The sequence below is a fragment of the Vidua macroura genome, chromosome 21 (assembly GCF_024509145.1).
Source record: "Vidua macroura isolate BioBank_ID:100142 chromosome 21, ASM2450914v1, whole genome shotgun sequence".
Classification (NCBI taxonomy): domain Eukaryota; kingdom Metazoa; phylum Chordata; class Aves; order Passeriformes; family Viduidae; genus Vidua; species Vidua macroura.
Genome location: NC_071591.1, coordinates 3,352,500 through 3,491,988, shown reverse-complemented (window position 1 = coordinate 3,491,988; position 139,489 = coordinate 3,352,500). Strand labels below are relative to the sequence as shown.

Below are 139,489 nucleotides of genomic sequence, written 5' to 3'. Positions count from 1 at the left end.
GGGGATGTCTTGGACTGTGTTCTCTCTCCTAATAACTTTTGGAGCCGTGAGCTTCCTGTCTTTTTAGGACAAAGCCCCTACAGAAGTTCCACTCTGAGGGAACAGAAGAGCCACGAGTGAGCCTCACCCTGGTGACATTAACAATGTGGCCCTTGCAGAGATTAAGGATTTAGGCTGTGTACTGCTCTGCCCACACATCTTTAAAGCTTGGCTCAGCAGTTGGGATGGGCTCTCCAGGGTTTGACTGTGGGGTTTGGAGCTCCTTCCGTGCACCTGGGTGACCAAACCAACCCACAGCCCGTGACACCTCTCGGGGCTGGATCATTTTTCCGTAGGCCAGGCCTGGTGTGTGGGAGGATCAAGTGCCACAGAGGAGGGAAAGATGGGGCTGAACTTCACGGGGGTGTGAGGAGAGGAGATGGGGTGAGGAGATGAGTGGGGGGGATCAAAGGGAGTGGGGAGACAAATCTCCAACCAGCCACACCCATCAATAAAACATCCCCTCTAACAACCACATCCTCCAGAGCTGGAGACAAGTGAACAGGGCATGGAGTGAGCAGCGACCACCTGTGCATTCCCCAGGTGCTGAGGGTGCTTTCCCACCCTGAGGATTTGAGGAGGAGGTGGCAGCTCTGGCTGGGGGTTGCTGGTGGATTGCCCATGAAGTTTTGTGAAAGCCCCGAACAAAGACCACACACGGGAGGCTCAGGAGAGCGATGTGTCTTAGACCTTGAGGGTACGAGGCAAAAATGCCTCTGTGCCTGACTCACCCGCTGTGTGCTAACACTGACTCATAATTACTGATTTCGATTCAGACAAAAGATTTATCTGCACTGAAACATATGGAAAATGCTAATGTCACCTGGTAGTGGAAAGAGGAGGCTGGGCTGCTGCCTGGCCCTGTGTAAGGCTTGGGCAGTGCCCGATGGACTGGGACCAGCTTCCCCACCCTGGTTTATGTGTGGCTGGGATGAGTCCCCAAAGCTGGAGAGAGTCTGATCACCCTCATCCCTGCCCACTCTGGAGGGAATTGTGCTTGCAAAAGGTGAATTTTGCAGGCAGGACCATTTTTTCTGGGTCCTAGCTCAGTTTCCCTCAGCTCTGAGGAAATCCCGCTATCCCAGGAGCTGAGCCTGGCCCTTTTTCCTGCAAGCCCCCCTGCAGGAAGGCAGCTGTGGGGATGAAGATGTCTGGCAGGCAGCAGCACATTGGCCCTGGCAGTGTGTTTGCACGGTACCTGCACCCCGGCACAATGCGTGCCCGTCACGGCCAGCACGCTCCAAAAGCCTCTCAAAGAAAAGCAAGAGCAGCCACAACCCCCAGGAGAGGGCTGGATTAACCCCAGAACAGAGCCAGGGCTTCGTCGCAGGGCTGCAAGCTCCCAGTGTGATGGCAGAGCCCACAAACCCCTCAGCTGCTGCCTGATGTTGTCCCAGCAGGGCACGGCTGGATGCCCAGGGCTGTGCCACCTCCTGCCCTGCCTGTGCCACCTTTCCCTCCCTGCTGCTCAGCGCTGCTGGATGCTAAGTGGAAATTTCCCCCTGTGCCAAGTGTTAAATACTTATCAAGCTAATGCAGCGTCTTTGGAGGTGTGTACAAGAGACAACATGCTACCCTAATTAACGAGCAGCTGGGCTTGGCACCGGGCTCTGCTGCAGCTGCTCCCGGCGCCTTTCCCAGGCTCTGCCTCCTCCACGCCACCGCAGGGGCACAACCTGCAGCGGGGTCAGTGCCTCGCAGGGTCCTCTCTCCCTTTAGAGAGCAGGGTTGTAGTTCCTAGTCCCGGGTCTGGAAGGCTGGGGGCTGTTTCTGGGCTGGATTAGGATTGGGTCTGTTCATAGCAGCTTAGACAGGGGGATGAGAAGTTTTGGGGTGTGCTGATTTGGAGGGCTTTAGGGGAACCTGCTGCTGGAGGAGGATGAACCATCAGGTTTGAATGCTGGTTTGTCCCTCCCTGTTGGTGTGGCAGCAGCAGCTCCCTTTGCTGTGGGAATTGTGCTTGGGCAGAGGTGGCCAAGTGTCACTGTGGTCGGTGTGACAGCTCTGGGGAATGGGACGTGTCTGGTGGGATCAGCTCTGGAAAGAGAGAGGGGCTGGGATGGGTTTGCAAAGCCAGCCTTGGGGACAAGGCTGCAGAGCAGGTGTGGGGTGCTGGGAACCATTTGCAGAGTTTCTCACCTGGCTGACTGCATCTTCCCAGGGCCCAGCCCCTTTTATCTGGACCACTGTGGATCAGTTCACTCCTTCATCTCCCCACTCAGCCCCGAGCAGAGCTGCTGCACAAGCCCTCCCCATCCTTTTACATTGCCTCGAGCTCCCTAACTCTCCAACCCCAGAGAAGTCATCTCAGCAGTAGATGTTTGTATCATGACCTACATTGCTATTGGGTTTTAAATATAATTTTTTTTTTCCCTGTGCCATATACCAGCTTCCCACATGCAAATTGCTCTGAGTGAACCATTTATCTGGAAAATAAAGGTTATGTTCTCAAAAGGCATTTAGTTCCCTTTCTGAATGATTGAGCGAGTTTTCCGCTGAGAAAACAAAGGTCTTTAGCACAGTCCAAGCCAATGACAGGGAAAAAGGTTCAGGTAAAACCCCTCCATTTATTTAACAGCTCCCCCTTCCTCATTCATATTTACAAGATAAAAGGGGCTCCATCAACCCATTAAAGTTAAAATATGTGTCCTGTCTTCAAGGAAAGCAAATCCCATCTGGCATCCCTGGAGGAATATAACCTTAACTTCAGCTTAATGCCACATTAGGGTATCTTACAGATTCTGCCTGAGATTTACCTGCCTTAAAGGGAGATTTATTTCTGGAGCAAACAGGCTCATGTGACAAATCTCCTTCCACGAGCAACTTTGCAGAGAAGGTGAATTTTGGACTCGCTGGCTCCCTGCTCTCTGCCTGGTGGTGAAGGGGTTGGTGACACCGAGGGATCTCTGGTCCTTGACAGGGGATCCATTGCAAGGCTCCATTCCCTGTCTTGGGAGCTGTGGGATGGATGCTTGGGGGTCTCCAGGTGCTTGCACTTGCCTGGGAAATGAGATTTCTGCAGCCCCATGCCAATGCTGAACCTCATGTTGGATATACCCAGGTGGCTTCCTCACAGATATTAACCAAAAAATGGCTTGGGATGGAAATCGTGGCCTCCTCTGGTCTTTCAAAGGGTTTTTGAGGCTGTGGGGTCGTGGGGATCAGAGAGCTGTACTGCTTATCCGAGTGGAAATGATTCAGAGTTACCTGGAGGCACACTTTGGTAGCCATCACTTCATTATTATTGCTAGTTTTACTGATATTCATAAAAAGTTATGAAGGCTTTTCTAAATGCCAAATGAATCAGAAATCCTTTTAAATATATAATATTCTTTTTTAAAAGCCATGGGTTTAAAATAAGAGGAGGCTGTGTGGGGTTTCCCCTTTACCTACACCTTGGGTTGCAGTTGGAACGCTTCCTCCAGAATCTACTTCTCAACAAGCACAAAAATATGAGGGGTACCCTGATAAAAGGGTGGATTTTGAACAGATGCTGCCCCTGGGTGAGGGTTTGGGGCCAGGGGATGTCCCCTGTCACCAGCCTCAGCTCCTCAGGTGTTGATGTGCACACTGCTCAGCCTGAGAATGTGAGGACAAGCCAGCTGCACTTGGGTGCAACCTATCTCCTCTCTACTCAACTGGCCTGCCTGACTGGTTTTTTATGATTATTTTTTTTATTCTGTCTCCAGTTAGGCAATACAGTTGCCTGTTAGAAATATTGCCCTGGGCTGCCAGCTCAGCCGAGGAGAAAAGCAGGTGTGTGTTACTGAGGGAGGATGGGCATCACCCCCTCACCCTCCCTGGGGTGGGCACCTCTCCCCTTCCCCTCTGCTGACCCTTCACTCCTTCTGCCGTTCAACAGGAGCATCCTTTTGAGGGAATTTTCTTAAGGGTCCCTCCTCACCCCTCCCTCTGCAGCTCTACCACACCCTGGAGGTTGTTTGACCAGAGTGGGTGAATTTAAGCCCAGCCCGTAGTTTGGGATCATTAACCATCAAGGTGCCCCTGGGAAGAAGCAAAAAGTATTTGGGAAAATTTGCTAACAGACTCTAATGACTTAATAATCCCTGTTGGAGAGAGCCTGGCAGGTTCTGTGAATGTCAAGTTTCCTTGCTCTGCCCAGAGCTGGCTCCTGGTTATGTAATTGGGGGGTGTGACCTCCAACGAGGGGAAAAAGGGAAGGCAAAGGAAAGCATGGACCCACCTCCACGCTGGGATGAAGAGGGAGCACAGGGAGAGGTGCCAGCCAGGAGCCTCATCAGCCTGGGCACAGCTGGGCTTGCAGGAGCCAGAGCAGCTGCCACACTCAGCTCCTGGGATGGATCAGGGTCCACCCAGCATTCCTGGATGTGCCACTTCCAGCAAAAGCATCTGAGACCCCAGGTGACACGAGGGGGTGATGCTGGTCATCCCTGCTGTGCTGTGCTGTGCTGCAGACGAAGGGAGGGCACAGGGCAGACACACATCCCTGAGCGGGCTCTGACACAGCACCAGCCCTGATCCCTCTGCCAGGTGAGGGCTCTGGTTGTTGCCCCAGCTCGCCAGGTTGGCATTCCTGACGTAGCTCCTGATTTGGGGACACAGGACACACAGCTGGTCAGGATTCTGCTCCGTGGTCCTCAGAGGTGGTGACTCGAGGCAGCTCTGAGCATCCATCTCAGCTTACAGCAAGAATTAGACAGGGAATGTGGTTCCTAAAAGCTTTGACTCCTCTCAGCCAAGGCTGGCTGGAGTGGGAATGCTGTCCCATTTTGGGGAGGCTGTCGGGAATGCCTCCATTTGCCTGGCTAAGCCTGGCTGAGCTCTGAGCAAGGCTCACGGTTTGCTCAACACTGCAGGGTCTTTCCTTGCAGAAAAAGGAAATCCAGAGCTGTCGAGCTCTGGATTGTTTAAAACATGCTTTGGAAGATTTAAAACATGCTTTGCATTACCCGGCACACCCGTGGCACCGGGATGGCCCGTCCTGGAGGCGACATCCTGCTCGGAAGCTGAACCAAAGCAGGGGGGTGCTGCACTCTGCATCCCGCAGCCGAGACGGGGCGCGGGGGGGGATCACCGCCTCCTTCCCCGTGGAAGCAAACACTCCCGGGGCTCCCGCTGCTCAAGCTCCGGCTTGCCTGCCATCAATACTGTTCAAACAAGCCCAGTCGCAGACGTAGCTCGGGGCCAAGTCGTGGGGCAGGCGGCACGGAGCAGCCCGGCCCGGCTCCAGCCGGGGCTGCGGGAGGTCCGGGCGGGCGCGTGGGTGCCGCCGGCATCGCGTGCCAGCCGGGCTCTGCCAGCCGGGCTCTGCCAGCCCGGGGCTTTTCCTCCGCACCTGCGGCCACTTTGAACCCCGGCCTCGGCCCGGAGATGCCAGAGATGCGGGAGGAAACGTGGGAGAGCCGTGCAGCCGCTCCCCAGCCCGTGCTTTTTTAGCGCATCCCGCAACAGGGGCATCCCGGGATCTTAACACAACTGCAGTTCCAGGCTGGATGTTCTACTCTCTTCCTCCCTCCTGCTATTTTGTCGAATTCCCCACAAGAAATGTGGGGAGGATGCAGAGATGGGTGCTCCCTGCCAGGCACCCATGCAGAGCACCCTGTTTTCCTGCTGGGAAGCCACCGTGGCTGCGAGGGAGAATGCAGGCGGCTCCGGGAGAGCGTGAAACACGCTCCTCTGAAAAAAAAAAAAAAAAATAAAGGCAGACAGAAAAAAAAAAAAAGAAAAAAGGAAAAGGCTTCTGAAGCTTAGAGCTGGATATTTATACACTTGACATAAAGGATATTTCTGCATTGAAGTAATAAGCGTGACTCAGTAAACCAATGGGGAAAGGGTGTTCCCTTTGCAGCAAAACCTCAAAAGATCAAAGAACTCCATGAACAGTTTAACATTTCGAATGTTAAAGGAATTGGGTTCCCCTTCCTCTCCCCTTCACCCCTCCTTCAAGTTTTGAAAAATAAATGGTTTGATCTTAGCTGGGAAGGGAATGTTTCAGCAGCTCCGGGGATGTGTGGTGCTGGCTGGGCTGGAGCACCAAGGTCATGGCGTGTGTGTCCAGGACCTGGCTCCCTGCTTGGGGACACCCAGCTCTGCTTGGGACAGGGACAAGCCTTGGGGCTTCCCATTCCACAGCTGAGCTCATGCTGGTTTATGGAAACTGCTTTTTCCCAGATTGCACAGTGTTCTTCCCTTGGCAAAGCAAATCCTGATATTTTTGTGGCTGTGTCCAGCAGTGGGGAGATCTTACGGGCTGGTTCCTGGCCTCTGCCAGCAGCCAGCAGCAGGAACTGGTGCTCCAGTGGGAATTCCACGGCAGATATTCACCAGGGAGGGATCCAGCCTGGTTGGTGGCTCTCAGACACATGTGCTTCCCTGGGATCGATAGGCTGGAGTAATATATTGTGCCGAGATAACAAATCACTTAGCTTATTGGGTCTTAATTAAGCCTCTTTTATCTCCCTGACAGCCACACACCTGGGCTATGGCCCCGGCAATCCGTGGCCGTGGGGACGCCGCGCTGGAGCCGCGGGATTGATGAGGCTCTGCTGGGTGGAATTACCTCATTGTGTTCGTGGCACTCGGGGCCATCCATCTCCTCCTGGCTCCCCCTTTCCCCATCCCACACCCCGAGCACCGGGCACTGCCCTCCTTCCCGGAGCCTTGTGGGTGGGACACGGCCAGGGGACGTCCCCAGAGGTGCAGGAGCTGGGGGAACTGCCCTGTTTGGCCCCGTGGGTTATGGATACAGTTGTTGTACCCTGACAGCACGAAATGAAGACCTACATCACCATAATGCATCGTCAGGCCGCGAGCTCAGCCTCCCCCCGAGATGAATGAATGCAATATCGCCGCCTGAGAGGGGGAAGGAAGGAGGAAGAGAAGGGAAGGAGGCTCTGCTGCTGCCTCTGGGCTCCAGGCAGAGCTGCTGCTCTGTGAGGCTGGAGAAGAAAAGGCATTTTTCATCTGCCAGGTGGAGGCTGAGGGTGTCTGATCCCCGTGGAGCCCGTGACAGACACGCTCGCGCTGAACCAAGGCCTGCAGTGCTCCTGCGATGAGTTCATCTGGCACTGGAGCAATCTCACCCCCATTTTGGGCAATTTATTGTGCTGGGGCCAGACAGATCAACCCCAATTTCAGCTCATGTAACCCAAGGACGGAGGGGAACCATGCAGAGCTGGGAGGCCCACGCCACTGGAAGCGTGTGTTCGCGGCAACAGGAATCTGAGGCACGGGCTGCGTTCAGTCACTGGAAAGTAGGACAGGTTTTACTCTGAAGTCTGACTGCTGCTGCACTGACTTGGAGTGAAATAATGAGGGCTGGGAGCTGCAGGAGACTCACAGCTGAGCAGCCAGGTCCTGCAGGACCCTCTCTTTCTGCAGCATCACCCTTAGGTGGATTCTTAAATCTTCTTCTACCTTGGACTCGTCCTTCCTGGCAGGCACAGGGCAGCAGGAGGCATCTCTGCTCTGCACCCTGGCACTGGGGCAGGCTGGTAAAGGCATTTCCAACACCAAAACCAGCTGGAGATGACACAGCTATTCCCAATATTCAGGTCACACTGTGGTCATAGGTTAATTCTGTGGCCATGGGAAAAATTGCTTTGGATTTCTCCCTTTCCCAGCATGTGATGTGCCACTGGAACAGGGAAGTGCTCACAGCACAGTTCAGTGAGCAGGCAGATGATGCCCTTGGTCGTATGGATCAGTCCTGGAGTTGGACTTGATGGTCCTTATGGATCTCTTCCAACCTGAGATGCTCTGTGAAACAGCAGTGCCCACATCCAGCCTCTCCTAATAATTTCTGACACTTCCAAGAGCAGTTGCAGGGCGCAGAGTGGGGACTGGGCTCTGACAGGGCAGACATCACAGGTTTGCAAACAGTCACTTAAAGCAAGAAAAGAAGGTTCTGAGCTGAAGGACGAGGAGCCAATAGTTCATCTGAGTGCTAAACAAAGTCCAAAGTACTCACATTACACCAAATCCAACCGAGGGGCAACACCCTTCTCCTGTTCCTGAGTTTTCATGGCTATTTACAGGTTTTTGGATGGACCTGAGAAAGTTGATATAGGAATGGCCAAATCCCATAAGCTGTGGGTAAAACCTTCCCCTGCAGACTGGTTAGTGATGTTATTAAAGCCATTCACAACAGGGTTTCCCCATGATAGAAGGTTGCTCCTGATCTCTGGCATCAGCAAGGACAGAATTCCCCTCCATGCCGTGGGATGTTGGAGTCTGGGCTCTTCTCTGCTTTTGGTTTCCTCTCCCCCACAGCTTTATCCAGAGACCAAAGAGCTGCTCTGGGAGGTGTGATGGGCAGGGCTCAGGAGGGGATCAGAGCAGCCCCACCAGCTCAAACAGCAGAATTAGACACTCATGCCCAAAGTGATGCCACTGGGCCCAGGAAAAACCCCTCACACCATGGCACAGGTATCTCTTATCTCTGCACACATTTCCCAGCCTTGTATCACTAATAACTGAGCAACACCTCCCGCTGTCACATCGTGGCCACTGTGTCATTTTTTTGGCCTCTCCCTCTCCTCCCCACCCAAGCACAGAGAGCCCCAGCTCTGCTTTTCCTCTTGGCTGGGGCTGTTGCTCTGAGTTTTTTCCCTGAAAGGTTAGGCCAGCCCCGTTCAGAGCCCGTCTCCATGGCTGATATACGATGCCCTTGTAATCTCCAGTGACATAAATTTCGCTCCTGTTTGTCTCCCCGTGTCACATCCTTCTTGTGCCGTGTCTGTTATTGTGTCAGGCCTTGCGGTGGTGTTTCAGCATTTTCCCTTGTTTGTCTTCTTCACCTGAGGAACTCCATTATGGGATGTAACAGCTTTAATAGCTTGTAAATGGGAGATTGGGGATTTTATGCTTCAAGGAGTACCAGCCATGGCAGCTCCTATTCAGGAGTGGCCTTTACCAGTGTTTAGTACCTAAACTGGCATTTTCATCCAACTTTCTTTCAAAAAAAAAAAAAAAAAGAAAAGGAAAAATAGCTTGTTTAAAGTTGTCAATCCTCGCCAGAGATCAGGTTTGTCCTTGTTGGGATTTGGAGATGGAAGCTGGACAGACTGGCATGGCTGGGAGCAGATGGTGGCTCCTCTCCACATCCAGCATCAGTCCCTGTCACCTGCACTGATCAGCCTTGAACCAGGGCTCGAGATGTCCAGCTTTGCCACTCTCTTCTCAAAATCCTGCCCTGTGCCTGGTGGAGCTGCAGGCTTGGCTTCTGGAAGTGGCTGTTTGACTTTCCCTCATCAGCAGTGCGCTGCAACCAGGATCTAATTAAGCTGCCTAATCTGAAGGAGGTACTACATCTCCATGGAAAACTGCTTCAGTTTGGCTTCTCTGAATAATAAACAAAGCACTTGGGCAGATGATAGGGTATTTAAGTGTTTACTCTTCAGAGCATTAAGTGCTAAATTTGTTTTTAGCTCCCCTATGAAAAGCCCTTGCAGAGTAAAAGCACACAAGGGTCTCAGGCATCCCTCGCAGTTTTCCTCCACTCCTGCTGTGTCCAGGGGAGAGCCTGGCTCTGCAGCAGCCAGCAGCACCGACCTTTAGGATCACAGGTTTAATCTGCTGGCAAGGAGCAGGGGATAAACCAGAGCCAAGCCCCAGATCCATCCATGGGGATGCTGTGTGCAGAGCTGGCCCAGGCACGGGGCTGTCTTCAGTTACTCCAAACTGCCATGGCCATCCTCTTCTTTTTTTAATCCATTCCATCCATCACTTAGTGTAATAAATTCCCTAAATGGAAAAGATAGAGACAAAACCCTCAGAGTGAGCCAGAGCACAGAGCTCATTTCTCCTGCTTCCTCCTCCTCACTGTGACACGGCTCTTTTGGCAGCTGAGGCTCGGGATGAAGGACCTGGGCGGGATCCGGCCAGGAGAACGTGGAAAGGGAAGGAAAAAGGGCACTGGGATGGCTCTGTGCAGCCTCAGGCGTGGAGAGGTTGTTCCAGCCCACGTGGGGCTGTGATGGGCTGTGCTGGTCACATCTGGCCACTGCTGCCCAAAGACCACGGCAGGGAGGCCTTGGGGGCTGAACTCGCTATAGAAAGGGAGCACAAAACCAACAAAACAACTTTCCATTTCTAAAGCTTGAAGGGGTTTGCACCCTGCCATGCCAGGACAAAGGGAGAATTAGCAGCCAGCAAAGAGAAAAACAACACAAAGCCACATCACAGTGTCAAGAAGCCAAAAAGCCCTTTTCCTCCTTGATGCCCGGGTCCGGCTTTAACGACTCTTCTTGTGGATGCGCAGCCCATGAGGTTCAGCTCTGCAGCGCTTTGCATTCATCTGCCTGTGCCTGGGCTCAGCTCTCCCCGCTGCTGCTTCAGCTGTGAATTTTTAAACCAATTTTGACACATCAAAACCGATGCAGGATGACTCAGAAGTTTTCAGACAGAACTTTCTCCTTGCAGCAGGGGAAGGAGGGGGCGCGTGCATATTTAGCAGCAGCCGCCTCCTTTAAATCGACCTTTTTTCTTCTTTTTTTTTTTTTTTTTTTCTTCTTCTTTTTATTTTTTCTCCAGAAGAATATTATGGTTCAGGCAAATTTGGGATGTGTCTGAACATGCTTCCCGTCCGCATCGTGGATTCAATTACAACGCAACACTTTGCAGATTTCTGTTAAATTTTAACTCGTTTCACATGGGTTGGGTGAACTTTGCCTGACATTTGGAAGCAGGCAACTTGTGTCATCAGGTTACACTCACACTTATCTCTGCAAACATATCCTTGTACCCAGCACAGCACCAGCACAGCCGTGGATGGCATTAATTGGACCTGAAATGTGCTTTCCTGGGGCGTTTGGCTGCTGCCTGCTCAGGGAGGGAGGGTGTCACCCTGTCCCCACTGGCCGTGTGCTTGGGCATGTGTGTGGGATGCACAGCGGCTGGGCATGGACAGGAACTGTGGGAATGTGGTCTTGCTGGGAGGTTTTGGTGAAGGGCAGAGCTGGAGCCGTGAGAAGGGGAAGGCTTTGAGATGATCCTGTTCCAAATTGCGGGGATGCACCATGGCAAAGACACGGGGGTGCAGCTGGTGGCCCCAAAACCTGGGCAATCCCACAGGTCCATGGCAAAGCAGTGGAGAAGGGCCTCTCTCCTGTCCCCAAAGCCAGGCAGGGGCAGCGTGACTGGGTCACTCTTGCAGGATCAACCTGGCCATTCCCTGCTCTCCTCCATCGCACCGAGCCACGGGAACCCGGAGCTGAACATCTCCTTTGAGCTGGAGGTCTTTGAGATGCCAAAAAACCCAGGTCTGATCAAAGCCTGGCTGCTCTCCTGGTGCCAGGCATCCTCAGGGGGAAGAGGGAAATATTAAAACCCCAAGATCAGTCAGTGGCTGCTTCTTACTCCAGCTGCACCAAGTGACCGGCGCTGCTGATCAAAGGCCTCGTCACTGTTGTTTTAAAGGTGACATTAACATTTAAGGAGCTTTTGAAAGCCCTGGCTTGCAATAAAAGGCCAGACACTCAGTCACAGAGCAACTCAAACGCAAGTTTAATGATAATGAAACAGCCTTTTGTTCTTAAGCTCAAAGAAGAACCACAAACCTATTTATAGTGTTTATAACAAGGGCTGTGAAGCCTTTTACACACAATCCAGCACACCGATACCTGCGAGTTACCCAGGGATCCTGGGAGCATGCAGAGAGATTTTGTGCTTCTCCTTGGCTTCCAGGCACAGCTTCCATGCTTCCTTCCAGGCAGTGATGCCAGGCTTTGGCCAGCAGTGCTGCGAGGATGCCTCTGCCTGGTTGTGAGCCTCTGCCAAGCCATGATGCCAGCCTGGGATCCATGAGCGTGTCCCCAGCCCGGGTGGCATGGCATGGCATGGTGCAGTTGGCACAGCATGGCTTGGCACGGCTCCTCATGCTGCTCATCCCATTCAGGACGTGTTCCCACCTGGAGCCCCCTGCACAGCCGTGTTTTGGACCCCACTGGCACATCAGGCACCAAAGCTCTGTTTCACACCAGCTGAAATCACCACTCCTCCCTCTCTGCGGCCCCATCCCGCTGCCTGCACCCACCCAAACTCCCCGTGGATGTTCCCTGGTGCAGAGCAGACCCAGGTGGCTGCGGCTGCTGATCCCCTCTGCTCTTGGAGCCAGATCTCCGGAGAACCAGGCACATTTGGCAACCACGGGGTGCTGGGGGCTCAGTGCTCACAGCCACCAGCCTTCTGCTGCCACCTGGGTTATAAATAGCCTGGAAATGGGATCCGAGCAGATAGGAGCCACGGCTGGGTAAGAAAATCCTCCTCTCCCTGTGCTGGGTCTGTTTTGTCTCTCACTGTGAAGCTCTTTGCTTTATGGCTCCCAGCCCTGCTCCAGCTCCTGTGCTTCACCTCGGAGCTCCAGGATGGGCAGTGGCTGGTACCTTCCCTGTCACATGCCATTGGAAATATCCAGCCAATTCCCTCATCCTGCAAACTCCTGGAGAGCCTCTGCTCCGCTGTACAGACAGGTTTTTATGGCAGTGTGTTACATCAAAGATCTTTTTTTTACGCCTCCTCACCCTCCTAGATGTGGTAAATAGCGCTGGGTCCTGATCACATGCATTCCCTGAGCAGGGAAAGAGCTGGAGAGCCAAGCAGGAGCAGGAGAGGGAGGTTTGCTCATTTGGCTCCTCAAGGGCTCAGGCCTGGCAGGTTCCAGCAGAAGGAAGAGTGCAGGATCAATATCCTGCCGTGCTGCCCCAAACCCTTCCTGCCCACAGCGTGGTCCGAGGGGGAACTCCCTCTCCTGCCTCTTGCAGCAGTGACCCAGGATTATTATTTCTGTTTTCCAGAGGGGTGAGGAGGCACTGCACGCCAAGACCTTGCTCTGTACTCTGTCTGCTGCCCCTGGCTGAGAGCTCCCCGAGCTGGGATGCTCCCAGAGCCGGGATGCTCTCAGATCTGGGATGCTTTCAGCATGGTGGCCATTGTCTCAGAGCCCAAGCTGGGAGCCAGGATCTCCCCTTTGGTTTCTGATGGTCAAATAAATTAGCAATGGGAATGTGAGGGGGTGGGGGAGGCAGCAAGGGAGAGCTGGAGAGCTGGAAGTGACCCGGACCCAGGGAACAGATGCAACTCATAACGTTAACGAGGGGTTTTCCCCTCCCCAAAGGCACTGCACTCTTGAGAACAGGGGGTTTTCTATCCCATGGCAACACCAAGCAGGGAAAAAATGGGCCTGGCTTTTATTTCATTTTTTTGTCCTTTACAGGAATCGCAGGCAAACAAAAGCCCTGAACAGATTTATCATTTTTCCTTCTCCCCCACCCCCTCCTTTTCTTTCCTTTTATATTTTTTTAAAATAGAGTTAGAACAAGATGGATGGTTCCCCAGGCCCAGGGAATGAGCAGATCGAGGCAACCCTGTCGTCTCTGGCATCCCATTAAGCCAAGCTCTGCGAGGAGGCCACTGTAGGACTTATTAAATTTGCCCCAGCCCAGACCCCAAACCCCATCCCCAGCATGGGGCTGCCCCAGCTCAGCCACCTGAGTCCCACCTCACCTCCCACCTCCAGCACCTCTCCTGCATCCCCCCCCAGAGCATCCCCAGCCCTGCTCTTGCCCCTCATCAGCCCGGGAAACAGCTCCATCCATTCTTGTCAGCCGAGGCCGATTCGTCACCGCCGGGGTGACAAGTGCTTGTATGGCTCTGTCAGCCCCTCGCCAGCGTGGCCTGGGCCCCCTGCAGCAAAGCCAAGGGTCCCCCAGGGAAGGGGCTGGGGGCACTGGGGGGGAGCATGGCCAGCCCCGACCTACCCCTGACCCAGGGGCTGCTGTGGCTGGAGAAACGCAGCAATGGAGGAGCGGCACAAAGGGAAAAAAAAAAAGCGGGGGCAGAAAGGAAGAATAAGGGGGTAGAGAGATAATCTGAGCCCTGCCAGGTCTGCACGGGGCAGGCTGATCCTGGGCAGGAAGATGCTCCCCATCCCCATCCTCACCAGCACGGATATTTCCACTTTAATACTTAACAAGGCTTTAAAACCCTTCCGCAGCCGGAGTTTGTTCTCGGCGATAAATTTTGAATAGCTTATAAATTATGGACAGCACACGGTGTCTGTGTCTGGGAGCAAGGGCTGGCCCCAGATTGCTACTCCATGGTGTAAAGCCGTGCTGGCATTCCCGGCAACTGGATCTGGGATAGAACATTACCGGGATCAGCTCACATCCCAAAGCTGGGTCACGTCTGCCTCACACCTCCCAGAAATCATCCCCCAGCAGGCAGGAATCACAGGGCAGAGCTACAGGGGGGCAGAGCAGTGGCCAGCACCTCTGTCCCCACGTTTATGGGTATATATAGCCAGGGATATATGGATATATGGATATATATAGCCACCAGCACACGCACAGGGTGGAGGGGTCAGGTTGCCCAGCTCCTGTTGGCAGCCATCCCCCAAATGCCCCAGCTCCAAACCAAACATGGCCTTGCCACAAGACTCACAGAGTCCAGCTAAAATCCCTGCAAACTAGAAGCCCTGGATGCCACAGAAACCCCTCAGCTCTGGGGCTGGTGGGGACCCACCCTGGACAAAAAAATCCTGGCTGGGAGAGGTGATTTCATTCATAGCAATCCTGAAAGCCAAAGGGGGCTGTGCAATGGGCCTTTCCCACTTTTTCCCTGGCACAGTAATTAGGTTACAGCATGGCTCCAGCTGTATTCCAAAGCTCTGATGTCCAATAAATGTGTACAATGTTCATATATGTGCCTGCAGTCTATAAAGGCTGGAGGAAAAGGGCCAGTTTTCACTACATTAATTCATAAAGCAGGTCAGGCTGGTCTGGCCCTTTACCTCACTTGTTATTTCTATTTATTAGTAATATTGATGTTTCAACCAGGGAGCAGGACCCTATTGAGCCAGCTTTAATATCAGAAAAGATTTAGCAGGAGAGCACTCTGGAATGAAGCAACAACGCCAACACTGAGCTCCCGCATTGTGCAGCTCACAAACACTGTTATTATTATTTCTGATACTGTTTTATTTTGCATTTTGCTTCCGTGGCAGACACAGAATCTCTGATTACCCTCCCTTGGACACATCAAAGTCCAGCTGCACCCTCATCAGGTTATTAAAAAACCCTGTCAGGACTGAAAACTAATGAGGTTTGAATGTTGTGGAGCCATGGTGATAACGGGGCGGGTACCCACTGGTGTAATGAGGTGATCTGAGTGCTGTTAATTACCTGGGAAGGGTCTGGAAGGGCTGTTGGTGTGGGCAGCAGGACAGGGACAGGGACAGGGACATGACAGCCCCTTGTCCACACAGGCCTGGACACTTTCTCCCCATTTTTCTCCTCAGCTTTTGATGGTTTCTGCCACGTCCCTGCTGATTCTGCAGCACCCGATGGAGAAATCTGACCACCACCAAAATTCTGGGTAAAACTGAGCTGTGGCTGCAGAACCAGGGAATATTTGGGAGCAGCCTGCTCCAGCCTGGAGCAGCAGGACTGAGCTTGCCTGGCATCAAAGGCAGCACATCTGGCAGCACTGGGGGATGGATCCCTGCCCAGAGCAGCACTCTGGGATGGCACCCAGGGGACAGGTGCCCCTGGGACTGGCACCCTGCTGAGCCTTGCTTTCCACACAGGGAAGGTGTTTAGGCTGAATTAGGGAATGATCACACACTCAGAAGGCCAAAACTAAGTTTTTAAGCCCAGCCCACTCGAGAGGGATACAAAGGCCAGAACCACATCTAACCCAACTTCAAACTCAGTGCCTGCTGAGATGCTGAGCGAGAGCCAGTCCTCAGCCCTGAGTGAGCCAAGATACACTCACTTAACCAGGGTTCATCTGGCAAAAGACCCTGGAATCATTGATCCTTGAGAAAAAGCAGACATGGGAAATAAAACTGTCCTGGTCCTTGCCTTCCATGTTCCCCATCAACGCTGAAAAACTCCAGCAGCAGAAGCGAGGAGAGGCCAATCATGTCCTTGGGCACATCTCCTCTGGCTGATGCTGGATTGGGGTCTGGAAGGGGAGGATTCCTGTTCTGCCTATGCACCTCTGGGATGTATTTTTGGAATTTCTTTAGGATGATAATATTTCCTACAGCATGGTGGACCACAAACTGTGTTTCAGTGATGCACCCAATAGCAGGATCAAAAACTGCTTGGAGCTGCAGCAAACCCAGATGTTCCCAAAGAGCCACGGGAATTGTTACCTGCCTTGCCCATCCATGGCCAGGGCATTTCACTGTCAGGCTGTGCCAAAAACCTCTGAGGCTGAGCTGGGATTTCTTGTGTTTGTAGAGCAGAGTTGTGCCAGGGGTACAAAGCCCTGGGAGCTGAGGTCAGTGCTGGGGGAGGAAACCAAGAAATTTCAAGAAATTTCAGGAGACGACTCTTGGAATTCCAACCCTGCTTGCTAAGCAAGACCTCAGGGGTCAGACCCAGCTCTCGGTGACGCTGCCACAAAATCTGAGTAAAACTGGGAGAATCAGCCCAAGGTCACTCCAGGCTGGGAAGTGACGTCCAACTTCCCATCGTGCAAATGGCAGCAGAATCAACCCCCCCTTCCCCCAAAGCTGCTCTCCATCCCCCCTCCCACCACCTCTTTTGAAATATTTATGTTGGATTGTCCCCTGGTTTACACTGGAAATCCCTGTGCTGCCTCTCTCTCCCCGAAACGTGCGGTGTCAGCAGCTGGCAGTCAGGATTCTGGGATGCATCCTGGAAATCACAGTGCTGGGAGAGGAGGCACGAGAGCTGCAGAGGGGAATGACCCAGGCATTCCAAAGCACTTTTGGAGGTGTTACAGGATTTGGGATGTGCGGGCAGGATGAGAGGAGAAGGGAGCAGGGGTTGTGCCCCCAGATCCACTCACAGCATCCTGGGTAACCATGGCCCCCCGTGTCTGCCCCTCTGGGTGTGTGACACAGCCAAGAGGGAATTTTTCTGGTGGACTTTCATTTTTGCAGGGAAATTCCAAAGGGCTGAAATAACAGAGCAGAGAAACCCTCCTGGGCTCTGGGGGAGGAGGAAATGGGGGACTGTGCAGTCAGAGGTCAGGGCTTGGGGCAGTGGGAGAGAGCCAAGTTCAAGACCTCCTACCTTGGGGACCATCCCGGACTGAGGATGATTCTGGGGTTTTCATGGCAAATCCTGGGATTTTTTTACCAACTGAGAAAAGAGAGAAAAAAAAAAAATCAGCATTTCCCCCAGCCTCTCCCTGCAGCTGACGTGAGGGGTGGCTGTGCTGCAGTGCTGCCCCTGAGCTCCTCACCAGCACCAAGGGCTGAATTACTTACACCTCGTGGCAGTGCCGGTGATTTTCCTGGGATAATGCAGGGAATATTTTGCAGAGGCAGCTCCTTTTTTGCTTATGGGAATACCCAAGCACACCTTGACAGACTCAGCGGGAACGAAGCAGGGATGGACCAGCGGAGCTGGCGCCACACCAGCGTGTGGGACAGCACGAGGAGGAGCCCTGGAGTGTCCCCAGGGCCGTGGCCATGTCCTCGTGCCCAGCCTGGCAGGAGGATGGAGCCCTTTTCCCCCGGCTCTGTGCTATTTACTGCTTGCTCTGCATCCTGGCCGCAGGGCACGGAGACTGCGGGGCCATATGAGACCGTGGCGATGAACATCTCGCCTGACCTACTTACAGCCCGGGCCCTGGGACTTTCTGGAATTCATCCTCTCGGAAACACGATTTTAGGGCAGCAGAAATCCGTGCTGCTGGATGGGGATGTGGGCCCAGCCTCCGCCGTGGCCGTGACGCCGGAATTGCCGTGGCTGCCTCGGAGCAGATATCAATGCACAGGCTCCATTAGCAACTCTGATTGCCACTGATATGCTTCTCATTAGATCTCAGGCCTCACACATCATGATTTCATTTACGAGATGGTTTTTGTTTTCCCTTCTCTTAATTCGTGTGTCCCCCCCCCTCCCCAACCCTGCTCAAAAAATGAATCTCATTAAAACGTCGCAATTGAGAGCAAATCGTGCCTTAATCCAACCTGCCAGGGAAGCCAATCACCCTGGAAAAAAATCTCCTTGAAGTCTCCATGCAGGGGCAGGCAGAGGGGGAGAATAATAAAAAGACATCGAATTAGGAGGTGCCGAGGCTTGTTTGAGCGGAGAGGAAGGGACTGTGGCTGCTGACAGGATAGTAATGCAAATCCCCTTTGGAGCACCCGGAGAATCAACCTAAATGGATTAATGTGAGGACAGAGAAGAAATTACTTTAGTTGTTTCCCTAATTCGATTCAATTCATTTTTATACGGCATTTCCATAGCGAGCATCTCGCAGCTGCGTCACCCAGAAGAGGAATAATACAGAAAGGCTCTTCTGGCAGAAGTGCTCACCAGAACAGGCATCACAGCAGAGGAAGGAATATGAGTGCTGGCCTTGAGGATTTGATTTGCCAAATCATCAGGAAATCACATGCCTTTTTTTTTTTTTTTTTCTCTCTTTGTTTGTTCCCGATTTTACTAATTTCCCCAGGCTTTCCTCAAACCATCTCCATAAATACCGAGGCTGATTCTAGCCTCACACTGCTTTTATAGCACTGTAACTCTGAGCTCACACTGGTTTTACACTGGTGCAGCTCCACTTATTTCAACTGAGTAAATTCCTGATTTATGTTTGTGCAAACGACAGCAGAAGTAGGCCCATGGTTTTCCCTGGAGCAATGCCTGGCTCACACCGGGGTGGGGAAGAGGAAGATCAGGTCCCTTGCAATGCAAATGATGGAGAAAACTGACATTAAATTACACCTGGACTCCGACTTCCAAAAAGACTTTTGCTTTCTTTTATAAAATGTTCCGTATTGTCAGAGTTAAAAAGGCATGGGAAGAGATCAGCTGGAAGGGAGGGCTGGACATGTGGTTGATGGAGGGTATGTTGCTGTTCCCCTCTACTTTTTTGGGGAAAATCAGCAGCCCTTCCTCACCCCAATTTCACCCATTTGTGCACAAGCTCTTCCTTGGTCCCAGCCCTGTCCACCACGAGCCCGGTGCTTTGGATTAAATTGAAATGTGGGCATCCTGTTAGCTTTAAAATATTTAAATGTAATCCTGGGGAATGAAATCCCTTCGGAGAGGGGTGGGAGAGGTCAGCCTGCAGCCCCACAGCCCTCGTTAGTGCCAGCACACGTGGGGCCCTCTGCAAAGCCCCGCTAACAGAACTCTTAATTAATTTATTTTTTAAGGCTACACACGAGGGAGCTGATCAATGCTTCGCCCTGAGCTCTGCCTTGATTTATTCCCTGTGATGTGGAAGGATGGAGCCAGCATCCCAATATCTGCCTCCCAGGCTGCTCCTGCCCCTTGACAGGTGCAGCATCCTGAGTTAACTCCTTTGAGCAACACCTCATCCCTGCTAGAGGCTCCCTTTCAAAGCAGCTCCCTGGCTGGACACCAGACATCATTTCTGGGTGTGATCTGGGCCCCTGAATCCCCCCCAGACCCTGCTGGGTGAGACCAGGCTGGGGCATCCAAGGGACCCTGAGCTGGGCTGCCCACCCTGGCAGGTCTCACCCTCCCTTGGTTCTGCTCATGGGGAAAATCCAGGGACTGGTGTAATTTATGGCTGTCAGTGGTTTATCATGGATTTAAGGAGTTTTCCCCTCTATTTTTGCTCCAAGGACAGAGATGGGGAGATCAAGGCAGGCTGGCAACCAGCAGAGAAGTGACCTTTGCTGCTTTGGAAGCGATGGAAGGACATCTTTACTGAGATGTGGGGCTGGTTTTTGTAGCCAGGGGTCCCTCAGCTCCCACCAGCCCCTGTGCTGTGCCCTGAGGAGCCTTTTGAGGTGTGTGGTGGCCAAAGAGCAAATCCCTTGGGGTCAGAGGTGTCACCCCCAGCTCTCCTGTGCTCCAGCCCAGGTAAACTCTGGTGTACATGGAAGGTTCAAGGTGCCTTTATCCACTCTCCTGCTGCTGTTCCCGTCCTCCAGCAGAACCCTGGCTGGGCAGGCTTTGGGTGTGGAAGTCCAGGAAGGGAAAGGAAGAGGATTCAGATGCTTCACTCCGTTTCTGAGTGCCAGAACCCCCCTTGGGAAGCCCAGTGAGCCTAACTCGGCGTGGCTGCATTGTTTTTGCAGGGCTGTGCTGATTTATTCTGGCTGAGGACCCTTTGCCACGGTCCAGACTTCACACCCAGAGTGGCACCACTCCCCTGAGCCCCTCTCTTGCTGCTTTTTGCCCTCCTCCTGCTCCGTGTTCTCAGAGGAAGCACCAACACGACCCTCCCAGCACACACAGGGAGCCTTTGCCCTCCCCAGACAGTCCCAGGGGGATGAGATGCCACAACCTGACATCAGCAGAGTAAAATATGGCCCTGGCAGTAATCTGAGAGAATGGGATGGCAATTTGGGGTGGGGGGAGGAGAGGAGGAGGCACTGAAAAAAGGAGACATTGAAAGTACACTTCCGTTCAGTGCATTGCTGGGAAGACCATTAGGAAAACCACCAGATTATTTTTCACATTCTTCAGTGCAAAACTACTGCATTTTATGACCACTATCAATAACAGCTATCATATTACTAATGCTACAGTTGCCACATATATAATATTTAAATCACATTTGTGGCTGACAGAGACCTATGGATATTCTCGATCCCAACAGGCTATTACAGTTCATATCATGTCTGTCATATAAATATTATGAATCATTTCCCACTATCTTTATGGGGGCTACATTGACATCATCAAAAAGGTTCTGGGTACTGCCGGATACTGCATATTTATATACACCTTATGTATATGTATGTGAATGGAGGGAGATTTATGCCACAATCACGGGTAATAAATGCCCATGATAAAGCATATTATCTTCACACTTCATTTGCAAAGTGTTTTGTATGCAGGGACCAGGGGAAGGCCAGCACAGGAGCTGTCTCTGAGTGACTGAGTCACATCCTCAAGCCCTGGTGTAAATCAGGTGGTGGCTGTGCCACGCTGGGCAGGCTGGGGTGAGCTCCAGCTGCTGCCCAGGCACTGCCTGGGCTCCTGTGCTGCTGCTGGCTCCCATCAGGTGAGGCTTTGGCTCCTGTCCCACTGGCAGGATGGGTGATGCTCTGTGTGCTCTCCACCGAGAGCTGTAAATCTCACAGCTCATGTGCTGCGTTTCATCTTCCATCCCTTAATGCTTTCTTTGCTGGCTTCTTTGGCAGCCAGGCCCCGGTCTGGGTGATGAGCTGGAATAAAGAGATCTTTATTCCAGGTGTTAAAAGAGGCAGGAGTAGACTCTCCATTTGTAAAGTCATTTTGCAAAGCAGTTCATTAAACCACTGTCCTTGCAAGCCAGGTGAGACATGCCAAACCCAATCCACCAGAAAAGCATGAGGAGAGGATGAAACCTCCCTTAGGATTTATTCAAGCTGGATCCAGACCAGAGCCCAGGTGCCCTGAGACCTTTTCCCCAAACCTGTTTTAAGAGCCTGAACACTCTATTAACACTCGCTCTGTGTGCAGAGACAGACAAGAACAAATGCAGCCTCATGGCTTGGAGTTTGGAGGTCTCTAACAAGCGTTTAATGCCCAGTTCTGAAGCAGCTGAGAGCGCAGCTCTGCCTGTGCAAGAGAGGATTTGATCTGAGCAGTCCCCCAAAGAGGGGAGAATGCAGTGTCTCTGCCTGGCCTCGGCGTGGGAATGAGGCTCTCCAGCAGATCAAATAAATCATGTGCATCTCACTTCATAAACAAACCCCAGCAGCCTGTTAAATGCTGCTGGGAAACAAAACGAGGCAGTTTGAATCTGCAGCACTGACACAAGTGGCCTGTGCTGGAGCTCTGCTGGTTTGTGTCTCCCCGAGGAGCAGGAACCCCCCTCAGCAGCTGCACGGGTTTGGGTGTGCCTGAGGGATGCTGAGAGTCCTGGCAAGGCTCTCTTCAGGGACTAACTCCACTGTCAGGCTCCAGAGTCTCTGACCTGTCCCCCAAAGTCTTCTTGTGTCTTTCTCTCCTGCCTAGAGTGAAGAAAATCAGGTTGTGAGCTCCTCTTGCCCCCGAGAGCACGAGGAAGGTGCTGTCCTGAAGACCCACAGACCGAGGCAGAAGTTGCACAGTGGAGGGAATTTTCTCCTGCAGTTCTGCTGGGAGACACAGGGAATAGAGATCCTGGTCCTGGAACCTGCAGTGACTTTGGGACAGCGGGTTACTGCAGGTGAAGAGAAGCCTGGGAAGGTCCCACAAACTCTGCATGAGTGGAAGGTGTCTTTCCCTGGCTGGGTTTGGTTCTCGGATCACTGGAGTCCCACACTGCCGGCTCAGGGAGGGACTCTGTGGCCACAAGCCCCAGGCCAGTAGCCACAGCCACCCTTGCTCCCACATCATGGCACCTCTGGCCACCTGTCACAGCCTCCGTGTGCAGCTAGAGATGGAACCCAGACACAACCCATCAGCTTCTTCTATTCTTTCTCAGTCAGACTTTGCATTTATTCTTTCTTTAATTTGTAACAAAATGCGACCAGGCAGGAAAACAGATTTAATTTTTTTTTTTAACTGTGCAGGAGGGCATAAAACAGTAGGGGAAGCACAGCAGGTTTTGCTTTTGTGTCCCGTCAGATAATTCAGGGTCATGGACAAGAAAAGCTGGAACCACTTTAAAAAAAAAAAAATCATAGAGGCTGTGATTTCCAAATTCACTCACTGGGCCCAAGTGCCCAGTTCTGAATGTGGTCCCAGCTCCCAAAACCTCTCAGTGCCTGTCTCCTGCTGGGGCCCACGTGCACCTGGATCCCTTTGCCCCAAAGGGAAGGTAACGGGGTGGGAGTGTGGATGGAAGGAGAAGCCTTTGCCTAATTGATTTGTTTATCTGATGAACACAGCATCCCTCCCTGCCAAATTCAGCCAGGACTGAGAGCTGGGACTGAGAGCTGAGGCCAGGCACCCCTAAACGATCCCATTTGATCAGCCTGCCTTCCTCAGGAGCCCAGGCTGAAGGGCGTTGGCATCACCCAAGGGTGCAGGGGACAGGGAGCAGCAGTTTGCCAAGCCAGCTCTCCCAGCCAGCACAGGACCTTCAAGCATCCCTGCACCAACCAGATGTACAAGGCAACGAGCTGCCAAAATTATCTGAATGTGCCCCCCCCCACCCCGTGATGATTGAAGTCCTTCCTGGGAAGTGCGAGGCTGAAGGTGAGCACAGCATTAGGCAGCTTATGAAATTAATAGTGCATTAAAGAACTCAAGGGGAGGTGGAAGGGAGGGGAAAGGGAAAGAGAAGGTTTGTAACATCACAGAAATATCCTGGCTTACCTTCTGGCATCTTCAAGAGACTGGAAATGTGGGACTGCATCCAGCTGCCTTCTCTGGGGCAAAATTCCTTTGGCTTCTGTGGGAGGTTTTATTCAAATAAGGATTGCAGGATCAGACCTGTTATTGTCACTGCAATTAACATTTAGATCCACATCTAACATGAACTGTTACAGCCTGGTTAGGGAGAAATTTAATTTGCTCTAAACAGCTTGATGGGAGAGGAGCATGAAATGTCCTGGTTATGGTAATTTCATGTGTTGGGAGTCTGCAAAGGTGGATTTGCAGCCCTGGCTCTCGTAACCCTGGGATGTGCTGCAGCCATGGAGCTGAGCCTGCTTTGGGATGGGGCTTTGGGGCCAGATCCCCACCCCTGTGTTGGTGATGGACACACTCAAAGCCCCAAAGGCCTTGGGCACCCAGCGGGGTGGGGACAGGCAGGTGAGAGCCCAGCTCTGCCCCGAGCTGTGTTTGCCCTTATCAGAGAGATGAGCTTTAGTTTGTCTATTAGGAAACTGATTTCTACCTTTGAGCTGTCAGTCTGTACACAGACATCCACGAAATCCATGAGTTTTGCACTCTTAGAGACTTTGAACCTGCTTTTTTCGGACAACCCCCAACTTTCTTTTATTTCCTTGCGTATTTCCTTTTTTCCTCTTTTCTCCCAGAAGTGGATGTAACTCACTCTTAAAAAACTGACTTGGAGATGAAACTTGGCATTTAAGGTCCCAGCCCGGGAGCAAATGAAGTTACCAGTTATAAACACACACCAAAATCTGTTTGGACATGCTGAAATTACAGGAGCAGAGGATTAAAAGGATCCAAGACACTTTATTTAGTTTTAACTTCTGCAGCTCCACCTGAGTGTCAGTTTGCAGCCGCTTGCCTGACACAAGATGGGTCCTTTTTGGTGTTTTTGTTCTTCAGGTGGATTGCAATGGATTTGGAATTTTTATTCTAAAGCAGATGGACTGGTGAAGAGGTCCCAGACTGGGATCCTGGGGTGTTGCAGCTGTGTACCCCTCATCCGACCATCCCCATGTGGCTCTGCCCTGCAGGAAGGGCAGGGTTTCGTGTTCTCCTACACCAGAAGAGTTGTAGGAGAAATCCAGGTGTTGGGGGCCATCCCAGAGCCTCTCCTGCACGGCTCGAGATCCCACAGTGACAGGCAGGAGATGGAGTGATAAGGGCACACAGGGACACGGCGGTGGCAGATAAGAGGCCTCACTTTTCCAGGAGGAGCTGCTCGCTTGCTAATATTTCTGGCACGAGACACTTTGCCAATTAAAGAATAAATCAGGGCAGATAAGGCTGGGGAGCGTTCCACGGATCTGCCACACAGGGAGGTGATGGCAGAGCCTCTGGGACATCCCTGATTGTCCCAGCTACCCCGGTGCACTCACTGCAGGAGAGCCTGGCTCGGCGCTGGGAGCTACCTGTGCCAGCAGAACCCCCCCAGCAGCTGTCCCTGGTGTCCCTCCAGCCTCGCTCGGTGCCCGGCGTTGCTCCCCAGCGTGTGTGAGCAGCTGCAGCGTGGCCCCAGCCTGTTTGTTATGCATGTTACGGCCGTGGAAAGCGAGGGTCGATAGGATGTTTAATATGCTTCGTGCATAGTGGAGTCGCTCTGGTCCATCAAGCCACTAATACACATTCTTACAGGGCTGAGTGTCATTTATTAAACCTGGAGGCCTGCCTGGGAAGGGGGGCCGGGGCTCTGGGAAGCAGCCAGCGGTGCTGCTGGGGTGGTACCGGCGGTGCCCAGGAGGGGAGAGTTTGCAGAGGAGCCGCGCACACACAGAGAGTTATTTGTCGTGCTGCACGGATGGGAAATGAAATAAATCGTGCTTTGAGCGCTGCCCGCGCTGTGGCAGCGGGCCCGGGGGCTCGCTGGCTGCTGCGGGGCTGGGCACAGCTGGCATTGCTCAGCATCACTCGAGGAACCCCCTCTGCTCCCCCTCCCGAGGCTGCCACTGCAGCGCTACGCACCTCTTTTTTTTTTTCCTCTCTCTTTCCCCCTTCTTTCCTCACCTCTTCCCCCTTCCTGCTCTTTCCCCCCTCCTTTTCCTTCTCTTTCCCCTCTCCTATTTCCACTCTTCTTTCCTTCTCCCGTTTTCCTCTCCTTTCCCCTCTCCCCACTCTCCTCATCTCCCCCCCTTCCTCCCCATCTCTAATTTCCCCTCCTCCCCACCTCTTTTTCCCCCTTTTTTTTCCCTCCTCACTTTTGTTTCTTCCTCCCCCCACCTCTATTTTCCTCCCTTTCCCCCCCATCACTTTAAGAAAAAAAAAAAAAAACAAACCCAAAACACAAACCAAAAATAAAAAAATAAATAAAAAACACCAAACAAAACCATCCAACACCACCAACCACCAGCGCAGCGCTCTCCGCGGGCCGGCGGGGCGGGCGCGGGGCGGCGCTGCTCGGCTCGGCTCGGAGCGGCTCGGCTCGGCTCGGAGCGGCGCGGCTCGGCTCGGAGCAGCTCGGAGCAGCTCGGAGCGGCGCGGCTCGGCTCGGAGCAGCTCGGAGCGGCTCGGCTCGGAGCGGCTCGGCTCGGAGCAGCTCGGAGCGGCTCGGCTCGGCTCGGAGCAGCTCGGCGCGGCTCGGAGCAGCTCGGCGCGGCTCGGGGCGGGGCGGGCGCGGCGCTCCCGCTCCCCCCTGCGCGGGCCCCGGCGCGGAGCCGGGCGCGCCCGGCGGAGCCGAGCGGCGGAGTTACATTGTTGGAGTTTGCCTCAACTCCGCGGCCTCGGCTGCGCGGGGCCGCCGCTGCGGGGCTGCAGCTTCCCCGCTGCCTCCTCCTCCCTTCCTCTCTCCTCCTCCTCCTCCTCCTCCTCCCCGTGGGTGTTTTTTTTTTTTTTCCTCTCCCCTCCTCCCCTCTCCCCCCGCGCTGATTTCCCTCCCCTCCGCCCGCCCTGCCTGTGTGTTTTCGCCGCCGCGCTCGCCGAGCCCCTTGGCATGAGTTAAGCACCAGCCATGGACACCAAACACTTCCTGCCGCTGGGTGAGTTCTGTTCCGAGAGATTCTCCCTTCCTACCGCGGGGGGTGGGGGGGTGCTTCGGGACGATAAAATCAGCGCCTGTCCTGCCGCCTTCCCCCCAGCCCGGCCCGGCTCCGCTGCCCCTTCCCGCGGCGGGCGGGGGATGCGCTCGCCCCTTCCCCGGGGAGCGCCGCGGCGAGCGCGGGCCGGCCCCGGCCCCTTCCCCCCCGGCCCCTGCCTCCGAGTTGGTATTTTTGTTTTGGTTTGCTGTTGTTTTTTTTTTTTTTTTTTTTTGCCGTGGCGCAGCCCCGGGGACGGCGGGCCCCGGCCGGTGAAGCCGAGCCGGGCTGGGCCGGGCCGGGCCGGTCGGGCAGCGGCCGCAGCGGCGCTTTGAACGGGGCAGCGGCAGCCGGCAGAGCCCCCTCCCCGCCCGGGGCCGGCTCTGCTCGGGGCTCGGCAGCGCGCAGCCTGTGCTTCCCCCTCTTGCCTTCCCTCTCGGTTTATTTTTTTTTTATCTTTAATTTTTTACTTTCCTCTTTTTTTTTTTTTTTTTTTTTTCTCCTCTCCCCGCGGCATCCGGGGCGCGCAGCCGGGCCAGGGGGAGGCAGCGCCCGGCCCCTCCGCTCGCATCGCCGGCTCCCTGACCCGCCGCGGTCGGGACCCTCCTGCCTTTTTGTTGTTATTTTTTTACCCCCCCCTCCCCTTTTAGCTGCGTTTTAAAACCTATTTCCAGCCGGAGTTTGCCATCGTTTCGGTGACTGAGTCAAGTCCTGGCTTGTAAGGGCGAATGCCTCCTGCGTCTCGCTTCCAGGAGAAGTGATATTGCAGAGTGCTCGGGGTGGGGGGAAGAAAAGTTTGAGCGAAGTCGCCTGGCGCCAAGTCCGGGCGAGGGGGAAGAGGGGCGAGTGCTGCCATCCCTGTCCCCGCTCAGCCCGCTGGCTCCCAGCCTCCGGCCGAGCGAGCCATGGCCAGCGAGACCGTCCCTTCTGGCTTCTCCGGGCTTTAAATCTGTGCTCAGCCTCTCCAGCCTGCCGCTGGTGTGTTTTGATTCTTTCTTCCTCTTGTTTTTTTCCTTTAGTGTGTGTTGTTTTTTTTTTGTTGTTTTTTTTGCTTGTTTTGTTGACAAATTGCAATTTCAGTCGTTCCTTTCAAAGAGCAGAATAAATACAAGCAACCATCACAAGGTTTCCTGCAAGCCCGGCTCGCTGAGAGGCTTTCCAGGGCTGTGGTGGTCTGGGGGCTTTGGCAGGGAGACCCTGGCCCTGTGGGCTGGCAGAGCTGTAGGTGGCATCTCCGTGCCCCCAAAAATCCCGGGCTCAGAGTGCCCCTCGTTGTCTGGGCTGGGAGATGCTGCTGGGGCCAAAAGCATCTCACCTGCAGTGTGTCCCTGGTTCCAAATCAAACCAGCTCCTCCTGGTTGTGTCCAGTGCAGCTGTTGGGGCTCATCCCAGCAGAAGGTGCCTCTCTTGCCTCACTGGAGTGGTTTAACCTTAGGGGGGGCTGTTTGGGGGATTCACATTTCCTTGGATGTTCTTGTGGAAGACAATCCGAATCTCTGTTGATCCGGGCAGGCTCAGGCCTCTGTGTACGTTAGCTGTGTTTTCTGTCAGTCCTGAACTCTCCTGTTGTGCTGTAAATGCTAAAAAATACATTGTGTTATTACTCAGGTTGGCTTGAGGGGGGGGTAGGAGGGGGAGAGTCTGTGACTGCTGGCTCGGGGAAAGGTTTTCACGCTGGTGCAAGTGGAAAACAACTGATTTCTCTGCTCATTTAGAAATGTGTGCGTGGTGGGGCTGCGCCACACACTGTGCAGCACACCAGGAGCATCCCCAGGGAAAACAGGGCAGCCCCCCAGGACTGCCCTGCTGGGGGAGGTTAAAACTTCTCATCCTTGTCTCAGGAGAAAATCTGTCTGTCCGTGGGAGCTGTCTGGGGTGTGTGGTCTGGGATTATCTTGAGAGACTCCCAAACTTTATGTGCTGGTCTTTGGTCACTGACTATTGGGAAAAATCCCTTTGGCTGCAAGGGCAGTGGTTGCTGCAGGATTTGGAGGGGGAGACCTTGGTCCTGCTCTGGGCAGTGCAGGCAGGTTGTGTCTAAAAGCTTGGGAGCAGTTTGTAGGATTGTGGGGAATGTGAGCTGAGACCTTCCCAGTGAAACCAGAGCAGAGCTGGATGAGCCATGGGGCCTCTTCAGAGGTAGGATGATCCAAATTCCACCAGGTCCCAACTTTGCAGGGTCCCAGGGTGTTTCACCAACCCAGTCTCATGTCATTTTTGGGAGCTGGTGCTGGAAAAACCCAGGGGAGAAAACCAGCCCAGCTTGTGGGATTTGTTTCCCTGCACACCAGTACAGGCATGAGCTGGGGAACAGCAGCAGCACAGCCAAAATTCTACTCCATTACTGTGACCCCATCAAAATCTAAGCTCAGTTTGGCCCAACAAGGCCAACCTGGTGGTTCCTGGCCAAGTCCTGCCTGTGGTTAGACTTAGATAACTCTGCTGATGTCATGGCTGGAAGCGTGGCCAGCGCTGGGCACTTTTAATAGTAGTATCTCATTTTCCTGCTTCTCTGGAGAGCTGCTGGCAGATGCCAGCCAGAGGCTCCCCATGAGGACAGCATGTCCCTGGGCATCTCCCAGGCTGGCTGCTGTCACCCTCTGCCATCCCACTGCCAGGACAACCTGCAGCCTGGCACGGGGGCTGTGGGCACAGGTACCTCCACAGCCCTGGTGGGGATTAAAACACCTCGGGGTCCAGCAGATGCTGCCTTAGAGCCATCTGGAGTTACAGTCCTGCCTTTACTAGGCTTAGCTTGCTCGGGGCTGTCCAGCTTTTGTTCCTCTCCGATGTGCCAGGTCTCCAGGAGGAGGAAACTGTAGGAAAAATCCGTGGTGCAAGTGCTGTTGGGGCTGTGGGGGTCACCTCTGGTGGGGTGCATGAGGTCAGGCTTTCACGGGGCGCTGATGTGCAAACCAAGGACTCGTTTCTTCAGGTGGCTGCTTGCTCTGTGCCTTTTACAATCCTCTTAGTGCTTTGTTTTCCCTTTGCCCATTCCCGGGGTATCTCTGGGGAGCAAAGGAGGGGTGGTGGGTTCAGGGAGCTCTCCCTCAAGGCTCAGCCTTGTGGGGGCAGAAACAGTTAACGGGTGTCCGAGGCTGGCGCTTCCCTCCGGAGGTCACTCCAGCGGGTTGTAACCTCTGTGTGTCCCTCTTCCCCACCCTGCAGCCGTGCCAGGGCCGGCTGCAGCTGCTCAGGATGTGGGGTGAGGACTGTCCGTGCCGTGCTCGGGGCTGCAGCGGCAACACTTCCGAGGAAAACAGCAAAACAACCCCCCCTGTGTCCAGCTGGGACAGCCCAGGGCTGGGGGCTGAGCATCCATCAGGCACCTTCATCCCGCATCCCCGGGGCGTGGGGCCGGGATGTGAGCCTGGATGCTGCAGGGAGCTCCTCGGTGGGAACCCCTGTTTGGGTTGAGACCTCACCACGATGCTCAGTCCTGCTCTTGGTGTCCTCAGGAATGGACAGCTGATGTGACAATCTGCAGGGAGGAGAGCTGAGAGATGTGGGAAGCGTCTGAGCATCCCAGTGGGGAAGGAGGAATCCTCTGCCCCACATCTGGTTGGCTCCGTGGGGCTCCTTGGTAGGAGCAGGAGATGAAGTCTGGTTGTGCCCTGGTCTCTCTTGCTGGAGCCTCCTGTAGGGCTCAACCTCTCCTCACATATGCAAAACAAGCTGGGAAGGAATTTTTGCCTTTTCCAGAATCTGGGCTGTGACGGTGAAATAAATCCTCAGAGCTTCCCTGAGTTTATTCCACGTCGTCCTGCTGTGTTGGAGGGAGCGTTTGTGTTTCTCAAATTTAGGGTATTTTATTTATTTAAAAGAGAGCGGGGGAGAAAGCCACAGAATTTGAGTTATTCATTGCAAATATTATTATTGGCGTTTTGTTCCTGTTGAGGGAAAAAAAAAAAAACCAACGAGGGGGGAATCAAAACATTTCACTGGAAAATACACCCTGGCTTTGTCCCACCCACATCTTCAAGGCAAAAATAAATATTTATTAAGAAATGGGTTAAAAACCTTTTTGTTGAGTATTGTTTCCTGGGAGCAGGGGTGGGTTGCCATATGCTAGAGCCCTGCCACTGGGCTGAATTTTGGTTTTTTTAAGGGTTTTTTGCAGGATGGCTAAGGAAAGAAACAAGCAGATGAGCTGTGGGTGCTGCTGGGCTTTGGGGTGTGCTCTGGTCCTGCCTTGTCTATGGGCTGTGCGTTCCTGTGAGCGTCCTGGTGCCTTTTCCTGGGGATTGTGTGTGCTCTGAGTATTCCCCGAGGCTCCCAGCTGCCTGAAATCCCCAAATCATTCCTGCTATAAATAACCCAGCAGTGAGACAGCAAGAGCTGGTGGCCCTTGGCAAGGGATTTAACAGGGGTGTGCTGATGGTGTGGGGACACTGAGGGGTCCCTGTGCCCCAGCTGGGCTCCTCCACCGAGCCAAAGCCTGGGATCCCTCAAACCCCTGCTGGCCAAGAGCTGCAGGGACCTTCCTTGTGAGCTGGGCAACCTAATTGGGCTCTAATTAATCCCTCTCTGGCTCTGATCCCCAAGTTGGGGAGGGATCTGCTGTGGGGAGGGAAGGAACTGGGGCTCTCCTCGCTCTGACCTGTGGTGTGGAGGGGTCTGGGCATTTCAGAGGAGTGCTGGGGGATGTGGGCACTCAGGAGGGATGCTCAGAAGTGTGGAGGGATGCTCAGAAGTGTGGAGGGATGCTCAGAAGTGTGGAGGGATGCTCAGAAGTGTGGAGGGATGCTCAGAAGTGTCAGGCATGCTCAGCACATGAGGGATGCTCGCTCTGCACGGGATCCATCCCAGCACTTCCCTAATTGCTTCCTAAAAGGCCCAGGTGGGCTCTCCAAGTCAGTCGAGCTACAAAGCAATAGGGGAGGCAGCCTGGGTGGTTTTATTTTAATTGATTTTGTCAGGAGTTGCTGTATTTTATTACATTTAAAGACTAGACTCTGGAATAACTTTGAACGTTTGACACGCACACAAAAAGCAGCTTTCTGACATTTTCCTCTTTGCTTGTCTTTTATTTTATTTCTCCCCTCTCCTCCTCCTCAAAGGGAAGCGTGTGCCTGGAGGGAGGACAGAGGAGGAGGAGGGAGGAGCGGTTGTGTCTCTCCAAAGGCTGCTCGAACATCAAGGCAGCGCGAAGCAGATGAAATAATATTGCAAATAAGGATTTAAAAAACCCTACAGAAGGATCCCCACACATGCCAGCCAGCTCAAACTGCCAGAAGATTTTCAGACAGAAGCAATTTAGCCTGGGAAAATGCTCTATTGTTGAGATGGAAACTGGCTGTGAGAACTTGCCTTTCTGACAAGGTTTGGCTTGGAAAAAGCAAAGCAAAGTCAAGGAAATCAACCTGAGTTTTTATTTAGAGGGGAGGGAGCATTTCAAAATGGAGGGTGTTTTCTGAGATAAACAGGGAACAATTCCCTTGTGAGAAAGGGAAGAAAGGGCTCAAATTAAGCCCAAATGCAGCTCCTCTCCTTTGAGATTTTGTTTAACGTGGAGTTAAAAAATAATCCTGTTCAAACAGACCATTCGTAAGCACGAGATGCTTGGGCTTTCCTCGCCCCCCCTTTCTTTCCCTTTTCTCTTACTGTGATCCACAATAAAAGTTCCAAGGTTGCACCTTGGGGCTGTGATTCTGGTCGCAGCTGTGCCCGTGCCAGCTCCTGCCTCTGCACATCAGGAGGGGATGGATCTTGCCTCCAAAACTCCTCGTCTGCCCAGATGAGGCAGATACAGCGGTGGGAAACTGAGGCACGCGGGAGCGTCTGAGCTGGGAACGGGGCCCGGAGCGAGGGCGTGGGGTGGTTGTGAAACCTCGGCTGCCAGCCCTGCAGAGCTGATCCGTCTGGGATGGCAGCTCCACGGAGCTCCCCTGAGCTCTGCAGGGTCCAAAACCTCCAAACCCCCGCAGCCCCCAAAGCTGCTTTTTGGCCCAGGAGCAAAGGAAAGCTCCCAGGTGGGGTTTGTGGGTGTGCCAGGTGCTCCCAAAGCACAGGGCAAGGAAGAAACACCCTAAAGATTCGGGCAGTTAAGCAGCAGGGTGAGGGCTGGCATCCCCTGCTGCTCCTGCAGGAGATAATCCCTCGCACTGTGGTCATTGCTCCTTCTTCCAAACCCTCGGGGATTTGATTTTTTGCTCAAAAACTTGTTTTTTTTGGGCCATGAGTGGAGGTTGGTGGTGTTTGTGGGTTTGGGTCTTGTCTGAGCCTTTCCCTGGATCCCATCAGCTGCAGGATCGCTGCAGAGGCGGGAGATAAAAGGGCAGTAGTGGTATTGGGGACCAATAAAATGGTAATGGGATTCCCAGCTGGCTGTTACTTTTCATGGGCTCCTCTTTTGTGGAGTTTTGGCTTTCTTCAGCTTTACAGACTTGGGAAAAAAAAAAGGAAAAAAAATCCAGAGAGAGGGAGCTGAGGGAGCCTCCTGAGATTTACAGCCCCCTCAGCTCCTGGAGCAGATCCTTTGTGCTGCCAGGAGCGGATTAGGGAGGGATGCCCCATCTCGTTTCAGCTGGGCGGGAAGGCAGAAACATTTGATTATTGTTTTTCCATTTCTGGCTGACAATTAAGTGCTGGAGGAGAGTTGTTTTCTTTCTTTCTTTCTTTCTTTCTTTCTTTCTTTCTTTTCTTTCTTTCTTTCTTTCTTTCTTTCTTTCTTTCTTTCTTTCTTTCTTTCTTTCTTTCTTTCTTTCTTTCTTTCTTTCTTTCTTTCTTTCTTTCTTTCTCTCTCTCTCTTTCTTTCTTTCTTTCTTTCTTTCTTTCTTTCTTTCTTTCTTTCTTTCTTTCTTTCTTTCTTTCTTTCTTTCTTTCTTTCTTTCTTTCTTTCTTTCTTTCTTTCTTTCTTTCTTTCTTTCTTTCTTTCTTTCTTTCTTTCTTTCTTTCTTTCTCTCTCTCTTTCTCTCTTTCTTCCTCTCTTCCTCTCTTCCTCTCTTTCTTTCTCTCTTTCTCTCTTTCTTTTTCTCTTTTTTTCCCTTTGCTGTGAACTCTGTGGGCTGCTGCGAGACAATTTTATTGTGGGCAGCGCGTCTCCTACGTGCCCGTTCCGGAGTCGCAGTGAGGCAATGGCAGTGGTGAGGCAAGAGCGGAAGGAGAAGGGCAGGAGGGGAGAGCTTCCAGCCAAAATCCAGCCCGAGGCACGGGGATGGCAGGAGAAGGGGTGAGCTTCCAGCCAGAATGCAGCCTGAGCCATGGAGGTGGTGCAGGTTGGGATGGGAGGGGACGGAGGAGCTGAGCGAGGGATGGGGAGTGGTGGCAGAGAAGAATTGGCAGGAGCAGAGCCAGGGGCATCCCACTGGGCTGGGGGAGCTGTTTGGCTGCTCCTGGCGGTGTGAAGGATGGGTGAGAGTGGTTTGCCAGTGCTGCAGCTTCCCTGCCCTGCTCCCAAAGACCTGTGTGCAGGTGGGGGCTCTTGGAAAAGGGATATCAAAGAAAGAGAAACGCCCTTTCTGTACTGGTCATCCTTACCAGACTAAACTGGGCTCCCCTACTGCCCCCACCCCTTCTTTTTCTGCCCCATTTGTGGGAGATGAGTGATTTTATCAGGCCTGGGGAGCTGTGGCTCTGCCTGGTGTGGTCTCTGACAGCGTGGAGCAGGCACCGGGTCATGCTGGGGATGTGGAGCACACTGTGCTGGGGAAATCCATGATCCCACGCTGCATCCCATCAGTGTTGGGGCTGCTTCTGGAGACCCCTCACACCCCACAGCAGCCCTTGGGGGGGATGTTTAGTGGTTGAGCAGGAAATAGGGGTACCAAGGAGGGTGCCCACAGCCTGTGAGGGAGCAGGTGACTTGAGCAAGTTGAGAGCCGCTGTCTTGGAGCTCTGCACCTGCGTGACCAACCCTCCCTGCTGACCTGCACTTGTTCAAGTGTGACTTTCAATTGATCATAAAAATCCAGCGTGATTCACAGCGTTCCTGCCCTGCAGCCTGCTGAGCTCTGTCTCTCTGCATTCACGTAGCGTGAGAGAGCAGATTGCCCTCCAGTTCATCCTGCTCAGCCTTAATGGGGAGCCGCTGCTCACTGGGGCTGCTCCCCCCACACTCTCCTGGAATATATTAAAGACTTAGCATTTTAATTTCATTTTTTTCCCCCTCAAATGCATGAAGAAAACTCCTCTCCAGGCGAGCTCCCAAACCTCGGGGTGTGGGGAGAAGGGAGGGAGGTGCAGCTCCCCGCTCCATCCCGGCGCAGCCCCCGCGTGCGTGCGTGTGGCTCACAGACAGTGAAATTGCACCCTAGAGTTATAAAGCAATTGTCTAGCTCAGCAGCAGAATGAGCATGAAATGGTGCAGAAAGCAACTAAATAAAATTGGGTAAGGCAGATGCATGAAAATAATGACATCTCTATCCTGTAGTCAGGCGCGCTCGCTCTTCCTCGCTGATAAACTTTTATAACAGACTTTGCATTTATTTTCCCGGGAAGCTCTCCTGCCATGGAGATGTGTGTTGGTGTGGGGTGAGCCCCTGCACCCCCTCTCCTGTTTCTTGGGGCTGTACACCCCTGCCCCTCTCCTCCCCTCCCTGTCTGCCTCTTCCTTGTTTTTGTTTTCAGAGGGGGATTTTTGTGCTCGGTCAGACACCAAAGCGATAACCTTCGCGACTTCATTTCCTTTTTGTGGCCGTGCCAGGCTGAGGGAGCCCTGTGAGCTGGTGGCTCTCAGGGTGGCCTCCCAAGTCCCATGCAAATGGGAATGAAGAGATGCTTTCCTGCTTTGCTTTCCCTTGGGAGTTTTCTCCTTTTCCCTGTAAGGCTCAGGTTGAGCAGGCTGTTGTGTGGGGCTTAGGACAGCAGGGCTGGAACACCAGGCTGGTGCACTGGCTCTGTCATCCCTTCTCCCTGGTGATGGCTGGTGACACCAGGGCCACCTGCTCCCCACTATTTATCCAGCTGGATGGATTAAAATGCTCCCAGTTTGGGCCTGGAGAATTGACTTCAGCTGCGATTCCTCCCCAGCCTTTCCCCTGGGCTCTGAGCTGCTGTCCCTGCTCCGACACTGCCTTGGAGTTGTTGGCCTCAGCTTCCCCATCCACTCCCAGGAAGCTGATGCTTCCAACACAGTCCAATGTTTTGCTTGTTTTGTGCCAGGATCCCTGTGGAGACTGGGAACAAGCAGCTCCTCTTCCCACCCAAGAGGCCCTTTAGGTGACATTAAGGCAGTGTCCCCACTGTCCTCATGCCCTCCTGCCTCTGATGGCATCGCTGGGCACTGCTCCACGTGCTTGTGGTGCCAGGGATGCCCTTTGTGGACAGGGTGCTGCCTGCTGTGTAATGCCTGGATGCTTTGGAGGGCTCAGGACTGAGCTGCTCGTGGATTCCTTTCCTTGTCCGCAAAGAAAAATCAGCCCTGGGCTGTGCTGGAGCCTGGGGCTCACCACCCTGCAGCACAATCTCCATCTCTGACTTGGCTTTGCTGGGATGTGTCCCTGGGCTCCCAGATTAGCTGCTCCAGTGCCTGCCCATCACACGCAGCCCAGCGTGGATCCCATGGGTGGGCTGGAGCTGCGTGCTGGCTGCTCAGCCCCGGAGCACAACAACACCAGGACGCGGCATTTTCCCCTCCTCCTGCCAAAACCCAGCTCTTCTGGAGGGAAGCAGAGCAGGAGGTTTCCCTGCAGGGATTATTCTGGCTCTGGGCAGCTGGATGCCAAAGCCCTGCCAGCTTTTCTGCTGGTGTGGTTCCACAGCACCGGAGCGGCGAGGAGGAGGAGGGAAATGCACGCGTGCAAAAGTCAGTGTGAAAGCATAAATCAGGCCAAGAGTGAAAGGTTAAAGAAATCCAGAGGAAGCAGAGCGATGTGCGTGATAGAAAGGGGTTTCCTGTACCTACAGAGGCCACCCAGGCTCCCTTCCTGCCGGGGCAAACCAAAACTTTCTGCACCCCTAAGCAAATTGTGGTTGGCTGCTTGGGCACGCTGTGAGCCAGCCGTGCCAGCCTGGGTGTTAATGCCTTGTGCTTTACAGGCTGCTCTCCCCAGCCCTGCCGTGGGATTAATTTACAGGATGCCCAGGCAGATCCTGGGAAGCGCTGCAGTCGGGAATAGGGCTCGAAGGGCAGGATGCAGGGACCTGTGCTGCCCTAAATCCGCGTCCTCTCCACTGCCATGCTTGCAGACAGCCTTGGAGAGGAGAGCCAGGTGGCTGTTCCCAGCAGGGACAGCAGTGCCACTTGTCTCTGCCTCGCCCTCAGGAATGAGGAGGGAAATCTCTGGGTTTTGCTAGGTGGGAATTTGATCCTGTTCTGGGCTCCTTGGGGGCAGGGAAGTCATTCCCACATGAGGTGGGATAGCACAGCGCTGCTCCCGGAACGCTCTGCACAGCCAAACCCCCAAATGCTGCTCTTGGGGCTGGTTTGCAGATTTCTGTCCTGTGCAGGTTTTCCAGGGCTCTCCCAGCCTGGTGCCACCTCTCCCTGCTGTGGCAGGGCTGGTGGCTGGTCCCTCTCAGGCTGGCACCTCCTTGTGCTCCTCATCAGAGTCTGACCTCAGAGGGGCTCCAGGAAGAGTTGAGGCTCCTGGGACAATTACCTGCAGGCCCCTATTTAAGCACTTAGGAAGGCTTAGCTGATCCCAGCTGGAGATAGCCTGGCCCCAGGCCAGCGGGTGGCTCTTGTGTGCAAATGTGGGAGCCTTTCAACAGCGGCTCAGAGCCGGGACTTGCTGGGAGCAGGACCCCCAGAGAGCAGTTTGGGGTGGCTGATGCTGGCACCCCGAATTACACCCTTCTTGTAAGGTTGGGAGACACAGATTTCGTTGGCTAAGGGGTTTTTGGCAGTGTTTGGAGCTGTGTTTTGGTAGCGGTGCTGCCGTGCCCTGGTGCTTCACCTTGGAGTGTCACCCTCCTCTCCGAGGGGGGAAAAACCAGCAATTCCCTTCTGGCAGGTTGCTCCCTCTTTGTGCCTCACCTGTGGGGCAGGTTTGTTCTGTGGAAATCAGAGGCCATCGGGCTCTGTTGGGCTTTTCCCACTGCATTTTTGTGTCTGGGGTGGCTGAGGGGTGCCGGGCGCCGCTCCCTGCGGGCACCCGGGCGCTCCTCCGGTTATCCCGGTGTTGAGCCATGGGAGCTGAGGCTGGGCAGGCGAGGAAAACCACGTCTGGCCAGGTTTCACGGCCTCTAGGCGTGTGCAGGAAATGTTGCAGGGCAGGGATTTCTTGCAGCAGGCCCTGCGTGGCAGGTAACAAACAGCAAGGTGCCCATCTGGAGCCCCCACCCACGCGCACAAGGGCACCTTCCCAAAACCCTGGGGCAGAGCAGGGGATGTGGGGCTGCTCCAGGAATCCTCCAGGTCTCTCTCTTGGAGCAGTTGCATTTGCCCTCGGATGCTGGAAGGTGCAGCATCACACCCTGGGGGTACAGCTTGGTGGAGCTCAGCAGCACCCCAGGAAATGGTGTTGGGGGAGCCCCAAAGCTCTTCTCAGGGCTTTCCCAGGCAGGCAAACCTTAGGGTACAGCCTGGGAAAGCAGTGCCATGGAGGGTGAAGCTCATCCTGGCTCATCCCTGAGAGCAGAGAGATGCTCCAGTCCTGCCCAAAATCTGGGGGCCCCAGAGCAGCCCTTTGCAGGGAGGAGAGGACACGGTGGGGTGGAGGAGTGCTGGGTAGGAAGGGGTGAGCCTGGAGCTGGGTGTCGGGATGTGCCTGCAGGGTGGGAGCAGCCGGTCCTGCCAGTTCTCCCAGGCTCTGGGAAGTCCCTCGAGCTGCAGTCAAGGCCAGGATGAGGTTCCAGGTCCCTCTCTGCCACCAAGGGCTCTTCCTTGGCTGCTCAATTTTAAGTCTTTGAGAGCACAGGCTCTGGGAAAACACCCAGAGAGCCTGGCCCTGGCTGGGAGTAAAAGCCAGCTTTGCGTGGGAAGGGAAGGCAGAGCCAGTGCACTTCTAATTCAAAGCACCTTTAGAAATGAATAAGGTAGAAGTGACTCTACAAAAAAAAAAAAAAAAAAAGCCAACCCCAATGCATTGAGCTGCCCTGTAATTGTCAGTGTGGAAATCACAGGCACATGAGGACTTGCAGTGAAGGATTAAATCCACAGCCTGATTTCCAAAGTGCAGGAAACGAGCTCCCGGCGCTGGTTTTGGGGGTCCCACGGACCTTTGGGCAGAGGAGCTTTTGTCAGGGTGGATTTGTGTGGACCCTGTGGCAGGATCTGGAGCTCAGCATTGATTTCATCAGGTGGCTTCAAGATTGCGTCAGCTGAACCAGGGACTGGGATTGACCTGCAGTGATTTGCTGACTTTATTATTAAGACAATGATGGGGCTGAGCTGGAGGAGAGGGATTTTGGTGTTCTCTGCCTGGTGGGATGACTTGGAACAGCACTGGCAGCACTTCCCCAATTTTTCAGTCCTTTTTTCTTTGATGATGTAAAATCCTGAATGTACCTTGAGGGTTCATTGAGGAGAAGGAATTTCCATCCCAGCTCTTGGCCTTGTCAGTAGCTGCAGAAGAAGAACATTATAAGGAGCTATTCATCATTGCAATTATTTTATTAAGAGAACACTGTGTGCTTGGGAGCTGGAAGAGATGGAGCTTTGGGATGTTTTCAGCATGATAAATACGGGTTGGTTACGTCACCCAGCTTTTTAAAAGTGGTGTGTGTCGTCCTGGTGAGAGAGGATTTGCAGACAATCTTGGAGAGGAGAGCCAGGTGGCTGTTCCCAGCAGGGACAGCAGTGCCACTTGTCTCTGCCTCACCCTCAGGAATGAGGAGGGAAATCTCTGGGTTCTGCTAGGTGGGAATTTGATCCTGTTCTGGGCTCCTTGGGGACAGGGACGTCATTCCCACATGAGGTGGGATAGCGCAGCGCTGCTCCCGGAACGCTCTGCACAGCCAAACCCCAAAATGCTGCTCTTGGGGCTGGTTTTCAGATTTCTGTCCTGTGCAGGTTTTCCAGGGCTCTCCCAGCCTGGTGCCACCTCTCCCTGCTGTGGCAGGGCTGGTGGCTGGTCCCTCTCAGGCTGGCACCTCCGGGTGCGTTATCGCGGCCGCGCGCCGGGGTAAAGTCCACCATGGGAAAATGCCTGGTGGACTTTTAACTGGAGTCCTCTGCAGAGCCCAGCTTAGAAAGCTTTAACTGTTTCCTGGCAATCTCTGCTGGAAGGCAGAGAGAGAATGGAGCAGAGGGTGGGCTGCCCACGTGGGGTCAGCTCCCTGCAGCCAGGGCTCGCTGGTGGCCGTGCCAGGGTGGTCATGGGGACTGTGCCAGCTGGTCCCGGGGTCACCACTGCATGTCCCCACCCCTCTCCTGGTTTAGCTGTCATAGCCCTGAGCTCTTGGCTCAGCTGTGGTCTCCCAAAATGCTGCTTTGGGCATGGAGGGGCTGCTCTGGGGTCATGGGACTGTGCTCCTCAGGGCACAGGCAGTGCCCCTGCCCTGCTCTCCCTGCTGCTGCGTGGCCTCAAAGGATGAACCCCGTGGGTGGGGAGGGATTGGCATCACTCTGCAGCATCCTCACCTATGGGAAGCTGCATCTGGAGGTTGAAAGGGGCCTTGGCACTGCCATTTTTGCTGTCCCACACTCTGATTTTGCCTTCTGCTTTAGACACCTGAGTGCCTGGTGGGGTTTATTTCAGCATCTTCATACTTCTTCCATGTGCCCTTTCCCTTGCTTTTGTTTTGCAGCTTTTTTTCCCCCCTCCAAGGTGTGAGTCTTGTTTGCTCCGGGTGGGTCTGTGAGCCCTGAGCAGGTCCCCACTGCCAGCCCAGCTGGTGACAGCAGCACAACCAAGCAGCCACCTCTCTGTGTCATGGAGTGGTCGACCCATTCTCAGTGGGGACAGGGCCAGGGCGTGCTCCCAAAGGGATTTATGGAGGGAAATTCATGCAGTGTAGGATTTTTGTCCATGGAGAGCAGCTCAGCATGGGATGGCATCTCTGGCTGTCCCTGCAGGCACAGCTCAGTGAGGGAAGCTCCCCATGTGCCACCAGCTGTGCCCTCCTCAGTGGAAGTGATTCCAGGGTGAGAAATTCCCACTGTGGAAGCCTTTATTACCGGGCAGAACTAGGTTTGTTTTGTTTATCATCCATTTACTTGGCTTTGGAGGCATGCCCGGAGTTCTCCAATTTTGTGTGTGTGTGGATGTGTGATTTATTAGGATTCAGGGCTGGGGTTTCTTTTTTTTTTCTGGTTTAATTTCACTTCCTCAAACTGACAGGCCGTTTGAACAAACTTCTTTTGGATAATTTCCTCTATAGTTTTAGAGGGCCTCCTAAAACTAAAAAGAGAAAACATTGCAACACGGTCGATAATTAAAAAAACGCCCTGTCTGTGACCGGCCTGGGCCCTGATTTCGGTAACAGAGAGCTCAGAGGGTAGAAAAAACCACGAGTTCACTTTTTGGGTGCTTTTGACAGCACTTCAGGGATGGCTGGCTCTGCTGGTTTCCCTGTGCAGCTGTGATCCCAGGCACACTTGGGCATGTTCTCCCATTAAAAGCGCCGTGCGTGTCTAAACCCCTGCCAGCTCCCAGCTTTGGCTTCCTCTCCTCGGCTCGATCTGTTCCACAGCAGTCAGGAAGAGGGAGGAGGGAGAGGGGAGAAAAAAAAAAAAATCATTTAAGAAACGCTGGAAGATGTAATGGGAGCCTGCAGAGAGCAGGGAGCAGGTAGGCGAGGGCAGAGCACCTGTAGCTGGGTTTGCTGGCGGGTCCTGCCCGGGGTTTTTATGAGGATTTCGCAAGTGTGCGTTTCGAAATGGCTCAGAGAGGGTTTTTGCTGGGTGTGCTCCGGGCCCGTGGTGCCAGGAGGTGCCAGGGAGCCCCGCTGGGGTCGGGGCAGAGCTGGGGGCACGCAGGGTCCCGGGGGGCTGCGCTGTGCCCGTGCTGTCAGCACGGAGATTGAGATGAAGGAAAACTTCCTTTCCCACTGTCCCAGCTATGAGAGAGAGAAATAGAGAGAGAGAGAGAGACAGAAAGATTTCCCCCAGGGATCAGCAGTGATAAAAAGGCTCTCTTTTGAAAAGCAATGAGAGAAAAGAAGTGTGTCTAATCCTCACAGAGAAGAAAGGGAGAACATCCCTCTGCTGCGAGCTGGGCGGGGGCTGGAGGGACCCTGGTGTGGTGGCAGCAGCCCGGTGCTGCTGCCTGGTGCAGAGGAATCCTCTGGGCAGGAACAGAGAGAAATTTCATTTCCTGGGATCCATTTGGGAGGGCAGCTCCTGGGAGCTGACTGCTGTGGTGCAGGGCTGGGGAGATGCTGCTGGCTCATCCCCACGTTGCTCAATCCCTGCAGAGGAGCGCTGCTGACACCCTACGTGGGAGAGACTTGCAGAGATTTTCCTTCCCCTTTTCCCCTTGGCCCTGGGACTGGAGGAGGCTGGAAAGGGGAGCTGCAGCCCCGAGCCAGGAGGGATGTGTGTCCCCAGGGCAGGTATCCCAGGGACTGCTGCAATCCTGGATCCCTTTTTCCCAGTGATACAGGGCTGTGCAGCTGGCCTGACTGGCTGTAGCACCTTCTGCCTTTCCTTTCCTGGTCCAACCCTGTCACCATTTCTTCAGTGACAGCTGCAGTGTCCAGGCTTGGTGCAGGAGCTGCTCTGTCACCCTGTCAGTGATGGGACAGTGGTGGCTTGGCCACTGATCCTGTGCTCGCCACGTCTGAGCTGAGGCCACCAGGGTGCTTTTATTGCTGTTGTGGTTGATGATTTATTTCCAGCAGCATCCGCCCCGTCTTGTGACTTGATTAAAAATTAAAGCAAACAGAGTGGTGTGGTGAGGCTGCTGTGAGCCCGGGGTCCCTTCCCCGAGCCCTGTGGGGTTCCCAGCCCGTGGACTGGGCCAGGGAAATCTAGGAATGGGAGGGAAAAGGTGGATGGCAGTGGAATGAGCTGTCTGGCCAAGAGGGGATGGAGAGGTGGGTGCTGGGGTGGGAGCCATCAGTAGGATCGGGATCCTTTCGACTGTAGGGCTTGTGAATGTTTATTTGTATCTCCTCAGGCTGAATAATAGTAATCCCCGGCCAATAAAGTCCTCATTAGGCTGAAATTAATGAGTTTATGTTTCAAAATACAACAACAACAACACTCAAACCCACAACCCTGCAAAGGGAACTCCGTCAGGAAGGGATGGGTGGATGGGGCAGTGGTGCCATGGGGAAGCTGGGGAGGAAAACCAAGCTGGCATTGGGGTGTACCTGCTCCCTGCAGAGCCTGGTGGGCAGTGGCACAGTCACAGGGATGCTGCAGCATCGGGATGTGCTGTTGGGGAAGGATTCTGGAGACACCCGTGAGCATTTTGCTGTTGGAGGAGCTTGTGCTGGCCGGTGGGCGAGCACGGAGCATCCTGTGTGCAGGGAGCTCTTGAGCCACGTGGCTTTAGAGACAGCACCTACCACATCTCAGTGTCACTGCTGCCTGTCGACTCTCCTTGGTGGCAGCGGGAAACCAGGGCTGAAATTCTGAAGATCATCCTGGGATGTCACAGCCGACAGCCTCGGTGCCAGGAGTTTCTGCTCCAGCCTTTGGGGGGGCTTTGGCAGAGCCCACCACCCTCTGCTTGTGTAGGGAGGGCTCCAGTGACTCACAAACCCCTCGCAGAGAAAGGGGAGCAGGAAGTTAGCTCACAGCTCTTGTGAAAGACAGAAGCTGACTTGATACCTGTAATTAAAGCGGGTGTCAAGGAATGAGGTGCAAATTCCTCAGGGGGCATCTCACCCGGGAGAGCAGCAGGGAGAGCAGCTCGGCTCCTCCCCGGTCAGGGGCTGGGGAGAGGCTGCTGTGGATCAAATGTGAGCCCCCAGCTCCTCTCCTTCCCAACAGTAAGGCACTGATGTGGGTGGCAAGGCCATGTGTGTCCTGTCTCCAGCCAGCACGAGGGAACCACCGGCATGGAGCTGTGGCAGTGTGCCTGGTGCTCAGTGGGGTGGTGGATCTGCAAAAATCCTCCTGGGGAGCGTGTGGCACCTTACCAGGGGCAGAGCTGGGGACAGAGTGAGGTGGGTTTGGGATGCAGTTTGGGAATTGTGAGGGAGCAGGGGCAGAAGCAGGTGGTGGAGGCAGCGGTGGGGTGGGATGGTCTGGAGGGGAGACCCGAGTCCTCAGTGGGGTTGGAGGAAACCCTTGGGGACCCATCCTGCTGGATGTTGGCAGTGCTGCCTGTGCCACCTCGATGGCCTCGTTCCCCTTTAGTGCCTGTGTTGCCCCCCAGCACGTCTGTGAGGGCAGGGAAACTGAGGCACGTTACGTGGTCGTTCAGTGTGAGCGCCAACACGTGCGCCGTGCTCCCCACTCTTGCACCGGTCCCTTCCTTTCCAGCCACTCCTCCCTGCAGTCCCTGGGCTGGTGCCAGGAGCACGCAGCATTCCAGGGGGGTCCCTCCACCCCCCCCCAGCTCCATCCCCGTGGCTGTGGTGCCTCCCCAGCAAATGCCAGATCTGCTGAGCAGATGGAAAAACGAAAAAGAGGAAAAAAAAAAAAAGAAAAAAACCAACACCCTACCCAATAATATGAGGAAGAAATGTTGGTGTGTCCTGGGTGGATTAGTCGAGACTCCTTGCTGGATTCCTCCGAAGGGAGGTGCTCGTGCTGGAAGCCGGCCACCAGCCGGGCCTGCCGCATTTTTCCTGGATCCTCTTGCCATTTGGGGGCTGAACTTTAGTCTGAAAAAGATGTATTTTTAACTTGGTTGTGTCTGAAGCTTGTCTCAGCTTCGGGCTGCTTGGCTTTCTGCTGGCCTGGCCATGCACTGAGGTGGATGTGGTGGGAGGTGGGGGCTGGACCCTCCATCCCCGGCTGGACCAGGAGGAGGAAGCGAGAGGAGGAAAGGTTTGTTCTGATGGCGAGAAAACCATTTCAGGAGCTTCCTCCTGCTTGGCCCAGTCGCCCAACACAAGTGTGGAGCAATGGGAATGGTGTGTCAGGACAATGGCAGCAGCGACGGGCGAGCCGGTCTGGCGTTGAGATCGTTGTGGAAAACAAGGATGAGTATCTTGGGAAGGCCTGTAGCCCCAGCATGCAGGACTGATGGCCCCAGACACCAGTGCCTTGGAAACAGCCGTTGAAGTGTGCAATATTCCTGTCTCTGGGGGCTCCTTTCCCTCCCTCCCTCCCAGCTGTGGAGCTGTCACCGGACGCTGGCACCGCTGGCCTCTGCGTGCCACCCGGGCTGGCCCCGGGCTCAGCCTGGCAGGGTGCTGAGCTTCTGCTGAGGGCTCTGAGAGCTCTGCAGGGCAGGGCCGAGGCACCGTGGGCCCGTTGTTTATTGTAGGGTTGCCGGCCACAGTGGCTCTGTGGGGTGTCACTCACTTCCCCTGCTCGGGGACAGAGCCTGCCCAAGCCAGCAGGACAATCCGGGCTGTGTTTTCATAATTAAAACAAATAAAACAAACCCGTACGCGGCGTTATTTACAATACGGGCTCGGGAAGAGTCGAGCTGAATATTGTTTCCTCACGGAGTTTTTCCCTTTGTGGCTCACACATGAGTTTGTTGTTGTTGGCTGCTCCCGAGGCCGCGGTCTCGCGTGCCGGGGCTGCTGCCGGCCCGCAGCGGGTGGCCTGGAGAGCTGGCATGGGGTGGCCAGGGCTGGGCTCTGCCCAGCGTGGGCATCCCTGGGAGCTGGTTTGGAGTGGCCAGGGCTGGGCTCTGTCCATTGTGGGCATCCCTGGGAGCTGGCATGGGGTGGCCAGGGCTGGGCTCTGTCCATCATGGGCATCCTGGGGTGCTGGTGTGAGGTGGCCAGGGCTGGACTCTGTCCGTTGTGGGCATCCCTGGAAGCTGGTTTGGAGTGGCCAGGGCTGGGCTCTGTCTATTTTGGGCATCCCTGGGAGCTGGTGTTGAGTGGCCAGTGGACTCTGCCCATCATGGGCATCTCAGGGAGCTAGTGGGGGTAGTGAGGCCTGGGTTCTGCCCACCTTGCTGGTGTGGGTCTTGCTCCATGGCCCATCTGGGATTATCCATGGAAAGGCAGCTGGGAAGGGCAGTTGTGCAGGGCAGTGAGCGTGGTGCTTTTGTGAAGGGTTTTTGCTGCTTGTGGGACTTGTTGCTGGCACAGCAGGGAGTTTTTTGGGGTGAAATCTTTGGGGTTTCCTGCAAAGGGGTGGCAGGTGATTTTCCAGCAGGGACCAGCATCACGTGCTGGTTGTTGTTGCCTGCAGCATCCCTGAGGGACCTGCAGGGTCTGAGCCCTGGCAGTGCCACAGCACCTGGCAGGATGGACAGGGCTTGTGGGCTCTGGGCTGCAGACTCCCAGCAAGGGCGTTGAGCCAGTCTTGTCCTGAGGGTGGAGAAGGGGACGTGGAAGGGATGCAGCTGCAGCCCTCGGGTGTTGCATCCACCCAGCAGTGTTGGTGCAGCCTCAGGTGATGCTGGAAGGGACATCTCTTCCTGGGGAGGGGGGATATGCCCACGGGTCTGTGCACACAAGGAGGGGACATGGATGTAATCTTGTTAAATTTTCACCCTGCTGCTTTGGGGCGGGTACCAGCACAGCGAGGATGGGCAGGGAGGGCTGGGGTGCACAGGAAGGTGAGCACCCCTCTCGTGCTGAGCTGCAGGCAGACACATTCACATATGGCAGGTGATCCAGTGCCAGATGGGAATTTGCTCCCAGTGCTCCGGCCCCTGGTGCAGCTCCCACATGCACGGCCAGGCAGTGCTCAGCCTGGTGGCCACGTCCCCACAGGGACGGCCCCAAAGCCACCCCTGGGAGGGTGGGCAGGGTGGCAGGGCTGGATGGCCTCGAGCAGCTGTGCAGGGACACCCCGAGGGACACTGGTGCTGCTGCCTGGGCACTGGGGCAGCCAGCTGGGCACGGGCTCTGCATGCACCGAGCTGGCTGAGCACATCAGCCCCTGCCTAGCTGGGCAGGGCTTAAAGCTGGGCTTAGGAGGTCAAAAATCTGGCTAATGAGTTAATGGCAATTAATTAACTGCAGGGCACTTTGCAGATATTAACTAATTGTTTTGCTGTGCGATTACCCCACCTGACAGACTGAGGTGTGGAGCACACCCCGAGGTGTGTTAACACCAGGGCTGTGACTCCAGCCAGGGCTAATTCTGCTCCTGCTGGTGTGGTGAACAATCACCAGGGGCTGCAGGCACGGCAGGATCAGATCCCACCGTAGATCCCTCTCTGTTTTTCTCTGCAAGCTCTCTGCACCCACAGACTTTGCAACCTGAGCATCTCCCTGCCTGCTCCGTCCCCGTGAGCGTTTTAGGGGGAGGCAGCTGAAGCCACGATGTTCCTGGTAACCACCACCCACACAGGCAGTCTTGTGTCTGCTGGCTCTTCACTCTGCTCCCCAGAAGCTGCTGCAGCATCTGAGCATCCACAGCACAGTGGAGGGTTTGCAGAGAGAGAGGAGCTCTCCAGGAGTTCAGGCTCCTCGCTGGGTGCAGCAGATGGTTTGGTGCAGGTGCAGCTATTTTTAAATCCCTCTGGACAGAGTGGTTTGGCCACTGTGCACTTTCTGTTTGTTTGTTTATTTACTTCTTTTGGCGGCTGAGGAGTCTGTAGAAATGACTCAAACGTCAACTTATTTTGTCAGCTTTTAGGGAAGGGATTAAATCTCGGAGCCCCATTGTGTGAGCAGATCTAATTTTAGGCGTGTGATCTTAAAATAGAAGAAAGGAGAGGCAAAAAAAAGCAATAATTAGGCGTTTTTCCCTGGGCCAAGGGAAAACAGGCTGTGAGGTGGCCCCAAGGAAGAGATGTGGCTGCCCACAGCCAAAGTCAACACTTTGGGAGGTGGCTGGAGCTGCTCCTGGCTGGCACCGGGAAAGGGCACAGCACAGTGGTGTGGGGGCAAGGTGAGGATCAACCCCCTGGTCTGATGGCACCTGGAAAAGGCACAGCAGAGAGGTGTGGGCACAAGGTGAGGATCAACCCCCTGGTCTGATGGCACACGGGTGTTTTGGAGCTTGGCCAGGCTGGTGGGCATGCATGGTGGGCATGGTTGCTCATCCCAGCCTGATGGCTCAGGGCTGGTCCAGCTCCTGATGGAGTTCCTGGCCAGGCAAAGTGGCTCTTGTGTCCACAGCCCCCATGGCCGTGTCACTCTGTGCAGGAGGTGACCCTGGCTGGTCTCAGCATCATTCCTCATCGACGTGACAAAGGCAGAGTGGAGTGTCCCTGTGATGGGGGGACACAGAGGCCGGGTCCCATTTCGTGAGCAAATATTCTGGTGATATTAAAATGCTTGGGGTTTTCCAGCGAATCAAAGCTCTCCTGAGCAGTGCCAAGAACAATTCAGCAGCCTCCAAAAACAGCTTTCCCTGAGGATTACTTGTTCCTTGTGCCAGAATGATTGATGAGAACGGGTAGGTTCAGGTGACTCAGTCCGGCGTGAGCTGATGGTCTCATCCCCGCAGCCCAGCAGGGAATGTGCCATGGGATCCCTGCTCTCCCTGCAGCCCCTGGAGGAGGCTCATCAGAGCCTGACAGCTTGCAGGGCATCTCAGAAACATCCCATGAGCTTGTCAGCACTGTGTAATCTCCTTTCTCCCTCCTCTCCAGGAAATTTCTTGCGAAGGTGTTGACAAAGTCAGAGGATGCAGGGGCAGCTTGTGGTCAGCTCTGTCTCCCCGAGCACCCACCAAACCTTCCTGCCTCTGTCAGAGCCTCTCCTCACCTCTGGCAGCCTGGCTGGCTTGGAGGGGATGGAAACCTGCTCCTAATGACAGAGCAGGAATAATTCTTGCTGTTACCTTGATAACAAAACCAGCGAGCGCCAGGAGCCGCCTTTAAACTGCCAGCAGGAGCAAAAATGCCAGGCATGTGTTTAGGGGAAGCTTCAGTCTCTGGGTGTTTTTGGGAGGAAAAAAAAACATACACAAGACTGTTTGCTTTTGCTTGAAACCTCTTTTGTGATCCCCCTCTCTTGGATGGCTCTGTGACTTTCGACAGCTCACGCCGTAGGTGGATGTTTGTGCTTGGAGATGTTTTTCCATATGCTCCTCATAGCTCCGCTCGCGGATTTTGCACATGGGCTGCAAGAGAGAGGTAGGCTGCTCTAATATCATATGATAATGTGAAATTAGCTCCACTTTACATAAATTGAGACACCCAGGTGCTTCTAGGCCTGGGTAGGGCACGCTGGGGGTTCCTGCCCTCCTTCCCCTCTGCTGGGAAAGGAGGCAGAGCCCCGGGGCTGGCTGGCAGCAGGATCCTGCATCTCTCCGTGCACACAGGGCTCTGCTCTCCCCTAATCCACTGCCAGCTGAGGGTGAATTCCAACCCGTGGTGGAAATTTAGGTCAAAGGTGCCTTTAGTTCAGAGGAAAATGATCAAATTAGGGCCTTTTGTACTTGCCTGTGTTGCTTTGGTTTGTTTTTTCTGAAGGGACTTGCGTAGGCAGGGCTGCAGGAAGGGCTTGGCACATAGACGGGCAGATTCTGACCATCTGTAAATCAGGACAGCGCTGCCTGTGCCTGTGGCAGGGCTGGAATTTCAGCTGGAAAGGTCACAATTGGTTCAGAGTTGGTTTTCAGCCAGGGATGTGTTCGTGGCCGTGCCTGCAGGGGAGAGGTGTGGGCACAGCTGGCAGAGCCCCCGAGCCTGTGATGTTTCCCCAAGCCCACCCCGAGGGAGGGCTGGCTCAGGGACTTCCCTAAGGCCTGGGAGGTGGAGGGATTAAAATGTTATCCCTTGGGAAAAGCAAAGTCACTGTGCTGGCTGTGAGCTGGGAGGTTTCCACCAAAGCCCCTGCAGTCCTGGGGAATGGATGAATCCCCTGCCATCCTGGCCCTCATTGCTCTCCTGCATCCCATTGCCCTCCTGCATCCCATTGCCCTCCTGAATCCCACTGTCATTGTTCATCCCATTGCCATCCCTGCATCCCTTTCCCCTCCTGCATCCCATTGCCCTCCTGAATCCCACTGTCATTGTTCATCCCATTGCCATCCCTGCATCCCTTTCCCCTCCTGCATCCCATTGCCATCCTGGCCCCCATTTCCCTCGTGCATCCCATATCCCTCCTGCATCCCATTTCCCTCCTGCATCCCACTGCCATCCTTCATCTCGTTGCCATTCTGCATCTCTTTCCTCTCCTTCATCCCACTGCCCTCCTGATCCCCTCTGCCCTCCTGGTTCCCATTGCCATCCTGGTTCCTGTTGCCATCCTGCTCCCCTCTGCCCTCCTGGTTCCTGTTTCCCTCCTGGTTCCTTTTTCCCTCCTGCTCCCCTCTGCCCTCCTGGTTCCTTTTTCCCTCCTGTTTCCTTTTTCCCTCCTGGTTCCTTTTTCCCTCCTGGTTCCCATTGCCCTCTTGGTTCCCATATCCCTCCTGCATCCCACTGCCCTCCTGCCTGATCCTTGCAGTTCTCACTCGTGGTCAGGAGCAGGGGAAGAAGAGACAGCTCCGTGGCGAGTTCTCACTGTAAATACCCTAAACCCCAAACTTCTGTGGTTGGTTTTTTTTAGGCTTGGTTCTTTTCTGAAGAAATCCATGAGTTGGCATTGCTGTGTGAGGCACAGCGGCCTCCTAAAACCTGTTTGTTTTCATTCTGACATTAACACAAGGTCTAAAATAAGCACTGCAATTTCCAGGCCCGTTTGCGATTAGCGATGGGCAGGAGCGAACCATTCAGCCTTAAATTAATTGTGCTGGGGCGCGTTGGTTTTTTTGTGGGATTTTTTTTTCCTTTTTTTTTTTTTTTTTTTTTTTTTTTTTTTTTTTTTATTATTGATGCATAATGTATGATGAGAAAAAGTGAAAAAATAATTAAAGTCTGAAGAGCGCTGCATGGATTCATTCATTACGAAATCTGGGTCAGCAGCCGGAGAAGGAAAACAAGGAAGGGGGGGCTGCTGGAGTGGAAAAACAGGACTTCAGAAGTGCTGCAGGCACGGCAGGAATGCGTGAAAGGCCCTTTGCAGGCAGCCTGGGAAATCCGAAGTTGCATCGTGGCTGCCCCCCGAGGAGGAGCGTGCCTGCCGGGAATGGCAGGGGGATGCTGGAGAGGGGATTCCCTCTCCTGGCTGCTCCTGGCTGCTCCCTCAGCCTGGGGAGGGGGGAGCTGTGCTGAGCCAGCAGATCCTGCCGAGGTGATGGAAGCGCCCGGAGAGGCGGAAAGGGCTCTGCTGGGATTGGGGTTTGGTGGCAGTGTGATCCCAAAGGGCTGTGCTGGGATTGGGGTTTGGCAGTGTGATCCCAAAGGGCTGTGCTGGGATTGGGGTTTGGTAGCAGTGTGATCCCAAAGGGCTGTGCTGGGATTGGGGTTTGGTAGCAGTGTGATCCCAAAGGGCTGTGCTGGGATTGGGGTTTGGTGGCAGTGTGATCCCAAAGGGCTGTGCTGGGATTGGGGTTTGGTGGCAGTGTGATCCCAAAGGGCTGTGCTGGGATTGGGGTTTGGTAGCAGTGTGATCCCAAAGGGCTGTGCTGGGATTGGGGTTTGGTGGCAGTGTGATCCCAAAGGGCTGTGCTGGGATTGGGGTTTGGTGGCAGTGTGATCCCAAAGGGCTGTGCTGGCTTGGAGCATCCCTGTGCCATGACATCTCTGTGCCATGAGATCCCTGTGCTGTGAGATCCCTGTGCTGTGAGATCCCTGTGCCATCATAGCTCTGTGCCACGAGTATCCCTGAGCACATCGCTCAGATTTTGGGATTTCAGCCCTTGCCTAGGACACAGCTAATTGAATTGCAAAGAGTGTGGTTGAAACTTGGACTCTTCCCCGCTGGCAGGAAGCGCTGAGATTTCAAACCGTGCTTTTGTGCTGGTTTGGGAGAAAAAGACAGGATTTTTGGAATTTAATTGCACGATGGAAATTCCCCTCCTTCCTCTTGTTCCTTTCACAGGAAATATGGCCCAAATTGATCAGACTTTGCAAACAATCAGCATTCATTCTTGGGAAATATTCCATCATTGGAGCAGTCATCCTTGGGAAATAATTTTCTGACCCAGTCACATTAAGTGCTCTTCTGAGCAAGCACTCCATCCCAGTCCCCAGCAGGATGGAGTCGTGATCCCAGTAGGAGCTTTTGGGCTTTCTCTTCAAGCAAATATTAATCCAGGCAGTGTCAGGAGACCTTTCCTCTTGTTTTAGCCCACTGAACAGCCACAGGATTGATGTGCTGCTCCAGGGGAAGCCCTTTGGTCTGGCTTGTGCACGCACTGGGTTTTATCCCTTCTCCAAAGATCCCTTCCCTGCTCTCCCGCAGATCCGCTTGCATCATGTGGGAACCATAAATAAAAGGCTGTTGAATTTAGCTGCCTGCCTTGCAGCAGTGAGGGTGATATAATCCTGCGTGCAGCACACACGGCAGGATGGGATGGGTGTAAGGATGGATAGAAACGTGCGTTGATCCCCCATGGATCTGCCTTTCCCTCCCAGGGAACTTCCTGAGGTAGATGCAGCTCCGTGCAGGGGCTGTGGTGGTGACACGAGTGACACAAACAGAGCTGGCTGAGCCCCGGGGGTCCCTCCAGGCTCTGGATTACTGGTGCTGCCTGTGGCACGCACTGGGTGTCCAGGAATGCTCCCAACCCTCCTTCCCTGGGCAGCAGCATCTCCAGCTGTCACAGTTTCCCTCGAGGGATCTGGTTTCCCTCCCGTAAAGACCAGCCTGATTTAGTTCCAGGCTATGCAAGAAGGGCTGCTTTGGGATGGGGAGTGCTGGGAAGAAACGGTTAAACCGGAGATGCCGGGATGTTTTCCCACATGGTGACTGGTGGGGGAACACAGGACTCGTGTTGGATCGGAGAGGAGTAATAACGCTCCTAATTTTCCCGTGCGATTTAATAAAAATGTAAATTGACTTCGTGTGGATGACTCACTCCGGAGGGTGTTGTCGATCAAGATTAATTGGTGGCTGTGTGGAACCAGTTGGGCTTTGTTCCCTCTACTCAAAGGCAACTAGAATGGTTCCATGGTGATGGTGTGGCCGTGGTCTGGCCCCTGGGCTCCCAGGTTCCTGCTGAGCCCCTCATCCCGTTTGGCCCCAGCATTTCGGGGCAGGGAATGGTGGGCAAAGCCGTGGTGGCTTTATCCAGTGTTGGTGGATGCATCCCATTGGGAACCCAAGCCCTGAAAACTGTGCTGGTGCCAACAGAGAGGCAGACCTCTGCCCAGATTTTGGCCCCATAGCAGGAGGGTCTTCCATCCTCCTGCTGCTTCCAGGGTGGGTGAAAGCGTGCCAGGACACTGCACTCTGACCCCAGTCCAGCTCTGGACACTAATGGATTACAAATAACAATAATAAATGACAGGAGATGGGATAATCTACCTACTGTAATGTTGTATTACCGTGGCTGTTAGTTATAGATTAATGTATAATTGTATTACATTGGCTACATATGCATAAAGCTCGTGCTGCGGGGCCTTGGCCAGCCTTTAACTCTCTGTGGTTCGCAAAGAAACTTCAGGGCTTTGATCCCACACATCCCAGGAGCCCTGTGCCAAGGCATCTCCTGTGTTCTTGCAAGCCAGGAGCATCTCTGTGTGCTGCTGGAGCATCTCCATCCCCGGGATGGGGGTGCAGAGAGGCACTGCGGGGATGCAGGGAATGCTGGGCACAAGGGATTTGTACCTTTTGCACCAGCAAGTGAGGGAAAAGTGGCAAATAAAGCCCCCTGCATCCCCATCACTTCGGCCTCACACCTGAGCGGCGCAAGGCGGGGCTGTGAGGGCTCCCCAGCAGATCCTTGGCGTGACCAAGACCCAGTTCTGTCGAGAGTAATGAAGTGCGAGCCCTTCCCTTCAGTTATTTTTAATGTGGCTCTGCTCAGGCTCGGCTAAATCCGAAGGAGCTGCCTCTTGTTTGCAGAGCCTCCCCCTGCGCCGCCGGATTGCTCGGCTCAGGGTGAATTACTCACTGCTGTGAGGCTGGATGGACTCGGATCTGTTTGGTTTTGGGCTTGCCTCGCTCTGATGAGCGCTGGTGCAGGTGATTTTCCTGATGTTGTGATTGGAGTCAAAAGTTTGGGGACCCTCATCGGTGTCTGTGCTGGGGCTGAAGTGTGGGGCAGGCAGGGAGAAGGGGGTTTCACCCTTCCAGGAGGGTTTTCCAGCTCAGGAGGATGGTCTGAGGGCTCTGTCCCTGCCCTGGCTTTTAGCAGCTCCAGCCCCACTTGCTCTGCTTTTCCTGGGGACATTGATGTGCTCTTCACCTGTCCCATCCTTTGCTGAGCAGCACCTGTGGGATGGGCAGTGTGGTTTTGGGAGGAGTGGGAGTTGGGAAATCCTCCCCTGCTCCCCTTCCCATCCCGGTAGAGCCCTCCCTGCCGTCCTGCCTGTAGTTTTTGCTCCCTCTCTCCCCTGTCCACCCAAGAGCGCGAGAAGCAGAGGCAGGAAACGTGGGCTGCTGCCAGATGGCTCGAAATGCAGCATCTGTAATACTTTATCAGAAGAAATTACGGCCCAATCACTCTCCCTGATTAAACAGCCTGGCCAGATCCTCCTCGAGCCAGCTGGACAGCCTCACCCTCTCACGACAGGAGGGGAAGGGGACACGGGAAGGATGGTGGCAGAGGGAGGCTTGGGTGGCCAAGGGATTGGACTGGACCCTCCAGCAGCTGGGTGGGTGTGTTGCCACCTCCCTGGGCTCATCCTGTGTGGTGCCAGCTCCTGCTCTTTGCTTCCCATGGGCATCCATGGGGTATGGAGGTGAGCAGCCCTCCCTCGGAGAGCGAGGGAGAAGGAGGCGCCGAGAAGTTGATGTTTCCCTTTTTGCTGGTTTTCCAAATCTTGTCAAAACAGCACAGCCGTGCCAAGCCACCCTGCGGGCTGCTGGTGTTTTGCTTTTGGAAGTTGTTGTGGACAGGAAGAGGGTGAGAGATGCTCCAAATCCCCAGGGCTGGATGGAGCATCCCCCCAGTCCCCGCACCCCTCAGGCCGGGGATGCCATAGAAGCGCCTGGAAAAAGGGAGCGGGCAAGAAGGGAAACTGAGGCAGGGCGGAGGGTGCCTCTAGGATCTGGAAGGTCATCTGGAATGCTAGTGAGAGTTAGATCCAGAGTTTAAGCCTCTGAGCAACCTGTCCTCTGGCTCACCCTGCCCTCGTGCTTGTTCTGAGCGCGGTGGCCAAAGCGCGGTGCTACCGGTTTCAATGGGCTTGGCGTGCGGGCGGCTTTGCAATGAGCTCACCCCGGCTGGCTGGCAAAACGCAGGCGTGGACTAATGCCACTAATTTCCACTAATGCTGGTGGAAAAATCTCCTGCTGGCGTGAGCAGGGGCTGCTTTCCCAGACTGCTGCGTGCGGGGTGGGGAGAGGGGGACGCGCCGCCTCGCGAAGGAATTCACGTCCAGGCGTACGGAGCTGTTTTCTTCCCTGATTTGCTTGAGGTGGTGACCAGATTTTTTCCTAAATGGAAAACAGGAGTAATCTGTGCTCTTAAATGCGTGGAGTTAGCTGTTGGATGTAGGGAGTTTGTGGATGAAACACGTTAAAAAGGGGAGGAAGGTGTTGAGTGTCTGCGTGTGAGAGGGGGAGATCCGGTGTCTGAACGTGGCCGGACATGGGATGCTTTTGGCCTGAGCTGTCCTGCATCCCCATCCCACATCCCTGTGCCTCCCCAGCAAACCCACAGCGACACAGCCAGTTCTGGAACCCGCCTCAGGCACAGATGTGCTTTTCCCTGTCATCCCTCTGCCCTTGGTGGGGAAGAAATGCTGCACCCAGGAAAAACAGCAAAAAAAAGCACATTTTCCACTCAACTCCAGTGGGATTTAACTGCAAGGATGCAGGTGGAGCAGGGCTTGGGGTCTCCCAGTCTCCTGGGGCTTAGGAAGGCATGCAGCCATGGGATCCTGCATGAGGGGGATGGAGGAGCAGCTTCCCTGGATGCTGGAGCCTTCCTCCCTCGCCAGCCTCCCTGGGGCCTGGGCAGGAGGAGGGGAACTGTACACCTGGAGAAACATTATCCCTTCCCTTTCCCATAAATATTTTACGAGCAGATTAAAAATTGAAGCCAAAATGAGCTCTGCCATCAGAAGAAACCGGCTCGGTTTCAAGTTCTGTTTAAGTATTTTTCTTTATAATGTAGCTGTGTCAATTAGAAAATGACATTGCTATTTAAAATGCTGTTCCGTAGCCCTCTTTAATTAAGGCAGCGATATAATACCAATCTGCTCTCATTAATGAATTTTTAACAATCAAAATGAGAGCTGAATGACGCACGGTTGGATTTGCAGCGCGGGTGTTTTCTCTGACGGAGCAGTTAAAGGAGCAGCGGCTGGAGAGGGGGAGAGGCTGCTCCTCCTCGGGCTGAGCAGCTGGAGAAGCATCTCAGCTGCCCCTTGGTGGGTTTGGAAGGGCTTCATCCCTCTGTTGGCCTTGAAGAATTGTCCTGGAGGGAGAAAATCCTCCTAAGGCCGGTGGGTGGTTTTGTGGGACCTGCACAGGGAAAAAGCAAAGACACTGAAGTTCCCGAGCAGAGAGAGACACAGCTGAAAATAGAGATGGGAGTGGGGTTGTGAGCCCAGCGGCCACCTCAGGGTCACATCCTGCCTGCTGCACCGTGTCCTCACTGCTCAGACTCGCTGGGCATCCTTGGGTCCCATCCCTGGCCTGGTTTTCCCCAGAGATCCCAAGATGTCTTTTGCTGTGGCAGCAAAGTGAGCGATGCAGTGCCGGGGTGTGTGGCCTTCCCACCCCAAATAAATCCCTAATTTCAGCCCTTTTCCCCACAAAGTGTTTCTGGTTTTGTTTTGACAAGGCGGGCTAGGTTAAAGATGCTCCTGCACCTCAGCTCGTGCTAATTGTCTCCCATTGTTGGATCAGGAAGCCTTTTTTCACCCTGGTTATTATCTGGGGTTGCTGGAGGAGCTCTCTCCCCTCTCTGCTTCTTCCTTCAAGGAGGCAAAACAAAACCAGGAGTTTGTTTGAATAATAAAAAAATTAACCAGGCGTGAAAAGCTTAAGCGTAATCATTTCCGTGGCCTGCTTTGATTTGAGTTGATACGATTTGTTTGCTCTCTCATCCTTCCTCCCCGTTTCCTCTTCTTGCTCTGGCCTTTCCCTGACAATTTGGGTATTTTAGGAGCAGTGTGTGCATCATCCCTGGGAGCAGCATCCCTGGGATGGGCTGTTGGAGCAGGGGAGCTGCAGGCTGGATCAATCCAGTGCTCAAGTGCAGCATCTGAGAGAATCTGGGCTGGGGTGGACGTGCCACAGGGATTTCTGCAAATCCCATCCTTCTCCTGGTGTCCCCCTGCTTGCCTGGGGTTTGGTGACACTTAGACCCAGGTGAACCACGCCTGTAGCGAGTTTGTTTTGTAACTGTCACCAAAGTTTTGCTTTCAAATAGTTTTGTGTCGAGCTGGAGTGACCAGCCCAGAGGGGCTGGAGCTTCCCCCACCTCCCTCCCCTGCCAGAGTGTTGAGCTAGTGGGTTGAGGTTTCCTGGCTGGGTTTTTGTTGCCATAGGGAAGAGAATTGAAGCCTGGAAACCGTCCTGTGGGTGCAGGGAGGAAGTGTCAATGTCTAGGAAAACAAGGAGAAAATAGCAGCGGCAGCACCGCGCCGTCGCCCGAGCCCGGCAGGAGTCGGGACAAGCCCTCCTGGCAGATGGGAAAGGCCAACGGGGTCGTGCTCGGGGTCGTGTTTGTCCTTCCTGGCACTGCTGGCACGCAGGGATGCCAGCCAGCAAAGCCATGGCCCAGGAGCTCCAGCTCCATTCCCTTCCTGCAGGGCTGGCAGAGACCAGAATGTATTCACAGCGAAAAATAAGGGAATATGGAATTATATTCTCTGTTCTGATTTCAAGAGGAGGAGAGAGAGATGCAAGGGCGGCTTTGAGCTTTTGCCCAGGAATAGCCAGGGATCTGCTTGGAGGCTTGCATCTCATCCCACTGCCGATAATTTTGGAGCTGAATCATCTGCATTTCTGTGCTCCCGAGACAGCGTCAGGAATACGCATCCCCAGGGTGTCAGAGGCACATTTTTGTGGGTTGACAATGGATCTGATTAAGAAAAAACAACCCAAATGACATCTAAAGCCGCCAGCCTTGAAGTCTGGACTCCTGTTGCTCATTTCCCATTCAGACACTCCTAGGGACGAGCGTGGCTGTGGCTGTACAGCAGGGCTGGAGCCAGCTCCGGGCTGGGGGATGAGTAAAGCCCATCTGCAAACGCTGAGGGAGAGGAGGTGGAGGGGTGGGAGGTGCACTTCGGAGTGGTTTGGCTTCAGCCTGGGCGTGGGGGTGGCCCCGATGATGCCGGAGCCATGGGGAGGCCAGGAAAGGCTCCTGTGCTGCAGGGCAGGGAGCAGGTGGAGCTGCACTGCCAGTGCCCCTGGCCACCAGCTCAGGTGTGGGGTCACTCTGACCCCGAGCCAGCTCAGGGGGGTCAGCTGGCGGTCACAGGGCCTGTCCCCCCGTGGTACTGCACTGTCACAGCGGGCAGGTGTGCCCAGGCGGGGCATTCCCTGCTGTGGCTGTCCTGAGCATCCACCAGAGCTGTCCTGAGCATCCACCAGAGCTGTCCTGAGCATCCACCAGAGCTGTTCAGCATCCACCAGAGCTGTCCTGAGCATCCACCAGAGCTGTTCAGCATCCACCAGAGCTGTCCTGAGCATCTGCCAGAGCTGTTCCAGTGTCCACCAGAGCTGTTCAGCATCCACCAGAGCTGTCCTGAGCATCCACCAGAGCTGTTCAGCATCCACCAGAGCTGTCCTGAGCATCCACCAGAGCTGTTCAGCATCCACCAGAGCTGTTCAGCATCCACCAGAGCTGTCCTGAGCATCCACCAGAGCTGTTCCAGCATCCACCAGAGCTGTTCAGCATCCACCAGAGCTGTTCCAGCGTACACCAGAGCTGTTCCAGTGTCCACCAGAGCTGGTTAATGTGAGCTGTGCACCAGCCAGCCCAGGCCATGAGGTGCTGACCTGCCCCTGGCTGCCCTGGCTGCCCTGCTGAGCACCTGCCTGGGGCCGGGGCAGTGCAGGGGCAGCTGAACCCGTCCTTCCCCGGCAGCAGGAGGAGAGGAGAGGGTGGATGGAGCTGCTGATGCACAGCTGGTTGGCCCTGCAAGAAGCAGAGCTCTGGCTGCTCCCCAGCAGGCGCGGGGGGACAGATTTCTCCGAGCAGAGAGATGCCTTTTGTCACCCAGCCTGGTGTCAGGCGTTGGCCACGGGGCGTCCTCTGTCACATCGGGTACTGCCCAAGTGGCTCTGCTGTCTGACACTGCAGGGATGGCAGCCTCTGAGCCCTCTGCTCCTGGAAGGGGGGAAAGGGAGGGAAGGGTGAACCAGAGGACCCGTGAGAGTGCAAATTGATTTTTAAGGGAGCCCTTCAGGGAAGCTCCCGGGGCTCCCTCACGTTGCTGTGGCTCTGCGGCACAGCCCGTCATCTGCTGTCCCCAAAATGCCACTGCCAGCCCTCCTGAGTGGGCAGAGAGCTCGCTGTTTGTCACCTGTTTGTGAGCCAGGCTGCCAGGTAATCTCTCCTGTGCCCAGGACGTGCCAGCTCACCTCTGGGATTGTCACCAGAGTTTCACTGGGGCGTGGGAACTTCCTAGTGCCAGGCTTCTGGGTGGCTGTTGGGGTTGAGCTGGCACACTGGTGTGCCCCACACCAACTTGTTTGTCCTTTTGTGACTTTCCTACCTGAGAAGTCCCTTTATTCCTCCTCCCACTGATTTTCTGTCCCTGTAGCTCTTGTGGCAGAGGCACCTGGGGGTCTGGGACCGACCTGGCTCAGCCCATGGGACTCTGCAGCTCCCCCTCCATCCTCTCACACCTGCTCTCTCCCAGCCAACGAGTATCATTAACGTACTAATTAGGGTTAAAGCACTAATTAGAGTGTCTGTGCCGTGTCCTTGGGAAGGCAGCTTGGCTCCTGGGCGCTAATGGAGCTGCTGTCACAACAAACACCAGGCACACGTGCTGCTCCTCACCCGGCCCAGCCAGCATCCCGGGATTCTCCTGCCCACACCATGCAACAGGAGCTGCTCCTGGCAGCATTCTCTGTCCCTGTGTCCCGCATCCCATGGCTAAGGCTGAGTTTAAGGGGTGCTTTTGAGTATATTTTCTATTATTTAATATATTTTAGTAGTAAATTTTCTGCTAAGTGGTGCTTTTGGAAGGTCAGACATGGTTTGTGAAGTCTGGCTGAATTCAGGGAAGTTTGATCTCCCCACAGAGGGCTGCAGTATTTTTAATACCTCTTCTGCTCAACCTTTCCCTTCAAAATACCATTTTCCCCTGTAAAAATAGACCGGCGTGGCCAAACAGCCCCCAGATGACACTCAGAGCTCGCTTGGAGCTCAGAAGCAGCGTTGCAGCTGGACAACAAAACCATTTTTCCCCCGCTTCTTTGGACTCTTAAAAAACCTGGGAGTCTGGGGCTTTGTTTTAACCCCATCATTTCCGTGCTCTCCTTCCCCAGCGGGAAGCCAGGAGCCATCTCTGGGAAGCTCCAGGCGGGATTGCTGTTTGCCTGCACGGCACTTTCCGTGTCTGAGCAGCGTGTTCCTGTGTTGTCATGAAACAGAAGAACGGGATAATTAAATTGCCCTTTTCCCAGCAAAATGTTACCGTCTCAGCTCCGCGGCGGGCAGGGCTGTGGCTCGCTGCCAGGCGCACATGCCTGGCTGCTGATGGGAGGTGTGAAAAGCGCCGGGGAGGGGATGGAGTGGTGATTACTGGGGGGGTCTGGGGAGATTTGTCATCCCCCTGGAAGCAGAGGCACGGCTGGCAGTAGGGGATGCCACCCAGGAGGGGTCCTGGGTGCCCCCGCCGGTAATTCCCAGCCTTTAAGCTGGGGCTGCTGGAGGGCTGCGGGCTCGGATAATCGAGATATTCTTGTCCTTAAGCCTCTCAAGGGTTGCAGGTCTTAAAAAGGGCTCCGGCTGTCGAGTCTGCTGGGCTCAGGCCGGGCTGGCGGGGCATTAGCGGGGTGGGAGCAGCCAGGGCAGGCTCAGCAGGTGATGCCTGGCGTTGGGGCTGGATCGGTGCAGCTTTGGCAGCTGCTGCCAGGGAAATGCTCCCGGTGTTAGGGAGCAATCCTTTGGGAGCAGCCAGGCCTGTCACCTCACCCCGCTGCTGCCTGGCTCTCCTGCTGTCCTGGTCCCTCTCTGAGGTGCTGCTGCTCCATCCCTAAACTGTAACAAGCTCATGCAAAGGCAGAGTTTTGTGTTTCTGCTCTTAGCCAGCCTTCCTCGCCTGCTTTCTTCTCTCCTCTCCTCCTCCTCCTCCACCCCCTGCCACCCCGGATCCTGGGCCCCATCAGCGTTGCTGCTTTGCCTTCAGCTATGACTCTCCAAGAGCTGGCTCTCCCCTGCTGTTGTCACCCCTTGGTGTCCCTCCCCTGGAATATTAACGCCACAAATCACGAGTGACAGCCTGGGCTGGACGCGCCGACCGGGAGGAGGTGTCGGAGCAGGGATGGGACACGTGGTGGCTTTGTCCTTCTCCTCGGGGCTGTGTTTTGCTTCCAGAGAGAGGGGAGCAGCTGAAAAGTGGGGAGATGGAAGGGTAGAGCAGTAAGACTGGGATTTTCATCCTGCTTGGATGCAGTCTCCTTCCCACCTCTGTGTCCATGGATTTGTGGCTTTCCTCTCCTCCATCCAGCCATGTCCAGCTGTGTTTTCTTCTTTGTAAACTCCACGGGTGCTGGGAACCCTGGAGCTGGGCTGGGGAGGAGCGATGCCCTATGGAAGTGTGTGCACCCCACATTTTGCTGTGTGAGGAGCTGGGGAATTTCCGTGTTTGGTGGATGCAGGGAAGAGCAGATGTAAGGGGGATTATGGGCGGCTGTTTTGCACGCATGTGTGCACACGTGCAGCCAGGCAGGCGGGGATGGGGGCTGTGTGGCACTCCTGAGCCTGGCACCCTCTCTGCGCTGACAGGAACGTGGGGGAGAGCACAGAAGACACTTGGGCACAGCTCTGGGGGTCCTCAGTGGTTTGGGGACAGCACTGGGGACGTGACTCTTCTCGCTGGGCTTATTCTGCTGAGGGAGGGCTGCAGCCACACAGGGGGAATGTGGGGGGAATGGGCAGTGGGGGTTGTTGTCCCTGGTAGGGTCCCTCTGTGCCTCAGTTTCCCCCAGCAGTGATTGGGGGAAATACAGAACGGGATGGCTGTGGCTGGCTGGAAGGTCACTGCCCATGCTGGGTGCATCAAATCGTTCTGGATCACACCCTGCTGTGGCAAACAGCACCCTGGGTCATCCCATCGCTCCAAGAGCTTGCCAGAGACTCCGACATTCCCTGGAGAGTGGTGGGAGAGCAGCTGCCAGCTCATCCCGTTTGGCTCTCGCAGCGACAGCAGGGCAGGGAGCGGTGGCACCTGCAGGGCTGCTCAGAGCGAACACTTTGCTTTCCTCTCCCCTTCCCAGCGATGCATTTCCAAGGTTTTTATTTCAGCTGTGCCCTAGCAGCCCCCCGGGATGGGTTTGGGAAGGGCCAGGGCGCTGCTGCCCGCGGGGCTGCCAGAACTGACCTTCCCTCTCCACTGACCTTCACGCCCATCAGCATCAGCTCTGCTGCCTGTCCACGCCCAGGGATGCTGGCAGGGCCGGGCTGGGAGGCTGGGCAGCATTGCCAAGGGGGCTCTGGGGCTCAGCAGAGCTGCAGGGAGGTGGGGGTGTGCTGGGGTGGGTAATTCAAGGGCTTTGTCTCGCTAACAGAGGTTAAAAGGGGAGCCATGGGGCCTGTGTGCAGTATCATTGATGGGAAGCTCTGCCGTGCTGCTGCTCGTTGGCCTGCCCTCACCCCTGCCCAGCCACATTGCCAGGGGGAGGGTGGGAGGCACAGCTGAGCAGCAGCCATTCCCCGTGGACTGTCCCCAGAGGAAATTAAGATGTAACTGGTGTGGAAAATCCGTATGGGATTGGCATCCCTGGAGAAGCTGGGGAGGTCTGGGCACTGGGTGCTGCTCAGCCTTGGGGTGGTGGGGTCAAGATCCATGTAGGTGTCAGTGTAAAGATCCCTGGATGCACAGGTGGGAAGGCCAGGGGATGGTCCCTGTTCCCAGACTGCTCCTCAGGGTCTCCCCTCTGGCTCAGAGGGCTCCTGGGGGTGTTCTGGTGTTACTGACTGAAGCCCCTTCCTGGTCACCAAGGGACTGTTTTGAGGGGGGAATTGCCTTCTTTAACCTGTTCTGTCATGACTTTCTGCCACACTGGGGGACAGGCTGGGGGGAGCACTCAGAAATGTCTTCTTGGAGTCACACAAGACACCTCAGCTGTCACCCAGGGTCACTGGAGGAGTGTTGGACCAGAGCTTTACCTGCTGCCTGTGTGGAGGATCCCAGAGCATCCCTTGAGCTGACCTTGAGCCATCCCATTCCCACTGATGTCAGGAAATGGGTGACAAAACCACAACGCCGAGGTCTCCCCAGTGCCACACTCAGAGTTATCTCAAGCAACATCCCCTTTTTTTGGGAAACATTGAATAAACCGAGCTGCAGGAGCAATGGACTGAGCTCCCCATCAGCTGGATTACAAATGAAAGGAACCATCACCCCTCTTGGGGTACCCCAATTTCCATGGGCTGCCAATGTGGAGACGTTGAATTCATCAGTGCTTTGCTGCTGTGGTCCCTGTCCCTGCCCCGTGTCACCTGTGCCTGTGCCAGCCCCGTTCTGGCCCCTCATGCCAGCTGCTGTGAACCAGAGTGATGCTCCAAGAGACCTCCTGATTCCTGTGGTTGTTCTCCCCTTGGGCCTGCTCCAAAGCCCATCCATGTTCCTGGAGGCCATTCTGAGATTGCTCTCTCTGAGAAAAGACTGGTTTGAAAGAAGTGCTGAAATACCACAGGAAATGCTGTTTGTCCAAGATACCTTCCTCAGTCAGAAGTGGCAAAACCCCCTGATTTTGGATGGTTTGCTTGTCCTGGGCTTCAGCTCTCTGAAGTTTCTTTCAGCCAGGATCTGGGCAGAGTTTGGGTGTGAAATGGGTGCTCCTGAAGGAGCTGCTTGGCGTGGCTGTGGGTGCCACTGGCATGGAGTGCCTCCTCTGTAGCACCCTGGAGAGGGAGCCGTGGTGGGACAGCAGCGGATGGGTGCCCATCTCTGCCCGGTGTGTGACAGGGACTGGTCCCTGTAGGCGTCTGGTGCCGGGGTTTGCTCGCAGGATTGTGTCACCTTCATCACTGCTGGGAGGAAGAGATCACAAGGTGAGCCAGGCAGGGCCCAGCAGCACCCACTGCTCTCCTGCCTGCTGCTGGGCTGGCTACCTGGTGAGGGGGCCGAGGCCTCCCTCTTGGAGAAGAAATAAAAATAATAATCTGCAAGCCAAGAAGCTGAGAGCTGCTGGGAGCGTATTTATCACGGGGAAGAAAAAGGCTCTGTTCCCTCTCTGCGCAGCGGCTGTTTATCACACTCGCAAGGGGATGGAGAAAATGTTCCATTTGTTGGGTACAGCCGGCAACCCACACAGCGTATAAATTAAGGGCTTTTACATGCAGAGTTCCCGAAATAAAACACACACACACACACACACACACACAAAAGAGAGAGGAGTTTTGTGCCGGCCCCGGCGCGCTGCCTCTCCCTGGCTGTCCCTGCGCCCCAGCCCCGGCCTGCTGCTGGCTCCTGTTCAGGAATTCCACATTATCTCTGAGCGTTTCCAGCTTCCTCAGCAGGGAACAGCTCTGCTTCTGTCTTCCTGCAGCCACATCTGGAAAGTGTTAGGCCGGGGTGTCAGCCGGCAGGGCTGGCATGTGCTCCCCCCGGCTCGGCACGGCACGCTGGCTCCGACACCCTGCCTGCCTCCCTGCCCGCTCTGTGCCCTGCCTGCCCGGCTATTCCATACCCTGACACTGCACTCAGGCTTCAAACTGCCTGCCCCAGAATGCCCAGGGGATGAGTTTTCTCTGCCTCCTCTTTTTGGAGAGTTTTGAGGGAGTTTTTGTAGCTGCTGTGGGGAGAGAGGGCTCCAGAGACCTCCGAGGGTTGACCTCTGCAGGGATGCTCTGCTGTGATCAGGTATCTATTCCTGTGGTCAGGGATGCATTCTGTGGTCAGGAATGCTTTTCTGAGATCAGGGATGCTTTCCTGTCATCAGGAATGCTTTCCTGTGGTCCCCAGCTCTGCTGGGATCCTCCTGTGCTCCCTGTGCAGATCCTCCTCTTGGCACCCTTTTGGAAAACTCTCTGCCTGCTCAGGGGAGTTTTCATCTCCTGGATGTGTTTCTGGACTGGCATGCCCGAGCTGTAGCTCAGCAGGGATGTGGTGCTGCATCTGCTGGAGGCTCGAGGGTGGAGTTTGTGGGAGGTGAAACCTCTGTGATTCCCCAGTGCTCTGGGAGGTGTCTGGGGAGGTTCTCACTGCACTCTCCTTGCTTCTAATCCCTGTGGGCTCATCCCACTGGGATTTCTTCGTTTGTTAGGGAGTACCTGGGCCATAAAGACATTTGCCTGCCAGCGTCTCAGGCCCCCAGGAGAAATCCCCACATGGTGTTGGGCACATGGAGACATCCAGTTGGATGATCTTCAGGTCTTTTCCCACCTCAGTGTCTCTGATTGCAGCAGGGCAGTTGAAAATGGAAGAGCTCCCAGTGACATCCTGGTGTTTTAGGGTTCCCTCTGTGGTCCTTGGGGGATGTTGGTTCCCTGCTGCAGGTGTGGGTGGCACTGCAAAGAGGGAAGGGGCTTTGGAGGTGTGATGGGTGACTCTGGAGAGGGAAAGGGCTTTGCAGGTGTGATGGGTGACTCTGGAGAGGGAAAGGGCTTTGCAGGTGTGATGGGTGACACTGCACAGAGGGAAGGGGCTTTGCAGGTGTGATGGGTGACACTGCACAGAAGGAAGAAGCTTTGCAGAATGCAGGTGGTTCAGGGACTGGTGTGCTCTTCAGAGCAAAGGACGTGGAGAGCTGATGGCTTGTTTTCCAAATGGGATAATGACAGTGACCTGGAAGCAGTGCCTTAATGACCTAATGACCGGCGTGTGCAATCCACAGGAGGGTCTTCGGCAGGGAGGGATGTGGAAGTGCTTAGATGTGCCCTAACCACAGAGGACTCCCCTGCTCCCTGGCTTTTTTCCCCTTTTTTTTTCTCCCTTACTTTTAACCTGGCAGCCCTAACATTATGGGATTTTAAAATAAAAGCTAAAAAAAAACCAAAACCAAAAATACCCCCCCCAAAAAAAAAAAAAAAAAACCCTGAAAAAGAAAACAGGCCTTGGTTTTATAGACCCTACAGATGCATCCGGCACCAAACTGATCCCAGATGCAGCTCCACTGTCAATAGTGTGACACGAGGGATCAATCCCCTTCATTGTTTTATGTGGCCTCTACAGCATCATCAGCTAATTAAAGCTAATGGGTCCCAGAGCAGCACTGACAGCATCTGATCCTATCAGCCTGCACAGCCTTTCTCTTGAAGGGCCACTCCAGAGCCAGATCCTGCACTCCAGACCCTGGCAAAAGCCTGCATTGACTCGGAGGATCAGGCTACAGATCAATGGGAACTGTTGTTAAACAAACATCGCCGGATTAATGTCAGCTCCGCAGGGGGACGAGGTCGATGGCTGCTAATTCGAAAGGGGTGGGAGGGAGCAGGGGGACGCGGTGACAGCGGTGACAGGGCGTGCAGGGGGAGAGGCCAGACTGTGAAAATGCTCCCCGTGTCTGTGGCAGCGTCTGAGCGTTTCCCAGTCTCGGGTTTATCATCACCCTGGGCAGGAGGCTGTGCTGGACAGGAGCCCAGTGGTGTCCCCAAGGGCATCAGAGGTGCCCAAATCCCTTTGCTTTGTGCGTCAAGGGCGGCGTGGTGGCCTTGGACTGTCCCCAGAGAGGACAGGGACCCCTGTGTCCCTTCTACACGCTGTCCTTGGCATAAGCATCTCCCCCATTGTGGTGGACCGCTAAATCTCGGGTTCCTGCTTTCCCTTCTCTCGTGGCTCCTGCTGTCCCTTGGCTGGGGATCAGGGATGCCCAGGGATGTGGCTTGGGAAGGTTTCCATTCCCACAGTGAACCGCCCTGTGCTGCAGGCAGTTTGCTTGGGACTTTCTCCTGTTTTCCCCTCATTTTTCTCCCATCCCTCTGTTGCTTGGGAAGTCTTTATCCCACATTTGTAGTGGCAGAGCTGGGGAGGGTCAGTCCTGCAGGAGTGACGCTTGCCTTTGGACTTTGTGTTCCTTCACTGTGCCCATGATTTTGCCAGGAGGAAAAGCCCAAGGAAGGCTCCTTCCCACCACCACCTTTTCATCCACCGTCCCCTGGATCCACTCCTGCTGCCACTCTGTTATCCAAGGCTGGGCTTAGTGGGAAGGTTGGAGCAGCTCTGTGGATGCTGGGCTCAGAGCAGGCGGCAGGAACGCTCCCGGAGCTGCTCCCAGCTGACATCTGGGAGCTCGGCACAGCTCCGGTGTCAGCGCAGCTGAGAGCAGAGGAGGTGGGAAGCCCCAGACACCTGCAGCTCGGTTAATAAATATTTATTTGGAGGTGACAAACACTCTCCTGCATGGAGCCAAGTGAGCAGAAGGAGGATTGCAGGGGAGCGACGGGGTGTGCTTTTTTTGGGGGGGGTTTACCATGGGGATGTCGAAAGGAGCAGCTGACAAACCAAAGGATGTTGAAATCCACATTCATTTCCCTGACGCGGCTGCCTGACGTCAGGGCAGGCAGGAAACGTCCCCCTTGGCAAGAGAGGGCTTGGCACAAGGAACCCTCATCCCCTGGGGACGGTGGGAGCGTGGCTGGGGGCTGGTAAGACGTGACGGGAAGGATCAGCAGCCAGGAGGATGCCAGGTCAGGGTCTGGTATAAATAACGAAAGGGCTGAAGTTTAATTGTCCTCTTAAAAAGGAGAAATGAAGGGAAGGGAGCAGCCAGGGTGATGGTGCTGTCACCTCGCTGTGACTTGGGGCTCTGGTGGGTGATTCCATGGTGCTGGCAGTGGGGACTGGTGGATGCCTTGGGCACTAACCTTGGGGAAATGGGAAAAGCTGCTTCTGTTTCTCTCCTGGTCCATCTGTGTGTGGTCAGAGGAAGGAAACTTCCTGTGTTGAAACTTTGGGCCATTCTCTCTATACCAGACCAATGTTTAGCAGTCTGGTTTGATCTCTCTGGGCATCGGGGCTGCCCTGTGCTGTCAGCAGCAGGGCCAAGCCCATCTCCCATGGCTGTGCCATCCATCCCTGCCCTGAAGCTGCTGCTGGGCCCTGGATTGCAGCCGTGCCCCTGCAGCTGCAGGCAGGGCCAGGATGAGTTGTGCAGCCCGTGCCGGTGACTCACCGTCCTCTGGCGTCGCAGGAAGCGGCTGGTGCCATGTGTGGGCAGCAAGGGCAGTGCCCTGCCACATCCTGCAGCAGCTCAGCTCCATGCCAGGCTGGAGCAGGAGCCTGGGATACGGCAGGATGTGGGTGTCAAACCCATCGGTGCCTTGCAAGGCACGTGCTCCCAGCCTGGGATCTGGTCTGTGGCAGTGGGATGCTGCTCCTGGGCTGAGCACAACCACCAAGGGGTTTTGGTCTCGGTTTTGTTTGTGCCAGGAGATTTTCTTGCAGGGATTTTCCCTGGGGCTTCACATTTAGCAGGTCTGCGGGCACCAGCCTTGTCAAGCTGAAGATTTGATGCTCTTGTGCATCCTTGCACCCCCAGGAGTGGGGAACCTCCACTGTCCCCACTGCCCCTTGCTCATCTTACCCTGTGGAAATGGGTTCAGCAAAGGCAAACCTCAGGAAACTCCAAGCCCTGGCACTGGGGGAGGCTTTACCCCTGCCAGGAGCTGGGGTGTGAAGCTGCCAGGCCACGTGTGAACAGAGAGGCTGCTGAGCTGCTCCACTGTCCTGTGGGGACATGGGGTGGCAGTGGCAGAGCTGGCAGTGACGGAGCAGCAGGGACCTGGGAGATTAATAATGGAAGCGCTGGCATCCGTTTTAGATTAGCGAGAGAAAGCTCAGTGCCCATCTCGCCCAGCATGTAACTTTAATGCCGAGATAATGAGCAATGATATTTATTTGTAAGAGATCTGGAGATATCGCTGCCCAGGGAGCAGCCAGGAGCTGTCAGAGCCCTCTCCAGCCCCGCCGTGGCTGTTCCCAGCTGTAACCCAAGCCCTCCCCACTGCCCAGCTCACTTTTCACGCTCCAGCTCCGTTCACTGAGTGGGACACGTGGGCTCGTGGGGAGCCCTGGCTAAGATTTGCTGAAGCTGCTCGTGATTTGGGCTCTTGTGGTGAGGTGATGTTGGTCTTGCCAGGGGGCTTAGGAGCAGCCCCTGGCACTGGCAGGCCAAGCTGCCAGGACAGGGTTTAAACCCATCTCAGAGCCTGCTCCCCACACTGTCCCTTGGAGGATCAGGATGGATGTGGGATGAGCTGGAGAGGGCAGGGTGGTGTGGAGAGCCTGCGAGCAGGTGCTTCCCTCCACCGAGCCCCTGAGATTTTGGGGCTGTTTTGGGGAGTTTGGGAGCAGACTCCCACTTGCCTTCTCCTGGCTGGGTCCACGGGGATGTTCGGGGCAGTGACATGTTGTGCTCTGGGGAAGCAGTTATGGGTATTTGGGTATTTGGTCTCTCTCAGACATCCCCCAGGTTGGGAACAGGGCTGTTCCTGCTTCCCTGTCCCAGCGTGGTCTGGGAGGGCTGAAGGATGCCCAACGTGCTGTTGTATAACTGGCCAGCAGACAGGCTTAGGCTGCCTCTGGCAGGTGGGTGTCCCTTCCTTATTAAGCCATCCCCGGGGTAATTAGTGGGTTAAAGCCTGATGAGATAATGCTCCATTATTTTTGTGCTATTGGGGGATTAGGAGCAACGGGAATTTCTCAGTGGCTTTGTCTGCGCTCAGGTCCCGGGCAGCGCCGCACGTTTGCAGGCGGGTAAGAGCACCCGGGCATTCCTGGCACCCCCATTCCCGGGGGGGCAGAGCCCGGCACGGGGGGCTGCTGGTGCAGAGGCTGTGCCGGGAGGGATGTCCTGCCGCTGCCGGGGCAGCCCCATCCATCACGGCGCTCCCGGCTGCGCGCCAGCGGAGCGAGGAGGTGACACTTCCAAACAAACAGGGAGAGGTGGGTGGTGCGCGCCGGGGCAGGAGCCGAGGGCATCCCGGGGGGCTTCTCCCGTGATTTACGGCCGGGACAAGGCGAGGCTCTCGGCTCAGCCGCTGGAAGCTGTTTGCTGTCACACTGCCCTGGGGCTGCCAGGACAACCATGCCCCGTGTGTCACTGCGGTGACACGAGCGGCTCCCGGGCTGCCCCCGGCCAGGGACAGCCTCGGGATGCTGATGGAGCTGGCGTTCAGCCCTCCGAGAGTTGCAGGGATGCTCTGGTGAAGGAGCTGGGTGGCTGAAAGCAGGAATGGAGTGAAATGTGTTCAGTGAAAGAGGGCCTGGCTCCGCGGGGCTCCCCTCCTTGTGCCACCCCGGCGCAGCCAGCCCCGGAGCCGGAGGGATGGAGCTGGCACTGGAGCAGGGAAGCAGGCAGGCTGGACGCGGGCCAGGCTGTGCACTTGATCCAAACACAGCTGGAGCTGATCTGATGAAGTGAGAGGTTAAGAAGAGAGCATCTGTTATCTAAAGGGGACACACAGAGGGAAACTGTAAGCTCTTTATTCCCCCCCACCCCACCCCCTCTGTTCAGTGCATCATCTCTGACTTTATTTCTTTGATTTATTAAGGAAGCCTGCGCTTCCGGGGCTGTAATTAAGTGCCACTGTGTGAGCTTTTGATAGTGCGTGAATGATATAATGGCTCGCACGGCTGCCGTCTGCTCGAGTGCTTCAGGACCGAGATAACACGAGCAGGGATCCCTTCTGCCCATCAGCGAGCAGGGCTGAGTCGCTGGAGGGTGACAGAGGAAGCAGGGAAGGATGCAGGAGCCACTTAGCACCGAGGTGGGAGCACGGTTCAGGAGGGCATCCCTGACCCCGGCTGGGAAGGGATGTAAAAGTCCATCCCCTTGTAAAAGTCCATCAGAGCATCCTTACAGCTGCTGGAGGCTAAACCTGGTGCTGGCCCTCCTGCATGTCCTTGTCCCCTCACAGCTGTGCCTTGTGCTGGAGGTGGAGAGGGCACCACGGACCCTCAGCCAGCTCCTGGCTGCTCCATGGTGCCATCCCAGGGCTGGTTTTAGGGTGGGACATCCGTAGGCTCGAGGAACAGTTGGTGTCAGCATCCTCAGCATCCTGCAGGTTGCCCTCTGCTGCCGGAGGAGTTTGCTGGCAGAGCCTTGGTGTGGAGCCAGGAGCCGGGGAGTTTTGGCCAGGAGCAGTTCTGCCAGCCTCTGGAAAAAGGGCCAGGCAGATGCAGCTGGAGGTGTCAGGAGGGATTCACTGGAGCTGTGCAACCCTGTCACCCTCCCCTCCCTACAAGGGGTCCCCTTGCACAAGGTAAGGCTCCCAGACAGGGTGGCATTTCCAGGCAGGCACGCAGTGTTACTGTAATGCCAAGGGAAGGGTCTGTTCACGTTCCTGCCTGGCACAATGGGCTCTGACCATGGTGTCCCTGTCCCTGTCGGTGTCCCAGGCCACGCTGGGACCTGGCAGTCTCTGCTGATGTCTCTGGCTTTCCCCCAAGGCCCAGTTCTATTCCCAGGATGGCTGCTGAGTCTCCTTCTGTGCCCAGCAGTGCTGCCCCAGCACCTCCCTCAGCCACGCCCGGGGTTTAGGCAGATAGAAATTTCTTTTTCCTGTAAGGAACATTTTTGATACATAAGCAGGATTATTTCTGTGGCTTGGCCTGTGGCCACAGGAGGAGCAAGCTCGGGGCCTGGAGAAGAATTCGGCTCCTGGTTGAGGTGGGGAGGAAGAGGAGGAGGAGGAAAGGATAAAAAAGCCCAACCCTAGGTGTAAATAAACTTAAAAATAAAAAAGCGACAGAGATTATTTGCTGCTTAATGAACTAAAATGTCCAGCCTCCCACCGAGCAGAGACATTGTTTATAAACTACAGAAAGGGCTTTATTTTAATGGGCAGTAAATCCCATTCATCCCCAGCCCTGGCAGTGCGGAGCGTGCGGGATGAATAGGCTGGCGCTGGACGCAGCCTCCTCGCTCCCGTGGCTTCTCCAAGGGGTGTTTTTTTCCCCTTTTCCCATATTTGCTGTTTTCCTGCTTTCCTCCTCTCTCCTAATCCCCAACGCCGTGCCAATAACGGGGTTATCTGGCCAGGAAGAGAGGAGGAATCCGTCCCTGTGCCTCGGCATGTCACATCCGCTCGCGTTTGTTTATTCATTTGAAAAGCGCTCCCCCCCTCCCCGTTCTGTCCCTGGGTGGCAGCTGGAGAGTGGCCCGAGATAATCACAGCCTTATTTTTTATTTATTCCTCTTAAATAAAGCCTCCTGTAGCCTGCAGGCAGATTTTGTCCAGTTGCCCCCATCCTGTGCTCCGTACTCTGCAGACAGGGAGTGGTGATCCTTGGAGCAGAACCCCGGTCCTGCAGCTGATCCCACTGAGGATCCCTTTCACAGGGAAAACGGTGGTTTGGGTGTGGGGACAGCCCCACTGAACGTGGCAGTGGGGCAGGAAGGACCTCAGGCAGCAGCCAAGCAGTTGTAGGCAGGAAATGCAGATCAATATTCTGTCCTGGGCAGAGCATTGTGGAAAATAAATACACGGTCAAAGCGTTTGTGGAAATGAGAGCATCTGAGAGGGAGGGAGAGGTTTGGGTTAAAAAATGATGGCAGTTATTTCTCCAGGTTTGGAGCTGGTCAGGCCTTGCAGAACAAGTGGTTGTCTGTGGGAAGCAGGTTGATAAGTGTGGATTGGGGGATCTTGAGCCACTGGGAAAAGTTTGGTACCCACCATAGGACATAGAGCATGGTCAGGTCAGGTGGGAATTTCAGGCATGCCTGACTTCCCCAGCACCTCCAAAAACTCCTGGCCATAACTCATAGGGTGATGTACTCCTAAGGCAAGAAAGAAAATAGTAACTTATCTATTCCTGCTTGAGTTTAATATCCATAATCTGCCATTAATCAAACCAGGGCTGTAAGATCCTTACTGAGGCCTAATCAGTGCATAATGGATTATCTACAGGAACTAATAAAAGGTAATTATCTATGCTTTGCAAGTTCCAATTACTGTACTTATATGATCAATTAATTCTTGTAACAGTTTCCCAGGTGCAATTTGTGTGACAACATGAGGCTGACTGCAGGCAGAGGCTCAGTGCCTGCCTGGCTGTGGGGATGCCAGTGGGGATGCAAGGAGCAGCAGGGATGCTGGCTGGGATGGCTGCCTGAAGGAGAAGAGATTTAGAGGAGATGTTAGGAATGAATTCTTTACTCAGAGGATGGGCACAGGGTGCCCAAAGAAACTGTGACTGCCCCAGAAGTGTCCAAGGCCAGGTTGGACAGGGCTTGGAGCAAGCTCGGATAGTGGAAGGTGTTCCCTGCCCATGGAGGAGGTGGGACTGGATGAACTTTAAGTTCCCTCCCAAGCCAAACCAGATCCTGTGATGTGGAGGACAGCAGATGCTGGTGGCAGGGATGTCACCCTGCCAACACTGCCACCCCGGCACATCCCAGTGCTTGCCCTGGGAAAAGCCAGCTCCATGCAGGGATCTGAGGGACAGCGGGGGCTGCCCTTGGTGGGCTTTCAGCCATGCAGGGTGGTCCTGCCCCAGCCAAAGCCCCTCTGGCCTGGGCTGTTCCCTCCCTGGAGCAGGAGCCGAGCGCGGGTTCAGCGGCCGCTCGGCCCCGTCGGTCCCTGCACGGCCCAGGGGACATTGCCCCGAGCTCAGCATCACCTCGGGGACCCTCAGTGCTCCCTTCCCATGCCCCCAGCACAGCCAGAGAGGCAGCTGGCTCCACTCATCTCCTGCTGCCTGTCCTCGCGTCCCTCTCTGCCTTGCAGAGTCTTCGGAGGGTCTGAAAGGAGGAGGAAATATTCCAGCGATGTCTGTGCAGTGTTAGGGACGGCTTAAAATGACAATAAATTTGAGACACTTTACGTGTCCACCCAGGGCCCGGCATTGTTGTGGGTAATTTGAAGCAGATTGAGGCAAACAGCAGATCTGAGGGTTCTTGCAGGACCCGGGATGGAGGAGGAGAGGTGCTGGGGAATGAAGGAAAACACCATTCCTCTGATGCTGGGTGGAGCCCCGGAGCCAAATCTGACCCTGACACCTCCTCACAGTGGTGCAGCCCTGACTCATGACTCAGCCTCTGCTTCTTCCTTCTCTTTTGGGGGATTTTTTTAATGTTCTGGAGCTCAGCAATCCAGTGTCACCTTTGGTGTCCTGCAGGGTGAGGATATGTTTTGGGCTCACTCGGATTTGGGGTGCCAGAGACAGGTCTTGCCCCTGAGGTGGGACATGGGGATGTGTCACTTCATCCCTATCCAATCCCCATCCTATTGGACCAAACCCTTCTTGGGAACCCAGGCCTGAGGGTGTTTGGGAAGGTGTTGGATGGGTTTCATAAAGTTCTCTCAAGATTTGTTCCAAATCTTTCTGTTTGGTTTGATTTCAGCCTTTGCAGTATTTCACATCACTGCAAAGGAGCAGAAACAAGAAATTGTTTCGATACAAAAGTTGGGGTTTTTTTTACAAAAACAGCTGTTGACATGGGATCTTTTGAGAATTTCCATTGTTACTTCCCCCAAACATGAAATTAATTCATCTGTGTAAGTCCTTTTTCTGGGAACTGTCCTGGTTTCATTGACATTTTCAGTTAACATGGAAAAAAAAAACCAAACCCACAAAAAGGAAAAAAAAAAGGAAAAAACAACCCCCCAAAGCCTTTCTACTTAAAAAAAGAAACTCCCCTCCCAGCTCTCCCAGTGCCCAGGGTACAACCACTGCTTTGTTCCCAGCATGGGTGATGTTCCCAGCTTACTCCAAGCTGTTCTGCTGGATAGGGCTGGAGGGGAAGGGATGTTTCCTCCTCTGCTCTCACACGAGCTCTGGGACACGATGGTTTTGGGGGAGGATGTCTCCACGGTGGCCAGAATTTCCTGTCTTGGTGTGAGTTGGGGGTTTTGGGCATTTCTGGAGCTTTGCTGAGTCATGGGATGGGGAGGTGGATGCAGGCAGGTGAGGCTTCGTGTCTCCATCACCTCGAGGAGCCCACTGGGCACTAAAATACCAGACCTGAGGGCAGAGACCAGCTCCTAGTGCAGCCCCCTCCTCTCCCCTTGGCTGCAGGACTGTCCCCAGCTCTGTGCTGGAGTTCTGCACCGATCCTTCCCCTCTGCTGGCTCCTGGCACCATCCACTGCTTCCTTTGGTTTGGTTTTCCAAGCCTTGGCCACGTGTCCAGCCCTGCCCAGTGGGGAGGGAACGCTCTCCATGCTGCTAGAGATGCTCCCACACACGGCCCTCATCCCCAGCCTCTTCCACATCTGCTTTATTCTTCTTTCTTTTGTTTCATTCCTCTTTTATTTTTTTCCCCTTTCCCCAAGCAAGCCACCACAGGCTCCTTCAGACATTCCCCTGCAAACTATTCTCCCGCTCCCGTTGCCCCATCCCAACCTTCTGCTCCTGCTTTCTTGTCTTGGCTGGGTGTCTGGGTTGTGGGGACCAAGCCTGGGCACGCCAAATCCCATCCAGCCCCATTTCATACCTTTGATTCCAGCTTTGCAGGACGTGACTCCCTGCCCATGGATGTGCCCACGTGGTGCTGGGAGTGGGGTGGGTTTGGAGCTCAGCACCCACCCTCTGGCTGATTTACACATTTCTGGGACAGCTCATCTTGCACTGAATTCCAAAACGAGCTTGACAGCGAGGTCACAGACTCGGGCAGGTGGTGCTGGCCAGGGGGCTCAGGCTCCTGGCGCAGGTGCTGGGCTCAGCCGTGGCTTCCTGAGAGCAGGAGGGCAGGGATGCCATGCCCCAGCCTGGAGCTGCACACACCCCCCCAGATTCCCTGCTGGGTAGCTGGTCACAGCTGGGTGCATTAATTTCATACTTCAGATTGCACTAATCACAGGCCTTGTTTGATAAAATCCCCGTCAGCCCCCTCTGACAGGGTTTGTGAAGTGTGGTTTCACAGGGTCTGGGGAGAGCTGCTGGCTCTGGCAGGTGTCGAGCGTGACCAGTGCAGATCACGCTGGGAAATGCCACCCTGGCTGACAGGGAATCACTGCTGAAGAGCTGCTTGGCAGTGGGAAAGGCCAACAACTGTTTGTCAGGATTAGGAAGCGTGTGGCTTGGCAAAGCCTGGCTTAGCAAGGGCCGATGCAGATCGACACGTGTTCCAGACCAAATTTGTGTTTGTTTGCTTGCTTTGTTTTAATTTGAAACTGAACCCTCTTCCCTGTGGTTAGACCCTCCCAGCTAAGCAAGTTTTAGCACAGGGAAGTTGCTCAAGGAAGGGAAAGGATGCTGGATGAGGCGTGAAGTGAGAGCAACCGCTGTTACCACAAACACTTCCCAACCTCTGGGAACAAAACCATCACTTCCCAAGCTCTGGGAACAAAACCATCGGGGGTTTTTTGCTCTGTCCTCTCCATTCGTCCCCTTTTCCAGTGCATTATTTCCTAAGCCAGCATTGCTGCTTTTATTATTCCTGCTCATTGTTTAAATAGCACCAGAGGTGTACACAGTGGTTTTCAAAGACTGGGGAAGAAAAGTACCTTTCTCACAGGGGGGATTTTGCTAATTTAGGTGATTGTGGTAGAAATAATTAAGGCTGAGAGGGGCAGGGAGCACCACAGAGTGGTGGCAGAGGTCCTTGTGCCATCTTTCACCTGGGAATAGGAATTCTGAGCTTTAGGAATGTGGGTGGTGGGAGAGGCATCGTCTCCCTCAGACACAGATCTTCCAAAAGGAAAGGGAAAAACAATCCCAGGCTTGTGGCACCTGGTAATGCACTGACCCAATTGTGCACTGCTGTGTAAGGGGAGAGAAATTCCTTCCTGACCCTTGGGCTCATCAGCCCATGCCCTGAAGCATGAGATTTGATTTTCTTTATCTGGCTTTCCATAATTGCAGATGCTGTGCTCGGTGCTCCCTGTATCCCACCCCTCGGAAGCAGCATCTGCTGCCTTTAACTCAATGGACCTTCTCCTCTGGGAGTTCCATCCCGAGGCTTTGCTGGGAAGGAGGGAAGGATTGCTGGTTCCATCAGCCTTCCCAGCACTGGGGGCTTTTCCCAAGCTGGTGGCTCAGCTGGGGAGGGCAGGTGTCCCCATTGCCATGGATAAAGTGCTGAACATTTGGGATTTCTGTGGGTGCCCTGCCAGAGCCCATCCCAAAAGAGTTAAAGCCTCTCTTCCCCTTCCAGCCTGGGGAAGTGGAATTAGTCACAGCCCTCAGGAGAAGTGCTGGCCAGGTTATAAAAATGACAAACGAGCAGGAATCAGTAATGAAGTTAGTGTTTTCTGGGAATGCTGAGCACAAAAGGAAAAATACATCAGCACGGTGCTGGGATGGGCTGCCCTGTCCCTTGAATTGTCCCTTTCTCCTCCCCATCTTCTTTGAGTCTCCCTGACACCATGCACAGTGGGATGGTTCTGCACACCAGCACCTCCCCGGGATTTCTGGTTCCTCTTGGAGCAGATCCTGTGTGATCCCAGCTCCCTCTGGGTGCTCATTAAATGAAGCAGCTCCAGAATATGGGAAATTTGGGATTCCAAACGGCGCCCCCGGGGAAGTTGAGTTTCAGGACACAGGGTAGCGTTCCCACAGCAGAGAGGGAGCATTGGAGGCCACGTTTCCTTTTCCAAAGGGACTTGGGCATGTCTGGAAAGGAAACGGCTGCCTAATTAGATGGCTTGAAAATCTTTACCACGGCTCGTTACAAATACATTCATCATCCCCTATTGAAAGAACCGCGCTGCAAAAATGACATTATTGTGATTATTATTATTTATAGTGTAGATATGAATGAGCTTAATCCCGTCCTAGCCTGGGCTGGGTTCACAAAGTGACCCAACATCCCAGTGCTGCTTCTTGGCCCTGGTGTCACCTGGGTTCTGTGCAGCCATAAACCTAATTTGGGATGTTTTGGGAATTTGCAGCAGTGCTTTAAGGTGGGCAGCTTTAAAATGTGTAAGAGAGGGGGAAAAAGTGTCCCAGGGGTGTAAATAGAAGATGGGAGTGAGGGGGGTGATATCTGGCAGAGGTCAGTGCAGGGAGGGAGTGGGGAAAGCTGGGGTGACAAGGGATTGAGCTGTTCCAGGGGAGCAGGAGGTGTCTGCACAGCATTCCAGGGTTGGTGGTTTTCCCAGGGTATTAACACATTTCTCTAATTAATACAAACTTCCTTAATCAGCCCGGGATTCTGGTTGACCTGGCTGGGTGTCCGCCCCCTCCTTTGGGATGTGGTTTCTTTTGGAGGCATTGCCCGGTGCCTGGAGCTCTGTCACGGCTGTGAAGAGCCTCAGGGATGGGTGGCAAAATGCAGATCTCGATCCTTTGTGGTTCTTCCCTGCCTGTGGTGGCCTGGGTGACACCCAGACCTTGAGGAGCTGTTGGAGAGCAAGGGGTTAATGGAGGCTTAGAGGGATGGATACCAGGGCAGAACTGTTCCTCCAGGGGAATCAGTGATCTGGGATACTCCCACTGCTCATTTTCAAGGCGTTGTCTCCATCACCACCTCCCAGTTGGAATTAGTGAGGCCGCTTGGACAAAGTGGGCTCAAAGCAGAAGCTCTGACTCCAAGCACCCCAAGAACTCCTCAAACTTAAAAAATCCCAGAGCAAACCAATCCCACCTCATCACTGCCTGGATAGAGTGAGGCAACGCTGGGGAGTGAAGGATTCCCACCCACTCTTTGCCATCAGCTGGGCAGGGAAAAGGTGAGCAGTGTCCTGCTGGGATGAGGTGGCCCTCAGGAGCACCATGGCTGGGATCTCTTGGTCCCACAGGGAGCTGCCAGCACCTGCCTGAGGCACAATTCCACGTGCTATGGCACGTCCAGGCTCTTCCACAGCCACGATCCATCGGAGCCGCGCCGGTGCGAGGCAACCTCCCCGCCTTGGGTCCCTGCCAGTGCCAAGAGCTCTGCCCTGTGCTGGTGGCACTGGTCCAGCCCCCGGGCTAATGAGGTGGCTCCCAATCCCGGTTAATCATTTGCCAGGGAACGCTGCCGGGGTGTACCCGAATTCCTCTCTCCTATGGACACGCCGCGGTGCGCTCGGCTGTCGCGCTCTCGCCCCGAGCTGCTGCACCGAATGTTTTGCAACAGAAAACCCCAAACCACATGAAAGCAGCCGAGTTTCATATTTCACTGTAACCCCAAATTCAGGTTTGCCAGGAGTTTCAGTAGTTTTACGAACCTTTCCCACGAACCTGCAGTGAGAGCTGTCGTTGAGCCCGGTTTTGATGCAAACCCAGGCGCGACTCGGGTCGCGTTTGAGGTCCGTGCAAACGTGAAATCCGAAGGGTTTTGAGAGGAAGGAAGGAGAGAACCCAAACACATGTCAGGGCAGTGCTTGCAGAGAGCCCTGCACACATCTGGGGCCAAGCTCTCATTCCTTGGGGACCCAGGACCGTGGCACCCATATTCTCTACACTGTGGGATGTTCTTGGGAATGTTCTGAACCAGCATCACCCCCAAACCAGCTGCTAGAATTTGATAAGTGCTGGTGCTCTGAGAATCCTGGCTTTGGGGAGTGACCCAAGGACCTTGTGGCAGCTTATTCTGGTGTCTGCCACCTCTGGGGCTGCTTTTGGACTGGCTATGGGTTTGCTTTAGGAAAAAACACAGTGAAAGCCAGCGGTGTGCAAAGATGCTCCAAAAAACAAGCGTCGGGGTGGGGATGGGGCTCCCTCTGAACCACGCCTGGCACACGCCCAGCCCTGCCTCTGGATTCCGTGTGTTATTGGATCCGCCCGCGGATCGCTTTTTCGGCAGCGCCGGCTTTCCTTTCTCCAGCAATTTCCTGAAATAACGTTAGGGAAATGTGAAAATCTTGAACTTTTGAACCTCCCCGGAGGACGGCAGGAGGAGGGGACGCCCGCCTCCTCCCTGACGTTTATTTTGGCTACAGGGCCTGGCGATGGGGAGGAGGGGGCTCTGCAGGCCGCAGAGGAGCCGCAGCAGCGCTGCCCCTTATTAATTAATGACTTTCTCATTGGTGGGTCACGGAGGCGAGGAAGGCAGAGGAAGTTTTCTTTTGCTGGCAGATGCCGGGGAGAAGGGGAGTGCCTGGGCTGGGTGGCGAGGGCAGGGGGTGACACTCGGGGTGATGGATGGGGCCGCGGGATTTTCACCGGGCCCTGGACGCGGGCAGCTCGCACCGGAGAGGAGCAGAGGAGGGAAGGGGGATAGGCTGTGCCTGGGAAGTACTTTTCCCTCTGATGAACTTCAGAGGAGTATAAATCACTGCCAGGCTGCAGCTGCGGAGCATGTGACGCTGGCAAATTAATGGGCCTTCGGAAAAGCGGCCATCACATTCCCCTCCGGCCTCTTAAAGGCACCGCCGGCCTCTCCAGGGCTGGGAATGGGGAACTGGGGGGGTCAGGGCTGGGCTGGGGGAGCCTCGTGGTCCTGCTGGCCCCTGAGTGAGCTGGGTGTGCCCATGGAGATGATCCGGTGTGAGGGCCCTGTGGTGCTCTCCATGGTGGAGCTCAATCCGTGGTGGGCTCCTGCTCTGCTGCCTGTGGACAAACAGGGCCGAGGTGCTCCTGGGACTGTTATTTTTGGGTACCTGGTGCTTGGTGCAGAGGTGCCTCTGCTCTCCTCTCACCTGCTCAGGTTTTGTGTACCAGAGCGGAGGACAGAGACAGATCCAGTGCACCCAAAACCTTGTGGCTGGAGTGCTGAATTTGCATCAGAGATGGCTGAGCCCTTGCCTGGGGACAGCAAGGTGCTGTGGCAGGGGACCTTGGAGCATCTTTGCCTTGGTGGCACCCACAGGCCACCACGTGCCAGGGCTGGGCATTCCCAGGCATCCTATGCAAACTGCTGGAGACTCTCCAGCTCATCCAGGGTCTCCAGGGCCACCGCCCAAGCCCGTCACACCACCGTGCTCCTCTTCCTCTCTCTTTAAAGCAGTGGTGGAAGAAGGGGAGAATCCAGTGCTGCAGCTCCTGCCCAGCGCTGCTGGAATGCAGGAGGGGGAGGGAGCCAAGCCACCAGCCCAACAGTTAAAAATTACTAAATACTTCCCTAATATAATTAGGTTTCCATGCAAGCAGTTGCTTTAATTGCCAGAGGGATGTGGGGCTGTGCAGGGAGAGCCAGGCTGGGCTGGCCCTGTGCTGCTGCTTTGGTCGGTGTCTCATGTTCTGCTCCAGCTGGAACAAGGGATTTGTGGGGGGAAAATATTCCTGGGGATGCCCCAGTAAGGATTTGGCTGGGCCAAAAATAAATAAAAGTGCTTTGTGAACGTGGTGGGGCTGGAAGCAAGTGGTGGCGAGCAGGATCAGTGTCACCCTCCTTGGATGGATTTGCTGGAAGATGAACTCAAATCTACCAGGACATGCTGCAGTTTAAATTCCTGTTTATTTTCTAAGTGCCGTTGGAGCAGGGAAAGTTAGGCAGGCAAAAAAAAAAAAAAAAAAAAAAAAAAAAAACCCAACCAAACCAGAGCCCACTCTGTGATTTACGTGGTAAAGGAGATAAGTGGGGATTTAAGGAGAAGGGAATATATAATTGAGACGAACGTGTAACATGAGCAGGGATCCAAACAGAGAGATTGTAATCAGAAGTGTGAGGAGAAGCTGGGGTTTATTAATGAAACGTCTCATCCATTTGTCAGCTGAAGAGGAACAGCCTTTCCCAGCAGCTGGAGGTGGAGGGGGAGGATGTGGGGATTCTCTCGGTGCTCCCGGCGCAGGGATCGAGGCTGCCATCTTCCTGCCTGCCTTGATGGTGCTCAGCCTGGAAGTCCAGGCAGGATTAGAGGAAAAAAGGAAGTGTGGTTTCTGGGAAGCTGGATGTTATTGTTTTCCTGGCTGGAATCTGCCCTAGAACTCAGGAGCTGGGGGAGCTGCTTGGGGCTGAGAACCACCCGAGGAAGGGCTTGCTGGAACCTTCTTCAAAGTCCCTCATCTTCCTCATGCTCTCCCTGATCCCAGTGCTTGGCTGCCCTGCAGTCCCCCTCCCCTGGCTGCTGCAATGCCCAGGCACATCTGGGAGGTGCTGCTGACCCCGTCCCACAGCCCTGCTGGCTCCCAGAGCTTGGACAACCCCCTCTGTCCTAGCCTGGAGGCTGCAGTCTGGTGCAGACACATCTGACCCAGCTTTGGAGGAGCACCGGGAGCCATGTGGAGACCATGGAGCACCCAGCTCCAGGCTCCTCAGTGTCACATTTCCAGGAGCTGCGTGCCTGGAATTCCCATGGTTTGCCCTTGCTGTGTGGTGTGGGGGTTCTGCTCCATCTGTGCCCTATGGATCACCGAGTGCCTGTTGTTGGGGTGACACCAGGACAGGTGACACCAAAGCCTGGTGAAGTCACCCTATTTCATGCCCCACTCAGTCCCTTTTATCCCTGCCCAGCACTGCCTTTGGGGCCTCTCCATGCACTGGGGTTGGACGACAATGCTTGTGGTGCCTGAGGGGTTAACCCGGAGCTGTGCTCAGCTCTGGCAGGGGAACGCTGCCTGTACGTGAAGGGAACATTTTTGTGAGGGGTCCTTCCCCTTCCCAGGCCCTGGCAGTTATCTGTGGGCTGCCAGAACTCCTGGAACGCTGAGCCCCGCTGGACATTGACCCGTCCGTGCCGAGCTCAATTAGCTGAGGCTATCTGATTGGACTTGGTGCAGCCTAATTAGCTTTGGACTCCAACCAGAAACTTAAACCCAAAGGCAGCTTGCAGGCAGCCCATCCCTTGCTGCCGCCTGCCTGAGGGAGGGAAAAGCTTTCCCAAGCTTCCTCTCTGGCCTGAGAAGGGAGAACAACCCACCCAGCCTGCCTGCCCATCCCTCCGGCCACACAGCTTGAGTTGAGGGGGCTTAAACCTCTCCTCCTGCCCAAAATGTGTTATTGATCCCCAGCAGGTCACATAAAACCAGAGGCAGCTTCTTCCTCTTGGAAAAAAAGTACATGGCATCTAGTTTCTAGAGGGAACTTGCTTTTTTGGAAGGGGATCTGACTCTGCTTTCACTGTCTTCTCACACACCTTCCTGTGTAGCACCCAGTTCTCAGGCTCCTTCTTCCTCCTGGACCTGCAGCTGAGGGTCACAAAGTGGGTGGTTTGTCCCTGAGGGAACTGGTGCACTCCAGAGGGTTCTCCAGTCCTGGAGATGTGGAGGAGGAGCTGAGGTGGGAAGGGATGGCTGTTTTGGGACCCTGGGTTCCTTTCCCTAGCTGTGTTTCCATCTCTGTGACCATTAATGCTGCTGGGAAGGGACCTTCAGGGATCTGTTGACCAACTTCCCGCCAGGCATGGTTCTGAGAGGTGGGCATTTCTCCAAGGAGACTTGGAAAACAGCATTCCCATGGGCTGCCCTTGCCCAGTTCCCAGCAGTGACAGCCTCTGGAGGGTTGGCTCACCCCACTTGGATGCTCATGAGATGTCTCCTGACCAGGTGACACCTCCGTGCCCAAGCCAGGCTTGCTGGGTCTCAGCTGAGAGATGGAGAAGTCCATGTGACCTTGCCATCCTCCAGCACCCCCTAAGGAAAACCACCACAAATGTTTTTTTGGAAAACCAGTAAGGGGCATTGGTTTTGCTGGTCGGTGGCGGCGCAGCTTTGGTGTCTTGGGCTGCCAGCTGCACACTGGTGGTGAGCACCAGCCCAGGCCCCGCTGGATCAATTAAAGCCCATTATGCCAAGTGAATGACTGTAATTATCTCAAATCTGGATTAATGTGCACGCACAGCACCGTAATATAATCCGCCTGCCTGGTGCTTTGTGGGCCGTTGCTCCTGAGAGCCAGGCAAAGGCAGGGAGCTGCAATTCGTGGCTGTCTTCCTCCTCCTCCTCCTCCTCTCACCTCTTGCTGCTGGCTCAGACCCGAGCACGGAGCTTGGCCCATCCTGTGGGATCTCTAAAAGCCATGTGGGCTGATGGTGCAGAGCTCAGGTGGGAGCAGAAGGCGATGGGGAGGTGCTGTCCCTCCTGCCAATCCCCCAGATCAGCAGAGCAGGGGTGGCTGCAGCACATCCTGCACCTCCAGGACTCATTAACAAACGAGCAACACATTTTAGCCCATGGATCTCAAAGGCAGTGCCTGGGAGAGCTGCTGGGCTGCTCTGCTCTTGGCCTTTAGGATTTGGCTCATCCCAGATCTGCTGGGAAGCTGAGGGTTGGGAGCTCCTGTTTCCCAGAGCACTCAGCATCCTTTTGGCCGCTTCTTGCCCTGCCTGCTTTGCAGAGGGATATTCTGGGGCTCAAGGGAGCAGGTTCCACAGGAGTGGAGAGCTTGGCTCCAGGTCTGAGCCCCATCCACTCTCCACATCCCTCCTCCCTGGAGCCCAGCGTGGGGATGTCCCCAGGCGTTGGGGACAGTGGTTGGGATGAACTGGGGCAGTGCCTGATCTGCTGGTTCTGGTGGGCCCAGCACATGCCACGTGTGTGGCTCATTACTGGGATGTCCTGGGGGATGGATCTCCAGGGTGAGTGGAAGCTTCTCCTCTTTCTGCTGGATTGAGCCTAAAGCTTCCGAGCTCCTTGCTCGTCTCGCTGGATCCTGCTTGGATTTTCATAGCTCAGAGCTCAGCACCCCCTCAAGGGCAATCAGATCACTTCCAATTTGCCCGTAAGCCCATAAAACTGCAATTGAATGTAATTAAAAGGCCATAATGGGCTCCAGCAACCTGCGGGACCACTGTGCCTGAGCTCTCACCGTGCTCTTTTCGGGGACTGGGATGGAGCCAGCGAGGCTGCCAAGGTCAGCGGCTGCAGGGAGGATGAGGAGCGCCCTGGGCAGGGTGGACAGACTTTGGGAAGTGCCTGGGTGCCACCATCACCACGTCCCCACGATGGTGATGCCCATCAGGAAAGAATCTCTGGGAGCAGCCGTCTGTTTTTGTGGAGCAAAGGGGCCAGCAGGTCTAGTCACCTCCCCATGGCCTGCTCCAGGCTGTGCTTGGGGAAGGGGGACAGGGGACAGTTGCAGCAGTGGTGGCTGAGCCCTTGTCCCTTGGCAGTGGGGTCCCCCAAACCTCCCTTTTAGGGTGCATGAGGACACCCAAGAAGCTGGAGAGATGTAACCCCAAGCAGGGTTTGCCTGGGAAATCCCAACTCTGCCAGATTTGGTGCAGACGGCTGGATCTGAGACATCAGCCCCCTGTCCCACACCCCAAAAGCACCAGGAGGGGACAGCCCTGCTCTGAGCTACCTCTACAAAGGGCTCTGAAGAGCTGCCACGTCGAGCCCTTCATCAGCCACCCCCTGGCAGCCCAGGAGCCCTGGCAGCAGCACTACACTGCCCCTATTATGGGCTGGCCCTGCAGCGGGTTCCCAGCCAGTAAATTAGGGGCACTCTGCCTGCAGAACAGAGAGCATTGTGAGAGCGGGGCCAGCGCCGGCCCTTGAGGGATGAAATAGGAGCCTGTAATTTCTCAGCACTGTTGTGACATCTTTGCACAAGCGTGTGATTGAGTCACATTTGCTTTATCAGCAGAATCCTTGTTTGCCTGGGTGCACCCTCCCCCCTCCACCCAGCGCTGCCAGGGTGGAGGAGAGCTGCCCGCTCCCCTCCCCCTGAGCTTCCCTGCTCTCCTCACACTTCCCATATGTCCTGCTCCTCAGCCTTCCTGCTTTTCCCTTCTCTGCCTGCCCCTGGAGGCTGCCCTGTCTGCTTGGGACATGGCTGGGGGTGCTCCGTGTGGCAGGGAGATGGTTTGGGGTGGGGTCCATGTGGTGTTTGCTCCAGTGACAGGCAGCTCACAGCAACAGCATCTTCTGGAAAATTCCCCTTTTCAGTCCTTCCCCCTTGGAGGAAGGCTGCAGCCTCCCAGCTGTGCCACTGCTCCAGGAGCAGGGTGTGATCTTAGCAGGCTCCTGAGAGGGTGGGTTTTTAAGGGAAAAAAATCCAAAATAAGCCCCTGTGCTGATGCTGAGCACACCTGGTCAGCCCTGCCATGGGGTCTGTGTGCCCCCTCCTCCATGGCAGCTCTGAAGCATCAGGAGCAGCTGTCCCATTTTCGGTGTGGATCCTGTGGTGGGGGGTCTCCAGACCCCTGGGCACCCAGGGTCCAGCAGGTGATGGGGTGAGTTAGGGGTGAGTGTCTCCCAAAAGTGGTGCTTTGAGCCAGATTGCCAAAAAGTGGGATTTTCTCCAGAGGAGAAAATAGAACAGGATCGAGAGGAAGAACGGGTGTTGGAGCTGCAGGGACAGAGGTGACCCAGCTGTGGGACAGGGATGCTGCTGCAAGGCTTGGGGTGGGTCCCACTTTGGGGAGCCCCTGTGGCTCAGCAGTGGGATGCTTTTGCACTTCCCCTTCTCCTTGTGGGAAGAGAGCAGAGGTTTCCTGGGTGGTAAGCAGGAATTCCAGCTGGGGAGGGAGAGGCTGGCGTGCAGAGAGCAGTGGAAAAGCTGCTCGTGGGTGCCGTGAGCTCACGCCAGGGTGAGCTGCAAGTGAAGTGCTGGCAGGAGGCAGCACCAATGCCTGGCAGCACGCAGAGGGATGCTGTGGAATCCCTCCAGCCAAGGAAAAGCCCTGCTGCTGCACTGAAACCCCAAAAAGCAGCTCTGCTGCTGGCTGGGTTCAGCAGAGGTGCTGCGGGAAGGTTTCGGGGAGAGCGCGGAGCCAGAGGTGAGAAGCTCTGTGGCTTTGAGGTTTTAGTTTGGTCAGAGTGAAACCTGCTGGGAGGAGGAACCCACCCTGTGCAGATTGCAGCTGAAACTGAGTTTCTCACTGTCCTCGAGCAGCTTGAACCACCACAGCATCACCTGGGGAAGATTCTGAGTGTGGCTGGAGAAAGTCTCCCAAATCTCAGAGCAGATTCCCGAAGAGAAACTGCACGTGGTGATTTTGAAATGCCTGCAGCAAGACAGGTTTCTGTGTGCTGCCCCATGTGCAGGGCTTGGGGATCTCAGAGGGATGTTCTCAGGTTTGTCTTTGTACTCGAGTCCAGAAATATAACAAGAAAAAGCAATTCCAGTTAGCTTTTGCTGAAATCAGAGCTACTCAACAACCATGCTGCATTCCCATCATCCTACGTCCCTTTACCTGTAGCTGTGGAAAAGATACTCAGAAGGGATTTATGGATAGAACACGGCTGCATCTTCTGACAGCTTGGGATCCATTCCCAGGGATTGCCTGTGTGCTCAGAACCCAGGTGGTTTGAGAGCTGCCTGTCCTCACTTGGCAAACTGCTTTAAATGCAGCTTAATTTGCTTGGATTTGCCACAGGGTGCTGCTTATTTCTTGGACCCACGGATGAGTTTTTGGGATAAGAAGCACACTGCACACTCAGGTCACCCCCCTGAGCGTGCCCAAGTCAGGCACTGCTGGGTCCATGGCAGCTCTTGCTCCATCCTCCCTTCAGCTCTCAGCTGTGCTGCTATAAACTGAGAGCAAACTTACTCAAGATTGTAGGCCAGGGGCTATTTAAGTTCATCCCCGAGTTTGTGATCAGGACAAAAGTGAGGACCTGACCTCTTGTGGTCACAGCATTACCATGGCAATTTTCACGTGAAAACCACTGTCCTGCCCCAATCCTCTTGTTCTCCTGCTGTTTTCCACTCATGCCCTGGTTTACTGTGAGAGAAAAGGAAAGGGAAACCTCCATCATTTGAGGTTCCTTGTCTGGAGATTCCCAAACTGCTTTTGAGGAATGAAAGCAAAAGGACATGGATCTGCACTGCCAAGTTCATTTTGGTGTAGAGTCACCAAGGAAGGAACATAGGGCACTGCCTTTACCTGATCCCCGTGTGTTTAGGGGTGAGGATTTGGAACCTGGGCACCCCCAAAGTGATGCTGGAGAGCAGAGGAGGAGGAGGAGGAGGATGTTGGCAGGAGCCTGATCCGTGCTGCTGGTCCTGCTCCCTTCCCAGCGTGGCCCTGCAGAGCTCTAACACCAAGGGCTGACTTAAGGAAGGGAGTGGCAACCCAAATTTAGAATTTCCTCCTCTTTAATACCCAGAGTTGATTCACTTTCTGATTAAGGAGGAAGAGGTGCTGAGGGAAGAAAAAAGAAGAGCAGAAGCAGGGGGTTGTGAGTGGCTTTCCAAATCTCAGCTGGTGCCAGGGACAGGCTCTGGGGTTGGCCCTGCAGTGCCAGCTCCTCGAGCCCTGGGGTGCTGCAAACCCCTCTGATGCCAGTGGATTGGCTGTGGGTTGTATCCTAGGTGGGCAGCTCTCCTCAGCTGCAGCAAACCACAGCTCAGTGAGTCTGTTTGTGCCTTGAAATATGTTTGGTTTTTTTTTTTTTTAACTTCCCCTCTCTCTGAGCCACCAAGCTGCTGAGTAAACTCCCAGGATATGCCAGAAAAGGTTTTCCAGCAGAGCTAGGTCACTGTAGTTTTACTGGCAAAGCCTCTTAGGCATAAATGAAGATTATTCTGGTGAAAGCTTATGCTGGTACACTTTATTCCAGTACAAATGACCTATCCTGGGAAAAAAAGTGCCTCTGCACATTGGAATTCTTCTGCTCTGGGACATTTTGTGGTCTAGAAATGCTAAAATCACAGCCCTTGGTGATAGTGCTGGATCAGCATCAGCTGCTTCAGCTGCTGCAGACGTGCCCTGGCCAGGCAGCAGCACTGGGAGTGACACTGGGTGACAAAATGCCACAGGGAAGGGTGGCAAGGGCTGGTGGCATTCCGGGTGTTGCTGGAGGGTCTGACCTGCCCATCTGGGCTGCATCCAGCCGTGGATGTTGGCTGGTCCAAGCTGGAGCTTAGTGCTGAATGCCAAGGGGATAGAAAATAGCAGTGGAGCTGCCCATGGGTGTTGGGTAGAAATGTTTTATGGAGATTTTTTTTTTCCCCTTATTGGAAATGATCATATTCTTGTTCTAATGATAATATTATTGTTCTAATTATTATTATGATTATGATAATGCCAGAAGAGTTCTGTCTGAGGGAAGGGTGATCCAGCAGTTGAGGTGTTATGCTGGATTTTGGAACTGCCAGGGTCTGTTCCCAGCTTTGGCATCAGCTTTTGTCTGGTTTTGGGGCTGCTGCTGCTGCAAACCTCTGTGAGGTGGGAATCCATCCCAAAGAGATCTTGGAAAGGCAGGGATCTGCTGAGGGAAAGGGATGAGCACCAGAAACATAAAACTCAGGCTCCCGTGCTGGGTCTGGTGTCCAGGGGATGATTCCTGGTGTGGGAACACTCACAGGGCTCCTTGCAGCCATCCCTCGCACATGGATCATGTGGCCCTGCCCTAAATGTCATATTCCTTGGGAAAAAAAACTCCCATCCAAACTCCGTGGCTGGCAGGCTTGTAGTTTGGAGGAAGAAAAAGAGCTTCACTGCAAATTCTCCAGCTGCTGACGAGCTCTGGTTTCTGATCTCCCAACTGCCATGGGGCATCTTCGGGGAGAGACAGAGGTCGTTGTGCTAAAACAAAGGACACACACAGAAAATAGCTGCAGTTGAGGGGTGTGACAGAGGGGAAATGCTTTCAGAACTTTTTTTTTTTCCTAATTTTTTTTTCTTTTTTTAATTTAGAAACAGGCACAGAGTTTATTTTGGTCAAGAGATAGTCACACACAGCAGCTTTAAATGGCAGAGCTCCTCAAGGAGAAGGAACAGTCTCACAATGCTTGAGCTGAAAATGCCTTTGGGGAAATGCCTCCTCTGTTTGCTGCAGTCCAAGTGGTTCTCATCAGTTTGGGAATTTATTTGTCTCTATTAAGGATATTTCCTCAATCTAGGCACTTTTTTCTTTTTTAAATCTAGCATTTTGTAGCATTCTTTTTGCAGTTAAGGGCCTTTAGGATACTTGTGATGGGGAAGAGGGCAGACTCCTCATATCCCACTCCTGATGCTCGTCTTTCCACCTCAATTTATATTTTCCCTAAACTCCAATTCCCTCCAGCCAGGGACTGGCAGCATCTGGGCTGAGTTGCCTCAAGTGGACTGTTGATTTTGCAAAGTTTAACAAACCATATTTGCTTGCTGGATGTAAATGTTTCCCATTGCTGCCGCTCTCCCAGTGGGGTTTCGGAGCTGGGAGTGTTTGGATGAGGAGTGGAAACCTCCCAGTGTCCAAGAAGTTGCTTGGAACTTTTGAATCCTGACGCTGTCCAGAAGTTCTGGTCTGGTTCAGATTTCCCAGGGTGTGGCTGAGGGGTTTGGGTGTAAACACCCCCAAATGTGGCCGTGCCTACCCACATCTCCATTCCCACACCATTATCCCTCTCCTCCCCTTGCTGTTTTCCCCTCCCAGTTCCTTGCTGGGTGCTGGGGACCACATTAATGTGGGAGCAGGGTGGGTGAGGGGGGCTGATGTGGTGACATGGGATGTTCAGGGAGCTCCTGAGGTACCCAGGGGAATTGGGATTTCGGGAGAGGTGCCGGCCCCACACGTGCTTTACTTGGGCCGGTTGCCAGTGACCCTCCTGTGACCTCTCCTGCCTGAAATATTCCGGATCTTTTCTAAGGAAGGACTGTGCTCTGCTGCCTTCCTTTTGCACAGGTCAAAGGCCTGTTTCCCCTGCATCTGCTGCACCCTTGGAAGGTGTCCCTCCATCACCCCGTGGGCGTTTGTGGGGTCCTGCTCCAGAACGAGCTCCTGGATGGCACTGGGGGCTCTGCTGCTCTCCCAGCCCTTTCCAAACGCCAAGCCCAGAGAGCTGGGCAGTGCCGTGCCAAACCCCGGCAGCAGCCCTGGAAGCCTCCCGGAATTTCCCGGGGTTCCTGCTGTGCCTCCCTCACGTCCCTCGGGCGCGGGTGACGCGGTGTCAACATCCTGTGAGAGCCCGGCCAGGCCGGGCCCCAGGGACAGGGGCTCTGCCACGGCCCAGGGATGCCTTTGGGGTCGGACATGGGATACTGGGGCTCCTGGGGGCAGCAGTGGGGCGGCAGGAGGACTCTGGAGGCGGTGATGGCATTCTGGGGACAGCAGTGGGATCCTGGGGACAGCAGTGGGGTTCTGGGGACAACAGTGGGATTCTGAGGGCAGCAGTGGGATTCTGAGGGTGGTAATGGGATTCTGAGGGCAGCAGTGGGATTCTGAGGGTGGTAATGGGATTCTGAGGGCAGCAGTGGGATTGTGAGGGTGGTAATGGGATTCTGAGGGCAGCAGTGGGATTGTGAGGGTGGCAATGGGATTCTGGGGACAGCAGTGGGATTCTGAGGGCAGCAGTGGGATTGTGAGGGTGGCAATGGGATTCTGAGGGTGTCAATGGGATTCTGAGGGAAGCAGTGGGATTCTGGGGACAACAGTGGGATTCTGAGGGCAGCAATGGGATTCTGAGGGTGGCAGTGGGATTCTGAGGGCAGCAATGGGATTCTGAGGGCAGCAGTGGGATTCTGAGGGTGGTAATGGCATTCTGAGGGTGGCAGTGGGATTCTGAGGGTGGTAATGGGATTCTGAGGGTGGCAGTGGGATTCTGAGGGTGGTAATGGGATTCTGAGGGCAGCAATGGGATTCTGAGGGCGGCAGTGGGATTCTGAGGGTGGCAGTGAGATTATGAGGGCGGCAGTGGGATTTAGGGGCAACAGTGGGATTCTGAGGGCAACAGCAGGGTGCTGGAGACAGTAATGGGACACTGGATGTAGCAGTGGGGTTCTGGAGGCAGCAGTGGGATTCTGGAGGCAAAAATGGGACTCTGGATGCAGTGATGGGACTCTGGGTGTGTAATGGGGGTTCTGGGGGCAGCAGTGGGATGCTGGGGCCAGTGATGGGACTGTGGAAGCAGCAGTGGGATGTTGGCTCCACATCTCTGCGAGAGCAGCATCGCTGCCTTGCTGAACCTTCTCTTCCTCCTGCTGGGGTTTCCCCACCAGGATCAGGGATCTCCGGGGAAGGTTGCTGAGGGTGGGCTGCCATGGCTTCAGTGTTTCCCACTGGGTGACATTCATGTGCCAGTTGCTCCAAAATCCTGGGGACACAGCTGATCCTGACGCATGCAGGCGACTGAAGACAGAATTTTCCAGACTTTACTTCACTTTGGGGTCTGCAGCCAAAGGCAGAGCCACCATGACCACCCCAAGTGGCCTTGCTGGTGTGTGCCTGTCTCTGGGTAGCCCTGCTGTGAGCTGGGGGGTCCGGGTGGGTTTTGGGGGGAGCCCTGCCCGTGCTGCCCCCCTCCTTCCCCGCCGCCTTCCGCCCGCCCCTCCCTGGGGGCTGGAGCCAGCCCCTTCCTCGCTGGGGATTGTTTTGCAAGCAGCGTGACAGGATGAGGAGGAAATGTGCCAGGAATGGCTCCATGTCTCCTCTTGGGAGAACTGGAGTCTATTTATAAGCCCCCCCTTCCCGCCCCCCTGCTCTGCTCCCCCGGGACAGGCAGACGCAGCCTGTCCTGCTGCCTGCAGAGCTGCTCCCGCTCCCCTCGCAGCCAGCACGAGAGTGTTCCAGAACCACCGCGTCACTTAGGTTGGGAAAGAGCTCCAAAATCCTCAAATCCAACCTCTGAACACGGAGCATTCCCTGTGGATGGACACACACCTGACGTGTGTGATGCACAGACTGAGCCGCCTCCACAGTGTGTGGGTGCTGCTCCCACTGCTCCCCACGCACGGCCTGGCCCGGTGATAAATCCAAATTATGCTGTAGCAGGAGGGAATCAGCTGGAGCAGCAGTGCTGAGCCCCTGGCAGAGCTTAGAGCTGTGCCAGCGAGGTGGAGGAGGGCACTGATGCCTGGCTTGAGGTGGAAATGCTCTTAACGAGGTGGCAATGCTCTAATGCCTGCATGGATACTCCAAAGAAGGTGGTTTGGAAAGATGGAGCTGCACTGGGAATTTTGGGGGAGGAACAGGGGGCTGTGGCTCAGGGCTGTGTCCCACATGGGTGACTCAACCCCTTTCCTCTCCTCCTTCTCTTGCAGATTTCTCCAACCAAGTGAATTCCACATCCCTGAACTCCCCCACGAGCCGGGGGCCCATGGCCACCCCGTCCTTGCACCCGTCCATCGGGCCGGGCATCGGCTCCTCGCTGGGCTCGCCGGGCCAGCTGCACTCGCCCATCAGCACCCTGAGCTCGCCCATCAATGGCATGGGCCCCCCGTTCTCCGTCATCAGCTCCCCCATGGGCCCACACTCGATGTCTGTCCCCTCCACGCCCAGCCTGGGATTCGGCACCAGCAGCCCACAGGTAAGGGGACGGTGCTGAGGGGGTCACTGCTGCCTGTTTGGCACCCCTGGGGGTTCCTCATCCAGATAGGCGCCAAGGGGAGGCAAAAAGCAGAAGCACAAGTGGGAAACGAAGCTGGAGGCATCCTGCTCCTTTGGGGGGCTGCTCTGGATGGGCTGTGAGCACAGCTGTCCATTACCTCTTGTCCCCAGGATTGGGGTGGAAGGGGAATAATGACCTTGGTCACCTGGGGGCTGGTGTAGCTGTGGCAGGAGCCAGAGCCACCCTAGGACTGTCTGGGATTCTTCTCCTTCCTGGGAAGCAGCACATCCCCTCCAGGGCCAGCCCACGTTCCCCACAGGATCATGGAGTTGTTCTGGTTGGAAAAACCCTCTAAGATCATCCAAGTCCACTACAAACCCATGTCCCCAAGTGCCACACCCACACACCTTTAACACTTCCAGGGGTGGTGATTGCACCACTTCCCTGACAACCCTTTCCATTAAAAAATTACCCCAAACAGCCAATCTCAACCTCTGCTGGCACAACTCGAGGCCATTTCCCCTTATCCTGTCACTTGTACAGACCCAGGGCTCCTTTGCCCGCTGCCCCTTTCTCCTCACAAGGCAAGAACTGGCCTTCAGTGGCTCAAGATTATGTAAAAACCCCTCCAGGCAGGGTGAGATAAGCTCTTTTTAAAAATAGTCAGATCGGGGTGCTGGCCAGCCCCTGCCACCTGTTGCTGGCTGCTCGCACGGGATATGTTTAGTAAAAGGGCAGATTAAGGAATTGGCCACCACCTGCCACTCGCTGCAGGTTTATTTATTCCACGCCCTCTCTGGGACTCAAGCACCTGCCAGCACCTTTATTTTTAAATATTGGCCTAATTTATTCCCAGAGATAACAGGGATTTTTTACTACGTGGGGCTGTGCTGACTGCTATCCCTGGGGACCTGCAGGCAGCTTCCCCAGGATCCAGCATCCCTGTGCTGGTCAGAGAGGAATGAGATTTGCCTCTGGATGAGCTTCTCCCATGCAGGGTTCAGCCCGTGACCCCCTCAGATGTGCAGGGACCTGCTTCCCACCGAGGCACAGCCACAGGGTGGACACGTCCCTTCCACCCCAGGGCCGGGGGAAGAGGAACTGAAACTGCGCCTGGGAACGGGCAGCCAGAGCGAAATCAGCAGCCCCAGCGCCAAAATGGTGGGGAAGGAGTGGGAAGGGGGATGTGAGGCAACCCTGGGGGGAGCCACAAGCCGGGGAGACGGCGGGGAAGGGGCGACTGTAAGGTGCAGTTTGGGAGCGGCCAGCGGGGGAACCGAAACGAAGCAGAGCTCCAGGGCAGAGGGGGAAGTGAGAGTGTGGTGGGATGGTGCTGGGAGCGAGCTGGCTCCAACCCTGGTGGCTCCAACCCTGGTGGCTCCAGCCTTGATGGCTTCAGCCCTTGTTGACTCCAACTCTGGTGGCTCCGGCTCAGGTGGCTCCAACTCTGGTGGCTCCAGCTCTGGTGGCTCCAGCCCAGGTGTCTCCAGCTCTGGTGGCTCCAGTCCTTGTGGCTCCAGCTCTTGGTGGCTCCAGCCCTCAGAGCTCCCCTTTGTTCAGGGACTTGTCTACAGTGTTTTTCCTCAAGGTGACACTTGGGAAGTGCTCAGCCTAATGGCTCCTGCCATCTGTTCCCTGTCTGGCCACATTAGATCCCTGTCCCTGCAGCGGGAAGAGGCACCTACCTGGGCCAGCAGAGTGCAGGGGGAGGAGGAGGAGGAGGAGGAGGAGGAGGAGGAGGAGGAGGAGGAGGAGGAGGAGGAGGAGGAGGGGGCAGCGAGGCCGATGCTGGCTGGGGAGCACAGCCCCCCTGGCCCGGCCAGCAGAGCGCAGGGTAATGAGGCGTGTGCCCCCGTCGCCGGGCAGGGGTGGCACTGATGGAAGGTGGTTTGCATCAGATGGCAGATGCCACTTGCCATCAGGCCACGCCTCGTCACCTCCGGAGAGGCAGCAGAGCAGAAGGGCACGCGGTGTACGAGGTCCCCAGGGTGGGTCCCCTCCGTCCCAGCTCCACCGGGATGGGAAGGAGCTGCCAGGCTCCCAAAAAACGGGGGGCTCACCCCACCCCACCTGGTTCTGCAGAGGGGAGGAGGAGCCTGCAGCCCTTGGTGACAGTGCTGGAGGATGCTCCCAGCACCCTCCCTCCAGCACTGGGAGTTTCCCAGGATCTTGCAGGGTTTGCCAGCACAGCCCCAAAATCAGGGCATGTGGCAGGGATCCTGCCACGGGATCCCAGCATCCATGGGAGGAGAATGCTGGTGCTGAGGAATGAGGGGAGCTCACAGTGGCCAGACTGGGGGGCTAGACCCCGCAGCTCTGGGATTTAACACTTTGCTTAAACCCTCTTACCTAAAAATGATGGGAAAACAGTCAGGAATTTCAGCAGGAGCTGCGAGGGAAGGACTTCCCATGTGCAGGACTGTGTGGAGCAGTCGCCCCAGGCATCGCTGGCAGCAGCTCGGGATGCCTGGGGGCCAGTGGGAGAGATCAGACATGGGATTAGGCTTTTCCAGAGCGTCTGCCTTTGCACAATGCTCTTTGTAAGGGTGCCTGGAGGACCAGGGAAGGGCTGGGGTGTTTTTTGGGATGGGAGGAGGAGGAATAAAGCTCTGCTTGCCAGGAGGGCCAGGATTCGGTGGTGGGTGCCATGAGCTGGAGAGGGAGGGGAAGGAGCCGGGAGGTGCTGGTGTCACTGGGGAAGCAGAGCCCTGGTTCCTCCCCTGTCTGGGCTCATTGCTGAGCTGGAGCCGTGCTGTCCCAGAGCAGAAATGCTGTGCCAAGGCCAGGGGCTGCTGTCCCCTCCTCTGTCCTGCACGTGCTCCCGGGGCAGGCGCCAGGGCGGTGTGGGAACCCCAGGGTGGCTCTGCTGAGGTTTGGGGCCAGTGCTGGGAGAGGAACCGATGACTTTCCTCTCCCTACCCCGGGGCTGACTCAGCTCTGAGCAGCTGATTTTCCGTGCTGAGGAGGCTCATGGGATCCCCACCCTCCTGGGTGGGTCTTGCTCTGCCCATCATCCCCCCAGTGTTTTTGGGGGGCTGCTTGGGTGGGCTCTGTGGGCTGCTGGGGCTGGGGGAAGTGGTGGTGAAGGGTTTTATTTTCATCAGGCAGCCATGGCCTCTGGGCTGGCTCCACAGCCAGGATGGTGTGACACAAGCCCTCGCCACCAGCTGCACTTGGGAACTGGCTCCACTTCCCAGAAAGGGCTCTGGGAGGAATTCCTGGGGCAGGTCACCCGTGACCTGGCAACCCCTGCTCCCAGGGGAGCACAGAGATCATGGGGGACTCAAAAAGAGATTCTGCTGCCTGGGGCCTGCTCCTCGCTCCCCTCTCTGCTCTATCAAACAGCAGCTAAAGCCAGGAGTGCATCCCTGGGTGGCACCAGCTCCCAGCTGCCTTTGATTCATAGCTGGCACAGGCAGGCGGCAGAGGGAGGCACATCCATCCCATTTCTCCAGGGTGGGTTTACCTGGCTCTCTTGTGTGGCTGCCAGTCATCTGCCTGCCAGATATTCCCCACCAGCCTGGAGACTTGAAAGGCAGAGGAGCGGCTGTGCTGCTCTCATTGACAGATCACAAGCCCTGGGATTTCCCTGAATTAATTTGTGACAAGTGCAATTGCTGAGGATCTCTCTTAGAGTAGAGAAATGCAACAAACTGAGTCTCGGGCCTGTGAATCCATCCTGGGCTTAGAGGGTGGCTGGGATGGTGGCTCTGGGACAGTCCCTGGCAGGCTGGCTCCCCTGGGGACACCCCCAGTGATCCCAGCCAGCTGGCCAAGTCCAGGTCCCCCAGACCCTCCTGGACGGGGTGAGCTTGTCCCCTTACTGAGGTGGGTCGATCCTACAGCTCTGTGCCTCAGTTTCTCCTTTACACACGTGTGTAACAGCTCAGTGGGGGATTCAGCCCAGGAGCCCTTCATTCCACAGCAGTGCCATGGTGCCATGCCAGTTCCACCCAATTCTCTGCCTGTTGGGGGCCAAGGGAAAGAAGGAGACATCTGGGAGTTGCAGGGACATGTCCCACCCACTCCAGCTCTGGAATCCAGGCCCTGTTGCAGCTGGGATGTGTTTATTTGCCATGAAGCTTTCCTTTGGAGAGATAATGCTGAAGGGATATCTGTAAATTGCAGAGCTAAACAAGAGTGTCCTGGCCTTCATCATCCATGCAAGGGCTCTCTCCCAGCCAGCCACCAGCCACCACTGCAGATCTTCTTGCCTGTGTCCCGTGCTGGTGTGAAGCTGGGCTGGCTGCTGAGCCCTGGCTGTGGGGGCTGTGCTGGGGCAGTGCAGGAGGAACTTGCATTCCAATTAAATAATGGAAAAACATCCTTCCTGGATGGGCAGGGTCAGCCCTGCACGGTGCTTGGGAGGCTGGCCACGTCCTGCCCCTTGTGTCACCCTGCTGCCAGCTCAGAGCCACCCCAGCTCCTGGGCCACGCCAGATGAGTGTTGTGCCTTTGGGCTGAGGGCTCCCGTGCCCAAATCCTCTTGGTTCAGCAGTGCTGGTCCCCACTGGAAGCTTGTCCCCTGCTTGTCCTGCCCTGTCCTGTGTGTGAGTGACACAGCCCCACGTCCCTGTGTCCCCAGTCCCAGCTGAGCCCTGTGCTTGTCCCTCCACAGCTCAACTCGCCCATGAACTCCGTCACCAGCACAGAAGACATCAAGCCACCCCTGGGGCTCAATGGAGTCCTCAAAGTGCCAGCACATCCCTCAGGAACGATGGCCTCCTTCACCAAGCACATATGTGCCATCTGCGGGGACAGATCTTCGGGTGAGGCTGGCACCTGCCCCGGGAGGGGCTCAGGGCAGCGGGCTCGGGGTGTGGCAGAGAGCTGGCATTGGCTCCCTGGCTCCTGGCAGCACGGGGAGTGCCAGCAGGAGCTCTCCTTTGGGACAGGACCTGCCTGTGCCTCACTGCAGGGGATGAAGAGCCGAGCCAGGAGACCCCAGGTCCCTGTTCAGCAGTGGGGTCACATCCTCACCCTATTGGCAAACATGGCATCAGGGGGTCTCCTCCCTCTCCCCATCCTTTGATCTGCACTGGTGCTGCCACATGAAAAGATGCTCTTTTCATGAGTTTCTCCACTCCTGGGAGATAAAGATGTGCTAATTCCCTTTATTCTCCTGCTTTTCTAAAAGCTCCCTGCTCTAGAAGAGCTCTGGTTGCCTGGTTTGTGAGCCCTTTGGGACCCCTCCTGTGAGCCAGGCTGGAAGTGGAGGGTGGGAACACGGTTGTGTGTCTGCTGGGGAGGTTCAGAGAGCTCACAGGGGTACAGAGGGTACCCTGTTCCACTGCTGCACTGCCCCACCCCTGCTGCGTGGCCCAGAAATGGCTTTCCCTGGATGCAAGGCGGGATGTGACCCATGCATGGCATCCTGATTCTGTGGAAGCCAAGCCACTGCTCTCCATCTCCAAGAAACCTCCGCTCCCTCCAAACTCAGCTGGGAGAGGCCCTGGGAAGATCTGCTGGCAAAGAAAGGAGCTGGGGCTGCCTTTAAACCTGAGTTTTATCCCTCCCCCAGGTAAACATTACGGAGTTTACAGCTGTGAGGGCTGCAAAGGCTTCTTCAAGCGCACGGTGCGGAAGGACCTGACCTACACGTGCCGGGACAACAAGGACTGCCTGATCGACAAGCGCCAGCGCAACCGCTGCCAGTACTGCCGCTACCAGAAGTGTCTGGCCATGGGCATGAAGAGAGAAGGTAAGGCCTGGCCTGGCCAGGGGTGCTGCAGGCAGCTTGGTGGGCACCGAGAGGCGGTGCCAGCCTTGCCGAGGGCTGCCGCCACCGCGCTGGCAAAAATCGCGTTTGTGGTTTGGTTTTGCGCCTCAGCCGGAGCATCTCGTGGCCTCCAGAGCCTCTTGTTCACGGTGCCGCTCGCTGTGGAGCAGCACTGAGGGCCACAGCAGTGTGTGGGTGATGGGTACACCAAGGTGAGTTCCTTGATAAAGCTCTGGGATGATTTTGCTGACTCATGATCTGTCCTTTATCTCACGGCAGTTGGTATTTTTTGTGTAACTTACCTTTTGTTAAATAGGAGGTTATCACCTTTTAGCCCTAGGCTCTGGAAGAAAAAGCCTCGAGAATGTGACAACTCGAAATTCACTAAAAATAAAGCCTGCCAAATTGATAGGTTGTTATTCCTTGTTTTTTAATTCTTATTGCTGTGGTGGATTTTGACTATTCAAGCTGGTTTATTCTTTCAAACTTTTTAAGCAGGAGTTGAGCAAGCTTTTGTTTGAAAACTGAAGATATGTTTAAAAAAGCACTTTTTTTAATATGCATGTCTGCAGTGAAGACATGCATATTAAAGATATTTAGGACTTTATATTCAATATGAGTAGTTAAATGCAAAAGATGACCCATAGTCCTAATTATGTTAGCATTCAATGTAGGAATAAACATACAATTTTAAGCACATTTTAAAAGATTTAAACATAATTTTGGAAGTAAAGTTACTGAAAAGTTATTTCCACTCCAGCCTGGCCTCAGACACTTCCAGGGATGAGCTTCTCTGGGCATCCTGTGCCAGGGCCTCACTACCTGATCCAGTGCTGCACTTTTTTTCCCATTGGGAAGAAGAAAGCAATTTGGTCTCTTTAAGATAGCTCTTCCCCTAGTGGAATTTAAATTTAGGATCTAAACTTCCCCGGCAGTGCCTCTTTTCAATGATCTTTTTAAATGCTGACTGCGTCTGTTCTAATCTAGCTGGCAGGACAGGCTTTTAGCAGACATGACGTGAGAGTGACCCCAGCTCTGTGCTGCTTTCTCCCCTTACATCTTCAGAGCCACACTTGCCTCCCTGACAGGCTGATAAAGCCAGCCCTGCTCTGGCCCTGGCCCACAGCTCCAGCCTGGGAGCCTTTGAAGAGCACTTAGGCCTGTCTGGGGCGTTGAATAAACGGGGCAGTGCTGGAGCTGCTCTGAGTGTTGGGCAAACCCTGCCACGCTCAGTTTATGGGGTTACCTGAGGACCAAAGCCACCAAGTGTCACGGCTGTCTGTGCTGGAGGTGTGGGGGGATTGCCAGGGCACCCAGGGGACCTCCTTGGCCCTGCTGAGCTTAACCCTTCAGTGCTCAAAACAAATGTTCCTGCCCCAGCAGACCACGAAATGGAGAGGTTGAGGCATGGGGGCTGGCATTGCCCTGGATGCAGAGCAGTGGATCCCATGGGAGACGTGCGGTGCGAGGAGGAAAATCTGATCCAAAACCTGAGCCATGGGGAGACTCACATGAGCAAAAAGAAGCCAAGAATTCTCCTGTGTGTTCTGCGGGAGAAATACAGAGCATCCCCTTCCTCTGGCACTGCATCCAGAGCCTTCCACTGGCAGCTGGAGACCCAGTTACCTTTCAGCCCCTCAGAACAAGGTGTGTAGGGCTGGGAAGAGCAGCAGGAACGCTGGAACTCTGCCACCCTGTGAGCAGGTACCTGCTCCGTGCCTGCCCTTAGTGGTGATTGCGTGGGCAGCACCGCTAAAAATTACAGGTCCATTAATTAATTTCTAAATGGTGGTGGAAGTCCCCAGGGAGCACGTACAGTGTGAGGACTCTATTAATTCATCTTGATTAACATTATCACAATGAATAGCAAATGAATTCATAATGATCAGACAATTATTTAAAAGTGTGACAGATGGGATCCTGGTAACTCCAGGAGTGCACTCAGGCAGTGCTGATGGATCTGGTGAGGGCAGCGCTGGGGAAGGGCAGGAGCTGGTGATGTGACAGTCATCATGAGATGATTTAGGCATAATCCCCATGTAGGGAAAGCTGGAATAACTCCCCTGTCTCTTGTTATAAACCTGAAAATTCAGTGTCTCACGGAAAGGTCTCCGTTGTCCTAAAACTGAAAGTCAGAAGTTGGATCTTGCCGAGCTCTGGTTTTGAGCAGCTCTTGAGTTTCATATGTGGTATCCACCTGGTTTGTCAAGAAATGGGTCTCTTCCCATTGCACCCATCCCAGCTGACTGGAATTGTCCTCTCCTGCTCCCACCTCTGTTTTGGGGAAGAGTTCTGAGCTAAATCCTGCATTGTTAATTCCTTTTGCCTAAGTATTCACATCATAGCTGGCTTTTTATCCCCTAGCATAAACCCTTGTATCTTTTAAGTAAAAGAGCCTGGGTTATGGGCCTCATTTCCCTAAAAAACATCTTGCTCTGAGACCCAATTTATATCTGTGTAAAGGCACAGCAGATTCCTACCGGGAAGTATCTCTCCTGTAGCCCAGAGGTGCTGGGATTTGGTGGAAGCACAATAAAAGCCTCTAAAGTGAGTGCTAGAGCTGAGTGAGAGGCAGGGCTGGGGTGGGGAGCAATGCTGGCTGATGGTGGGAGGAGGAGTGAGAGTCAAGCTTGTACTCCATTTAAACAGGGTAAAAGGAAAGGGGCTGTTGGGCGAGAAGCTGGATTAGAGAAGCAAAATCAACCTGATGGAGGTTGGATCCCAGCAGCTGAGAGGTCTCCAGGTGAACACGCCAGGAGCAGACCCAGAGGACTGGACCCTGTGCCCAGGGCAGAAGCACCAGCAGTGTACCCAGCGTGGCCCTGCTGGGGGACAGGGATCCTTCAGGGCTGCAAACCTTGGCTTAAAGAGGGGAAAGCCTGCAGGAGTAGGGGATTCCTCCTGCTGTGTGCATCTCTTCTGCCTGTTTCATGCTAGAAACACGTCAGAGAGATCCCAGCATTCACAGTGAATGAGCCCCACACTCTCTGAGATGCTGCAGCCATAATAAATAAGCAACTGGGAACATTTTTTTCCCCTATGAATTTCTGCCAGCTGTGTAAGGCTTTGGTTTTTTGTACTCTGTCTCCCACTAAATACCGGATAGTCAACAAAATTAAGATTACCATCAGGGATCTTGACTAATGCAGGGGTTATTATTGTGGGGGTGGCTGTTTGCATCCAGGAGCTGAACTCTCCCTGCTCCGTGTGTTCCTCATCGGGGTCTGAGGTGTCTGTGCACCAGCAGCCTTGGGTTCAAAAGGGAAAAAGTGGGAACTGCCACGGAATCAGGGAGGCAGAGCTCTTGTGAAGAGGTGGGGGTGAACACCGGAGGGCTTGGGATGGGGGGGGTCCTGTGTGGCAGGGGTGACAGCAGGGGTGACGGGCTCGGCAGGGGCGTGGTGAGCTGGGGCTGTCCCGTGTGAGCAGCGCTGGCAGCGCCTCGGGATCGCACAGGGAGCAGGAAATACCAGCGAGGAGCCTTTCCCATGCTCCCGTGGCCGCCTCACAGGGAGCAGCGTTGGGAACCGGCTCCCAGAGCCTCCCCCCGGCCACGAGGGGCTCCTGGGGAGAGCCAGGCCGGCTCTGCAGGACCTGCTGGGCTGCCAGGTTGGGAGCAGGGCTCCCACGTGCCAGGCTGCAGGCTGGGGTTTGGTGCCACATGGGTGAAGTGGCTGTTGGTGCATCTCAGAGCCCATCTGGAGAGCACAGAGCTGTTCCCCTGCAGCACCTGCAGCTCAGGCTGCGTGCCTGATCCCAGAGTTGTTCCTAAATCCAGGTGCAGGTACAGCTGCTGTGCTGAGATCCAGAGCCGTGCTCGGAGCATCCAGAACATCTGTCCAGCTGCACGCCTGGTCTCTGACTTCAGGGCTTCGTTAAATTTCACAGCCTGAGTTAATTCTCCCTCTTCCCGTGTTTGTGGGTTGGTTTTCCCCCTCTCACTTGCCAAGCTGAGGGGTTCAGCCTGGGAAAGGTTGGACTTGCAGCATCTCCACAGCCCAGAGATCTTCCCATGTCTCCAGGGAGCTGCTCGGTCACTTAGCCCAGAGGGACTGAAGATTCCCACATGGATTTGTGCCTGATCCCCTGCCATGGCTGTGCGTCCCCCTGGAGTTTGGGCCATCCCAGCCCCTGGACCATCCCTCAGGGGCACGAGGAATCTGGGGAGAAAGAGCAGGAATTCAGGTTTCCAACCCACTGTCCAAGTGAATGTGAAAGCAGGCAAGTGGCCACAGCCTAGTGAAGGGGCAAAGTTCAAGAGCACAGTTATTTTTGGGAGTAATTTTGGAATGGAAAATGTCTTCCAGCTTAATGAGCTTGTTTCTTATATCCTTTTAAAGTGCTGCCCTTAAAACCAGCTGGTTAAATTATGCTGGATTTGGGGTTTTTTTGTTGTTTTTAAGGATGCTCTTAGGTTGAGAAAATGGGTTTGGCTTATGGTTTTCTCTCCTTTTGTTGCTGTTTGTTTATACTTCAGTGTCCAGAGAGTGAAGTGAGCTAGAGATTTTTTGCTGTTGTTTTCCAGAGCTGTTCCTCTTGTGAACTAACTTCATGCTAAGATTTCAATCCACTTTTTAACACTCTGAAGTTACACTTCTTAATTATCACGGTGGTATTTTGCATCCCTTAAAAAATTACAACGTTCAGTTGAAAATGTTGGAGGAAAAAAAAGAAAAAACAAACCATTTATTTCATGTGTCGTAGCTTTTGAGGTTGTTTACAGCAGCAGAAAGCTGCACCTCTGAAAAAGAAAAAAAAAAAAAAGGTGACACACGAAAGCAAAGCAGAAGAAACACTGTCTGAATTTGTTTTCTCAGCTGTCTTGGCATTTTGGATATAAACAGGTACCTGGGGCATAAACGCTTCAAGATGCTGATGATACACAGCAAAGATGTGGCTTCATGAAAGGCAGCAGAGACCAGTAAATTCCAGTGTGAGAGAAATGGAAATCCCCAATAACCCCCACCCAGCACCTCATAAATAACCAGCCACCCACCTGCAGGATGGGGGAAAACTAAAACTGAGCAGGTTTGGGGCTCTCTGGGCTGAGCTTTGGTGCCTTCCCCCTGTGCTCTCAGTTTCCCTGAGAAAATCCCATTTTTGGGGGAGTGAGTTATCCTTTCCCCATAGAAAAAACAACCCCCACCCTGTTGCTCCTGGAGGGATGGATTTCCATCCCAAAAAGCTCTGTATTGACACTGGGTGAGTGTCACTGGAGCTGCTGTAGCCTCCAGGTCTCTCCCAGCAAATAAACAAACCTGTGCTGCTCCTGCCCTCTCAGAAACACCACTGCCCTGTGGAAAATCCTTTCCTTTGGGCCTCTCCCTCCCTCCACTGGCATTCCTTTGGTGCAGAAGTGCAGTGCCCAGAACATGGCCACCCACAGGGGTAGGTTTGGCCACCAGAACTGGGCTGGGTGGCACTTTACAATGGACTCAAACCTGCTTTTTTAGCCATCAGATGCTGCCCCATGAGCAAAGCCAAGGTGTCCAGTGTGCTGTGGACACCTGCAGAGGATGGATCTGGCACTTTGGCACATCAGCCCTCAGGCCTGGATAGCTGAGGCTCATCTGCAATCCACAGGGCGAGACATTTTGGATTTTAAAGACACCAGAGGTCACCAAGGAGTGGCTTGGACACATGGGGCTCCATGTCTTGCTGTACCATGGCCTGGGGAAGTGCAGATGGGCTGGAGAAGCTCAAGATGAAACATGACAGCAACTGGCCTGAGGCAAGTACAGACCAAATCAGGCAGAATAACGGGAGAGGCTCTTCATCAGGTGCCATGGAAAACACAGGCTTCTGTCCTTGGCTGGGCTCAGACATAGCTGGAGGAGGTGGGGCTGCCTCTCCAAGCTCTCTGACTGCATCTTTTTTTCTCCTCAAGTGGATTGCAAGGTTCAAATGCTTCCCTTATGTTTAGGAAACCAGCCTGGAAAAGCTCTCGGCCATCCGAGGCTCCTTGAAGAGAAATAAAAGCATTGGCACAGCCATCAGCACGGGGGAGAGGGCTGGGAAGCTCAGCTCTGGAGACACGGGGTGGCCACAGCTTAGGAGAGCTGTGCCTTGCACGAGAGGGTTTTCTGGGGTGCAGCAAGCCAAATTCCTGCCTCAGCTCCTGCATTTGAGGTGGATAGACCCACGCTGTTCATCCAAAGCTCTGCCACCCTCGGGACCAGGAAAATCAGTGTTGTTGGGCAACTGAGAAGAGCAAGGTTATTCCTGTTTTGGTGTCACCAGACAAGCTGCCATGCAGCTGCCACTTTGGTGTTTCTCTTCTTAAAAACATAAATAACAACTAAACCCACAAAGAAACGCAGTTCTCAGACCAGATCCATTTGAAAAAACGCATTTTTGTCATCTCCACTGTGGTTTATTTGACCAATCCCCAGTGGAGTGGGGAGTGGACTTCAGGAATGGTCTGCATGGTGAGGGGTCTGCTCACTGCTGGAGATTTTCCCAGATTTCACGGGTAAAAAAACCACTTGTCCTTCTTTCTTTCCCTCTCTTCTGTGTGTTGCTTTTTTTTTCCTACATCTCAAGGAACACAGTCCCCATTTATTTCCTGGGATGGTGATGTGTCCCTCAGCACCTCTCCTAAGAAGGAGCAACAGCTTGTCAGGTCCTCAGCAGCTCCAGGGTAATGCTGGTGGCAGGAAATGCAGACATTTTCCACTGGGCTTGTGCCTGTAGATGCTGGGGATGTAGAGGACTCTCCTAAAAACACGTGACTGTGAGTGACTGGCAGCTCCCTGCTCCTTGGATGTCTTCTCAGCTCTGCTGAGCTTCTGAAGCCAGGATGGCAGCACCTGCAGGGAAATCCAAGTCTTGGAACCCACAGAATCCACGAGTCTGGAGTTCCAGCTGCAAATCCATGCCCCTTTCAGGACAACGTGTGGGACTCTCCAGCCCTGGGGCTCTCAGGTGCTTCAGGGTGGATCCAGAATTAGGGAAGTGGAGACACGAGGTTGGAACTCACTGGATCCTGAAGAGGGACTTTGGGAGTGCCACACCTGGAAGGATGAGGTGACAGTGAGGTGATGATGGGAGGGGGGTTCTTGTGTACCCCAAGGCAGGCTCAGAGCTGCTGCAGGAGCAATTCTGTGGCACACATGAGGAATGAGGCTGTTCCCACTTCATTCCTGGTAGGGAGAGAAAATAGGATCAGCAACTGAGTCAACAGCCTGGCAGGCATCCCCAAAAGCTGCATCCATCCCAGGGCTGGGCAAGTGTCCTGCATCATTCCCAAGGGAGGGACAGCTTGTGTTCACAAATTCTGGGTGGTGTGGGGAGAACCAGGAGGAGCTGAGCTTCCCCTGCTCCTGCAGGTGCACTCCTTGGGGAAGATCTGTGCATGAGGCATCGTCCCAGGGAGAAGGGAGGATAATGGGGATCCACGTTGAGCACTGGGAAACAGCCCCTGCTTTCCTGCAGGGAATGGGATGGATGGATGGATGGATGATGGATGGATGGATGGATGGATGGATGGATGGATGGATGGATGGATGAGGGATGGATGGTTGGATGCTGGATGGATGGATGGATGATGGATGGATGATGGATGGATGGATGAGGGATGGATGATGGATGGATGGATGGATGGATGGATGGATGGATGATGGATGGATGATGGATGGATGATGGATGGATGATGGATGGATGATGGATGGATGGATGGATGGATGGATGGATGGATGGATGGATGATGGAGGGATGGATGATGGATGGATGGATGGATGGAGGGATGGATGATGGATGGATGGATGGATGGATGATGGATGGATGATGGATGGATGATGGATGGATGATGGATGGATGATGGATGGATGGATGATGGGTGGATGGATGGATGGATGAGGGCGAGGGTGAAATGATTCCACACTTGTCCTGCTGTTGGAGGAGGCTGCCTGGGCTTAGCAGCAGGGTGCAGCAGAGCAGATAACACTCCCTGGTGAGGGCTGGGCTTATCTTTGGCTGCTGGGTGGGCCTGTGCCATCTGCTCTGCTCAGGGTGTCACTGCTGCAGCGCGGGCTGTGCGTGGGGCTGAGCTGGGATGAGTCAGCTGTCCCCTGACCAGCTCTGCAGGGAGCTGCAGCACCGATTTTCTGGTGCAGCAGCTCCGAGCTCGGATCAATAGAACAAACTCCTTACGTGTCTGATCTCTGCCCATCTGTCTCTTGTATCAGCTGTGTTCAGCCTGATCGCAGGCAGGTGCTGTCGAGGTGCCCTGTAAGATCCTCTCCTACAACCCCTGAAGTGTGTCTGACTCTTCAGGCCAGGAATGTGGCACTGATGAGGTTGAGATTTGCAGCTGGAAAGAGCTTTAAGTAGCCCCTGTCTGCCCAGCCCTCTGCAATGCTTTGCCACAAATCCCAGTGTCCAGCACGAGGATGTGTTTTTGGGGTTAACACCATGGTGGAGTGACCCCAGTGGTCCCAATTTTGGGCCTTCATCTTTGAGAGCTGCTGCCAATCTCCACCGGCACTTTGGCATTTAAGTCTTTTTATAAGATCCCATTTGTTGAGGCTTTGCCTTTCTCTCAGGCTTTCGTGTTATTTAGTAGGTGTTTCATCTCCTCTAATGTGCCCAGAGGAATCTTGGTGCATCTGTGCTGCTGAGGAAGACTTGGCATTAAGCAAAAACTTCCCTCTTTCTGAGGCTTGGAGAAGGAGGAGAGGGGTTGGAGGGGTGAAACTGAAGCAGGGTTTTATGATGGCTTGAAAAAGAAGAAGAATCCATGCCAGATGGATAAAAGCCACGAGACAAATCTGAGTTTACCTGGCTCTGGCAGCCCAGCAGACAACGTTGGTGGGCCCAGAGAAGTTTGCAGAAGGGAACCTCTTGCCTTTTTGCATAACAGCTTTCACATGGAACAGTCTGAGCTCTGTTGACGTGCAGCAAACAGCAACGCTGAGGGAAGGGGGGGAGCCTGGGAGCTGGGTTAATGGGATCAACAGCCAGAGAGGGCTCCTGTAGCCTGTGTCTCAATTTCCTGGGGTTTATTATTTTATATTTTATTTTATTTTATTATTTTCCTGGAGTTTCAAATTTTATGTTTTGGTTTTGCACTTGGCATAGAGCTGGTCCCACTGACAGCTCTGGTTTCCCCCAAACAACACCTGTGCCCCTGCTGCCCTGCCTGAACATCCCATAACCTGCTTCAGATGCAGCAGGGAGGGAGTGCTGGGGTAATTGTCGATAAATAGCAGCGTTTTGACGTTAATGGAGTGCCTCAGCAAAGAGCTGGGTGAGTTTGGAGGGTTGTGCCTCACGGCCAGAGATGCTTGGGCTGTTCTGGAGCAGAGTGGGCTAAAATGTGGGAAACAGAAAAGTGTGGGATTTAGGGTCTGTGACAAGGTGATGGAGAGCGTTCCCACTGCAAGTGCACAAAGCTGCCTTCCAGGTGTAGGAAAAGCGTGTGCAGGTTTCCAAGGGAGGTCATTACTACTAATAATAATGTTATTAGCATCTAGTAAGTGTTTCTCATCTCTGAGCTGCTCAGAGATAATTCATCAGCATGTGACAGGCTGCTGGCGAGATCATTCCCACCCCACAGGATTTGGGACAGGTCTCTCCTGTCTGTCTGGGGCTTGCCCCAAGCCAAGGCAGGATGGAGGTTTGCATGGAGCTCCTGTCCCACGGGAGCTGGGCCAGGGAGCTGGAGAGGGGCACGGCGTGGCCTCCAGGGAAATTCAGCACTGCCAGCCTCAGAGGTGGCTGAACTTGGGATTTCTGCTTTAAACTGACCTGACTCTTTTCTTTAGGATTCCCTGATTCTATCCCTTCACCCCGTTCCCTCTCCCGCAGCGACTCGAAGTGTGGCTTCCTTTGTGGTGCTTTCCATCATTTATTTTTATTTCCAGGGCCTGTCCCTCTGCAGAGAAGGGGCTTTCCCAGCAGAGGCCCTGTCCAAGCAGGATCATCCCTGGGGAGCACACACAAAGCTGATTTCCCAGGCTGGGGCTGCTCCCTGCCTTCCCCAAACCTCACATTCCCTGGGATATCCCAGTCTGGCCACAGTGGGAGCAGATATCAGAGGGGGGTGATCCTGCAGGATGCTTTGGGGTTTCATGGCCACCTGTGGGGCCTGGGGGTGACACTGTGAGAAATGCTACTCCCAAAAACCTTAAAAGGTTTGTTAAAGCCTTATAAAAGAATACAACAGAAGGCTGAATAGATAAAATATTATGGTGCTGGGAGCAGAGGATTTTTCCCACCATGTGCTCATCCACACAATGGAGGTTTGGCCTTTTAACCCTTTAGCTCCTCCAAAATTCTGTCCATTGACTCCTTCTTCACTGTCCAGTGGTGGAGATCACTTCCTTAAATCTTGATTGGAGGTCAGCTGTTGCCAACTCTCCCAGATGTCCCAAACCCAGGCCACCCCCTGATAACAACACAAAGGAGGTAAAACATAACTGTAAACCTATAAAACTTCTCTTAAATATGTACATGATATTTGCCTTTTAATTGTGAGTGTCAGCCATCACACTGTGGAGATGACAGTCTGGTCAGAGAGTGAGAAAGCCAGATAAGCTTTCCCATGAGTTGGTCTGGGAAGTTTTAGGGAGGCAGAGAGAAAGAATGGTAAACAAATGGCAAACCATCTGCAGGTGGTTTTTGTAATAAGTTGTTTTCCTCATGTTTACTGAAGGGTGTCTTCTTAATTAGCCAGTCATGTTAAATGTATTGATTAAATGACCAATCAGGCCTGGCTGAGTGTATAAAAGAAGGGGTTCCAACAAACTGGGGGCTGCCAGCCTCTTTAGCCTTCTGACCTGGAGTCTGTGTCACTTACCCGTTCCTGGCTCACCGGTGACAATCACGCTGCTCACCTGTCCCAGTCTGACTGTGCCACTGCCCCTCTGTCCCTCGCAGCCGTGCAGGAGGAGAGGCAGCGGGGGAAGGACCGCAACGAGAACGAGGTGGAGTCCACGAGCAGCGCCAACGAGGACATGCCCGTGGAGAAGATCCTGGAGGCTGAGCTCGCCGTGGAGCCAAAGACGGAGACGTACATCGAGGCAAACATGGGCCTGACCCCCAGCTCGGTGAGGCACCTCAGCCTTGGGGACGTCAGGAGTGACCGTGAGGACAGAGAGGGGTTGTCCTATGTGGGGAAAAAAAAATAAATGCAATTCTTGGCTCTGCTGTAGGCTCTGTGAGTCAGCTCAGCAGCGGGAGAGCGGAGCCAGCAGCCACCAGCGTTTGGTGTCTTCTGTCCCACAGCCACAGGGAAGTGAGAGGTGCTGTAAGGAGTAACTAAAACAGCTCACAGAGAAGGTTTTATTGTAAATTACAGCCCTCAGTGCTAAAAGGCAGGAAGACACTGTTCTGAAGAGCTCAGGGTCCAATCAAGGCAATAAACAGACCTGTGTGGCTGAAGTGCAGAGAGATAAGAGCTGGAGAATGAGGGTGTGACATCTCAGGTGCAGAATTATGCAGCTGCTTGGCTCTGAGGAGAGAAAACCTGGAGAAATTTTGCCTATGAGTTGGCTTTCAAGTTCTTTTCCCAGTTAGAAACTCGCATTATAACCAGGCCTGCTTGGGGCATCAGGGCTGTACCAGGATGTTGTGTGCACAAGAGAGGGATGACAGGGAAATGGGACAGGAGCAGCCTGGGCTGGTGGAAGGTGTCCCTGCCCATGGCAGGGGGTTGCAATGAGAGGGTCCTGAGATCCCTTCCAACCCAAACCAGCCTGGGATTCTGTGGAGATTGAGGGGAAGTGTTTGGGGCCCCTTCTTATGATATTCCCTTATCAAAAGGGATGAATCTCCCTGCAAAGCAGCAACCTCCTAATGTGAGAGCCAAACCCTCCTCTGAAATTCCATTTCCAGGACGGACCCTCTGCAGCCCAGGCAGTATTTAGGGTGCAGTCCCCACTCCTCCATGGCCCCTTTTTCTGTGTAAGCAGTGGGAATGGAGAAATTCCTCTGAAAAACAGCAGCTGAGGCTGCAGTGGGGGCATCTCTTGGTTGCTACAAAGTCCTTTGAGGGACTCAGAGTTTGAACTCTGCCAACATTTGAGCTGGCTGAGCCAGGAGAGGAGCAGGCTTATGCACTGAAATATCCCTGTGCAGTTCCTGCTGGGTGGCTGTGAGGCTCAGCTGATGGAATGCAGCTATTCTGAACAAGTGCAAGGACTCTGCAGTGTTTATTTTCTGTTCCAACAATACTTTTATCTCTCTCTTTATATGAGGCTTGGAGGGTTTGAGTGAGAAATCCCTTCCCATGGCAGGGGGTTGGAAATAGAGCATCTTTAGGGTCACTTCCAGCAGAATTCTGTGAGGGATCTGGGAGTCAGGACATGTCTAATTGGCTTTTTGGGGATGCTCTTTTTGCAAAGACAGCTTTTCCTAGCATTCCTTAGGTGGCTCTTGGATATTCAAGGCTTCGTGGTATGGACAGAGCCAATCCCTCAGTGAAACTCTCCAGGATCAGGCAGAGAATCAGGTACAAACCCTCACCTGCATTCAAGAGGAGCATCCCATCCCCACGAGAGCTTTTTTTGGAGGAGTTAGTGAGGGGCTCAGAGAGGCTCTGACTGCTCTCAGCATCAAAAATCCTTCAGGGGAGCTGGAGCCAGCCCTGTGCTGACTTGAAAACAAACCCCAGAGAGGGAGCTGAAATAAATGGCTTCGTCTGGCACTGCGTCTCCTCAAATTGAAAGCCGGTTCCTGCATAATTCAACACGCATTACTGTGAACAAGGATGTGTGTTGCATCTAAATAGAAGCAGGAGGCTTGTTGAAATGCCCTATTATTGTCAAGCACGAGGTGACATTTGTAGCAGGTTTAGCAGATGGATGAGATCAGCAGCTCCCGGTGACGAGGCCACCACGGGATGAGGAGAGGGAAGACAGAGGAGCTGCTGCCCTTCCCCAGAGCCCAGGTGATGGAAAGGCAGACAAATCCAGGCCCTGATAAACACAGGGAGAACATGAGCTGTTTGCTGTTGGCCTCGTGTGTTGGGTGCTTTGATTTGTGCTTCTGCACCTCAGGCTGGTGACCTGCAGGGACATTTCCAGCTGGCTGTGCCAGGCTGGGATGGGGGTGGCAGGGTGATTTAGGGATTAGCACCCTTGTCTCCCACATAGAATTGGTTAGAAGGGACCTTAAAATCATCTTACAAGCACCTTCCACTGTCCCAGGTTCTCCAAGCTCCATCCAGCCTGGCCTTGAATTCTTCCAGGGATGGAGCAGCCACAGCTTCTCTGGGCACCCTGTGCCAGGGCCTCCCCACCCTCCCAGGGAAGAATTTTTCCCTAATATCTGCTCTAACCCCACTCTTTTAGTTCAGATCCATTCCCCCTTGTCCTGCCACTCCACGCTCTCGTGTCTGTGGCTGTCCCCTTGTGCCATGTCCCTGTCCCAGGGGGTGGCTTTGCCTCTGCCCCATGCCTTGGGAATTTGGGCTCCTGCCCTGCAAGCACGGCCTGGGACAGGCTCCTGGCCAGAAGGCAAAGCCTGTAACTGAGAGCTCCTCCCCATGAGGTTTTGACTGGCCTTTGAAGGCCTGGTTTCAAGTCACCATTTTCTGGAAGATGCCTCCAAGCTGCGGTTTTCCAGGAGGATCAGGTGCCCTTTGGCTCTGTCACGCCCTGGCACCGTGCCCTTGCTATTTGCTGCAGGAGGGGATTCGCTTTCCGTGCACAGGGAGGGTTTCCAGCACTGCCATTCCCTTCCTGGAGCCAGGCAGGGCCCTCTGGACACTTCCAGCTGCTTCTCATGCTCCAGTGATCAGGTTCTGCCAGGAAGAGCCGTGGTGGTTCCAGGAATTGCCATCTGAGGTGGAACTGAAGCCGAGGATGAGGCTTTGGAGCAGCAGAGCTTGGGGACAGCTTGTGCTGCCCACAGATGGGGAACCTGGAGCCCCTGCCCGGGAGCCAGCCTTGATGAAAGCTTTAGCAAAAACATCTAATTTACCTAAATTATCCCTTTTGTGGGGCCCTGCAGGCCCTTGTTGCTGCAGTTATGGCTTCTGCTGGAGCACAGTTCATGATCCCCATCCCACCTCACCTGGATGCCAGGATTCTCCACCTGGCCGAGCAAACTGGGATATCCTGGGGTCAGGGATGACACCTCTGGTGTCCCTTCTCCCCCTTGCTGCCTCTGAATGTAGCATTCCCAGTGCTTCCAGTGAAACCCTGAGCCCTGCAAAGCTCCTCCTCCTGGGCACTTCTGGCTTTTCCCCTTGTCCCAGGGAAATCCCATCTGATCTCCTTCTCCCAGGAAAAGCCCAGGCCCTGCTCACCTCTCCTTCCTCAGGGAAGAGCCCCAGCTCCCTGGCAGTGAGACTGCCCTGCCCTTGCAGCCCTGGGGCAGCTGCTGGAGGGCGGTGGGACAAGGGGGGCACATCCCCGTGCGGTGCCCGGTGCCAGCCTGTGCCCATCCATCTCCGCACGCGACAGGTGGAGATCCTTCCAAGGCAGGTGCCCTGAGCTTGCCAGATCCTGGCTATTTTAAGCCTGGAGAATGGGAGATGTTGGCCACCGAGGCACAGAGCTTTGGGTTTGCTGGCGGGGGTGTGGGGCCAGGCTCTGAGGGGCACGAGGGTGACTTGGCAGTGTGGCCCCAGCCTGGGAGGGGGCCGTGCCACAGGTTACACTGACATTCGTGTCTGCCCTTCCCCCTGCAAGCCAGAGCTGAAGTAAACACTTCTCCTCCAGTTTGGAAACTGCTCTTTTAAGGGCATGGAGAGAAGCTAATTGTACAATGCAAGCTGCTGGATATCAGCAGGGATTACAGTGGGAGGTGGGAAGGGCTCATACATCCCCGTCCAGAGAGGTAAACCCTACAGACACACTTGGATCAGCGAGCTCAGCCTTCCCCAGGGTTAAACAGGCTCTTCCAGTTCCTAATCACAAATCCACTTGAGCTGTGAGCAGTTCCTTTAAACAGGGATTTGGTGTGTTTAGGCTGACTGTCCTCCTTGAGAGCAGATGGTTTCTGTTACTGGATAATATTTCAAAGGAAAGGGGTTTTCTCTTTTTTTTTTTTTTTTTTTTCTTCTTCTTTTTTTCCTGTAATGCCCCCTCTGGTGCTGGTTTATGGAGCTGGGAGATGCTGGAGTCTGCCCTTCCCCAGGCTGGAGCTGCTTGGCTTCATCAGTCAGGGTGATGGATGTCTCAGCACTCCCAATTCCCATGCTGGGGCTTGCTAAAAACTATTACAACCCTTGTGGTGGAGCAGCCAAATCACTTCCTTTGCCTGTGAGTGATAACACCCACCTCAGGGATGGCAGGCAGGCTGCTCCTCCAGCCTCTCTTTTCCTCACTCTGCTTAAGCTTTTCCATCTCTTTTTTTTTAATTTATTTTTTATTTTATTTTTTGGCAGCCCAATGACCCGGTGACAAACATCTGCCAGGCAGCAGACAAACAGCTCTTCACCCTGGTGGAGTGGGCCAAGAGGATCCCCCACTTCTCCGAGCTGCCCCTGGATGACCAGGTCATCTTGCTCAGAGCAGGTGAGTGACATCTGTCCCCACGTGGGCAGTGCTGCGTGTCCCCTGGGACAGGCTGTACCCTCCGATTTAGCTCCTGGCAGCTTGAAAATCTTTCATCGATTCTTGATAGGCTCTGATCGTTTGGTTTTTAAGTAGGACTTTGAAAGCCTTCCCTGGGATGTGTTGGTGAATTGGATCTAAAATGGCCCAGCTTCATCTCTGATCCATGAGGAACGCAGAGATGGGTGCTGGGTGACTTAAACCAAAGGAGTTAAACTCTGCCTTCCTCCCAAACTGAGGCTTGAAAGACCAAGCGGGCTCAGGCGCCCATGAAATTTTCATCAAACTGAAATGTTTGATCATAATTAAAACCAGAAAGGAGAGAAAAAGTACATCTCACTTCTTCTCCCACCCACCAAGATGAAAATAGAACTCTCAGGGCTTATTTTAAATTTCCTTGTGCAGGAGGGGGCTGCAGGAGCAGGATTTGGGAGGTGGAAGCAGTTGGCTGTAGGAAGGGTCTTCCCCTGTTGAGTGAATTCAAGCTCCTGCTGCTGTACAAAGCTCGTAGAGGGCAAGAAACCAGGAGGAGAGCTCGGGAAGGATGTGTTTGAGACATGAGGCTCTTTGTAAACCAGGGACATTGAAGTCCTTGGTACTTTGAAAGCTCCTTTTATTTCCCCCAAATACACTTTTGCTCAGGTCCTGCACCCTTCCAGGATGGCTCCTGCAGCCCTTGGGTGAAGGTGCTCCATGGATTTTGCCAGAGCTGGCTCAGGGCCCTGTGGAACATCCCAGGTGTGGATTTGAAGAGGATTTCTAGAGCCTCTTGTGAGAGGGGACGGGCAGGGAAGCCTCTCTGCTTCCCTGGGATCTTTGAGGGCTTTCTGCAAAGAGCGGAATTCAGACAAAGCTCTGCCTTTTCCTCATGGGAACTGGAACCCAAACCCACCATGGGAGTTCCAGGTTTTCCTCTCTCTTTAGCAGGCAGCTGGTTAAAACTGGAGCTGGAGAACTCCTGACCTGTGTTCTCTGTTTGTGACTCACTCCACACAGCAGGAGAGGGGCTGCCAACCCCATCACATCCCAAATTTCATGGTGGCTCCAACCCTGAGACTGCTGAGCAGCTCCCTGGAGCTCCATGCTCCAGACATCTCTGCCAGGGCCTCAGATAACCTTCCCCAGGTCTTCTAAAGCAGTGGCTGGATGCATTATTGAGTGGCCTGTTGAGAACAGCTGCCCATGAAATATTGAAGCACTAAAATCCAGCTAAGAGCCTCAGTCAGGCATCCTGGGAGGCAAAACAAGTGGAGCACACAGCTCTGGAGGAGCAGTGCTGGATGGGCTGGCAGCAGCTTTCCTCAAATCCTGAATCATTTAAAAACACCCCCTCTCTGAGCTGTTTGGAAGGGAAGGAAACCTGACTTTTTAGGCGTGTTTTCCACCGGTTTTCTTGTTTCCAAGCTGAGACAGGAATAACCTGATGTTTTCTCAGCCTGGCAAAGGATGCTGAGCGTTACATCCCCGCAGCTGGCTTTGTAGGGCTGGTGGGGAAACTTGGCAGGGAGATGGATTGACAGGATGGCCACTGCTCTGGCAGAGTGCCTTCCCCATCCCAGAGGAGCCAGAGCACCCCTGGAGGCTGCAGCCACCCTGTTTGGTGAGAAAGGAGTCACAGAATTCTGCTCTGCCACTCCAGAGCTTGGGCTGAAATGCAGAACTCTCAGGGGAGACTTGGTTGGTCTCTAATTCCAATCTGCTGCCTGTGGTTATAGTGAATTTTTCCTGCCTGCCTCTGTCTTGGCAGCTCTTTGGGGATGTTCTGGTGAAAGCCAAGGCAGGAAAATCTTCCCCATTTCAGCTGAAACATCCCAGCTCTACATGGGAATAATCCAGAGGAAGGATGCTGATGAATCCAGCGCTCCTGCACTGGAATAAGCCCAGCTTGGGCTGGGTGTGGAGAGCCAGCTCTGGTTCCTTTTGGTTGGAGCTGCTGTGGGGCTGTGTGTGACAAATTCCCATGGATCTGCCTCTGGGAGTTCCTCTTCCTCCCAGGAGCAGGGTTTCTGCAGGCTCCTTCTCCTCCATCCCCCTCAGGTTTCACAGTGTTGCAATCCCTGTGAAAGTGCCAGGCCTCACCCAGTAAATAGCCAAAGAAATGTTCCCGTGGCTGGGGTGGAAACATCCTGTGGCCACTTAGGAAAGAGTGAACTTTATTCCTTGTCAACATTTCTGATGGCACAACCCAGGGCTGCAGCAGAAGGTAAATACAGCACACATGGGCCTTGTGTTCATTCCAGGCAGTGAGATGTGTTCTTGTGACAGGAGAGGTGAGGGATATTGTTGTGTTCCTTTTCCAGCCTGGGAAAAAAAAAAAAAAAAACCTAAATCCAAATATCCTGAGGTTTCTGGACCAGAACTTCAGAACATGTTCAGGCCAGGGGTGTTTCAGAAGACCCCATCTTGTTTTACTGAAGATGCTGCTCCTGGCTGGAAGTCACCCAGATTTCCACCCTTCAAGCTTGGCAGCGTTTCCTCTCGTTGGAGCTTTGTTTCAGGAATTCTTGAGCTCAGCCTGTGATGGATTTAGGAGTTGAAGAGGTGTTGGATTGGGAGGGGGAGCTGGAAGGTGTGGAGGTCACATCTCCCTTCCCTTCCCTGTAGGTCTGGGCTCAGAGGATGTCATTCCTATATCCCAAAGCAGCTGATAAGACTAAAATCTGTTTTCCAGGCAGCTGTGGAAGCTTTCACAGACGTGGGACTGTGCAGAGAGCAGCCCCAATCCCTCCCAGTGTTTTCATGGCAGGAGCAGCAAACCCACATAGAAAGCCAGAGATTTCATGGTCCCTTTTACAGGGCTCAGGGCTGGTGAGTGAACTTCTGTGGCCTGAGGAGGAGCCTGATGAGCTGATAGCAAGTGCTGATAGGGCTGGAGCTGCTGGGAGGCTGAGGGGAGCTCAGGGCTCCACACCCACGAGGAGCTTCAGGCAGAGCTGTTTGCTCAGTGTCTGCACGGTTTATAGAGGAAACTGCTCCCCTTATTAGCTTTATTTTTAGTGCATTGGGTTCCTGATGGTTTTTTTCCTTCCCTGACATCCAAGAAAAAGCTGGCTCCCCCTTCCTTTCCCACATCCAGCCACGTTCCTGCACCCAAGGCGGTTTCCTCCTGCTGTTAAGACAGGTGACCTCACCGAATCCCAAACTTCCTGAGGATCCCATGGCCCTAACCTGCAGCCTCGCTGGTTTTCTCCTCCCCAGGGTGGAACGAGCTCCTAATTGCCTCCTTCTCCCACCGCTCCATAGCCGTGAAGGACGGGATCCTGCTGGCCACGGGGCTGCACGTGCACCGGAACAGCGCGCACAGCGCCGGCGTCGGGGCCATCTTCGACAGGTGGGCAGGGATGGAGGGCTGGGGTTCCATCAAAGCACCGTGCCTGGACACCCCCATCCCTGTCTGCACCCCAAACTGCCTCCCTTCCTTCCTGAAGGAGCCCGGGATGAGGGAGTCCATCCCGCGAACACACACGCAGAAAACCCCTCCGCTGAAACTCACCCAAAAACCCAACGGCCCCAAGCAGGGAGGAGTGCCCAGTGCAAATCAAAGCCCCTTTCATGGGGTCCAGATGCCTTCTAACATTACGAGGAGGCCACTCCTTTGTTCCTTTTCATCTTTAATTGGACCAAGACTTGATTTTATTTGCACAATGAAAAGGCCCCGGCGATGCTCAGCAGGTTCCACAGGCGTGTCCTGAGGGCTCTTTAATCTCAGCCTTTGGGAAGGTGTTTTAAAGCCAGGCTTACAGGGTGTTTGACCCACAGCGTGACTCCAGACGCTGCTGAAATGCTGATTTCTCTCCCTGAGACTCATCTTGAGTTGAAACCAAATCACCTTTGCTGCTCTGCTCTGTGAGGAAATTGTTCTTCGGACCTGGGTGACATCATTTGTTCCTGTGAGGTCATAAGTGCAAGATCATGACTTTGCTGCAGGATCTAACATGAAAAACTGGGCAATCAGTGGAAAATACTTCAAGACCGACACCTTCAGTAAGAGCAAAGGGAGCAATAAAAATTACCGGCAGAGGAAATTACTTTTAGATACCTGTTGGGGTGGGTTTTTATTGTTATTTTTTATTTTTAGGCGGCTTTCTCAGGTGCCAGAGCCTCTCGGTGAATGGATGAAGGCGGTTTTTATGGTCCCTGTTGTATCTCACAGGAACTATTGATGTTCCTAATGAGCTATTTTTGATGGAGGAGGAAAATGAGGCCACATCCTCAGCTGGTACAGGCCAGCACCATCCCCAAGTTCGTTAAATGTGACCGGAGCTTCTCGCTCTGGCTCTGACACCTGGGGCTTTTCATTTCCTTTTTTTTTTTTTTTTTTTTTTTCCCTTTCATGCTGACTCTGTGCTTTCTCTGTCCTTTTGCAGAGTACTGACAGAACTGGTGTCCAAAATGCGGGACATGCTGATGGACAAGACAGAGCTGGGCTGCCTGCGAGCCATCGTCCTCTTCAACCCCGGTACGTGCCTGGCTCTGCTCTCCTGGCCCCTCTTGGCTGCTCTTCTGTCCCTTTTGGCTCCTTTTGTTCCCCCAAAAAGCCCTGTTGGAAATAGCAGAGGGCACCCAGATGCCATAGGGCAGGAAGGGAGGCAGGGGTGAAAGTTGGTTTGGTTTGGAAAGGATCTTAAAGCTCATCTTGTTCCAAACCTTTGCAGGGACTTTGCACTGTCCCAGGTTGCTCCAAGCTCCATCCAGCCTGGCCTTGGACACTTCATGGATCCAGGGGCAGCCACAGCTTCTCTGGACACCCTGTGCCAGGGCCTGCCCACCCTCACAGGGAAGGATTTCTTCCCAAAATCCAATCTAAGCCTACTCTTGTTCAGTTTACAGCCATTCCTCATTGTCCTGTCAGCTCTCCCCCTTTTAGAGTGACTGTGAAAAGAAAGTTCAGGTGCTTGAGGGAATTGTCCCTGAACTGGAACAAAGTGGAATCTAGATGTTGTTGAAGAGAAAAATATGGATCAGAGCAACACCAGAGCATGGAGATAATTGTCTCTGCTTCCCAACCTCACCATCCAAGGGCTTTTATTACCTGCGTTTCAGGAAAAGCCCTTTGCAGACCTGGAGAGGCTGAAAGACGTGAAATGTGCTCATAAAACACACAAAACCTTCCATTTTTGACCACAGTTTCACAGACTCTGGGAGGGTCATGCTGCTCCCTTTTCCCTCTGAGCCCCAGCTGCCCAAGGGAAGAAGAAGTTTCAGTGCCAGGGATTTTCTCCAGCATTCCAGGGAGCAAATCCCTGTGCAGCAGGAGCCAGCCTGCACAGCTCTCTGGGGGGGATCTCTGGATTTCAGAGTGGATCAGAGCAGAACCAGATGGCAGCCAAGGACAAATCTCCCCATCCACCACCACCCTGCCCTCCCAGAGCACAGTTTGTGCCCAAGCACAGCTCCTTGCCTGGATTTTCCCACCACAGCCAGGCCAGGCTGTTCCAGCAGGGTTTATTACAGTTTCTTGCATTTGTTTTTCTTCTTGACCAGTTTGGGTTTTTTTTTTTTTTAGTCCCTTCCCCTCCTTGTAATCAGCAGTAATTTATTGTCTGTAATTTGGGATTAGCTGTATATGGTCAAAGAAGGGGAATCTGGAGAGGTTCCTGTGGCACATGTGCTTGGGGATATCGATTTCTACACTGTCCCTTTCACCCTGCTAAAAACAGATCCTCACTGTGTCCTGTCCTGGGGGCTGTGCCAGAGCAGGGGCTTCTCCTTCAGCCCCACCACAGTGCTGGAGGGAGAAATCCCACGAGCCCAGGGCTGGAGTGGGAATGAAACCCTTTAAAATGAGGGTCTGGGACCACTGGAATGAGCCAAAACATTTGGGGCTGGGATATGAGGTTGAGGGAAAATCTGTGATCGTGGGGTAAACGTTTGAGTGCTCCCCAAATCCCTGGAGCTCAGAGCTTGCAGCCACACTTTGGTGGGGCTGCAAGAGATGGAGGGAGTGCACAGAGGGCTTCCTGCCTGCCTGGGAAGCCTGGAGGTGTTTGGCTGATGGTTTTTGTGCTGCCTTTCAGACTCCAAGGGCCTGTCGAACCCGGCGGAGGTGGAGGCGCTGCGGGAGAAGGTGTACGCGTCGCTAGAGGCTTACTGCAAACACAAATACCCCGACCAGCCCGGCAGGTGAGCTCCCTGTGCCCCTCCTCCTGCACCCTGCCCCTCTGCAAACCCCCTGCAATGGGTGCTGCAGCTCCCAGGGTCCCCTCTCTGCTCTGGGCTCTCCTTTCCCAGTGATTCCCTGCGGACAAACCCCTCATTTCTACCCGCTCCAGCTGTGAGCATCCCTAAAAAACCTCCCCTGTGCAGCGCACAGAGCTCTTTATTCCCTTGCCAGGAAATCCAGCAAGGTGGGCAGAGCTGAGGAGCTCCAGCTCCCACAGCCCCAGCAGTGGGATGAGCACATGTGGGAAGGGGGTATCATTTCCCCTTTGGAAACCACGGCCAGCGAAACCGCAGCAAAAATAGGACTCACATGGAGTTAATTTTCGGTGGCAGATGAGCATCATTGCTGGGAAGTGAAAGCCTCAATTGATGCTCTTTTTCTCCCCTCCCTGCCTCCCCCAGTCCAGCTGGGAATGGGAGGGGGGATTAGGAATGTGTTCCTGGACGGCTCCGGAGCTGAGTGGGCGCATTTTCCCAGTTAGAGCCTGGAGCTGGCAGCTGCCAGTTAAGTTCCTGACAGCTTCTTGAGAAAGCAAGCAAAGCACTGGAAGCTGCTACTGGTGCATGAATGTTGGGGAAAAACAGCCCAGGCAACTGGGATTTGCATCTCACCTGCATTCCTGGCCTTGTGTGGATGGTTAGATGAAAAGGATGCTTTCACAGCAGGGAGTGCAGTGGGCAGAGGGTGCTCTCAGAAGTGATGCTGGATTTGGTTTTCCCCCCACTTTGGGTCCCAGAGTGCTGGCAGATGAAGAGAGGTGTGTTGTGAAGGGATTTCTGGTTGGTTTGAGGCAGGCAGAGTGGGGATGAGGGTGCCATGGGGTGTGTTTGGCTTGTGGTGAGCAGGGGGATTGAGGGATGAGCACAGGGCAAGGAGCAGGGCTGTCACCTCTCCTCTCCCAGGGGGTTTGTGTGCACCCATGCTGCCTCCTCGTCCAGAAGACTTCATTAAATTGCATTTCTGGAGCAAATCCAGAGCCAGACCCTGGACTTTGGCAGTTGTGGTGTTGCAGAAGAGCTGTTCCTGGTACCAGGAGAGCTGCCTTGGGAATCAGGGCCAGCAGCTCTTCTGGATTATTCCCTTGGTGGGGTGAGCTCTTTGCACACTGTGCAGGATCTGCAGCCCTGGCACGCACAGGGGGTGGCACAGGGACAGCCCCACTCCCCAAAGCCCCACCAAGCCACCCTGCCTGGCAGCACAGACACAGCCACCAGCCCACAGCAGTTCCCCAGGGCTCTGCCTCAGTGCTCACTGGTGTTTGAGGGAGTGTTTGAAGCCCAGAAGCTGCGCCAGGGGCTCTGCAATTTCATCTCTCACTGGCTTTGAGTGACCTTGGGCTGGGAACCTTCTTGTGTGGTGTTCACACCCATCCTTGGTGCAGACCCGAGAGGTTCTGCACGCTCAGGGATGTCCTGAGAGCTGTGCCTGGGCCCTGCACACCTCAGTGGTGCAGGGCAGTGCTGGCCCCATCCCAGGACGTGCCTCAGGAGGGTGAACCCGTGGGCTGGGAGGGCTGGGGTTGCACAAGAGCTCCCCAAAGTTCTCTGGAACTCTGGACATCTTGCTGGCACAGTGTGCTCACCAGCTGGGGCTGCAAACAAGTTCTGCCTGTGGCTGAGCCACGTCTGGGACCTTCCCCTGCTCCGTGCTGTGGGATTTCTGGAATCCCCACCTTTTCAGGTGCCCCAAATCCCCACCCAGAAGCAGCTTGGGAGCACCCTGTAAACACCAAAAGGGAATTTTTCTGCACAGAGAGGCATTCCCAGGAAAAGCCCAGCCCTGCTCCCCCTGTGCAGCCCCAAGGAGAGCTGGGTGCCTCAGGGATTTAGGAATCAGGGCTCTTTTCTCCCCTCCCAGCCCTGGCACATTGTGCTCTGGGCTGGTTATCTCACAGTTAAACATATCCGAGGGCTGGAGCCATCATCTGGTTTGGTTTAAAGTGAAACTTCCTGAATGGGATGGTAGGACTGATTTGTTTTTCCTGGCTCTGCTCCCACCATTCTCGCCAGCTCAGCAGAAAAAAAAAAAAATAATTAAAAAAAAAACAGGGAGAGGGAACTGTGCATGCACATAGAATATCTGTGTGCTTGTGCATGTCTCTGTGTGTGTTTTCTGCAAGCTCCCATTCCCCCTGGCCCTTTGCTGCTGTTCAAGCCCTGATTTTGCAGCAGGAAAAGCTGATAGATAACCCTGCTGTGGCCATTGAAGGGCTTTTTCCCTGGGTTGGGAGCACTCACACAAGGAGGTGACATCCAGTGGCACCTGGGGCGCTCCAAGGCTCTCTTGCAGGAGGTGGTGGCTTTCTCCTGGCTCCAACAGCTTCTTGTCAGCCAGCAGCTTTTCCCTGGTGAGGATGGCTGTGGATGGCTCATTGCCATCCTGGCCCCAGAGCTGCCAGCTCTCCCCAGCCCTCCTGCCTCGTGTGGCCTGAAACCATCTGCTCCAGGCAGGGCAGGGTGTGGGGAAAGGTTTTTTTTTTTTGCCCTCCTCAGAGCCCTGGGAAAAGGGGAGCACTCCTGGTTTGCAGTGCTCCCTCCCAGCTCCTGTGTCACCCCTGGCTGGGCCCCTGGTGTCCCCTGCCTGGCCAGCAGCCCCGGGGCTCAGCTGGGCATGGTCAAACCCCAGTGAGGACTGGTGGGGCTGCTCAGGAGTGCCCAGAGCCTGCAGGAAAAGGGGCATCACCCAGCCCAAGTGCCAGCTCACCCCACTGGGCATCTCCTCCAGCCCCTTCCCAGCTGTTTGCCCTTTTCCCTGACCAAAACTTGAGCTGCTGCTGCTGCTTGCAGCACTGCCAGTGCCAAGGCTGATCCCGGGGTGCCTCCTCCCGATGGCTGCAGCACAGGGACCCCAGGAGCATCTCGGGGTGCCCCCCGGTCCAGGGCTGCCCTTTCCTTTCTTGTTTCACTCTTTCAGCTCCGTTCCCAGCACGTGTTTGATGTGAATCTCCCCGTGGCTGCCTGATCTCCGAGGCTGGGCCACAATTCATGATTTCCCTGCACGGCTCTGGGTGCCAGCCCCACGATTTGGTAGCAAGAACTCTTTGACTCCAAACTTGGGGGGCCGGGGCAGAAGCGGGGCTGCACCTGGGGGATGTCTGACCGTGCCGTGTCTCCCTTTCCCCAGGTTTGCCAAGCTCCTGCTCCGCCTCCCAGCCCTGCGATCCATCGGCCTCAAATGCCTGGAGCACCTCTTCTTCTTCAAGCTAATAGGCGACACGCCCATCGACACCTTCTTGATGGAAATGCTGGAAGCGCCGCACCAAATGACTTAAGAGACCTCCGCTGGGTCAGTCCCTCGCCCGGCTCCCTCGGGGGCTTTCCTCTGCTTTCCTCGGCCTCAGCCCGTCCCTCCCTGCTGCCCCCAGCGCCGCAGGCACCGTCTGCTCCGGGGGACCCCCGGCCTCCTCGTCGCCTGCCCCCCCTGTCCGTTCGCTGTCACTGCTGCGTCTCCAGACCTGCTCGCTGGTTCCCTGTGCTACCCGTAGAGAAGTGGGAGCGGAGAGAGCTTTGCCAACCCCCGCCGTGCCATGAGGTTTGGGATGAGCCACCACGGGCTGGTGTCACCCCCAGCCCTCCCCTGGGGACAAGGACGGTGCCAGCCCTCGGGGCAGTGGGGTTTGGACAAGCCTGAGGGGGAGTGGTTGGACTCTTGCCAGATTGCAGCTGGGCTATTTTCAGAGGATGGAGTTTTTGAAAAAAGAGAAGAAGAAGACAAAAAAAAAAAAGAAAAAAAAAAGAAAAAAAATTTCTATTTTTGGTTTTTAACTATTCTTAGTAGTCTCGGTAGTTACTCTGCGGAGGGAGAGGCGGTGCCCCCTGAATGAGTCACCCGTGGCTGCACAGAGCCTTCTCCTTCCTCTTCCAGAGGGTTTGGGATTGAGCTGAATCCCAGAACACACAGGGAAGGCCCTTTGGCCACCCCAGAGGGTGCCCGGGCATCGCTGCCCACCCCAAAGGTGTGGACTGAGCCAGCTGCAGCGCTTGCTTTAAGGCTGCCAGGGACTCCCCGTGGCCCTTCCCCAGATCCTGGGGGCTTGCTGGGACCCCTGCCCTCAGCAGGGCATCCCAGTACATCCCAGTGCTGCCCCAGTACATCCCAGTGCTGCCCCAGTACATCCCACCGTGACCCCACTCTGGGGTTTTGGCTCACCCAGGAGGCTGCTCCTGTTCTTTCAGCCCTGCAAAACACTGCAAGGCAACAATTAGTGGGAGTGCTCGGCCAGGCTGCTTAATTGCAGCTGTTAATTAGTGGTGAAGCAAGAACAGGGCTCCCCCTCCCCTGGGTCTCCCCCGTGGGGGCTGGGAGGGCCGGGCTGGGTGGGGGATGTGGCAGCACCATCACCCCTGTCCTCTCCGGGATTCTGAGAGCACCAAAAGCACCTTGGCTTTTGCACAACCCTTTCCTTGAGTCTTGGTGTGACAGCGGGGAGCTGGACAGGGTTTTGGGGACAGGAATGTGCCCCCCCCACCATGGGATGGGATTCCCCCAGGAGTGTGTGGCCAGAGGTCAGCAAGGGAGAGATCCCCCTTCACCCCCTCCTCATCAGGTGTCTCCAGTGCCCCACCAAAAACACGAGTTGGAGAGAAAAACAAAGCAGAGGGAATGATGAGGGATGTTGGGAAAGGTTTTCCCCCTGAGAAAGAGGTGCCTGTGGCCAAGGGCTTCCCCACCACTTCCACGTGCTCTGTGCTTTAAAAAGCAAAGGATGAGGTCCCAAAGATCCTCTTGCTCCCCATGGTTTGCAGCTGGTGGAAAACTCCTCCTTTGTTCCTGGAAGGGGATGGAGCAGCACCCACCACCTCACTCACACCTCTGTTTTGGAGGGGACACTGTTGCCCCCTGGAGTGCCCAGCTCCATCCCCTGCAGCTCCAAAAGTTAAAAACCACTCAGGATTTCAGGTGGCAACTCCCCCTGGGGCTGGCCCGAAGTGGCGAATCGGCAGAGGCAGGCAGAGCGCCTTGGCTCTGTTTCCCCAGCAGCCTGCAAGCCACTGAAAATATTATTAAACAGCTTCACCCTGCAAGAATTTGCCAAGAAAACGAGGCAGGAGAAATGAAATCTGGTGAGGGTGCCAGGAAACACGAGCAGGCTGTTCCCTGCCAGCGGGAGGCTGGCGCAGCCCCAGGGGGGTGCAGGGAGGTGGCAGAGCCCCGAGCCCACCCAGCTCCTGGGCAGCCCCCAGGCCCCAGCAGAAAGGAGCCTGGGACTTGCTTGGCACAGAGGAAAGGCTTTGGGGAAGTTGGTGGATGTTGCACTAGGGTAAACCCGCTGGTCTCTGGTGGGTGGAGCTGCTTTTTTCCTGGGGGAGGGCTGGGGAGGGGCTCTTGGGTGCTGTGGTGGCTGCAGGGTGGCACAGTGGGAGATCCCATCCCATCCCATCCCATCCCATCCCATCCCATCCCATCCCATCCCATCCCATCTCGTCCTGGCCCATCCTGTCCCATCCCATCTCATCTCATCTCATCCCATCCTGTCCCATCCCATCCCTTTCCATTCTGTCACATTCCATCATCCTCCATCCCCTTTCTTCCCATCTGTCCCCATCCCATCCCACTGTGTCCCATTGCATCCCATCCCATCTCACATCATCTGGTCTTCATCCCATCCCATCCCCATCCCCATCCCATCCCATCCCATCCCATCCCATCCCATCCCATCCCCATTAGCATCTGACCTTACAAAGCCAAGGGGGAGGCTTTTCAGGCCCCAAGCTCCAGGTCAGGATCATCCCCGTGCCTCGGTTTCCCTGCTGGAGCAGCACAGCCTCAGTCCATGCCCGTGGGAAAGGCTGAGCCTTGTCCTGGGGATTTCACTTCTCAGCTGGTGAAAGGGAGTTGGGATTCCCTGAGCCCCCAAAGCCCAGCCCAGCCCCTCCATCCTCATCTCCTTCCCGTGGGAAGGAGAAGCTTTTGTGTGTTGGGAGCAGCCAGAGCAGCCTTAAAGCAACGAGCTTTGCATGAGTTTGAGTCTCTCCTTTGTATTCTTTTCACTTTGGGCTTTCATTTGTTGTTGTTGTCCTCATCATGATAAGGCTGAGTGTGGAGAGGTGAGCGTGGCTGAAGGAGAACAAAAGGCACATGATTCCCTAGAGAGGTCAGGAATGGATTTCACCAGCTCTCAGTACTCTTGCAAAAATCTGCTTCGATGGGGGTGATCTCTTTGTAATGCTTACTTTAACTCCTTGTTGGTGGGACAGTCTTTAATTTTCTGAAGATAGCACAAACACCAGCCTTTCAGCCACCTGCTGCACCCCTCGCTGCACATTCCACCCACCCCTAACCCAGTGCAGCGCACCCCAAACCCTCCGTGGCAGTGCCCGGCTTCCCTTGGCACTGGAACTGTCCAGGAGCGCCCTTGGGGCCGTTTGGGGCAGGTGGGTGTGGGGAACGCTGAGCCCTGGCCTTGTGACCCCTCCCCTGCAGCAGGGACAGCCTGGGCTGGGCTGCTGACCCCAAAACAGGATGGGCTGCTGGTCCCAAAATAGGCTGGCTGCTGGTCCCAAAAGCAGACTGGCTGCTGGTCCCAAAAAGAGACTGGCTGCTGGTCCCAAAAGCAGGATGGGCTGCTGACCCCAAAAACAGACTGGCTGCTGGTCCCAAAAGCAGGATGGGCTGCTGACCCCAAAAACAGGCTGGGCTGCTGATCCCAAAACCAGATTGGCTGCTGGACCCAAAAGCAGGATGGGCTGCTGACCCCACAGAGGCTGGAGCTGTGCTGATCCCAAAAGCAGGATGGGGAGCTGTGCTGATCCCAAAAGCAGGATGGGGAGCTGTACTGACCCCACAGAGGCTGGGGCTGTGCTGACCCCACAGAGGCTGGGGCTGTGCTGATCCCAAAAGCAGGATGGGGAGCTGTGCTGATCCCAAAAGCAGGATGGGGAGCTGTGCTGAGCCCAAAAGCAGGATGGGGAGCTGTGCTGACCCCACAGAGGCTGGGGCTGTGCTGAGCCCACAGAGGCTGGGGCTGTGCTGAGCCCCTCAGGGCTGCTCGGGGGTCTCTGTGTGTCCGTGTATGTACTGTAGATACCAACACTGTATAATACCCCACTCACATGTACACGTAGAGACCTGTAGCAGTTACAGACTTTTCCTGGCTTTTTGTGGTTTAAGTCGATTATTTTTTCTGGTTTTTTTTTTTTTTTCTCCTTCTCCTCGCTTTTTATTTTGGTTTTTTTTTTTCCGTGTTTTGCTTCCATTGTATCTGAATCCCTTTCTGAATTGGCAGATGCCAAATCTGGATTTTTATTCCTCGAGACAAAGGAACTGCATCTATTTTAAGATGCCTTTTTGTTTTGTTTTTCTTCTTTTTGTTTCCTTTTTCTTCTTTTCTTTTGTTTTTTCTTTCTTTTAAGCAGGTGGTTTGGAGTAAAGAATAGCTTTAGCAATTCCCAATACTTAGTGATGGATGCCTTGGCTATGGGATACATAGATTAAAAAAAAAATGACATTAAAATTTAGAATGACAAAAAAAAAAAAGATAAAAGATAAGGAAAAAATATCTAAAGCGTCAATAAAGTTAAAAATCTATTTTTGTACAAATGTAATTTTATCCCTTACTGTATCCTTGGATATTTTCTTTCCTGGATTGTTTTGTTTCTTCTACAGAGATTGTTATAAACTCTCTCTATTTTTTTCTCTCTTTCTCTCTGTAAATGTTCAGCCACAGGGATCTGGAGAAGAGGGAGAAACTTCTGACCGTGTTTTAAAGGCTTTATATGAAATCTCTTTTGAAATAATTTTTTTGAATGAACTTTTTATTTTTTTTTTTCCCCCCCACTTCCAAAATCTTTTTGGGGATGGGAGGGGGGTGGGAGGGAGGGGGAGGGCTGGTCTGGGGGTGTCTTTTGTCACGTATCTCTGGCGTTCCCGCAGGTCTGTTTTACTGTGAAATCACTACCGTATATTATTATTCACTTCAAAAACAACAAAAAAGGTTAAAAAAAAAAAAGAAAATTAAAAAAAAAAAAAAAAGAAAGAACTGCTGCTGGAAACGCCAGTATTTTGAGAACAATTGTATTAGAATCGTGGAAAAAAATGAGAAGAAAAAAAAAAGAGAAAAAGAAAAAAGGAGAAAAAAAAAAAGAAAATATATGAGCATTTTAAAATATAACCCAGTCCAAGTCCTCGTTTGTTCTTTTTGGGGTGTCTCGAGTTATTCACTGGGGGGGCTGTCCCCATTCCAGGGCACTGCAAATCCAAGGAAACCCCGCTGGCTGTCAGGCAGGAGCAGCCCCAGCTCTCCCCAGGACTCTTTCCCTTTTCCCCAGGTATTTCCCATGCGGGATTCCCCGTCCCTCTGCCCCTGCCCGGGTGCCCGCTGTGGCTCAGGGGTGCCCAGCGATGGCATTTCAGTGCCAGCCCGTCCCTGCCCGGCTGGCACCGCGGTGACCGAGGCCACCCTGGGCGCACCCCAGGGCTGCGGGTGGCGCTGTCCCCGTGCCAGGGCTCGGCTCTGCGGGCACAGAGGGAATCCCGATTTCCCGAGGTCGGGATTGAAGGCACTTGAGAGGGCATTCCATGTTCAGACTCAGGTGTTTATTATTTCTTATCAGTGTCACAGCCTCACAACCCTGAGTTCGGCAGCTTTTCATTAGCAAGGCACAAAATGGCTAATTAATTCTTGTTACAAGGTCTTTTAAAACTAAACTAGCCAATTAAGAAAGGACACCTGGATTGATTTCCCTTTTAACCCAATAACTGATCCCTCCAAGCCCGCAATGGGGACTTTTCTGTCCAGTCACAAAACATCACCCAAACCTATGAAGAAGGAGGAAGAAGAAGGTGAAGAAGGAGGAAGAAGAAGGTGAAGAACAACCTGCCTCCACCCTAAAACCTCCATCTTGCTTCATCTTTATTTCTATATTCTAAAACACCAAACTCTAAATTTTCCACCCTGTGATATTACAGACTCCTAACCAACTCCACACCCGTAATCCCAGTGCTGTTAATCAGTTTTAAAAGCCTGTTCCACGACCTCAGGTCAAATTCAGTGTTCTCTTGTGGGTCTGTGCCTTTCAGCACAGAAAGTTTAAAATTCTCAGCATCCAGGGTTCCAGAATTTGGGGGCACTCCCAGCACGGGATGATGGAGATGTTTGCTAGCCCAAATCCCTCCTGGAGTGGTCCCCGGAGCAGGAGCTGGCAGCAGAGGGTGGGAGACCGGGAGCCTTTAGGCTGCGCTTAACCTGGATTTGTTGCCAGGTGTAAAGGAGGTTGAACTCGCTCTTCTCGGGTTTCCAGCCGGGATAAATCCTCCCCCGGCGGAGGGAGATGGAAAATCAGAGGCTCAATTCGGTTAGCGCTGATCCGTGTTTTCTCATTTGGGGAAAACGAGGTTTTGTCATTCGGGAAGCGCCGGCAGGAGGTTTGTGGAGGGCAGGGGCACAGGGTTGTTTTTTTTGGTTTTTTTTGGTTTTTTTTTGTTTTTTTTTTTTTTTTTTACCCAAAGCTGCCCATTCCCACTCCCTGCCCCGCTTCGGGAGCCCCCAGGGAGCCGGCAGCACCCGCCCGGCCACGCTCCCATCTCCAGCTGCACAGGCTGCTTGTGTGCCTCGTTAACCTCCGGGCAGCACTCGGTGTTTGGAGAGTAAATATTGACCTCCCTCCCGAGGGTTTTCGTCCCCTTCTCCCGGGTGGAGCGGGCTGGGATGTGCGGGGCAGCGCCGGGATGCTCCGTGGGCTGCCCGGGTCACTGCTGCCCTCTGCTTGGGAAACCGCATCTCCCTTTGAAAATCTATTTATTTTTGCTTCTATTTTTAACGACGCTCAAAACAGAAAAGAAAGCGAAGCCGAGCTGGCCACTGATTTTTGGTAGGTTTTGCCTTTTTTAAATCTTGTGTTTGGTTCCCGCTGTGTTTTCTGCTTGGGGAGCACTCCCAGAGCCCCAAACCTGGGAAGGGCTCTGCTCTCCCTCGAGGAGGAGGAGGTTTGCACCTTGGCCAAGTCGTTGCTGTTTTTCCAGCTTCTGCAGGGATCAAAGTGCCTGTTTTGACTCTCCTCCCGATTCCTTGATACCAGCAGATGATTGTAATGCAATTAAACCTCGCACCGGCCTTTTGTTGTGTCTCCGGGCTGGGCGTGCGCGGGATTCACCCTTGCCCTGGGAGCAGCGTGGAGACATCCGAGCTCAGCGACGGCACACGGGGAGCTCCGGGGCTCTCTCCTTTATCAGGAACGCCACGATTCCTTAAATCCTGAGCTCTCGGAGATGTGGGGTCGGAGGGGACCCCAACTTCCCCTGCGAAATGCCCTTCCCTGTGCTCCGGGTGCCGGAGGGGATGGAGAGTGGGAGATGCTGAGCTGGGGTGCAGGGCTCGCTCTTGGGAAGGCACGGCTTAATTTCTGAGCATTCCCAGTGCTGACAGAGATGGAGTGGGGTGTCAGCAGAGTGTTTGGAAATCCTTAAGAGAAGGGCTGTGATCCCGGCCCTCTCCGTGCCTCAGGTTTGCGGCGAGGAGGGGACTCTCCAAACAAATCCAGACAGATGAGCTCTTTCACTGGTAATTTGTCACTTCATAATTGCCGAAGAAAAGCAGGTTGGTTTTCTCCTCCTGACCTCTCTCAAGCAGCCTTTTCACCCCAGCTGGCCCCGGGGCCGGGGTCGGGGTCCTGCCGTGGCCTCTCGGGGCCGCCTCCCCCCGCCCCGGGGCCACAGAGGGCACCTCGGCCTTCTGCAGCGCATTTCCCGAGTGACATTTCCAGGGGTGTCCCCACGGCGCCAGCGAGCCGGAGAGACACCCACCGAGCCCCAGGCTCGCCCCTGTGCGGGTGGGAATGGAGCAGATGGGAGCACCGGGAGAGCTCAGAGCACCTGCATTTCAGGTTCAGACTCTGCTCCAAATCAAATTCGGGAGCTCAGCTGATCCTCTGCCATGCCCCAGCGCTTCCCCCTCCATGCCCAGCTGCCCAGGGCGGGGTGGGAATTGCGCTCCAGGCGTTTCCAGGTGGGACTTCGGGCTGGGAAGTGCCGGGCGCTTCTTTCCGTGGGAGCTGAGCGCGGCTCAGCAGGGCCGGGCTTGCGGAGGCGGCTGCGGGCCAAGAGGCTCCCGGAGCGGGGCTGATCCCACCGGGACTGGGGGGAGCCCCCGGGGGCCGGCCTGGCCCGTCCGAGCAAAGAGCAAAGTGCTGCTGCCATCTCCCGACCGCAGCGAGCCCGGCCCGGGCTGCCCTTCCCCGGCCCGGGATCCCACTCCTTTTCCCGGGATCCCACTCCTTTTCCCGGGATCCCACTCCTTTTCCCGGGATCCCACTCCTTTTCCCGGGATCCCACTCCTTTTCCCAAGATCCCACTCCCCTGCCCGATTCCCTCTCCCCCTACCCAGCTCCCGTTCCCCTGCCCAGAGCAGCCCTGGGGCTGGAATAAAACAATCTGTAGGAAAAAAAAAAATAGATATATATTTATAATCGTGAGGTTTGTTTTGGTGGGTTTCAAGATTTCTTTTGTTTTGTTTGTTTATTCTCTTTTGACCTCACCCTGCGAGGCTGCAGATGAGGGAGTGAAGCTCTGCCTCTCTCACTCCACAGTGCCCCAAATCAGGTCCTTCTGAGTGGTTTTCTGCCCCTAAAAGATGCTTTGCTCTCAATCACTTCCAGCTCCTTCCCTCCTCCTTGCCCCGGCTCTGGAATTCCTGTCCTGACCCTAAAATTCCTGTCCTGACTCTGAAATTTCCTGCTGAGGAGAGTTGCACAGACCAAGAGCCCAAACACTGAATCTTGACCCATTTTAACTCATTTTCCCTCCCCGGGATGCCCGTGCCCGCTCTTCCCTCGCAGCCTGACCAAGGGTTAACAAATTCTCATTTGAAGCATCCCCTAAACCGAGGCTCTTTCCTTTCCAAAGCGCCCCAGATCCCAAGGCACGGGTGAGAAATATCAGCCACAAAAATTTCGCATCTCTCTGCCTTACAACACTGGCAGTGAAACCTTGTTTGGCTTTGGAGGCAAGATTTTCCATCCCGGGCTCCAGTGCTGCTCAATTGCTCTGAGCCCACATCTTGTTTTTCTTCTGACAGAGTGAGGTATGATTCTTGGCTCGGTGAGCCTCTGCTAAATGAAAAGATGCTTTTAAAGCTCATTCACTCAACACTCACCCCAAAACCCAAGGGGAGGGTCAAATGGAAATTCGCTGAAGTTATCAGCCAGGCTTTCTGCTGGATTTCTTTTGTGGTGGGTATTATGCTGAAGAGCATTAAATGAAGGCACAAGTGTTTGCTGGGGTGATGGTAAAGGTAGAAAAGCCCGATGATTAAAGCAGCCAGGGCATTGAATTTATTTTCTTGTGAAAAGCTCATGTTTGAGTCATTGTGATTCCTGGGGACTCGGCTCTCAGGGTTCACTTTGTCTGGATATTTTAATTTACAACATAAAAGCCTCCTGCTTGTAAGAAGAGCAGCCCCATCCTTGTGTGAGTTCGCTGGAGAGCTGAGGGATGGAGGGGGAATTTCCTGGCCACCGAGTCAGGAGCAGACTGGGAAGGGTTGCACTCGATGGTCTCAAAGTTCTTTTGCAGCCTGGGTGATTCTGTGACTCTCTGGGGGTGTTCCTGCCCTGCTGCTGGGGAGCTTTGCAGGCTGGAGTCTCTTCCTGGGGCTCCCAGCTCCTTCCTGCCCTCTCGGGGAGCTGCTTTCTGCTCATCCTGCTTGTGGTGGAGAGAGACTGGCATTCCTGCCCCATCCCAACCCACTTTTCCCATCCTTATTCCTCTGCCAGAGCACGTTCTGACAGCCAGAGGTTTCCAGAGGTGGAGGAAGATGAGGATTGCTGAGATGAGAGGGGAGCCAGCACTGGGCAGGCACGGGGCTCTCCTTCCTGAGAGTGTGGGCTGTATTTTCTCGATTAAAAATGGGATTTTCACCTCTGTGAAACGTTCTTGGCTTGTCAGGATGTGTTCCTGCTTGCCAGGGAGAGGGGAAGGGATAGAGCACTTCACTGGAGGGTGGTGTGGCCCTCAGGGCTCTGTGTCACCAGGAGGGGCTGCAGGAGCTGCAGCTTCATCTCCAGGGCAGGGAAGTGGTTCCAGTGTCCTGGAAGAGCCCGGGCGGGCTCACACCACCCTGCAGGCAGAGGAAGCCTTTGTCCCTGCAATGTCCCACCAGCCCAGAGCGAGGGGAAAGCCTTTCCTCCGGCTGGCAGTGAAATGAGTTCTGATCCCAAAATGCCACAGGAAGAGCAGGGAGGGATGGCACCGCCCTGCTGCCCCTCTTGGACCTCATCAGCCCCCAGCCAGAGTCCTTCATCCCTGCTCCAGCCCTGTCCTGTGCTCATTCCATCCCTGCCCCATCCTTGTCCCAGTCCTGCTCCATCCCTGCCTCGACCCAGTCCCATCCCTGTCCTGTCCCTGCCCCAACCCTTCTCCAGCCCTGTGCCATCCCTGTCCCATCCTTTCCCTGTCCCATCCCTGCCCCAACCCTGCTCTATCCCAGTCCCATCCCTGCCCCATCCCCATTCAATCCCTGTCCCACCCATGTCCCAACCCTTCTCCACCCCTGCCCCATCCCTGCTCTGTCCCAGTCCCATCCCTGCCCAATCCCAGTCCCATCCCTATCCCATCCTTGTCCCATCCCTGTCCTGTCCCTGCCCCAACCCTTCTCCACCCCTGCCCCATCCCTATCTCATCCCAGTTCCATCCCTGCCCAATCCCAGTCCCATCACTGCTCTGTCCTGGTCCCATCCCTGCCCCATCCCTGCTCTATCCCAGTCCCATCCCTGTCCAATCCCAGTCTCACCCTTGTCCTGTCCCCTCCCTGTCCCATCCCTGTCCCGTCCCACGCTCCCCGGGTGACAGGGAGGTGGCAGGGCCGGGGTGGCCCGGCTGCTCCCGGGTGTCCTTCGCCCTCTGCGTCCCCTCCCAGCCGCTGCCCGAGGAGCCTCCCCGGCCCGTGGCTCCCCGGGACGTTGCCTAATCCTGAAACTGGATCCTCCGGTCAGGCTCCGGTCGGATGAGAAAAGCTTGCTCTGGCCTGTCTGCTCCTGCTCCGGGATTGTTTCCCTCCTTATGGCGAAGAAGAGAATTTCCTGCTGTCGGCAGGGTGGGGGTGGCTCCCCGAAGCCCCCCGGCGTTAACCCCTGCCTGGGAGGCTCTGGTCGTTATGGTGCTGAGGAATTGCCTTCTTTCTTTTTAGGGGACCACCTGCCTGTACTGCCTTGCCCTGCTGGACGTTCCCACCCCTCCTCTGCCTTCCCAAGCTCTCTGCTTGGCCCCTCTGCAAGAGCATCATTGTCAGGAGATGCCTTCCAGCCCATGGAAGTGCCCCCCGCGAGTTTCAAAGCCACGACAGCTCAGCGCAGCCAGTTTTAACTCTGATCTGACACGGCCCCGCGTCTCCAGGCACAAATCAGACAGTTCTGGAGACAGCAGAGACACCTGGGGACCAACCTGTGGCAGTGAAAGGATCAGCCCCAGGAAATGTTCTCCAATTCCAGAGCCATTTGTACATCCAGCCAGCTGTGGATTCACTGGGCTCTGATACAGGATGCTCCAAGAGAAGCAAAATCTGTAGTGGGGTAAGTGAGAGGGTGAATTAGGGCCAGCTGCCCAGGGCATCCTCACTCTGGGCTTTAGGAATTCCCCCTGGATTGCTTGGTACTGTGTGGCCAGCCCACCCCAGCATCCTTGCAGGGTTCTGGAGGCTCCCTGAGCCCCTCAGCCTGCACACAAGCAGCAGCAAGGCTGGCAGCAGACACAATTTGTGGCTGGCTATTTGCTGTTGTCACTCCAACCATTCCACCTGCCGAGGCAATAAAGATGAAAGCCAATAATAAGCAGCCAGGCATCATTTGAGGGGGGGAAAGGCTGTAATTTACTGTGCCAGGGCTGCAGGGAGTCCATCTGAGGCTGGGTTATTGACAGCAAGTCTATATGGGTTTGTTCCTTACGGTACTTACGTGCGCTCGGAGCACTTGAGGGTGACATTTTTAAAATCTAAAAATATATAGCCGGTAGCAAACTTCCAGCAGCATGGAAGGGAGGGGAAGGATTTATGCCCAGAACATTGTGAACTTTAAGGAAAGTGTGTTTGTGGAAAAGGTTTTGAAGGAGAGGGACAAGCTGCAGGCTCTGGTGCTGGCTGGTGGTGTCACTGGGGGCGCTGGGTTTTCCTGAGGGACTTTATCCAGGGAAAACTCTCGTATCTTCCCAGGGATGTAGATCAGGAATGCTGCTGGAGCCAGGGAAGGCACAGGCAGATCAGACAAAGGAACCAGGTGCTTTTGTACCGGCCTGGGTTGTCACCACTAAGGCAGGTTGTAGGCAGAGCCCCGGGTGGGGTCTGTGCTCCCACAGGGTCATTCCCAGGCAGCTGTGAGCTGATCCTGGGCTGATCCTGCCCCATGGACCAGGCCAGCCCGATGCTGAGGGCAAACCAGGCTGAGGTGAGAGCTGTGTGCCCCCTGATCTGCCCCAGAGCTCTGTGAAAATAAGGGGTTTAACCTCAAAGGAAGAGAATTTGGATTTTATTTTTTTTTTTCCTGCCCTAAACAAGCTGTAACCTTGCTGAAAGCATCACTTTCCCTGCAACTACAAGGACTTGATCCAAATCTGGGGACCCCCGTGACGAAGAGATGTCACCGACCCTTTCCCGAGGAGATTCAATCCATCCTCTTCCCGTGGGGGAGGGAGGAGGTGGATCCAGGAAACACAAGGAATGAGTAATCTCTCTCCTGCCTCTGCCCAGGGACCAGAACCAGCCCCACGAGCATCCCTGCTGCTTGTGAGAGCTCTGGGGTGTCAGCAGGGTTATGATTTATGGCAATCAATCCGTCAACCTTATTTATAGCAGCAGCTCCACGTGGGATTTCACACATGAAGATTGGCTTGCTCTGTGGCCTCCCTCCTGCCAAAATCATCCCTGGGCCTCCCAACCTTCCTGGAGGCTTTTGTCTCGTCTCTAGCCTGCCCATGTGGGGAGCTGGCATTCCTGCCCCATCCCAACCCACTTTTCCCATCCTTATTCCTCTATCAGGGCATGTTCTGACAGCCAGAGGTGGAGGAGGATGAGGATTGCTGAGATGAGAGGGGAGCCAGCACTGGGCAGGCACGGGGCTCTCCTTCCTGAGAGTGTGGGCAGTATTTTCTTGATTAAAAATGGGATTTTCACCTCTGTGAAATGTTCTTCTTGACTATTCAGGATATTTTCCTGCTTGCCAACTGTTCTTGTCAGGGCCCTTTCCTACCCTGCTGGGATTTTGCCTGCTTGTCCTGCTGCTCGTGGGTGTCTCGGTGTCCTCTGGTCCACCCAGGCTGTCCCAGGTTTCCAGGACCTTGGGGCATTCCAGGCATCTGGAAAAAACTGTTTTCCTCCGGGGGACTTTGAAATACACAGATATTTTCAGATACAATCCTGGAATTCCAGAAAACACACGGCAAAGAAAAGGAATGAGCAGACAGGAATGAACCCCTGATCCCGTGACAGGAGGAACGAGTGGGGGTCTTGGGGATTGCAATCATGTTTTCCCTCTGATTAACTGGGAATGGGCACCTTGGAAACCCTTCTCCCTGCCACAAGAAGTGGTGGCAGCGAGGGAAATTGTGGCAGACTGTGTTTAGAGCTGAACCTGCTGCCGGTGCTCGGGTCAGCCCCGCTGATGGATGGAGCCCTGGGACCCGCTGCCTCTAAGAGCCAAATCACTTACCTTGGAAATGCAAACCTTATGGAAAGGGAATCAATAATTTCTGGAGCCTGGCTCGTGCTGACACGCGGCTCCAGTCCATGGGAAAGGAACCCTTTGTTAATCTTCCTCGAGAGGCACACGCAGCTCCTATAAAAAGCTTCTGAAGTCAGTAACTAATTACAGCCTGCACCAGGCTCCAGCCTGTCACCCCCGACAGCTCAGGGGGAGCAGGGGCTGCTCTGCTGCTGCTGCTGCCTGGGATGATGGACGAGCCTGCACCAGCTCCTGCCTTGGCTCTGAAAGAGGAAGAATTAATGGGCAAATAAATTACAAATCAATTATTAAACCTTAGCGGCGTGCGGGGCCCCGCTCAGCCCCGGTATCAAATATACATTTCTAATTAACTCAACAACTCTTGGCTAATGGGCACTGGGTGCTGCCTGCTGCTGGAAATAGGGATTTTTGGCACGTGCTCTAAATTGAGTATTTTATGTCTCCCTCCATGCCCAGGGACTCAGCGAGGCCACAAACCTGTGAGGACCCTTTTGATGCACAGACAGCACTGAGAGACCCCAAAGCTTCATGCTGGGACTCAGGACAGCCCTGGGCAAGCTGCAGCGTGGTGCAGAACAAATCCAACGTGTCCTGAGGGACCCTCAGGCTCTCACTGAGCCCCAAATCCCCGGGGAAGAGGGAATGCAGGGTGTTTTCCTCCCCTCCCTGCTTGCTGGGACTGTCTGTCAGCACTGGGAGCTCTTGCCATGAGAATCCCCACGCACGGCCTGGGACCTGCCTGCAGTGTCTAGACAGATCCCAGGCCAGAAGTTCTTCCTGGAGCACGGAGAAAATCAAAGGAGTTGGCAGATGGATGGCTGCACTCACACCCACCCCTGCTATCCTCGGATGCCTCGTGTCCTCCAGCTCTCGGGATGATTCCAGAATCACTGGAAGGTGGGACAGGGCTGAGAAGCCCCCCAGGGCATTTGGCTGCCACCGGGGTGAGGATGGAGGGTGATTTTTGGGTTGGAATGGGTGCCAGGCCCCTCGGGGGAGCAGAACCTCGGGGGGATTCGGTGTCGGCACCACGGCAATATTTCTGCAGCTCACTAATCAATGATGATTCTCAGACAAGCTCCCATATGGTGCCTTTATAAATCACTCTCTCCACTTATCAAGCCTGTCTTGTTTGCCTGACATGAGCTATAAGGAGGGTGGTTTTTAGGCTAATGTTAACTCAAGCACGCAGAATGGGATTTATTTATAGAGTTTTAGAAAAGTGGCTTCTGAAGAGCCAAAATCCGGGTCCTAAGGAGATAACCAAGGGGCTGGGGACTGCTTCTGCCTGAGCATCAGCACAGCAAGGCCTGGGCTGGGAAGAGATGAACTCAGCTCAGAGATCTGGGCAGGGCAGCTCTGTCCCACTGGAGCAGTTCTCCATCCCTGTGTTCAGCCTGTGGGACCCTGGGGACAGGCAGGACACCTGGGCAGGACACCTGGGCAGGACACCTGAAGGTGAGGACTTGGAGGGGCTGAGCAGAGAGCTGGGACAAAGGGTCTGAGGGGGGACAGGGCAGAGAGAGGAGCTTTTCACCTCCCAGCGTGAGCAGAAAACAGCACAAGGGCTTTGGGGGCTGGAGCTGAGCACAGGGGGTGTCCTGGGGGGTGACACGGCCATGTCCCCTGGGGGTGGCAGGGCCATGTCCCTTGTCCCGGGCCGGAGGGAGCAAAGGCCAGCCCGGAGCGGGTCTGGGGCTGGGTTTGTCGCACACCTGAGCTGCTCCCGGCTCCCTCCCTCCCTCACTCCGGCTCTCTTGCTCCCCCCAGTGCGCTCACCCGGCTCTGGAGCATCCCCTGCTCTTCCGCTCATCTCCAGGACCTTACCGAGCCCAGGATGTTTCCTCCAGCCATGAGGAAATCTCTTTTCCCAGAGCCCTCCTCCTACTGTCCAAACCCAACTCTTCAGCTCGAGAATCACTTTTTCTGGTCTCATTTTTTTTCCCCAGGTATGTAAATCCCCATTTTTTCCTGCTCTGAACAATCCATGGTACAGGAGCAGCCTCCTAATCCATGGCTCTGTCTCTTGGCTCTTTTTTAGTTGCATCACTCAGGATATTCCACTTTATTTTATCAAAACACACAACCCCCCTGCTCTGTTTGCAGATTGGCTTCTGCTTGAGAGCTCCAAAATTTGCCATTCCTCTCCTATTAATACACACCCAGATCTTTCCCACTGGGGAGATTTTACAATTCCAGCTGTGGGTTTTTGCCTACAGCAGCTCTGAACTGCCCAAATCCTCTCTTCTCTGCTGAGAGATTTCATTTTGGTGCCTGGTGCTGCAGGGAGCCCCTCTCCCACACTTTTGGTTCCAGTATCTTCAATGCCAGGAGGGGTTCTATGCTGAATAAAGACAAATTTTCCTTTTTTCCCATGGGAAAAATCCGACCTGAAAGGAAAATCCAGCACATCAACTTGGGAACCTCCCTGGGCCCGCTGCATTCACGGGATTTGCATGATCTGACAGGGATAAGCTTATGGAAACCAGCGTTAGGAAGCAGGATCAGAAGGCAGTGGGGTGGACAGGTTTCTCAGGAAGCCTCGGGAAGTTCCCAGTGACCACCCAGTTGGAAGATCCTTTGCATATTTTAGAATAGTTATTTTTACCTTTTCTGTAAAAATTACCTCTAGTCTTTTTGAATTAATTGCTGAAATTATTATTAAAGCTCATAAAAGATGTGTTCAATTGACCAGTCGAGATCCTGAAAAAAATGTTTTAGCTGTTCAAAATTAATATTTTGAGTAGTATCTTGCCAATAGTTATCCATTACAAACTACTATAGCTGTTTTTTACAAGGCAAATGTCTTATCATTTACCAAGTCACCCTTTATTAAAAAAATTTTCAAGAAACACCGCAAAAAATAAAACCTGGTAATAGATCTTGTTATGTATCTCAAAATTCCCTTCCTAGCGCCAACGAGTCCCAGCTTGCCCCTATTAAAGCAGATTTGGGACAGGTAGGGGGAAGGCTGTGGCTTGTTAGCCTGACATCAGGATCACGTCAGGAAGGAAGACTTTAAATCTGGCTCTGCAGATTCCCGCTGGCTTCAGCAAGGTCAAGAACAGGAAAGAATTCCCTCCGTTCTGGTGCTCTGCTCTTGCACTGGCTGGGGAAGCGGCTGCCGTGAAATCCCAGCTTGCAAACGGCGGGGTCTGGGGTTCCGTGGGGATCCCTCGCGGTTTTGTGGGGATCCCTCGGGGTTTTGTGGGGTTCCCTCGGGGTTTTGTGGGGTTCCCCCGTCCCGGGGTCCCGCGGATCCATTCCCGGGGCGTTCGGGATTTTGGGGGCTGCGATGTCCCCGCGCCCCCACCGGGTGGCGCTCGAACCCCGCGCATCCCCAGCGTCTCCATGGCAACGGCCGGCCGTG

General features: G+C 54.5%; 1 protein-coding gene across 3 annotated transcripts; it reads left to right on the top strand.

The window, feature by feature from the left end:
* The first annotated feature begins 26,079 nt into the window (after positions 1 to 26,079).
* Positions 26,080 to 123,291, top strand: RXRA (retinoid X receptor alpha). 3 transcript variants are annotated; one of them, XM_053996433.1, is made up of 10 exons: positions 26,080 to 26,209; positions 91,787 to 92,052; positions 96,692 to 96,842; positions 97,595 to 97,774; positions 108,671 to 108,840; positions 113,127 to 113,256; positions 116,494 to 116,626; positions 117,663 to 117,754; positions 119,313 to 119,418; positions 122,582 to 123,290. In XM_053996433.1, exons 1-10 carry the CDS (start codon positions 26,182 to 26,184, stop codon positions 122,727 to 122,729), a joined length of 1,404 nt encoding a protein of 467 aa, XP_053852408.1. In that variant the 5' UTR covers positions 26,080 to 26,181; the 3' UTR covers positions 122,730 to 123,290. The 3 variants fall into 3 exon arrangements, 2 of the variants coding, with proteins under 2 accessions (XP_053852408.1, XP_053852407.1); XR_008440258.1 differs by lacking the exons at positions 26,080 to 26,209; positions 117,663 to 117,754; positions 119,313 to 119,418; positions 122,582 to 123,290 and adding exons at positions 90,471 to 90,591; positions 90,828 to 90,963; positions 117,055 to 117,279; positions 117,374 to 117,596; XM_053996432.1 differs by lacking the exon at positions 26,080 to 26,209 and adding an exon at positions 90,651 to 90,963 and having other exon boundaries at positions 122,582 to 123,291.
* The last annotated feature ends 16,198 nt before the right edge of the window (positions 123,292 to 139,489 follow it).

What these genes read in the sequence shown, in the direction of transcription:
- RXRA (XM_053996432.1), top strand. Translation starts at nt 90,819, where the DNA reads ATGTGCCAGTTGCTCCAAAATCCTGGGGACACAGCTGATCCTGACGCA. An exon ending in TGGGCCTGACCCCCAGCTCG is followed by an intron (nt 108,841 to 113,126) that starts GTGAGGCACCTC and finishes ATTTTTTGGCAG; the next exon opens with CCCAATGACCCGGTGACAAA. An exon ending in TACCCCGACCAGCCCGGCAG is followed by an intron (nt 119,419 to 122,581) that starts GTGAGCTCCCTG and finishes CCCTTTCCCCAG; the next exon opens with GTTTGCCAAGCTCCTGCTCC.